The sequence below is a fragment of the Chelonia mydas genome, chromosome 7 (assembly GCF_015237465.2).
Source record: "Chelonia mydas isolate rCheMyd1 chromosome 7, rCheMyd1.pri.v2, whole genome shotgun sequence".
Classification (NCBI taxonomy): Eukaryota; Metazoa; Chordata; order Testudines; family Cheloniidae; genus Chelonia; species Chelonia mydas.
Window position 1 is genome coordinate 61,477,889 of NC_057853.1, and position 144,179 is coordinate 61,622,067.

Genomic DNA, 144,179 nt, shown 5'->3' on the forward strand with positions numbered 1-144,179 from the left:
TTTTGCAATTACTGGGGAATCTCTGGTTTGGATTACAACAGCCTCAGGCTCTGGGAGATGTAAAAATAGTTAGCAACGTGACTATAAAGGTCTGCAATATTTATTGTTTTATAGGCAGGGTGTTTGTTTCTGTTAAGATGAATAAATAATTTTGCACCTAGAGGTTCTCAATATTAAAGAAGTTGGTGTAAAATACTTCCGGGGTCTGCAAGACCCAGCTACGTAGGGGCAGTGTGGTCGGGCCATTGGACTGAGAGATTTGGGTTTATTCCCAGCTCTACACTGACCTGCTGTGTGACCTTGCAGAAGCCACTTCTCTTTCTTTGCTTCCCCTCCCACCCTGTGTCTGTCTGTTTTGATTGTAAGCTGTCTGGGGCAGGGAGTCTCACACTACTTGCATCTAGTCCAGTGAGGCTCAGCCAGAAACTGCAGGTGCTACTTTTTGTTGCACGTATACAAATAATAAATAATGCAGCACCTTTCATCTGAATCCCAACTGTAACAAGAAGTACTCTGTAATAGGGTGGCCTGCTTTGGTAAGGCCAAGAGGCCAGGTTCTAGCCAGCCCTCTTCAGTCAGCCCAACCTGTGCCATTCTTAGTTTCCTTCCATTCTAAGGGGACTGGACTAATTGGGGCCAGGTGACAGCCTGAAACTCTGGGCCCTCATAAAAGGGCTCAGAAAAGTCCATAGAACTACAGGGAACAAGTTAGGCTCTTACGGAAAGCCTGGAAGTTGGGTCTGGAAGGACTCCAGGGAAGAAGCTTGCAAGTCAGGGCTTTGTCTCAGAGGGGCTGAGTCTGTGAAGGGGGAGAGGGCTCCGGGGAAATAACCTGGAAATTGGGCCTCTTCCTGGAGACTTAAAGGTAACCCAAGAGGGGCTGGGAACGGAATCTGAAAATGAGCTCAAGTAGGGTGGAAGAACCTTTTGTTGGTATAAGACGTCTGTTCCCCGGGAAGGGGATTGAACTCTGAGAGTAACCCAGCCAGAGGGCTGAGCCATATGAATCCCCTGGAGAGACAGAAAACCTTGGTGAGGGGAAACTGAGGCAGGGAGTGCCATGATTGGCCTGTCAGGGGTGCTCCAGGGCAGGTATACCCTATTACATACCCTTATGATCCCATTTTACAGGTGAGGAAATTGACACATAGAGAAGTTGTGTGATTTGTCAAAAGGATGAATCGTCCTGAGTCAGGAACAGAAATTGGGTCTGTTGATTTCCAGTCCCCTGGTCCCACCAATGTGATCTTAAACCCCCCAGTTCTGTTAGGTTCTCTGTTTTCTGTCCTGCTGGGCATAGAGCTATAGGTGACAACATCTGAAGGCAAATGATAATAATAATAATAATAATACCTAAAGGGTCAGAGGAGGTGGAAGGGACCAGCTGCTCTTATCCCTCATAGAAAGAGAGGGGAGGTGACTTTCTCTCTGAGGCATGCAGTGGAGGATAAAGGCTAGTCCCATCTCACTGTTTAACAAAGGTACTTCCCCTTATAAGCAAAAGCACAGGCCAGCATGCAGGGTTCTGCTCCTGGGAGCATCAGCAGGAGCAGGGAAGGGGACCAAACCAGAAAGGGAAGGAAAAGGAGTCAGTGAGTGTCCAAGGGCCAGAGTCACTCCTGGTTTGTGCTAGCAGATGCTGTGGTGTATGCCACTTGGGAGCAGTTACGATGATGTATGACAACCTCAACTTCGTTCTTCAGGGCGAGGCTGCCCACTGCCTGAGGAATAGCCAGGACTGGGGAGGCCGTAGGGCTGGCCAAGTTGCTAGAGACGTGCACTGATTCTGTTCTAGTCAGGTTCTTAGCCCACCTGCCTCACCAGGCTACCTGAGCACCTGCCACTAGTGCATGAAGTGTCATGACTAACTTCTGTCACCTGTGGTTCATTCTCTCTCTCCGCCTCCCTGGCAGAGACCTGGGTGTGCAGGGGAGTGGTTTGCTTTGACGGGGTTTGGGTGGTGGCTGTTTTCAAATGCTACACTGATTCAGTGTAGCCTGGTGCTAGACTCTGTAGAGGGACTCCCAATGCACCCCTCCCCATCCCAGTGGAAACTAAGGCTGCCCTCCCGAGTGTAGCCCTCGAGAGAGCCACATGGGGAATGCTACCTACCCTTCCCTGTCAGGGACAGTTGCTCCCACTGGGTGCAGTAGGCTTCACTGGCACAAGAAGGAGCCTGAGCCTGCATGAATCTGATCCTGTATTATGCCTCGCCCCCTCAAGAGGAGAACAGAATTTTTCTTTAAAGGGGAAATAATTAAAAAACCCGACTGTGCTCCCATTTCATTGTAGGATGCACATGTAGGTTTCTAGCACACACCAGTGCACATTAGAGATGGGCCCGGGAGCCCAGGCTTTGGGATCTGGAAAACCCAAAGCAAGGATGGCTCGGGTGTATGATGTTATCCAGATAAGTGCTGCAGGGGCTGAAATCAGTGGCAAGTCAGGACAGGGGTTTGCTCTCACAGAGCCTGCTGTGCGATGGGGTCCTACAATGTGGGGCAGGGATGGGATGGAAGTTGGTAAAAGGTTCCAGTTTTTGCACATCCCTAACTCATAGGAACAAAATAACTGACTATCAGTTCCTTAGTGTAGACCTGGCCTAGAAACTTTGGCAGTATAATGTCAGTTAAGGATGTGATTTTTTTTTTCAATGAGATTTTTAAACTGGCAAAAGAGTGCTTTTGCTCGTACAGCTCATTTCATTCAGGGAACTAGTATAAACTATACCAGCAAAAGCACATTTTTGCCAGTGGAAGCTGTCTTCACTAGGAGCATTTGCTGATATAGCTATGTGGATAGTAAATGTTGTCTACCGTAGACTAGATCTTGCTTGACAAGGACTTGAGTTCAGAGCTCTGCGATTCTCTTACAACAGCTGATTGTTCAGGTGTTTGCCATAATCTGCTCTGCTTCACCACTTGTAGGAGTAACACGAGAAATCTAATCTTAGGTTCTTGGCAAACACGTTTTTAAAGTGAGCCAAAAGATATTTTGTTTGATTTTCGAAGACTGCACGAGTGTATATTTGATTTGGGATCTCACCACTTTCTCTGTGTTCATTTGCTTTTGGAAATGAAGGCATTTCAGTCCCTCTTTTAAATTGCTGTCTTGCCAAGGAAGCAGTTAGAAGACGTCCTTTTCAAGGCAAGCAAAAGCGTGTGAGGCAATCACAGTGCAACAAACTCCGCTAGGGGCTATAAATCAGATTTGTGACTATGTAGCTCCATCTAGTGGTTATTTTGAATAACTCTAGGGAGAGATTTACTACCGGAAATACTTGTGTTTACATAGAACAGTCTGTAAATTTCAACACTTTCTGTAAATGAGCACACAGGGTTGTGATTTCAGGCCCCATTTCAGCAGGGTACTTAATCATGTGTCTAACTTTAAGCTTGTTGGTAGTTTCACTGAAGTCAGTGGGACTATACATGGAATGGGATTACTTATGTGTGTTTCAGAGTAACAGCCGTGTTAGTCTGTATTCGCAAAAAGAATAGGAGTACTTGTGGCATCTTAGAGACTAAATAAATTGGTTAGTCTCTAAGGTGCCACAAGTACTCCTTTTCTTTTTATGTGTGTTGTTAGGCATGTGCTTCAGTACCTTGCTGAACTGGAGCCTGAATGTTCTTACTAAGCAGTAGTTACTCCCCCAGGTGGGAGAGTATTGTCATTTGCCAATCTACAGGGTCTAGCAGTTTTTCCTTTGGTTTAGGTATCTAACTTACATGCATCTAAACTATTGGCTGTCACTGAAGTACAGAAGTTTGAGGTATAGCTCAATCGCTAAAGAGTTAGTTTCTAAACTGAATAGAAGGCAGCCAGCCACTTTTCTGAGACATAATTTCCATTTTACGTAGCTCAGTGGTATGCTAACTGAACAGGAAACGTTAGCTGTCCACTGAATTAGTTCAGATGCAGGCATGCAATGTGCCTGCAGTTATCTGAGCACTCGAATGTTTTGGTAGAAGTCTAGCAGGAGAGGAGTGTAGGAAATAGGTACTGAACTAAGGTTGGCTCTTTTGTTCAGATAAATACACTAGCCAGTCTGAACTAGACTTGAAAGCAAAATCTGCCCTCGTTTACATGCAATCCTACTGCAGTCAACTGACTGCCCCATGAAGGACGTAGGGTTGCACAGTTTGTAAGCAAGTTGTTCCCCCGTGTAGTTAGTTCAGTAGATATCGTGGTTCAATGCATGTTCACTGGGACCCAGTTCCTGAAGCACAAGGTAGCCTGAGGACTTCCCCGACTGGAAGCCACCAAGAGTCCATATTCCTGGAGCATGGAGAGCAGGCAGGGTTTGAGTTCAAGCTGGCCAATCACTGGACAGTAGTAGAGTTTGTCCTCCTTTTTTGCTTCTCTTGTTAATTAGCCATAGGGCTGCTTTGTCTGGGATATCTAATCATTTCTTTGTTAGCCATGAAATCCTGCACCTGTAGTGAATACAACAATCCATGTGTGTGGGAGAGTGGGCTGCTTGACCACCATCCATGCACCCCTGCAGATAGGACTGGGGAAGCATATGCCTAATGATAAAGATGACGGGCATCACATCTGACCTTCTGGGGTTTCACACTCTTGAGCAATGGGATTCCTGTGGCTGCCCCTTAACCTGGATTTCCAGCATGGCACAATGTTACTTGGTCACTGAGCCACCAGCAGAGAATGTTAAGAGAATTGCAATGGGGTTCGCTTCTAGCTCTTTTTCATTCTATTATTCTTCCATGTATCAGTTGCATGAACTGAATCCCAGAGTGCAATCAGCCCTTTCCGAGACACTAATACTGTTCTGTGACCTGCTTCTAGGTGTTGCTAAAGGGTAAGATTGTCACCTTCTCAGTTCTCTTATTGCTGTAGCTGAGAGATGCAAGACCTTAGTGGTCTGCTCAGTAAGGACCAGTCCATGCTATGATTGAAAGCATGCCGGCAACAATCATATTTTAAATATAGTTATTGCTAGCATGGTTTTACCAGACCAGGGTGTGTGTGGATGACTCTTCTCAGAATGGGATTGTTACTGTATTTGAATATCATTACATACTATAAGAAAAGGAGTACTTGTGGCACCTTAGAGACTAACAAATTTATTTGAGCATAAGCTTTCCTGAGCTACAGCTCACTTCATCGGATGCATTCAGTGGATCCACTGAATGCATCCGATGAAGTGAGCTGTAGCTCAGGAAAGCTTATGCTCAAATAAATTTGTTAGTCGCTAAGGTGCCACAAGTACTCCTTTTCTTTTTGCGAATACAGACTAACACGGCTGCTACTCTGAAACCTGTCATTACATACTATAGACATCCTTGAGGGGTCCTATATAGCACAGCTCGGGTACCACAGCTCATCGAAAATAATCCTTATCCACACTCTTCAAGGCTAACTAGGGTCTTGATCCTGCAAAGACTCCAGTGGGACTACCTATGGTGTTTAATGCTAGCATGTGTGAAATTTGTTTTCATTCTGAATCTGAACAAAACCAAATATTTTCAAGATCCCCAATGAAATGGAAACTCTGAATTTTTGTTTTAAAAAGTCTGTCATTTTGGGAAAACACTGTTTGTTTCAAAACAAATTTGTTTAAAAATTTATTTTTTATCCTTTTAAAAATATTTTTTGTTACCCCATGATATGCCAGTAGTAATAGTGCATAATGTCATACTGTTTGCAGTGGTGGTGTAGCTGTGCTGGTCTCAGGATAAGAGAGAGACAAGATGGGTGAGGTAATATCTTTTATTGTACCAACTTCTGTTGGTGGAAGGGACAATCTTTTGAGCGCCACAGAGTTTTAACTCTTCATTGTCTTATGACTGCAGAAATTACTCACTTCATTACTCATTTCATTTTAAGAGGTTTCCTACCACATGCGTGAACCCCTGATGCTTAACAATCTATCCCACCTTCTATTCAGCATGGACACTCTGGTTTCCTTCTCCAGACCTGAAAAAAGGCTCTGTGAAGCTCGCAAGCTTGTCCCTTCCACCAACAGAAGTTGGTCCAATAAAACACATCACCCACCTTGTCTCTCTCATGTCAAATTATGATGGAATTGAAATATCCTATTAATTTATTTTATTTTAAAAATCATTAATGGCACCTGCTAGTTAGTACTGATTGTAACATCTTATCTTTTCTAAATCAAATGTCTCCTGTTTATGTTGTAATGAAAGTTTTTGCATTTTGAACAAGAAAAGGAGATAAGTACGCAGTGTACTGATTAGAGGAGTAGCTCTGCTCAGTATCCTTGTGTTAGCCGGGAATGGTTTTTTTAGGGTGATCATTACAAACAGAAGATCTTCTGATCCAGAAAATAAGAGGTCTCCACCTGTACTAGGTAGCAGCTGCCCTTAATGATTTTAAAAATAAAATAAACATATAGAATATTTTGACCAGGATAATGACATCAGTAGTGCATAACATGACTGGACTTGTCAGTTTAAGTTGTATTATGCACCATTATTACTGGCATGTCATGAAATAATGGCAGAAATATAAAAATGACAAAAACACAAATTTCATCCTGAATCAAATTTTTCCAAAACAAAAAACAATTTGTTTTGAAATTTCCCCCCAGGACATGTCATCACAATCAATAAGATTTTACAAACATGGTTAAAACATCATTTTCCAAACACATAGAAACCTGCTTCTGCAAAAATTTTCCAACTAATTCCGCTAAGTATAAGACTAGAGACAACAGGTGGATACAGACAGACTCCTGGAGCACAAGGAGACAATGAGACAATATTTGTCAGCCTGATAGGCAGTGATCTCAACACACCAGCAGCCTAACCGTTGTCAAGCTTTTTAGTAGGCATGACGGAAGAGGAGAGTTCTAAGTGGGGATTTGTAAGAGGATAAGAAGGTAGCTTTGTGCATGTTTACAAGCTCCTCCCAGGTGTGAAAGGTGCTGGTTTGAAAATCAGTAGCCAGATACCAGCTTCCAATTGGAGGTGAGAGCTGGCATCGTGGTAGTGAATCAGAGATGATAGGGAAAGAAGGTGGGGACAGGTCATGAAGGGCCTGGAAAGTGAAGGCTATTGGCTTATGTTTGGCGCAATAGAGAAGCGGGAGGGGGAGCCAGTGGAGGGGTTCACAGAGAAGGGTGATGTGGCCAAAATGATGGGCTAGGGAAGTGATCTTTGCAGCAGCATCCTGAATGGATCTGAGCGGGACAAAACTGCATTTTCCCTGGCCAGAGAGAAGGATGTTGCAGGATGGTGAGAGCCTAGACAAGAATTTTAGTGGTGCGGCTGGATAGGAAAGGCCATTTCCTAGACATGCGCTGCAGAAAAAATTTACAGCAGCTAGACATAACCTGGATGTGAGAACCTAGAGAGAAGTCCCAGTCAAAGATGATGCCCAGTTTACAGGCCTTAGTGACAGGTAGGTAGCGGTGGTGTCCACAGAGATCAGAGAGGGGGGTTCAGGAGTCTGTTTTAGCCATGTTGACCTTGAGCTACTGGCTAGACATCCACAATATGTCAGAGAGAGAGGACACAATTTTAGTTTGGACAGAGGGAGCCAGGCCTGGAGTAAAGAGGTAGATTTGTGAGTTGTCAGCATAGAAATAGTGGTTGAATTGTGTTTGTAGGTGCAGAGGAAAAAGAGAAGGAGATCAAGCATAGATACCTCTTCCCTTCAGAAAATTCTAATAAATTCACACACAATCTAACGCATCAGTAAAACTCAATATATATGCCAGAAGACTTTACCTGTTCTGTTATCTTTACCAAAACGGATTTCACAGAAGAAGCTGGTTGGTTGAATTTAATGTAGTATGCTTTTATTTACTTTTTTGTGTTTTTTTTATCAGTATTCAAGTATTGTTGGTATACTCTATACGATACATGTATAGTATAAGATTTCTTACACTCTTCTGGAAAGCTTAGATAAGAGCTTAGGATAGCAGGGTATGTTAAAAGATAGTATATGAAGTCTATATTTTTTCATGTAAAAATGACTTAAGATGAGAGAGCCTGTATTCTATTTCCATTCCAGTTTGTGTTATAGTATTTGACAGTTCCAGCTGCATGATCATTTACCGCATGAAGTACACTCAACAGTTCTTCTGGATCAATGGTGGGTGCTGTGCACATGTATTTTACTCTGTGATGCAGTGTGTGCCACTTACTGGTGTCTACATATAACGGCCTTCCTCTTAAATACATACTTCACGTTTTCTCTGTCATGTAAAATTTTAGTAATGGCTGTTCATTGGAGGGTCCACATTTTGCCATCTGAATACTTAACAGTGGTAAGAGTGTTATGATCTTCCCAATTGGTACTGAATAGAATTACTGAGAGAGTATTAATCTGATGGCTGTATTCACTAATTTGAATTAAGTCCTGATACCTTCCCCAAATGCTTATCATCACTCGTAAAGGCATCTGGAGTTATCAGACAAACTCTAAGAATCAGTGCTTCCTTTAATATGTTTCCTGACCCAGACAAAGTGTCATTCCTATCACAGAACTTGGATGTGCACAATGACTCAAATTAAGCTGGTTCTGTTACTTCCACCTGGCCCAGCCACTTCTCTGGCATTCACACTTCCGGAGGAGCTTTTAAAGTATGTCTTTCCCTAATGACATGTAAAGGGTGTTGTGCTTTCACATCCATTTCAAGGCTAAGGTATCAACATTTCAAATGCTGCTTGCTAAGAAAGCTGGTGATTCATGAGCCCATACGCCTTAAGCCATTAAACTTGCAAACTGTGCATGCTTTAGAAATGGTTTTCAGCTAGAAGCATTTTGACATATTGGTAAATATTTCCAGGTCTTACAGGTTTAGAGGCCAACATTTTGAATATATATGACTACTTTATGCCATCTCATTACAAGACTTGGTTTCCACTTTGGATGTGCAGGTATAGTAGGGGGAAGAGAGCTGCGGCCAACCAGAATAAATCCCAGTGCAAAATAAGCAAATGGATCCTCTGAAACCAACCTACAACTATCAAGGACTGAAACCCACAAATTGAGTTTGACTGGGGAGACCTAGCCAAAAAAATGGTTTGATGGTTCAGCTTGACAGATTCATTGAGAGATGCAGCCCTCCTGACAAGGAGGGTTTGTTGCTGAAGGATATGGGTCAAGAGCTTTTTATTTTAATTACTCAAAGCAGCTGATGAGATTGCCATGAATCATCAGCATGCTGTATGTGCGAGGGCTTTGGAGCAATTGTATATAGGTATGACTGCTATCATGAGCACAATGCAGTGTTGGACCACTCATAGGGCCAAATCCATACCTGGCAGAATCAGGTGCAACTCCATGGAGTCTTATTTAGATTACAGAAAGCTTTGTAGCAAAGTTCTAGATGTTCTAGTTTAAGCCTAGAATGGACAGTCCGGAGGCAAAATGTGGCAAATCCAGCCCCAAACAACTCTGATACACATAATAAAACTAATCACGCAGCCAAGCAATCGCATATAAGAACAACTCATCCTCACTAAAGACTGTATTCAGGCCATTACCTCTCACCTCCATCCCAGAGCCTGAGAAAACACACCCGTGTTTTGTAATGAACCCTAAAGGCGATGTCTGTTTCACGTCATATGAGGGAGTGAATTCCCAAGAGGAGGGCCACTCTTGGAAAACACCAGATAGTCTGCCTGCCTCCTTTCTGAGCTGGGGGGGAGGTGGTTCCCACTAGAGAGGCCCCACAGATCACAAATGCAGTACCATCACAAGGGAAGAGGAAATGTGGGAGGAGGGCTTCTCAGCTAATTAGGTCCCAGGCCAATAAGAGCTTTAAAGGTTTGGGGACACTCACACGAGAACACTTAGGTCTCTGCAGAGTTACAGGCTCAAATCAGTACTGAGGTCTGTGAAGTATTTGTTTTAGGCACGTAAGTGTCACTTTAAATTAGAGAAGTTTTTAGGCTGTGAAATTCAGGTGTGAATTCTGAATATCCAAAGATTCAGGGCAGTGTAGAAATCTAGATTGGGCAGGGGAAGGAGAAGGTGCAGATTTGTTTAGGCCCATCTCTCACTTAAATGCTCAAACATAGCCTTTGATGCTTATATTTGAAAACTAAGGTTCGATTTGGCGTAACCCTCCCTCTCTCTCTGGGGTTACTTGGGAGCAGGCAATGCTCGCCTGTGTGCCCAGGTTCCTGATCTTGTCAACAGAAAAGGAGATCCAAGGATTCCAGTGGTGATGCTTGATAGGTGGAAATCCTCTACCCACCCCTCTGCCACAGTCCTTTTAGATATAAGCAAATTAATCTTGGTGCTGCTTGCACCTGGCTAGGCCCTGTACACAGTCATGGGTGTGCCTTGGGAGCCTCCAGGAATAAACCTGAGATAATCTATGCAGTGGGTCTAACTCAAAAGTACCAATTATAAACAATAAACTCTTACGTTAGAGTTAACATGCTTTTACTTAACACAGAAAAATCTGATGTAACAGACTGGCACAGCCACATTAAGTCAGAAGGGGCACTTGAATAAACCAATTAATGCAATTTACAGTAGTAAATAAAATGTAACTAACTTACATTTACACTGGCCCCAATTACCCCTCCCCTGAGTGTGCACGCCTCTTTATTTCTGAGTTCTAGATGCTTGCTTGCGTGGGCATGCTTGAAGATCTTGAAGCTGGGGACAGCACTCTGTGGGCCTGGTAAAGTAGTCCAACCAAGTTGAACAGGGGCAAAGCGATTCCAACTGGGGATGAATCCAAGCTGCATGACCTCTCTGAAGATGGGAGGTGCTGTAACCAGAGGTCAGTAATCCTGGATCCTGATTAGTCAGTAAGACCGCTTCTTCACTTCTCAGACGAAAGGAAACCACTTGAAGTCTCTTTGCAATTCCCCTTCCCTCGAAAGCATTTTTCCAAACAAAATATTGTGATTACTTTCACTGCATGCCAGCCTCAGTCAGTTCTGGTCACAGCCACAGCCTTTGGCCAGGTTCCCATAAAACCCCGCAATAGCCACCTTGGCTCCCTGCTGGGTCGAAGCCGCACCAGTTTCTTAGCAGTGGGTACTGGCTTTCTAGCAGCAGCTTAGCAATCTCCTGTCCCTTGATCTGGGGAGCGGTAACACAGTCTCAGCTCCCGAGTCAGAACAGGGGACCACGGCAGCAGGCTGGTGTCCCACTTGGACGGAGCTCAGAGAAGACTCCTACTCATTCAGCAGCTACGCTTTCTTCACTCCCCACAAAATGGAGCACACCACATCTGAGCCTCCAAAACAAGGCTCCTCTCACTCCTGGCAGCAGCAGTCTCGCTCTTCCCATCACAGCACTCAGGATCCTCTTGGCCAGGGAGATTAAATTCAGAGGTCCCTCCAATAGAGGGTGCCTACATTGGTTAATATTACTGTAGAACCTCAGAGTTATGAACACCTCGGGCATGGTGGTTGTTCATAATGCTGAACAAAACATTATGGTGGTTCTTTCAAACTAAACATTGACTTAATACAGCTTTGAAACTTTACTATGCAGAAGAAAAACGCTGCTTTTAGCCATCTTAATTTAAATGAAACAAGCAGAGAAAGAGTTTCTTTACCTTGTCAAATATTTTTAAACTTTCTCTTTATTTTTTAGTAGTTTATGATTAACACTGTACTGTACAGTATTTGCTTTTTTTAATCTCTGCTTCTTGAGGTCAGTTTGTAACTCTGGTGTTCATAACTCTGCGGTTCTACTGTAACAACAATTTTAGTCATGCCTGGTGCTTTTTTATTCTTTCAGTTTTACAGCTCTGCTGTCAATTTAAAAACTGCTCTCAGTAACAAAACACATTTCCTTCTTTATGTTACTCACATCCTTAAAATCCTCAGATAATTTTAGACCTTTAAAAAGGCAGCTTTGATCTCTGCTGTTTTTGTTCTCTGCGTTTCTCTCTGCTTGGCCAGTGAAAAGAAATTAAGCCAGCTTCACCTTTTTGCTTATATCAATTTCACTTTCAGCTCCACAGTGCTGCAATCTGTGGGTTGCAAACAGGACAAGGGGATGTTTTTTGCTTTAAAAACTTTTTTTTTTTTTTTTTTTTTTAATGAAACAACAGAAATATTTCTGTTGGTCTTAGGCTTGTTTTTTTAAAAAAATCCAAATTTTGGGTGAGCTTTGAATTTCTGAACTTTGAGTGTGCTGTTGATGATCTAAGGGTTTCTTAATGTCTAACCCATATAAGGAAACATTTATTTGAAAATAATAAATTTCATTTTACCGGTTTCCGTTTAGCATGGAAGAGGAGTCCTCCTCCTGTGTTGTTCACTTGAATCATAGTTTAGCTTTTTAAAAAAAAAATAGGTAGAAAGTTTGCTTAAAAAGTCCTTTTCTCTCCATTCATTTATCGCCTGGGCCTGATTTCATAAGAATCTCTGAGCCATAAACTACCTTATAAATATCACTTTTCCTTGAAAGTCATATCTTACTGCAATGGCCAAAGTTTTGTCATGTGTTAGATTAAGATGTCTGCCTAAAATCAATAATGCTGGGGTAACAACATTGGTTTCTGCTAGGCTCTCAATTACTTTCTCAGTTGTTTGTCATAGGAAGAATATATGATCAGTTGTTTCCCCTGCTGGCTATAAAACCAGCCTGTTCTTCTTTGATCACTTCTGCATACTTCACTTTTACTCTCCTAAGTGTAACACAGATTTTTAGAGCCTTGGATCCATGAAGTAGCAAAATGATTCTTCTGTAGTCCATTCCAAAGGATAATAGTGTCTCTGTATAAAACATCATAAATATCCCCGGATAACATTCGACTCTTTTTACCTTGCACAGTCTGTGTGGACTCTTATCCTCAATTTGCCAAGCCCTATGGAGAAATGTATTGTCCCTTTCCTTCACATCCATCCTAACCATTTTCCCCTTCAAGTATTCCTGTATGAAGTGCCTTTTTAATATTCTCTATACCAGTTTGACAAGTGGAATCTTTGGTATATGTTCTGTGACGCTATTACAATGTTTTTTGTGTATTGCACCTTCACATTTTTAGGGTTTGCAGGGGCAGCTGCCATTTTGTTCTTAGAGTTTCTGCAGCCTGCTACAGAAGAGAAATACACTGTGCTGTTCCGTGGGGACTTGCCTGTTGTTCTTCTTTCCATTAATCTGAAAAAAATTATTTGGAAAGTAACCTTATGATGGCTGGACTGTCAGTCTAGCAACTGTAGGTCTGCTGAGCACAGGAAAGCGTTAAATAAACCCTCATGCATGCCTCACATGATGACTATGCCATTTCAGTGTCTCCCACTGAGTCAGCAGCAGCCTGCTACAACAAAAGTTCTTCCATCCATCTACAGAGAGCACATTACTCAAGGGAGATGACCACAGTGAGCAACAAAAACTGAAGCTGAGGTCCCATTAGTTCACTGAAGAGAAGCTGCTCCTGTTGTCCCTTGATCCTCATGCCATGTCAGTGGGTAGATATTACTATCCCTATTCCTTAGATGGGGAAACAGAGGAAGAAAGCAGAAAGTCAGTGGTAGATCTGGGAATAGAACCCAGGTCTTCTGATTCTCCAGGCTCTAACCATTAGATCAGAACTCACCATGCCAGGTTTGTATGTGGGAGGCCAGGGGGACTCTGTTTTGTGAATTTTTAGGACATACAGAATATTTAAGCTTTGCCCTGGCAAAACCCAATCACATATTTCACATTGCTGGGTGAATTTTGTGGTTAAAAAGTTATTTTTCCTAATAGGATATTTGTAGCACATTATAAACCGTTACTGTTGTAACTGAAGCTTAGACTACAATTCTTATAACCCCAAATGACGCCCAGCTGGTGGAAACTTTGATGCGCTTTTCCTTTGTCTTCTGCCTGATTTATCGAGGCAACGGTGGAAAATGCCAGCGTCCTTGGGCACTGTGCCAGGAGGTGGGTGGGTGTACAGCTGGTCTTCTGTCTCACAGATTGAGAGAACATAGGTAATTATTGTGCACCGTACACCTTCCTGATGAAACACTTTTTGGAAAATCAATGCTATTTGTTCCATTCCAAGGCAGAGACCATTTCTCTGACCAAATTAGGTTAGTAACTCTTTGAGCCTAGCGGCAGAGTCATTCATGAAATGTTTGCCTATTTGATGGTTATGTGTGCACAGAATTGTTGTATTTCTAAAGCAGGGCATGAAATGTGGAATCAATGTTTATTGCACAATTGGCGCAGATGTAAAAGGGCAGGAGACTATATGGCCTTAACACCTGGTCCATTAGAATCCTAAGAAGTTGGCTATTCCTTTCATAGTCCCGCAAGCATTCCTTCTGAGAATACACCCCCATGAAATTCATGGATGCAAACACATCGCTGCTGAATGAAAGCCTCAGATCCCCATATCCCTGAAAATGTAGGGAAGTTTTGATGTGGTTCCAGACACTGTATCAGACCTGGTTCTGGTCTTAACATAAATAGAAATTACTGTTCCTATTAGACAGGCGAAATCATCAGGGAAAAGAGGAGGCATGATGAGACCAGAGAGTTGAAAGAAGTTTCCTTTTCAGTTTGAAGCCAGATGGGCTGGATGAAAGGGAATTCTCGCTAGAAGACAACAGGGGATTACGGCCATTACAGAACAGCTCTCTGTGCTACCGAGCAGAGTTTGAATGGAACTTGGAAACCTGATGGTAGTCAGAAGCCTTCTAGAACCTCGGAAACCCTGGTGCCACCCAAAGAATGCCCAGTGCTTTCTTTAAGCTGTTCAGAAGCACAAAAGGCATGGTTATAAATCTCTGCATTTGAAAGGTGGAATTCTCCAACCTATGGGGAAGTTGCTTTCCCACACTATTGCTTGTGGATCTGTGATGGACACCACCAGGTTTTCTTAGAAGTACATCAAATGAGATCAGTACTTTCTCACACATTTCTCAGTGCCTAGCCAAAATCAGTGGCTGAATGAAGAGCAGCTGGCTAAAGCTGAATCCAAGCAACATAGAGAGGATGCTGGTAGGAAGAGGAAAGCCCTTTGAAGAACTTGCCTTCTCTGTAGCATATAATGTATGACCATCAGATTGTCAGTCCACAGTTTCAGCATCCATCAACTCTTCTGTACCCATGGATGCCCAAACATCCATGATAGCAAAAAATGCCCATTTCTATCTGGGTCTGGTCAGAGTGATCCATGTATTTGTGACCTCCTGGCTTGATTATTGCAACTCATGATAGCTAGGAAAGAAGCAAGATACCTTAAAAAAGCTCTACTGATACACAGCTGAACTACTCATCCACTTAGCATCTACAGTTGCTCCACTCTCCCATTGAGCACAGAGTCCAGTTCAAGGTCACTATCCTGATATTTGAAGTGCTTCATGGGTTTGGGCCTTCCTACCTGGGAGATTGCCTCTCCTTCTGCAACCATGATCTCTTGTGATAACGACATTCCACTGAAACCATGAAACTGTTAACCAGTATGGGGAAGCTGGCAAGCACGTGAGTCAGAACTTTTAGAAGAGCTGGCCCAGGACTCTGGATCTTGCTCCTGCAAAAGATAAAAAGGGACCTCAGGATTCATGCTGTCAGAATTCAATGCAAAACTCCTCTCTTTGGCTTGGGTTTCTCTTGCTTTAATGTTGTTTATATATATAATGCATGCAAACTAATCAAGCCCTGTCTTCTAAAGGCTGGGGGGTGGGGAAAGGGAATTGGCAATTTTTGAATACTGGGGAGGTCTTCTGGTACTACATATAAGTACAAGTTCTAAGATTGAGATGATGACTGTTGTGGTCTTTCTGAGGATTTTAGTAAACTGGAAATACCAGTTAGGGTGAGTGCAACATTGGTTTTGTAGGCAGAGGCATATGGTGTGAAGGTGGACATTTTACAGTTACAAACAGCTCTAGCGGTTGTGTTGCATACCCACGCAGATGAAATTCTGCCCTCCTGCACCTATGTGCCAATCCAGAATAACTCCATTGGTGCCAATGGCCTCAATCTGGATTTTTACACTAGCATAACGAGAAAATAATTTAGCTCCAGGGATTTTAAGGAGGCCAGATTTGTTGTCTAGGCTGAAAATACTCATTTTCTGACTGGGACACAATAGGTCAAATTTGGCTGTTACTTTGTAAGAAGTGGAAATCACTGAGGGAGCAAAACCGCTAAATATGGTCAGGATTTGGCTATATACCAATCTAATGAGTTCATAAAGCATGTACACCTGGCATCCATTTCACTAAATAAATATTCCATTAAAAATGACTCTGTAAATAAGTTCTACGCGGAATTGTTCCAGTGTCCCAAGCAGTTTTAAATCGTTTGAAATTTTAGCAGTTCACTTCAAGAAGTAACTTTAAAAGCCCATCACCGATCTGTTTAACAAGTGGTTTTGGTAAAAGTATCTAGATGCCATTTTTGTAGTCAGGCTTGGAAATTTTTATAACTTGTAAAACCCAAAATGAACAAAATCTGCTGTAACGTCCCTTGGTTTCTTCTCGGAAGCGGCTCTTGCTGTCCTTGAGGAGGTCAGGGCAGAGAAAGGATGGCTATTCTGCATCTGCTGCACTGACAAGCAACCAAATGTACCTTTTGGCCAATTTGAAGGGCATTTTGGCAGCAGAGAGCTTCCAGCTCCCCACCCTTCTGGGGTAAATTGCAGAGCTGTTCTGTATTGCTTGTTGGCGTCCAGGTTAAGTACATGGGCTGCATCTGCGTCAATGCATCTGAAGTTATCCTTTCAGCTCACTGCCCAGTTTTCTAACATAACCTTCTTGGAACAGAGCTTGGCATGCGCTTCTCCCTTTCTCTTGGCACATAGGGCTATTTTTTTTTTAAGCTGTAATTTCCCAGTGTGCGCTAGTCATCTTGAACAGTGACACCGGCATCTGAAAATGAATGGCCATATTGCAATCTGGAGGAAATGGCATGTCCCTGTGGGGTGGACTTTGATTGCCGCAAGTTCTAGAGGGGTGTGTGTGTGGGGTTTAAATTGGTCTTTGCTGTAAGCAGTCATGGAAAGCTGAGCAAGAGCTGTCTCTCTTGTCTTTTCCAGGCCTCTGAGAATTAAAGAAGCCAGTAGCATAAAGAGTGGAGCCAACTGTGGGCAGATAAGTGCCTTTGCCTGTTGTAAAATTCAGAGCCGCCTTTCAATCCCTGCATCCCCTTATGCCCCCACTGTAGAGTCACTCTCCCACTAAGAGCTGCCTGCTTGCAAGGGCACTGTGGAGCATCTGACCTTCCTTAGATGGAGAGGGCTGTATTGCCATGCTCCTGCCCTCTCCTAGACCAAAAGCCTGATTCATGGTTTCTGTACAACCCCTTTTTGTTGCTTGTAAGCAGCCGAGTGCAGTTTAGAGCAAGTGCAGTCCATGAAAACACCTTTTTCCTGTACCCTACCTCTCTCTGCTGTCTGTTTCATCCCCTAGTTACCTCTTGTTTTCTATGCAGGCTAATCTCTTTGGGGGCAGGAACTCTCCTACTATGTGTGTGTGAAGCACCTGGGACAACGGGGCCATGTGCTGCTTTGGGCCTTTAAATGCTACAGTAATACAAAGCTAACCCTGAGTGGCTGTAACCAAACAAAGCACAGAAGAGGCTGAAAATCCCCTTCCTTTCTCTCCCTGTTATTTGGTGAAGGACCTGAAGCTCATCCAGATGCAAGAATCTGGACCTGGGATTTTGATGTGGGCGTGGGGGGCAGGGTCAAGGATCCTGGAGAGGAGAGATTTGGAGGGATGCAGGGGGTGGAAGAGGGAAGTAGGGACCCTATGATGGGAAGATAGCTCCCAAAAGCCTCCCGAAAAGCTGACTCTCTTTTAGACTCCAGGAGAAGCCCCAGTTGTAACCGGAACTAAGTTGTGAGAGGATGGCTGGTGCATTGTGTGACTTCTCGGTAAAGAAAAATGACAACGAATGAGGCAACTTGGATTCTAGGATACAGAGCCTAAAAGTCCATAGTTCAAATCTTGCCCAAGGCAGTGGCGACGGAAACATCAGTGCTGTCTGACAGCTCTTTGGTCTCAGTCCAGTTGATAGCAGTCTCCACAGAGAAGGCAAGAAATGTGTAGGCATGAAGAATTTGCCCTTGAAAGTGATAGCTCCACCACAGGACATAAGTTCATAGCCTGGGCAGCATAGAAAGTGGGTGCTGCTGCCTGTGTGGTGTGTTTTCTGTTGATACGAAAGACCGCCTTGGAGTGTGAAGTTATCTGCCACCTTACACCAGTTTCTGGTTCATCTAAAAATAAAGGGAAGGGAAAGAAATGTCTTGTTCTGAATATGCTGCCTCATGTGGGCTTCCAGATGGGCTACAGGCCTTGCTGATGGGTGTTGCTTTGCAAGTGTCATCATCATCTTGCTTGTAGTGATAGTGTCATGGAATGTCACTGTTGCCTTTTACCAGGTCCCCAAGGAAGTTCTCTACCAATGGTTCCACCTCCACAGAAGATGCTGGTTCAAAAGATTCATAAAATGAAAACTCTGCTAACTGCAAGCAACAGTGAAAAATGCTCACAGCCTGATAACTTCCTCCTGTGCCCCAGGGTGAGGACTGCCATTATGACCAGCTGCAGTTCTAGCTCATCCAACTTGGATGTGATGGAAGAATGGTCCTATGGTGAAGGCAGTAGAGTATGAGTTGAGAGTTCTGTGTTCAGTTCCTAGGTTCTGCCACTGACTTCCTGGGTGACGTTGGGCAAGTCACTTCACTTTTTTCTGCCTCAGTTCCCCATCTGTGCAATGGAGATACTAATCCTTCTTCTGTCTCATATAATTAAATTGTAAGCTCTTGGGGGCAGGTCCTTTTTGGGATTCCCTCTAAGACCTTTCCACTTGACTGATCCAGAACACCTTGTCCTGCTCTGGAAGAACAGTTCGTCCAGTTGTCTGGGATCCAAAAAATGCAGTTTGACTTCAGCTGTTTACTCAGGTATCTTTATTAGGCATGTGACAGCTCTTTGCCTGTGCTGGCCGGACCCAGACACAGTGGGCTTAGGTGCAGGGCGATACCACAGTTCCAATTCAAGTCTCACACTACACAGTTTATATACATCTTTCTAAGCTACTAAACTCTATACTTCTCACGTGTAAGGACCAGTCATTCTGCAGATTGTGTAAGGCAAGTTTATCAGTTCAGTATGTTTCTGCCTATGTTTAATATAAACATTCCCACAATAGTTAGTTTTGGTTAGTTTTTGCCTCCCCTATTTACTATAAACATATTCACAATAGTTAATTATTTCAGCTTAACTTGGACCTGCTCAAGCTAAGTTATCTAAGTCAGAGAGACAAGGTGAATGAGGTAATATCATTGGACCACTTCTGTTGGTGAGAGAGACAAGGTTCAGAGCTTACACTGAGCTCTTCTTCAGGTCTAAGGCCTGGTCTACACTGCAGGGGGGATTGATCTAAGTTATGCAACTTCAGCTATCTGAATAATGCAGCTGAAGTCGACATACTTAGAGCTACTTACCGCAGTGTCTTCACTGCGGTAGGTCGACTGCTGACGCACCCCTGTCAACTCCACCTGTCAACTCCACTCTCACTCTGGTGGAGTATCGGAGAGAGCGCTTGGCGGTCAATTTATCACGTCTTTACTAGATGCGATAAATTGATCCCCGCTGGCTCGCTCGCTCTGGAGGTAAGTGTAGACATGCCCTAAGTCAGCTAAGTTATCCCTACACCCCTGTCTCTTACTGTGTGTATGTAGGGCATCTAGCACCAGTCTTGACTGTAATACAATAAATAACAATGGAGAAGAAATAGAGGTACTTTATTGTCAGCCCTTTCCTCTGACCAGTGGTGACAGCAGCTGCTGCAGCTGTTGCTTTGGCTGCGGGCTCTTCCGCGTTGCTTTCGGGGGCTGACGCAGATGTGGCAAAGTTGCTCAGTTGTTGTGGGACAGGTGGGGGGAGGAGGGAGCTGGTGACTTCTCAGTGAATGATGATGTGAAAGCTGGACTGACAGCTTTGATGTGCTTTCCTCTGGGAGAAATGCTGCCATGGAGGATGAAAGCCCAGTTTGCTTGGCATTTGGCTGAAGGCGGTGCTGCTTAAGGGTATTCAAAAGAGCAAGAGGAAAGATTGCAGCAGCAGTCTCCTTGGACTATTGTCTTGTTCCTGAAGCAGCAGGAAAGTGACGGCAGCATGTAAATGTAACAGCCTGCATATTTCATACTGCTGGGGGTTGCACAGGGTGCCCTTGGTGTAGAGCAAGGTTCCATCCTGCTACAATATATTCTTAGCATCTAATGACTTGTCATTAGGGGAAACAGGACTTTTTATGTTATCTGGAGCCTCCCTCCTCCCCCTCCTTACTTAACCCCTCTTTAAAAGCCTCATTCCAACAATAATGGGTAGCTCCTTGGGTGATCCTACAGGAAGCAGGGTCAGATTGGGTCAGTATCAGGTGTTGCAGGAAGTGATGTGGTTGTTTTGTAGGTGGCTTTCTTGTCCTGTGTATCAGTAGTGATCCAGTTGCCCCAGCATTGTGCTGCCAAAGGGTGCTGTTCTTCTCTCTTTCCTGAGAGTTGCTACGCTGAGGACTCCATCAGTTGTGGCCATTAACACGTGGTGCTTTTTGGAAGAATGCATGTGGGGGTATGTGCGTATGCATGTGCGTAACCATATTCCAGCTTGGTTTATTACATTAAGCCTCCCTGAGTTCTGCCTGCGTTTTCAGCTGGATGCAGCATCATTCTTCATTTGCTGGTTAAAACTGCAGTGTAGTGTTAAAGTGCACCATTAAACCATGGCCACGTTTCAGTCTGTGGGAGGCTGCTTTCCAGTGGTGAATGAAGTGCTGGCTGTATCTGGTTTGTATATCAGTTCAATTCTGTGAGCTGTCTTGAGATATAAGGTGCCATACGTACGTATAGTAGGGTCCTCAGTGGCTAGGTGGCCTAGTGGTTATCGTCCACTCAGCGGGGGAGCCCAGGCCCACCCACTCCACCGGGTTCCAACCGAGGGGCCTAGGAGGGTCAGCAGTGTTGACCTCTGGGGCGGGGCGGTGCACCCTACTGTGTTACCCTCTTTGGATCACTTCGTACCACTGCTGTCTCTGCTTCTGGTCCCCAATAAGGAACAAGAAAAAATAGAAAGGAAACCAATCAATCAGCCCCAACCGGGCTTGGCATCAGTGGCGTAGCTAGGAGTGGAAATTTGGTTGGGCCCTGACTTTTGGGTGGATGGGCAATGACAAACCATGCTAGTTCAGCTTCTCCCCTGACGCCATACCCTCTTCCTAGCCCTGGTGCTCCCAGACACAGGGCTTCACCTGCCAAGCTGGGCATGTGTATGGGGCGGCTCAGAAAATGGCAAGGCAGAGTTGCCGGAGCGTAGCTTTCTGAAGGGCGAGCGCAGAGGTCCGTCCTGGATTTTAGGTGCCCGAGTGATGCTCTGGGCCATTGTGGCAGCACTACACCCCAGCTCAGATTTGTGTGGGCCTGGATACTACCCAGGACCACCCATGGCTACACTCCTGCTTGGCATCCAGCCCTAGTTTATCTCAGAGGCATGTCTAGCCCCTTGTGCAGGAGCCTGCAGGGTAGGTCCGTACTCCTTCCCCAGTCTGATCTGGGTTGCTCCCTTTTTAACCTTGTCCCCAGCTGGAGCATGTTCTGCAGGGGTGGAGAGATGGGGCTAGCTGTGCCCTGTATTGTCTTTTAACCCCTTCTGTCCTAGTGTGGGGTTTGTGTACCCCTTCACAATAGGTGATATATTATTATAGTGTGTTAGTGAGGCAGTCTACACAGAGATGCTACTTTCTGAAGAGGAAACTTTTTTTTTTATCCTCTGTGCTCAGATGGAGTAAGCAGGTAACAGTCATGAACACTAATGGCAGCCTTAAGTCTCTGCAGTTGCTAGGGAAAAACACCCTATGCCTTACTCCAACCTGGAGAAAGACCAAGGTTTTTGAAAGTTTTAACAAGCTGAAGAGGGAAATAATCATCCCAACTTGCTCTGAATCACCTTATTTTTTTTTCCTAACATGGTTCCTATATAAAGCCTAAAGAACACTGCTGGGCTGTACCTCTCCATTGATTAGGCAGCACTGTAAACTGTGGGTTTCAATTGGAGTTTTACAACTGACTTCAGTGGGAGCGGAGTGCTTTGGAAAATCCTGCCCTGGGTGTCTTATCTACAGTCTCCAAAGGGTTAATGGAGCAGAGCGAATATTCAGCAATACAGACTAAACAATCACATACTTAATCGTGATCTAACTGCATCTACAGAACTAATATCTCAAGCCTTTACTGGCAAAGGGCCGCGGGGTACAACATGAAAAGTGTCTCTCTGGCACCTCCTTATTTATAGAGTTACTTATGTATTAGCAGTTTGTACATTACGCCACACAATAAGTGCATTAGGGCATGAGATGCTCGCCTGAATATGAAAGGTCTCCTATGGATAGTGTTTTTAAACACCAGCTACAGTATCTGAAAATCAATATATTACCTACCAGCCAATGCTGCTGATTTCTGTACAAAGGGAGATGTTGCAGGTTGTTTGGCTTTAAACTGAAAACCAGGCCTCTGAGTTTGATAAACATTGCAATGTATGAAGAGTGGCTTCGCTGCAATGAGGTGCAAAACTTTTCCAGCCAGGAAAGGCCCACCACAGCAAAGATTAATCTTGTAGGAGAAATATACTGGTTGGAAGGGATGGTCTAGTGGAGCTAAGAGTGGCAGAGGGCTGTTTTGTGGACTCCACATGGATTCTAACAGCTTATGCTCAAATAAATTTGTTAGTTTCTAAGGTGCCACAAGAACTCCTTTTCTTTCTTCTAATAGGATGTAGGCTAGAGAGAGACATGGAGACAGACAGCTTAGACAGGTGTTCTCTGAACACGATACTGAGTACGCTACTAAATAACAGGTAGGAAATCTGTGGCAAAGGCCAAGAACTCAAAAGCCATGACTCGCAATCCCCTGTTTTAAACCCTAAAACTATTCCTTCTCTCAAAGAATATAATATGAGTCAGGAAAGGAGTGTGCCTTTATCATCTTCCCTAACACAGTGACCCCAGATCCAGGAGTTCTGTCAAATACCAGAATAGGCAAAGATCAGATTTCTGGTGCCATATGAACATAAGTTATTGCTGACTCACTGGAACAGTGAGGCTCAACTTTTCTGGAAACATGCAGGCCACACCAAAATTCCATATAGCTCCATATTAATATAAAACAAATTGATGGATTAAACTTAATTTTTTCATAAAGTGGAACAAGGCTGAAACAGTCCCCATCCCTCATAGTGCAAAACTTCAGGATGACCTGTACTCCCAAATGCCTCCCAGCAGAGGATCTCAAAGCACAAACTAATTAAGCTTCGTAAAACCTCTGTGGGAAAGACAACTGCTGTTATCCCTTACTTGCAGATAAGTGACAGAGATACCGAGGGGTGAAATGAATTGCTTAATGTCAAGCACAGACTATATGGAACCAAGGTCAGCGGAGATTCACTGTAGCTGTGAGGCCATCATTCCCCTCCTTTTGCAAGGGACTAGCAGGGAAGCACTTATTGCAATGCATGGGAGGGTTTATAGTCTATAAAACCGTGTAAGTGCTGTAACAACCAGGTTTAATAATCTGTTCAAAGTTTTCCCTATACTCATGGGCTTATTCCTAACTCAGTGGTCAGGCTGTGACTTGCTCTTCATACAGGTAGCTGGGACTTGGGTTAAGAACGAAGCAAGTTACTAAGACAAAAGTGAATATTCTTTAAATACCAAAGCTACCAGTGGGCATGTTCCATCTAGAAAAGAGATGCTCACGCCTTGCCAGAAACATTCCAACCTCTAACTGAGAGGCAGCTATACCACAGCCAAGCTGGCTCTGGAGAAAAGACACAACTGTTTAATCTCAGCTGTGTTACTACCTGTGTCACGCCAGAAAAGCTAAATGTACCACTAGAGCTCCGCCTACCACTGATTTTTATTTCTCTTACTGAAGAATGAGTTGGTGAATGGCTGATGAAATGAGGGAAGCGGTGAGCAAGCGGGCACCCTCCCATAATCCCTTCTTCTGTTGGAGTGACTAAGCCTGGCACCATTTAAAGAGATGCTGCTTTGTAATAATGGCAACAGTATGAAAGTGAGCAATGGCCAAGTTCCTACCATTTGAAATAATAGGATGAAAATCTGAGCTGCAGCAAAGGCATTTAGAACCAAGAGCAAAATGCCCTTGCCTGAGAGCTCAGTGACTTGCTCTAATGTTCTTAACCTCTGCAGGGCTAACCGTCAGTTCTGAAAGACTCTCCTTAAACACAGGGACTTAGGGGGGATATTTTGGTTACAATGGGGCAGAAATGCAATAGGAACCTATGTGTTACAAGCGACTGTGAAAGGGGAAGCACAGTGCTGGGCATTTCTAGGGGCAAATAGGAGTATGAAGTATCAAAACTGAAGTAAATATTCACACTGTCCCAGACTCACACCTCTGTTTTCTGCTGTCACTAAGCTTGCAGGTAAATCCCAAATGTGCCATTTAAACAGGCTTTCATAATGTGCTGTGCCGGTTATCCGTTGCTCAGGGTGCTTGGAATGTATTGCACTCGGGATATGTTCTCCTCTAGGCTGGTGTGCCTTGTGTTAAGGGGCTGGTTAAGTGGGCTCTGCTTTACTCAAAATCTATTTGAAGACTGCAGTGATTCCTTGGGTTAATGCATGTGGCTTCTGACTGTGAACAAATACAGTATGTAGCAGCCTGATCTATGAAAGGGGGTGCTGAAAACTGTGAATTGAGAGCAATAAATAACTGAGCATGTGGCCGTTAAGAATGCCACATGGTAATGAATGAGTGGCACTAAATTAGAGGACTGTTTTAATTGAGTTCATCAGATCAGATTGTTCAATGGCATATTATAATCTACAGGAATCAATAACCTAGGGACTTTGCATACTGGCTCAGAAGCCAATTCGCGGTTGAATTCTCTATGAAATGCCCTCATTGCCTATGGTAGCTAATAGCATAGGTAAGAAAAATATTAATAGTGGGGGATAACGTGTCAGAGGCCTTAAATTATTGAAAATGTACCTGACAACAAATCAGTTAAAAGTCAGCCATGTGGGCTTCCCCCACAGTGTCTCCGTGTAAGACGGCAAGCGTAATGGGAGGGAAACCTTAGTCTTCTGAAATGACCTACTTGGTTGGTATAGGAGCAGTGTTTATGAGCTTTGGGTGTGAGGGGAGATGTACCCAACTAGAGCTGGTGGAAAATTTTTCTGATGAAATTGTTTTTCAACAGAAAATTGGGTTTTCAACTAAAAAAGATTCACAAAAGATTTTTCTTTTAAACTTAGCCTTTTTTCGTCAAAAAGCTGAATGCCAGGGAAACTGAAATATTTTGTCTGAAAACCAAAATATTTAGATTCTGAAATGCTGCCACAGTGCCTTATGGGAATTGTAGTTTGAGCTCCTGCTGCTCCCATTCTTCTTTGTGGACTTCTCAGCAGGACTTCCTCTCCCAAGATGCACTAAACATTCCCTGGTCCGACTGTCATGATGCATGCCTCTCCTCACCAAGAAAGGAGACCATGGTGAGGGAGGTAGTCCAACCAGAGAGCCTGGGCTGGAGAGGGGAATAGGAGTATGAGCAACCGAACTCCAACTCTGATGAAGCACCCTGGTGTAGCACTTCCAAAATATTTTGGCTGAAAACAGAAGTATTTTGATTTGGATTTTGATTTTTTTTTCTCCTGACAAGTTGTAATTTTCCATGGAAAACGCTGACAAAAATATTTTTATTTCATTTGCATAAAATTTCCATAGTGGGGGAAAAAAACCATTTTCTGATCAGTTCTTCAGCAGTCCTTCTCAGGTAGGACAGATGTCATGACAAAGGATCTGCAAGGCTGGGAGAAGTCACAGGATCTCAGAGTACCCCAAGTCAGGGTAAGTCATCTAAAGATATTTAAGCGAACACATAGGGCAGCATTTTGATTTCTGTATCTCTTGTACTGGTGAGCAAAGGATCAAAAGCGGGGAAACTCTCCGGAGAGAAATGAGGCAGATTGGAATGAAGGAGGAGGTGGCAAGCAATCCAGTTTTTTCCTCGCTTCCTTTAAAATATACAGTCAAATAGATTTCTGGTTGATAACTTGGTTCCGCTCTTTTTGACCAGGGCTTTGCACAGGGCAAACATTCCCTGCTTACTGGTCATACTGTACCACTGTCATAGGAGTCGAATTAGCAGATAGTGTGGTGAGAAAACACAGCATTTCCAGATGTGCCTTAGAACTGGCAGTTCTCACCTACTTATGTGACCAACTGTAGCATATTTCTGCTCAGAGGCACTTAGATGGTAAATGAATCATTTGACCGAATGACTGCTGGCAAATCTAATGGGTCACTTCTGTCTGTTTATTGTGGGCCAAAGTCACCATTTTTGCTTTTTGTTATTGACCATAAAGTGCTAAACCTGTTCTTCCAAAGCTCCTTTTACATAAATCAAATACCACAACCAAAAACATGTCTCTCCCCCTCCTTCTCCTTCAGCCCATGGAAAAGTCTGATAGAAGATAATCAGGATGAAACTGTTGAGATTTTATAGAAATTACTGTAAAAATGCATAGTGTTTAATAGAAGTTTTCCATATTTTTTGGACCATCATATAGAATTCTAGAGAGACATTTTTTCTGTTACATTCCATAGAATTACACAGATCTGTGTTTTGGAGGTGAAGGAGCTGGTACTCATTGCAACACTCTGGCTGTGGCCTAGGGGGAACAGTTGCTTAGTTTCTCCCTTTATTAAAGGGAAAAGTAAAAAGAAAAGTAAAAAAAAATAAAGCCCCCAAAATTTGGCTTATGGAGTTTGAGTTCCTTGAATTGCAGCAGTGCTGTAGCTAACACTACTAAGCTAAGATTTCATGTTCACTGTTCCTGTCCATTAGGACTGGGATTGCCAAAGGGGCCTAAGGGAATTAAACACTCAACTTCCATTAAATTTAATTCCTCTGGAAATCCAAATCTAAGCCTTCTATGGCTTGGCTAATCCAGCTCCTGAGCACCTTGGGTGTGTTTTGAGTTATCTGAGTAAAGCATTCTTGGTCAGCACGCATGTAAAATGTTGTGAATCATTATGATTTTACTTGAATAATTCAAAACGGGCTGGTTAACTTTGGTTGTAAGTTCAGCCTGAACGGAATCGGCTGGAGAAAGCAATGAGTAACCAGGGAACCCACTGCACAAATCATATTTCTTTGATAGCTATGTGAAACAAATAACTTGGGTGTTAGAAACAATCCAGGAATTGCTCTCCTCTCTGGTGATAAAAGGCTTGACTTGCTATGACCTATTAGTGTGGCGGCTGCCATGTAACAACCTGCATAGATAAAACAGTATCTAACCTCTGGGCTGGGGTATTTTAGGTCACCAGCTTGTGGCTGGATCTTTGGCCCATGTTGCTTTGCTTTTGTTGTTCTGTACAGCTAATGTCTGAATTTCCACATGCTACAGAAGTTGCATTGCCTAGTTACTGTACACATGAAATCATGTCTTCTGTGATGTGCCACTTTGGCTTGGTACTTTACTCACATCCATTTTCCCCCTCTGAAGTTGCATATTTAGCATTCCCTAACTGCAATGCGGCTCAAATCCATCTCTGTGAAGATGAGCACTTGAACTTGATGGCGAGTGAATGATTGACGAGGTGCAAGTCTTTTTGTGTCAAGGCTGTGCCGTGTCATTTGTTGAAAAAGCTATTCAGCTGAATGCTGTACTTGTCTGGAAGCTGTGCCAGTGAGGAATATGCCAGATTCCTGAAAAAATTGCTACTTGATGTCTAGTGGCACCATTAGTGACACTTTGATGTTAATGAATAAGGGAGCACTTTCTGCTACGGAAATTACACTTTTAAGGGTCAGAAGAGGATACTTTATGTCCGTGCTACACAGTTGTCACTCTTAGAAACTTCCAGTTTTGCCTTGGATGATGTAGTGATTGTCTGTGGCACACTGATGATCTGCAGAATACCATGTGAAAAGACCATATGAAAGATGGCTACAATACATTAAATAATTCCCTGCTATGACTTTTCCATGTAGGCAATTGCTCTAGTTGTCACAGGAATTGTGACTGGGAGGCAGGAGTTGTCAGGGAGACAATCTCGATGTTAAGCTGTAGTTTGCAGAATGAAAAAAATTAAGAATTGCTGAGATAAGTTGACTTCAATCTATAGTGAATACCTATAATGTTGCAAATATTCAGTAAGATTATTCAGTTGTCGAAAGCATTATGGGCTTAAGCCAAAATCCATTGACTTCAGTGAGCTTTGCGTCAGGCCCTAACTGAAGCAACTGGCAATTTTTCAAGCATGACCATTGTATATGAATTTATTAACAGGAAACGGAACAGCAAAATTTTAGTGTCTCCTCCTGAATATAATTGGTATTTATTCTCATTTGTCAGGTTATGACACTTCCTTTCACATTTGAGTGATCTCCAGTGGTTACCTTTTAATAAGATGACTTTTACTCACAGAGGTATCTGAGATGTGAACATAAGAAACATGAGAATGACCATACTGGTTCAGACCAAAGGTCCATCTAGCTCAGTATCCTGTCTACCGACAGTGCCCAATGCCAGGTGCTTTAGAGGGAATGAACAGAACAGGTGATCATCAAGTGATCCATCCCCTGTCGCCCATTCCCAGTGGCCAGAGTGAGATTCTGAAACATACTTAGAATAAGAAATAATTGTGGTATTTGATTCCATTGTGTGGTGACTGTGGTTTTGTTTTGACTTGATAAGAGTGATTGCTGCAATCTGATGCCAGCACCCTCGGGACCATGTTTGTAGCTGGCATAGATCAGTACTGACTGACACCAGCTGAGGGTCTAACACTGAACTATGAACAGTGATATGGTGAGGTCTTAATCATCTGCTGCTACAGCTCAGTTTGTCGAAATCGAATATTATGACCAGCTTTCTGACATCTCTGCATGTGGAGATGGGCTGTGAAGGAGAAAACCCCGTTTGAAAAGGACCATGTCCACCTCAAGTTAACTTTAAAAATACAATTTTCATTACCTGCATAGCATCTCCTTGATTATTACATCTGAATTCGTTGTTTAGATCCAGTTCACACTTCACCATTACGCTGCTTATTGGACTGATAGAAGTTGGAGATGTAAAAGGATTCTTGGGTCACTCTGTCCATCTCACAGGGCCCGGTTCAGGATTGTTCCCTAGTACAATTTTACTGGTGCTTGTCTAGTCTTGTTTTAAGTGTGTCAAGCAGTGGGGCTTCCACCTCTTGCCTTGGGATTCTTTTCATAGACCTCACCAGTAAATCTCCTTCTCATGCATTCATTTCATTATGTTGGGCCAGATTCCCCAGTCTCCACCGAGAAAACACACGAGAGAGCAAACTGTGCAGTTTTCCCTGGATCGTTCTGCTGGGGACCAGGATTTGCCCTCTTGCAGAATGAGTGAAGGTTTAACCCCAGTCCTGATGGATTTCCAAAGAGCTTCAGTGGAGGCCAGGGGTCATCTGTGCAGACTGATGGGCATGGGGCTTCCCTTTCCTTCAAAGCTCCTCAGCACTGCAGCTCCAGTAATAGATCTAATCAGTTATCTTCAGGTATTTGTGTAGTTCCCCTCTCTGTAGTATCTCAGCATTGTAAGTAATCTGGCTAACAAGAGCATGCAGAGAATCCATAGCCATTGCCATTCCATTTGATGAATGCATAATATGCTGGTTGCTTTGTACTGGGTGGGTTGGAAACAAAATTCATTAAAATCTTTTCACTGCTCTTGTTTTCAGAAAAACCAAACAAAATAAAACTCATATTTTGTCTCCCCAAATTTGCTGTGGTAACAGTGGCTGGCATACCAGTGTCAAAAATGGCAACAATGTAAGTGATTTTAAAAATAGACTTGTTTGAGTATGTTGGTTTGCTTAAAGGGACACTGTCCTTTTGGTTTTGGCCCAAGGTTTCTGTTTTGTTACCGTCAGCCATGCTATCTCTCTTCCAAGTTATCCTCCAAATTGGCCAGTCCTGCAATAGGTTCAATATTGTTTTACATATGGACAAACATTCTTTGAATATAGAGGCAATATGGTTTTATGAAACCCGTTAAATAGCTGATTCATTTGTCTGTGTCTGTTACCATGGAATTGCTGTGAAACTAGCTCTCTGTGTTGGTGTCGTAGTATTTAGTCCTCATGTTGTCAGGTTACCAGCCCTGAGTCCCAATAACCCTTTGAGAATAGAGCCCTGCTCTCTCCTTCTCTCCCCCAAGCTGACTAGGAGCTTGCTCCTCTCCCCCTCTCCAAAATGGCTCCCACTCACTTGAAGCAGCACTGCAGAATGTGGTGAGGGAATGTAAGCAACACAGCCCCCATCCCCAAAATGGCTCTGCTCTCTGGGCACCCTTGAAGCCTGTAGTAACTGACAGCGTTCAAAGGAATGAACTGAATTTTTAAAATGATAAAACTCTCCAATTTCCACCCCCCCAAAAAGCCCTATGGCCTGAGCTCCTCCTCTGCTTATAATTAACTTGGCCTGCAGCCCTTGCACCTAGGAACTTTTGGTCATCGCTCCTCCTCCACAGCCAATACCTTGAGGCTTGGAGCAAAGTGAATAAGAATCCTGCCACCAACCCTGGGAGCGGAGTAGCTGTCAGCATATGCGCAATCTGCCCAGCCATCTGATGGCATCATCATCAGCCAGGCGGAGAGCTGCTAGCCCACCGTCGAAATAAGTCAGTGGGCACTCGTCAAGGATAATGTGACATCACTGATTACGTCAATACTCTGACAAGTGATCACAAGGCACTACTGATGCTGCGGTTGGCTGCTGACAGGCCCTCAACATGAAGCTGAAGAATTCAAAGCGCCAGTCCAATAGCTTGAAAGTCAAAGGATGGTGATACATTGGGGTCACAGTCAGATGGCACTTGACCAGGATTCGTCACCAAATTTGATCCACTGGTTGGATCATTAGCTTTCCCAGTCCGGGCTGGGTACTGACGGGGAGAGCGACATGTACGCTGCTCTGTTGCAGAGCAGCTGTGGGCTAGTAGTGACTTCAGCAGGGGGCAGATCGTCAGGAGGACTGAGTTCCATTCCCAAATGCCTTTGGCCTTGGGCAGGTAACTTAACTTCCCCAGTCTCACGTTCCCTGTATGTCATTCTCGCTCCCCTTTGGGCAGGACTTAAAGATCTGCAGATGCAAAGCACTAAGCTAATGCATGTCATGGTAACAGGGCAGCCTGAAGAGTAGGCACTGTAGGACCATGACTCCCCTACCCTGACAGCTAGTCTCACAGTTAGTTTCTTCCCATTTCTCCCCCACTGCACACACACTAATTGCTTCCTTCTCCTCTTCTGCATTATTTCTGCAATGTCATTGCTGCTCTTTGACATATCCCATCTCTTGTATCAATTATCACTTCCATCTAGGCCCTCTGGCCTCTCCTTGGCCTGATTTCCACTTGTCTAGGCTTTTTTTTATTAGTATTATTTTCTTGCTGCCATCATTTTCCTCCTGACTGAGAATCCTACATTGATTTTAATTAGGGCCACACCTGGCAAGCTGAGGTGTAATGAAGGCTTCCTCCAGCTCTAGCTAGATCTTGTCCACTTCACTTCTCCACAAACCTGACGCCACATTGCTCTGTGCTGGGATCCCATCAGATTTCACAATCGAAGTCAGTCCAAACCTGGTCAGTATTTAAATGGAAGATCTGCTAATGGAACCCAGAGTGCTGCCATATATAGTACTGGAGATTCAGTAGGCAGCCCTCTTTTTCTCCTAATTCAGTTCTGTACCACCCCAGCAGGGCAAAAGGTCTTTGAACTGTGGCAAGTACTGTCTTTTCAAAGGAGATATCCACACGTAGTCAGGACTTGAGTTTTATATTAAAATCTGTCCCTCCATCCCCACCATTTTCCTTCCAGAAATAGCTATAGTGGTAACTGTGCACTGTGCCTCTCTGCAGTTTCAGCTGGGTATGGTATTTTTTCTGTTGTTTTGTGTAGTGTTACTGTGTGCCTTTCACCCCAGAGGTAGTTGCATTTCAGTGACTGGGGAAAGGAGTCCAGTGTTTTAGGATCTTTTGAGGTTAAAGTTGCAATATAAATATTTCATATGCAAGCAACATTTACCTTTCAGTGATCTGAATGAGCCATTGCATTGTCCCCACTCAAAACATAACCACAAGAACGGGCATACTGGGTCAGACCAAAGGTCCATCTAGTCCAGTATCCTGTCCTCCGACAGTGGCCAATGCCAGGTGTCCCAGAGGGAATGAACAGAACAGGTAATCATCAAGTGATCCATCCCGTCACCTATTCTCAGCTTCTGGCAAACAGAAGCTAGTGACGTCATCACTGCCCATCCTGGCTAATAGCCATTAATGGCTCCGGATCCTCATGCTATGGTAAGATATATGATGTGTTTCCCTGGGGCCATATAAGAGGTCACTACAGCTCAGTGGTTCTCAACCCTTTTTCATTTTGAATAAATTTTGAATGGAGCTAGACATAGTCTGCCCACCCCCAGAGGTCCGTGAACCACTGCTAGAACCACTGATTTGCCCAGACACCCATGACACCTACAATGGGTTAACTGGCAGCAGTGGGTCCTTTGCACTATCCAGGATCATTCCCTTTCATTAGTATTTCAGGCAGAGAATCTCTCTTGTTTTATCTCATGGAAAATGGATGCAATTTAAAAAAATTAGACATTCGTTCACATAATGAATAACCCTGATTTTATCAATTTGCAGCTCTATTTTCTGCAATTTGACAAGTTTAAATGGCATTCAAGTAGCTTTTTATGTAAGGTGTCACTCTGTTTCCTTACTAATGCCTGAGCAAGTACCTTGCCTATTGTCAGATCGTTAATTCTCTGTTATTAAGTACTCAGGTGCTTCTTCATTGAAAGTACTGTCAGTTGCTGGTGTGGAATAGTTTAGATTTAGAAGCCAACCTTTTAGATGGTCCTCTGCTTCTCCATACGCTCCACCTACTGGATGAGAATCTTAATTCCAAAAGTTGGATTTGCGGAGTTCCCCTCCCTCCCATGTCTTCCACCACTTCCCCAGCCAACTTGTTTAAAAAAAAAAAAAAAAATCCCTGTGGGGAAAAGGACTCCACACACTAGCTGGCTCACCCATACAAATCCTGTCCAACCTTCATTTGCACTTCACTAGTTAGTAACTTACAGTTGGGAAGCTGTTCAGTTTCTGTTCAGGCATTTAAAATATTTTCATTCTGAACTATGATGAGATAAAGCTGCCTAGCTTACAGCTTAGTGGGGTTCAGCTGCTTGACTGACTTGATCTAACATGAGAGGAGGAATGGTCTCGTGGCTGAGGCAGTCAGCAGGTCTGAGTTAATTTCCTGGATCTGCCAAAGACTTCCTGTGTGATCCTGGGCAAGTTGCTTCAGTGTCTGTGCTTCAGTTTCCCATTTGTAAAATGTGGATCATGTTACTTCCTTTCTCCCAGCTTTTGTCTGACTTGTCTACAGAGATTTCAGTAGAGCCATAGCGATTTTATACCAGCTGAAAATCCAATTCTATCTCCACAAGTCCGCGTTGGCTCAGGGTAGGGCTGAGCTGTTTCTGGTTGGCCCATTGGATCTAGACTGTTCTCAGTGGTAGCAGATGACAGAACAAGGCGTAATGGTCTCAAGTTGCAGTGGGGGAGGTTTAGGTTGGATATTAGGAAAAACTTTTTCACTAGGAGGGTGGTGAAACACTGGAATGCGTTACCTAGGGAGGTGGTGGAATCTCCTTCCTCAGATATTTTTAAGATCAGGCTTGACAAAGCCCTGGCTGGGATGACCTAGTTGGGGATTGGTCCTGCTTTGAGCAGGGGGTTGGACTAGATGACCTCCTGAGGTCCCTTCCAACCCTGATATTCTATGATTCTATGTTTGTGGGTCATGATTCAGCTCTCCTTTGCCTGCCCATTAATCAGCAGTAACTCCACTCCAGTAAGGAAGTCAAACTGGTGTAGAACCAGCATCTGTGAGGAGAATCAGGCCATATGTGTTTCATACGTGAAGCTTGACTCTAAGCCATAAACTCGGCATAGTTGTTTTGTATTATAGGTGGGCCAAATTCACCATTGATGTGACGTCACAGAAGTCAATGGAGTTACACCAGGAATGAATGGGGCCTCAGGTGTTTAATTTCTTTGTTGCCCTCTATCGCTCTGACAAAGCTCCTTCTCTGCTGGTGAAGGTTACGTGTCTTAGTTCCAGAGTGACAAGTACACTGCCAGAGCTGGGAGAAATGTCAAGCGCTCTATTTCCCCCCGTACGGTTCCCCACCAGAGCTGGGATTACACACTCTTTGCTCCACTTGGTCTCACTTCCTACCGTTTGTGTGACTGGGGGCGGGCGGGAAGGGATAGCTCAGTGGTTTGAGCATTGGTCTGCTAAACCCAGGGTTGTGAATTCAATCCTTGAGGGGGCCATTTGGGATCTGGGGCAAAAATTGGGGATTGGTCCTGCTTTGAGCAGGGGGTTGGACTAGATGACCTCCTGAGGTCCCTTAAAACCCTGATATTGTATGATTCTATGGCTGCAGCTCTAACAAAGGGACCCCTGCCTGGGAAAATGGAATGAGAACAGGATGGGTTGGAATCAGCAGTCAGTTACTCACAGGAGTTTCATTCCATCACCTACATAATACATAAATATAGGGGACATGTGGTGTCTCAAAAAAAATCTTAAATTGGAAACCAGTCTGGTTAGGGTAGTAGTGACTGGAGCTGGCTGGGAATTTTTTCAATTAAACTTTTTTTCTTCTAAAAATGCTGATTCGTTGAAAATATAACAGTTTGTGAAACAGTCAATTTCAGTGAATCTCCCGACTTGAAATGTTTTTTGTGCGGGGGGGGGGGGAAATCTCTTCTGACTGGCTTTTCACTTTGAAATTTAAGCTAATTACACTGGGGGGGGGGGAGGTTAAAAAGAAAAAAGTTGAAATATAAACAAAATGTTTGGAAATCATCAGAACAAAACGTTGCAGTTGACCTGAACTGAAACATTTTTCGTTCACGCACAATTTTGAGGTTTTGACTTTCTGCCCTGATTTGTGATAGTAAAAATTTGTGAACTCTTGAAAATATTAGCAGGTCAGGAAAATGGTTTCCCACCCAGGTCTAGTTGTGACTTCAGATCTGGGACTCTTTTTGGCTTTGCATTTTCCTTCCTTCGTAAAACATACTGTAAGTAATCTTGCAATGGGAACAAGTACATGCAGATGTCAATATCATGGAAGTCCTCTCATGCCTGCATCTGCAGAGTGGCTTGAATGAGAGGCCAAGTTTTGTATCTAAGCGCCTGCTAATATTTTCAAGAGTTCACAAATTTTTACTGTCACAATCAGCTTGTGTATGTTACAGTCCTATATCAGAGTCAGTTAAATTCCATTTGTTGCTCATTAGCTGCATAAAAATAAAGTTGCATAGGGCAGAGAAAACGTTTAGGGATATGCATGGAGAATTTAATGGGGGAGCTGCTGTATCAGTCCTCAGTTAAACATCTATGTTCCCCCCCCCCGCCCTTTTTACCCATAAAAACAGAGCAGGTGTATTAACATATTTCATCCTGAGAACCTCTGAAAATCAGTTGGTTCACATCCAGTTCTAAAGCTTTGGTACATCAGCTAGTCTCATTGGCTAGGAAAGTCAGATGAGAGTGCAGTGTGGACTGTGATTTACTGATGGGGCATTTTAAGAGGTTACAGATTAAGCCCCTAAAAGATGACAGGCAAAGAGTAAAATTTGGAGAAATGAGAATTCCCTTTTCCACCTTTCTAGATGGACTGGACATAAACGTCTGGATCCAAAGACTCCTGAAATTTGGATCTGGATCTGAATGGAATAGCTCAGACACCTTTTTAGTTCAGAGTGACAAACATGCTTTCACTCCACTTTGTTTAATAAACTTGACTATCTGTTCTCCAGGGGAGCCTATCTGAGTACCATTATATAGCTAGGGAACTGTTGTGATTGTGTGCTACAGCCTCACGTGTTAAGGCGTCTGTCTGCTGGAGGCAACTGCCGTTCCAAGTTTAGTTAAGATGCAGCTTGTTATAGAAGAGAGGCACTCTGCTTTCTTATCGGGGGCTTCACTTTTGTTCGTTCTTGTTTTGTTGGTTTTCCCCTTAACACAAAATCTTTCAGATTGAATGCAGACAGTTGGAAACATAAATAAAAGAGAGAATTTGTATTTCTAGGTTGTGTACTTGTTTTTAAGGGTAGGTGGAATCCCTGGCTGGTGTATTAATTTGGATGAGCTATTTCTAATTTGGGATCTTAGATACTGAGGATGGTGACTTAGGTAGTGTCATGTGATGTACAGTAAATTGGCAGTCTGATGTACCAGGTAATGTATCAACGAGATACATGAAGCAAGATATTTGAAATTATTCAATTTACTGAATAGGTGATATTTCGGAGATGCAACATACTTTAAATGTATCTGGCTCTTGCACTTATTGTTCACACCTTTTACGGTTTCGTTTTTGAGCAAGCACTATAAAAATGGCTTTGTCTTTTAAGGGAATTCTATCTTTTGCTTTTTTGGCACTAGCAAATAATTGACAGCAGTGGAACAAAATCCTTAAGTACCAGCTTGAAACTGATGAGGAAACTGGCATATATTTAAAAAAAAAAAAAAAAAAAAAAAGTAAAACAGAGGCTCAAAGCTGTTAGTAGGAGATTTGTATCTTTCAGGACTATTTGAGCCTCAAGGTATGTGGATGTGGGAAGGGGATGAGGGTTCCAGCTGGTGGTGTGGGCTCTAGAGTGAGCCCTTGAGGGTTTCGGGAGAGGGCCTTGGGCTGGGGCAGGGGGTTAGGGTATGGGCTCTGGGCTGGGGGTGCGGGCTCCAGGTGGGGCCAGAAATTAGGGGTTCAGGGTGCAGGAGAGGGCTCCAGGCTGGTGCAGGAGGTTGGGATAGGGGGGTACGGGCTTTGAATGGGGGTGTGGGCTCTGGGCTGGGAATGAAGGGTTTGGGGCGCAGGAGGGGACTCCGGGCTGGGGCAGGGGGTTGAGGTGCGGAGTCCTGGCGGTGCTCACCACGGCTCCCAGGAAGTGTCCGCCAGGTCCCTGCAGCCTCTAGGTGCATGGGCAGCCAGGGAGGCTCCATGTGCTGTCCTCGCACCCGCAGGCGCTGCCTCTGCAGCTCCCATTGGTTGCAGTTCCCAGCCAATGGGAGCTGCAGAGCTGGCATTCGGGGTGGAGCAGCGCCCGTAGCCTCCCTGGCTGTCCATGCCTTTCTGGGAGCTGTGTGGAGCCAGGGTAGGCAGGGGCCTGCCTTAGCCCCGGGCCCCCGCTATGCCACCGACCGGACTTTTAACAGCCCGGTCGGTGGAGCCGACTGGAACCGCCAGTGTTCCTTTTCAGCCAGGCGTTCCGGTCAAAAACTGGACACCTGGCAACCCTAATCTGTGAGGATTCGTTATATGTACAATGCTTTAAGACCCAGGGCTTAGCTGGAGTGAGCTTGGGGCTCTGATTTCTAACCTTCCCACTTCCCTGAAACAGCTCCCAGTATAATTTACAGCAGCCTAAATGGCTAAATGCGGAATTGTGAGTTAGGAGATCTGGTTTCCTTACCCAGCTAAGCTGCTGCTCTGCTGTTTGACCTTCTGCCTACTCTGCCAGCCAAGGAAAGGCCTTTGCAGAGAGTGGTGTAAAGCTGCCTACATCCAACTGGAATAGGGGCCAAAAAGCTGACCTGAAATGTACTGTATAAATACTAAACATCGGCATAACTTGTTTTCCCATCATAGTTCTTCACAGCTTTAGGTTGTTCTTAAAGCATCTTTAACTCCCCGTACGTAATGTATTTAGGCCCAGGCAGTGTGGTGAGTCAAAAGCACCTGCTTTTGGGGATAGTTACTGAGTTAGGGTCAGGCTGGGCTAGGATTTTTTTAAAGTTTCATAGCCCTCTGGAATAGGAAAAATGTACTGTTCACTTAAAAAGTTAACACTGGATAATTTAGTGCTAATTGGATGGACAGATTTATTTTTGGTGCAGAGGGAAATCTTAATGCTAGACACACAAATTCCAGTGAAACAATTTGTAAAATCAAATTGCAACTGACAGCACAGCATTTGCCTCTAACATTTACCCGCATAGCAAATTACTTTTCCCACATGTGCCCTCAGCTTGATCTTCTCCTATGATAGGAGATTGCAATGGGAGGAGATGGGCTAGGACGGGGATTCTGTTCTGTGGAAGCCCTTCTTCAAAAGGAATGGCCATGGCATGAATTCACTTAAAACATCAGCTGATTTTGTGTCAATGTCATGGAAAGTATTGTGGCCTACATTGTGCAAGCACAGCAATCTGATCCAATTAATGGATCTGTCAGCACAGATTAATTATAAAACAGACAGCCTCACTTGGATGTTAGGGTGCTGGTGACCTCTCATCCAGAGAGGAGTAAGCTGGGTTCTAACGTGGCTGGTGTGAGCACTGGGGCACAGGACTTTACCCCATTTAACTAACCAGTTCCCTGGGTACCTCTTGGAACAATTTTAATCACTTTTCATTTGTGAATACATTGGAAATCTGTAATACTGAACTAATTGACATCTCTGAAATCTGTTTCTTGTCCTAGATTTTACTCTATATCAAAAGAATTTGTCAGTCTAATCATCAGCACATTATCTATCATTATCTTCATTAGTGAACCTTTCCTACCGTAACTTACTGAGCTGTAATAGCATAGACAAAGTTACATTCTGCTAAGCCCTCCTCCGCACTGCCAAATTCTAGTCACTGGCAAAGCAGGGAAATTTGGTCATCTCCCTCTTTTGCACTCCCCACCCCTGCAATATTTACAATTGAACTTAACGCTTGTGAAAGGTGCCAAATTAATGGCACAATTTGTCCACAGAAGAGGTCCACGGCACATTGAGTGGTGGATTAGGTGATACCTTTAGTTATTCTTCTGTAACTTTTATATTTGAAGACTGGGTCCCGTGTGTTAGGTGCTGTATAATCAGAGTGAGAACCAGTCCCTGTCCCGAAGAGCTCACAATCTAAACAGACGAGGTGTGGAGTGTAAATGGAGGCATGGGGAGGTGAAGTGACTTGCCCAAGTCAGTGACTGAGCCAGGAGTAGGACCCAGGCTCCTCACTCCCAGTCTGGTGCCTTTTCCACTAAACCATGCGACCGGCCCATGTGTCATTACCTATATTCCAGAAAAGGTTGCGCTTCCTGGTGGCTGAAAAACAAGTTGTTAATTCTATTCAACAACCCCTATGTTGTAAATGATGACTGTGTATTGTTTGTAAGCCATCATTTCGAGACATTGCTACAGTATTGACACAATTCACTGTTCTCCCAGGCATATCTGAGTCATGCCCAGCACAAGCCTGCATAGAACATTCATCTGTTCATTTAAATGTACCAATTTCTTTAAAGTTCATGTTGTTGGTAGATTCGGTGTCCTATAATAACCTGATATATAAATGCGCACACCACATGGCTCTATAGGGATACTAGTAGTGACAGCTTCCCTGTCACATCTGGCTTGCCTAATATTGAATATTCTCTTAAACCAAGTCCCCCTGAGGGCTCAGTTGTGCCTCGGGGAAACACAAGGGAGAGAACCAGCCCACAGTAGAGTGATGCCGGCTGCTCTACTTCAGGGGATGTTCTGCTAGCCAGTGTGTAAGGGGGTGGGACTGTGGTCTTATCTCCTCCATGCCCCCCCTCCCATTTCATTCCATGACCCCACATCTCCCCTAGCCCCCTTGGCAGTGACCAATGCCCGCTGGGGCATGAAGAAGGAATGGTTGCAAGGACTGTGATTGTGCTGCCCTCCCACCACGTAGGTGTGCAAGGGAGCTCAGGACCCTCTGTGTGATGGCTGGGAACAGTCTGACTAGTTAGACTAACTAGCACGATTGTCATCTCTGCAACCTCTCCTCACTTGTAAATCCTACTGTCATTCTAATAAACTCTTTGGGAGATCCCAGTCTCAGGGCAGTCCCTACCCATACGCAAAGTACGCAGCTGCATAGGGCACCAGGAAATTTGGGGCACCAAATTTCCTGGTGCCCTGCGCAGTTGCGTGCTGCTCCTGCCCTGCCTCTTCCCCAGGGCTCCTGCCCCTGCCCCTGCCCCAGCTGCATGCTGCTCCAGCCCCTGCCCCTGCCACACCTCTTCCCCAGGGCCCCCATTCCGGCTCCACCCCAGCCCCTCCGCTTCCTGCCCCTGCTCTGCCCCAGCCCCACTCCCACTCCACCCCTTCCCCAAAACCCCCCACCCCTGCTCTGCCGCAGCCCCACCCCCACTCCACCCCTTTGCACATTTATGCAAGTTAAATTTTATCTGCCACCATGTTGCCTGGTCCCCCAGCGTGTTTCAGTCCAACTGGAGTAACTCGCCACCCACTGTAGGCTGAAACAATTCTGTGGTGTTGGCAAACTTTGCCAGCTCACTGTCCATGTCCTCCTCCATGTTACACTGAGGCCAGTGAGATATTGGGCTCTGCAAACCAGTCTGCACTTTCTCAGAGAACACGTAAGCCAGGCAGCGATGGGGAAAGGAACCGAGTAAGAATTCACCATTAATATAGTGTCACTTTACTGTAGAACACTTCTGTATGGGAAAGGCATGTTCACAGTGACATGTTCCCTTTTGATGGCTGGTTTTTAATATTTTATTAAACCAGACTAGTTCAGAAACATAAATCAGCCTTTTACTAAAGTGATTTTCTAGAGCAGACTTGGCATAATACGCGTAGGCTGGGTCCAGCCAGTAAACTGTCAAATTCCCCCCCACCCCATTTTCACTTCTTTAATAAGCTAAGACACATCGCTCTTCTGCCTCAAGGCATCCCGGGAAACCAGGGATCCCATGTTTGTGAACTGGTACAATGACAGACATTTCCCCTAAGATTAATCTAGTGAGGCTTTACTGTCTTTCAACTAGTCTAGGGGGGAAAAAAAACCTGCCTTGCCTCAGTGCACAAAAGTGAAATCGTGCACAGCTGTTTACAAATATCTATGTATTAAAAACATTTTGGATTAGATGAAGATTGCATGATGACCCAGCATGAGTGCATTGCTTTGATTATAAAAACCCTAATGCAAGATGTACAAGCCACCTCCAGTGGAATATAACAAGTCTTTTATTGCAAAATTAATTCCATCAGAATTTGAGTACCTTCCTAGTATGATAATTTCCATAACAATATTGCAGTCTCTTGGTACACAAACTGCCCTTCCCTAATAGAGGGAGCATTGTTAGAAAAATAATGGTGAGATTTACCTAATGCACATGCTTTCTTTATTACCACTTGATTAGCTGTGGGGCATTTCTCTAACCCCCTCAGGTTGTGCCAGTTAGCTTATGCTTGAATTAAGAATGCTGAGATTTTTACCTCTTCCTCAGAAAAGTTTCTAACTCATTCTTCCTCCACCACTGAACAAGAGCCGGCTAAACGTGGCCCCAACTGACCCAGAATGTGGGGTACCAGTGGAATGCAGAGGACTAAAACCCAATCTCTTGCAATCACTTAAAAAACCCTTGATGTGGCCCCTTCGAAGCACGGACCCTGAATCAGCTGGTCTATTTGATCTTGCCTTAATCTGTCACCAAAAAGAGATCTTAAATCCAGATTTCTGATTTTCAGTACCCATCCCCCAAGTATATTACATGTCAACATGCATTACATATGTTTTATACGGTATAAAATACACACCCTCCAGCAAGAAATTCACATACTGTAGCTTTCCTGCATGAGCAGAAGTGATCACAAATGATAATTTGTTAAAACACCCTGTAAAAACTTTGTTACACAAACATTAAGTTTCAGCAACAGCAAAATTATATCAAGGAGGGAAAGTTTTTCCCTATTTGAATTCTCCTAAGTGTATATCTCCCACCACTTGAGTACATTTTATCAGTTCCTTATCCTGAAATGCTGTAGTGTCCATGAAGGGGCTGGAGGTGGGTGAGGATCCGTGACTGCTGGAGAAGTGGGAAGGAGTCTGGTTGGCTTTGTAAAGCCACGGTTTTCAGGCTATTGCTTGTTGCCCCCAAAGGGTTTTCCAGCAGTTGGCTATGGAATTATGAGCCTGTCCCAGGTCTTCTGCTGAAACAGATTCTCTTGGCTATTTAGAACCGAGTCCTCATTAAATGCCAGGAGCATCCTATAAAATATTGTCCTAGTTCCTTTAATGCCTTTCTTGAAGCACCACAAGGAACAAGCAGAAAGGAGTCTGAGATGCATCAGGATAGGATTGATGGCAAGTGGGTCACGATACAGAGTCGCTGTCTGAGAAGCCATCTGTTGGGGTTCAGGCTCAAACCTGTGATCCCTATTTCAGTCTCTCTATGGGCACTTGTAAGTGAAAGACCTATACCTGCACGTCACTTAGTGGAGCCACTGCAGTCTTCCCCACTTTTAGAGTGGACTGACCAGCCTACCACACCCCCTGTTTACCAACTGTATTTACTACCAGAAGGTCCATCTGGATTGGATCTGTGCTGTAGAATCCTCTCTGGGAGCTGTGACCCAAGCTGGTAAAAAATAGTGACAGAAAACAGCTTCTTCGCAACAGTATGTAATTTATTTATCCCAAAGAAATATCACAAATGGAGAGAAGTGGATTAAAATAACAAAAACCTACATGGATATTGTCTTACCTAAACTGGCAAGGACAGGCTAAGGTTAAGTAGGTTTCCACTTAAGCAAGAGACCTCCACTCTCCTGCTCCCCCTCCCCGCAAGCATTGGGGCTGGGTGAGATGCGTTGCCCCCTGGCTTTGCTGCCTCTGAAAAACTGACACTTCCCTCTCCTCCTACCTGCCCACTCTCAATGTGACCCCATAACTCTCAGGCTATCCCTTCCAAAGACTTTGTTCAAAATTTCAGTTCCTTTGTGTGACTTTGGGGTACTTGAAATCCACACTCCAATTTTTTGGATTGGCCCCAGGTCTAGCTCCAGCTATCCTCAGCTGGCATATAATACCTTGAGGATTGTTTCCAGCTGGTGCAAGTGCATTAGAGTAGCAGTAGCCTAGGGCAGAGAATCAGGAAGCTGTAACTGGTGATTGGTTCACAGCTTTTCTTCCCTCAAGATCCTCTGTTTGGGGAAGAGAAACAATCCTTTGCTACTCTGAAACCAATGCTTTGCTAGTTGCCCCTTGGGTTCAAGGAGAGTCAGTTAGGCTCCCATCCTGCTCTTCCTGGAGGTCACACAGCCTGACAGGGAAGCAGGCAAGGGAGTAGCCGGAGCTACTCTTTCCTTCCACCCCTGTAATGAAGGAGGCAGCCAATGGTGGAGCTGCTAAGCAGCTGTAGCAAGGAAGGGAACAGTGGTCAGTGATCCCAGCAGAGCTGCTGCTAGAGGGCACTGCTTCCTCTGCAGTCCTATCTCCTACTGGTAGCAATGGAGCGGTTTTGAGCCCTTCATTTTAAAAGTCACATGGCATGGTTCAAGATGCATGTTTTCAATGTGTGAACAAATACAAATGTTTTGCCATTGAGGGTTTCAATTTAGAGTCTTGAAGAATACAGTTGGCTACAAGCTGGATATCACTGATCTAAACAATATTCATCAGAGCTCACATTTCACTAGACCAGGAGCGTGTATTGTTTGTAAAGATTTTATAAAGTAGGTCAGACATAGCTTTTCACATGTAAAACACCTAACTCACATTAGAGAGGATTGTATGCCATAAGCATGACAAGGGGTGCTTTATTAGGATACTCCGCAGATTGCTTATGCTAGACCCAATGAACTTCACAAATATCTGGCATCCTGTTCTAAAACACAATGTACCAAGTAAAACCACATGAGCAGTGATTCACTGCAGTCTATAGATTTTACTTTGCAACTCAATGAAGGACATACTAGTAGGGTAATAACCTCTTCAGTGCTTCTGTACACACAGCAATAGGTCAGCAATGCAAAACTCAATCACAGCTGAATTCTGTCCTTGGATGCAGCTATCTAACTCCCACTGAAGTCAACAGGAAATGCATTCATGCCTCTGAGGACAAAATTTGTCCCTGGAAAATATCATAATTTTGGTATCACTCTTGTCCCCAACCTCACATCTATTCACATCCCTCTTCCTTTCAAAATGAATGTGAAATGGGTGCACAAATCCCCTAGGCACCTTAGAAAATCCTACGATTAAAAGTTCTTTGTCATTACAGTATCCAGGAAATACTCCCATGTCATTCTAACTCTACCATACTGTGTCGTATTGCATAAGCTATAGCCTCAGTTCTCCCAACATTAGAGGGGACATTGAGTATGTTCAGATAATCAAGGATTCAGATAACCATGGTAATTTTCGATGGTGTCATTAGTGGATGGAAGGGACAGGACCCTGTTTTTGGGTAACCTGGTGTTTCAGAGAGAGTTTGGATAATCAAGGTTGTGCTGCTTTGAAGTGTATCTATATTTTACCTGGCTCTTCAGTAGTGAGACTCAGACCCGTATCTAGGTTTGGGTTCAGAATCTCCCCTATGTTCACAGCAGTGTGGATGTGTCATTTTCTTTTGGCCCCATTTTGAGGCTAGGGAAGCTTTGGGGTTTTTACTCCAAATGCAAGCATATATTTAAAAAAAATCTGTTGCTTCAAGTTGAGGATTTTGTGGCTCTGTGAGCTTGCTGCGGCATTTAGAGTTGGGGTGCTGGAGGCTTTGGCAGCTTCACCATTTTATGGCTGCAGAAATAGTTAAAAGTAATGACCAGGATTGGGCTTTGCCAGGAGGTGACGTTAATGCAAACCTTTCATCTCCTTTGCTCGCCCAGGTGTCTGAAAGGCCATAAGAAGCACTTCTTACCATGTATGAACTGTGAAATTCATTTGCAAATGGCACAATTGAGTGGGTGTAGGGTGGCCATCTTGATAAAACGTGACATTGTCGTAACAGTGTTAGTTTTCAGCAAGAGGGTGGCCACTACAGCCATATGCTTGGAAATGCCAGTTCTTACTAAACACAAAGCTACTATGCAGGACCTTCCTAGAGACTAGAAAAATGCACAGGCATCTTTTCTGGGGGGTACATTCATCTGGGTCCCCAAAAGTGTGAAAAGTCTCATCTTCCTCTCCCTCCCCCATGAAGATCCTGCCACCATGGGCAGCTCCAGCATGGTAGGAAGACACCATCTGTGTGAGGAGTCCCATACGGTATGACGATCCACCAGTATAAGGAGTGCTGGCCCCAAGGGAAGGAGCCCACCAGTATGGGGAGCCCTGGCTTGACTGAAGGATCCTCCCAAGGTGGAGATCTCCTACACCTATGAAGATCTGGCCAATGTGGGGAAGCGTAGTTCTGGGTTTCTCAGGATGGTCTAAAGAGTCTGATAACCTTCCAGTGTCCATGACTGACCTGGTGTGCCAAGCCTATCCAAAAATCCAGAAGTGATCTTGTAGGAACACTTTCTTTTGAGATTTCCAGTCAGTTTTCCAGAGTAAAGGGATAAGTCTGGATATACTTTTAAATAGGCATCTAGAACCATCCATATATTTATCATCTGAATGGAATCTCTGGAGCATTTGATGTTCATCCATTACTGACATAGATACCGTAAGGGCATTGTATCCACTGGCTTTCACTACGAGAGCATTCCAGATCTTCCTATAATCCTTCTGTATCTCCCGCTTGATTTATTGTACAGGCCCAAAACCTGTCGTAAGTACTCTGGAAAAATTCCTCTTGAAGCCAAAGGGATTTTTGCCCTTGTATGGACTGCAGAGAAAGCTCATAGGGGCCTGATACTGCTGTAATTGAAGCCATAACAAAATTCCAATTGATTTCAGTGATGCAGGAGAGGGCCTGTGTAGAACAAGAGTCATCCCTTTTGGTTTCCATGTATTCACTAACTATGGGCCTGATCCAAAGCCCTCTGAAGTCAGTTTGAAGGCTGCAATGGTCTTTGGATCAAGCCCTGCAAGAGGAGATGCCCCTCTCTTGATTAGATCCAAGAATAAGGCACGACGACTAATGTGTATGCCTCAGAACAGGGGCTGATTGAGTATTGCCCATGTTGTAGCTTCAGAGTTGAAGTCACAAAGTACTGTCCGCTACAGAGTGTTCTGATTCCAGTCTAGCAGGTAGAGTTTCTCCTTTTTAAATGTAATCCCATCAGTCATGGGATAGGAAACATGAGCATGGTGACATAGCTCTTGACAGATAGGAGTGATAATTTTGGTGGGATAGAAGAGGTCAGAGTGGAATGGAAATGGAGGGAAATTATTTTAAGCAACCTTGCATTGATCATCCATTGCTGTATAAAGACACTAATGGGGCACTTCTGATACAGAAATGGGGTAGAGGTGGGGAAGGATATCACACTGAAGACTTTATGGCTAGGCATTTGAGAGACATGTCTGCAAAAGACCATATTATGGAATCACTCAATAGCGTGCCTGTAGTTAAGGTCACAATTACTACTGTAGGTCAACATTTCACTTCCTTACAGCTGAAACAGTCATTTCTCATTTAGAGGAAACTGTCTCCCTCTTGCATTAAATGCAACTTTTAAAAATACTGAAAATAAACTTCAGATCATTTTATATCCTACACTTCATGAGGTTATGTAAATATTCCCATCACATGCTTCATATCTAACCATTTAGTTAAAAGAATACATGAATGATTCATGGTACTCCTATACATAATGCATAATTAAATCATGGACTGATGGAGTGGAATTTATTAATTGTGAAGACACATGTGTTACCATGATACTAATTTATTTCTTTCAATTTTATTGGCATATTGCTCACTCGTCTGTGATTGCCTGCTTTGTTGCATTACCCCGGAACAGTAATGTGTTGTTAAAACAAATTATGTGGACATTTGGATAGGCTGTTTGTTCACTGATGGGAACAATATGTATTTAGCAAAAAGACTTAATGTAAATTATTATATATGCAGCATTATCTTAACATTGTACCATTGCATTAAAGCAGCTCTGATGAGCCATATTACCCTCCTTTAAAGGCAACAAATTTAAAAAATAAGATTCTCAAAAGAGAGACCAGAAATGTTGCAGCAATATCACAGAAAATGAACTTTTGAAAAATCACACAATGCATTATTATATCTTAAACGTCTATAACTAGCTAACTCAGGAATCTACAGTATTTGATTGTGCTAGGTATCTCCCACAACTTAGAAGATGGATCAAAAGTTGTCTCAAATGAGCACCTGCAAAAATTGATTGAGATGAAAATTAACTAAGGGTTCTTGAACAAAATTGTATGAGAAATCTTAGAGGCATTTTAAAGTGTAGCACATTGACAAGGTATTTCAACCTTCTTCAAAATCCTACTCCTGCCTAAATGCTGTCCTTGTTTCCTCTCATGTCCCTCCCTGCCACCTTTGCTCTACCAGTAATACCAGTCCCACCACTTCTTGCATGGAAGGAGGAAATGACTGTCTTGCACCATCCTTTATGCCTCTGTTTAGTAGGGATGCGGTGGACTCTCCATCACTTGCAGGCTTTATGTCAAGACTGGATTTCTTGCTAAAAGATAGCACAGAAGGTATGGGCTTGTTGCAGAAATTATTGGGTGAGGTTCTTTGATCTGAATTGTGCTGTATTAATCACCACAGTCTCTGTATGGTGGAGACAGGCAGAGACAACGGAAGGGTCTGAGCTGGAGCTGAGCAATTCTTTGAATCCAGACTCTGGAGGAGATGAGAAATCCATGTGTACCCACTTCTGCTGTGGACCTCATCATCATTCGTGAGGATGCATAGTCAACATACAAGGGCATACAGGGCTAGTAGATACCTATGGGCCCACACAGAAGAAGGTCAAGATTTAATCCAGTGGGCTAATGGATTTGGGAGGGCAGGGGAATCTTCACTACCTGGCTAGTTGCTTTAATTAGCAACAAGTGCCAAATACAAGAATTTAGGCTTATCCTCAGTTCAGCTTTGGTAGCTATAGGCTAATATTGAATTAAACGGTGGTAGCCTATTTCCTCTTTGCGCTTTTTTACCCTACCTTCGATTCAGAGAGTTTGAGGGCAGAAGGGACCATTAGATTACCTAGTCTGATCTTTTACATATTACAGGACATTACATTCCACCCACTCACTTCATACTGAGTCCAATCATTTTGTGTTTTTTGGCTAAAGAATATCTTCCAGAAAGGCATCCATCCTGTCTTGTTTGGAAAACCTCAAGAGGTGGAGAAACCACAGCTACTTATTTGTTTGCCTGGACCTCCCTTTTGTCTGTCCAGCTATTATACCTGCTGCAACTGGGATGGCAGATTTGTGATATGATTGGCATACTCTGTTCTAGAAGCCCCACATCTGTCACCATCAAACTCACTCAAAATCCATGGTGCTGAAGATCCCAAAACTGCTTATCCACCTGGTTCTTCTGTACTGTACATATTTCTTCCTTTCATTATGGACCAAATTTTGCTCCCTCCTCTGAAATTGCAGAGCATCTTGCCCCAGAAGAGCCAGTGGAGAAAGATGGGCTGAGATTTGATACCCATGCATGGAGTCTCTTCTCTCTACTTTCATGGGTGCTTCCTGCCTCTCATCTCTCCGAGAGGCTTGGTGAGTGCCAGGAGAGGAGTGGCAGTGGGGCTGATGAGTCCACAACTATGTGGATTTGTTGGTCACAAGTAGTAACTTCTCTGGGTTTGTAACTTTTAGCCTCCAAGATCAGGGCCCTTGTAGTGCTAGGTACTGTACAGACTCATAGGAAGAAACAGTCCCTACCCCCACAGAGTTTACAATCAAAACAGAAAAGACAATGAAAATACACGAGAAAAATACTGTCTCTCTTCTACAGGTGGAGAACGGGGGCAGAGAAATGAAGTTGACAGGTCCAGTAGTCAGTAAGCTTCATTTTAGGAAAGCTTAAATGATTTGGTCATACAGGAAACCTCTAGCAGAGCCTGGAATTGAACCAGATCTTCCAAGTCCTAAACCAGAGCCTTAACCATGATGCTGTCTTTTGAAGGAGGGGTGCCTGGGCTGCAGGAGATAAGAGCTGGAAAAATGTTGCTGCCACTGTTTCTGAGATCCGAAACCTTCAGTATAGTCCCAGATAAAGAAAACAGTCTGTGGCAGCTTCCTGAAATATGGAATCATTGTTCTAATTCTGATTGTAACTTGCCTGATATGAAACCTGGTGTCAGCCAGTTGATTGCTAGAACTTCAGCTTATCATCAAAAACTCATTGATTCATATTTACGCAGTATACAATTATCTGAGTTACTTTTATGAGCAAGCTGATTTCTGATTTGCCTGAGCTTCAGAACAATACCATCTCCAGGCTTATCAGCATGCCCCCTTTCAATAACAGGATGATGAGTACCTTTCACTGTACTGAACCAGGACCCATCAGATTAAATGTACTCTCTACAGTATATTAGTCATTCAGAACAACAGGGAAAAAGTCACTGTAACCAAATTGCCAGAAGATAAATATTTTCTGCTTTAGAATTAATCAGCTCAATTCTTCATTAAGAATTATCTCTGCTTCGTGTTTTTCTTGCCCAGCAGATCATTAATCACCTTGTATCATATTATTATTATTAAACTGCTGTTAAATTAACCCTGCAGATTTTTTAAAACTGAGGGCCAGATTCTCAGCTGCTGTAAATGGCCATAACTCCAGTAGGATCTGAGAATCTGGGCTTGTAGACTTTATTCTTCAACAGTTTCAAAAAGTCTCTGGCCTTTCTCATGCATTTTAGATGCTTAGCTATGTTCCCCGTGCATCATACTGTGTCATCAGACTAGCCTTCTTGCTAGGACAAATCGGCGTAAAACACCAGCTCTTGTGGAGAACCACCAACTTGATTCCTTTAGGGAGCTATTGAAATAGTGACAGTTATTTCTAAAACCTTTTGAAAATCCATTTCCATATATCTTGCAGTATGTCAGAGTATCTAAAATTTTAGGTATAAATATATATATTTAGTTGAGTCATTGCACACTTCAGTTTCTGTTCTCCAGCTCAGTTGATTCCTCCCTTTGACTGGTAGTATAGTCATTTAGGCCCCAGATCAGGGAAGTAGGTAAGCATGTCCATCCCTATTCAGGTCACGCTTAGGTACATGGGACTTAAGTGCTGTCTCTAGTGGGGAGGCATACCTGAAGAGAGGCCTTAGGCCCAGGTTCAACAAGTACTTCAGCACATGCCTAACTTTAAGCACATGAGTAGTCCTGTTGAATGCAGTAAGACTGATGACGAAGATGGAGTCTCACGTCAGTGATGATGTATGAGGATTCAGCAAACAGTATAGATGAACACACACGTACATGAGGTCTGGCCAACGCGAGAACCACAAACGCAGTTACATGTTGGACAGATGAGACTGGTTATGACCATTGCAGGCTGTTGTATCCTTGCTTTGTGCTATTCATGTTTTTCACATTGGGTGTTAGCCTCTTTGAAGTGAGGCCCATTAAGACAAATCTGCTGCCAGCTTGCTCTGTCATGGGCTATTGCTTCTCAATTGTTGGGGGTCAACCTGACATGCTTTCAGGTTTGACTTCAGTGTGTCTTTGTTGTTTGTACTGGCCTCCAGGAGAAACGGATGTGTTGCTTTAGCTGACCATAAAATATAGCCCTGGGAATTGTCAAGTTGGTCTCATGAAGGAGATGCACGGACCGAAACAGGGGAACTTTTATAAGCATACTTTGAATGCCAAACATCCAAGAGCTATTAATGATTTTGATATTTGGAATCTTGTCCCACCTCTTGATGATGCACACAGACCGAAGACTGCACATATGGAACTGATCAAGTTTCCCAGTGTGGTGGTGATACCTTGTCCATGCCTCACAACCATATAAAAGCATTGTAAGCATGACTTCCCAACAGATATTTAGCATAGTGCTTATTTTGATGCCCCAGTTGTTCCATAGGTGGTGTAACAGCATTCCAAACGCAGAGCTGGCCTTGACTATGCAATGGATAATCTCAAAATCATTTGTGACATTGTGACAGCATATTCCCTACATAGCAAAACTTCTCCATGGACTTGAGAGGATCTTAATAATTGTGCACATCTTGTGCACATCTCCCAGCACAAGTTGGTGCAGTATTTCCGTTTTCTTTAGGCTGATTGTGAAACCAAAAGGATTGACTGCATGAGCAAAGTGATTACTTATAAATTGAATGTCCTCAGTTGAGTGAGCACATTTATAGAGATGAATAATTTGGCATCCTTGAAATCTCATGACACCAGCTCTTGTCCCCAGATAATATGGAAGAGCCATGTGAGGTGCCTTGCAGTGTGGTAGCCGCCCTGCTTAGAGGTCTCTGTCAGAATGCCATCCAGTCTGGGTGCTTTCCCTTGTGACATTTGCTTGATTTTCATAATGAAGACAACAGGAAAACTTGTGCTTAAACATAGGCATGTGCTTAAAGTTAAGCAGGTGTTTTGGTTGCTGAATCAGGCTTAGAAACCTTGTGTGTTCATGTATTTGTTTGGTGGCTTGTTCCCATGTGTTTTGTAACAGTGCTCTAAGTATTCTACTTAGAGCGAATGCTAATATCAATGTTTTCAAATGTGGGTGCAGAAGATTAGGCACCTAACTGTCCATCTGGTTTTTTTTAAGGTGCTGAGCTCCCACTGACTTCAGTGAGTGCATAAGAGTGACCATACATGCCTAACTTCGGGCTCTCAGATTGAAAATGTTGGCCTAGAGGTCTTAACTTTAACAAGAATTCATTGTATCTGATTTATTTCTCTTGTGAATTAGATGGAGGCCTAAACCCAATCCTGCCTCAGTGTTCTAAATTTTGGGGTGCATTTGTGTATCCCAGAATCCAAACCCTGATCCTGATCCAAATTTCACAGCTGATATTTTTAAATATCTTCAGATTTGGCTGATCCAAACACCTGCTATACCTTCTGGGGAGTGAAATTTAGGACTGGACCCAAATCTAAACATTTGTGGCTCCACTTCTTTTATCTTTTATACTATCCGTCAGTCATGACGGTTGCTTGGTGCATTTGATTTAAACACATTTTTAATTAAGGAGAGAACTCTTGCTTTGACTGCTTGCACTGGAGATGGTTTAGCCTGAGGCAAAGCTACAGGCAAAGGTATTTCAGATGGCCAAATGCAATTTCAATGCTCACTTAAAGCCATGCTAGGCAACAGATATCAGTCTTTGAACAAATACTTGGATACTGAGTGCAACCCACTTAAATCAGTGCTAGGAAGAAGGGAGCCTCGTAATGCCTGATATCCCTTTAAAATAATAAATAATAATAATAATAATAATTAATAAATAATAATATAGAGGGTCACAGGATAAGTAGAAAAATAAATAAGGGACCAGCCCCTCAGTGAGTATAGATGAAGTGAATGGAGCTAAACTGGTACGCTACCTGAGATACAGGCCCAAGGTGTATAATTTTAAAGATACAGTCATCGAACCTGGCAAGAAAGTTGTTCCCAGTTCTGTAACGATGGCAGGTAGTACAATCAGGGGAGATGGAACAAATAGCAGTACACAAAAGAGTGCCTCAATGGGATACAAAGAGTGATGTATTAGGCAGTTTGGCAGTGTTGCTAATGATTCGGATTTAAATGCCTCTGCTGGAGCCCATCTGGTGATGTTGCGGGAATCTGAGCTGGGCAATTACCCAAATAATCAGAAAAAAAAATTGTTTGAATTGAACTGAAACAAAAAAATTTCAAATTTCTCAGTGAAAGAAAAAAGTAAAAATAAAAAAACTTTGGATTGAGCTAAATATTTTATTTTACTTGAAACATAACTGTTTATCTCATCTCATTCATCTCATCTCTCTCTCTCTCTCTCTCTCTCTCTTTCTCAAAAAGAGTTCCACAAAAAGTGGAAATTAGGTCAAATTACAAAGGATGAATATAAACAAACACAAGCATGTCGTTCAAAATTAGAAAGGCCAAGCCACAAAACAAGATTAAACTAGCTAGACACTTAAAGGTTCTCAAAATACATTCTACAAATACATTAAAAGCAAGAGGTTAGGCCCGTTACTCAATGAGGGGGGGGAAACAATAACAGAAAATATGGAAATGGCAGAAGTGTGAAATGACATTTTTGTTTGTTTTCACCAAAAAGATTAGTAGCACTTGAATGTTTAACATGGTGAATACCAGTGAAAACAAGATAGGATCTAAGGCTAAAATAAGGAAAGAACAAGTTAAAAATTACTTAGACAAGTTAGATGTCTTCAAGTCAGCACGGCCTGATGAAATACATCCTAGAATACTCAAGGAGCTGGCTGAGGAGATATCTGAGCCAGTAGTGATGATTTTCAACAACTCATGGAAGACGAGAGATTCCACAGGACTGAAAGAGGGCAAATATAGTGCCAATCTATAAAAAGGGGAATAAGGACAATCCTGGGGAATTACAGACCAGTCATCTTAACTTCTGTACCCGGAAACATAATGCAGAAAATAATCAAGCACTCAACTTGCAAGCACCTAGATAATAAGGTGATAAATAACAGTCAACATGAATTTGTCAAAAACAAATCATGTCAAACCATCCTAATAGCTTTCTTTGACAGGGTAACAAGCGTTGTGGGTGGAGGGAAGTGGTAGATGTGGTATATCTTGACTTTAGTAAGGCTTTTTATACTATCTTGTGTGACTATCTCATAAACAAACCAGGGAAATACAACCTAGATGGGGCTACTATAAGGTGGGTGCAAAACTGATTGGAAAACCGTTCCCAGAGAGTAGTTATCAGTGGTTCACAGTCATGCTGGAAGGACGTAACGAGTGGGATCCTGCAGGGATCAGTTCTGGGTCCAGTTCTTTTCAATATTTTCATCGATGATTTAGGTAATGGCATAGAGAATACATTTATAAAGTTTGTGGACGATACCAAGCTGGGAGGGGTTGCAAGTGCTTTGGAGGATAGGATTAAAATTCAAAATGATCTGGACAAACTGGAGAAATGATCTGAAGTAAACAGGATGAAATTCAATAAAAGACAAATGCAAAGTACTCCACTTAGGAAATGCACACACAGAAAATGGGGAATGACTGCCTAGGAAGGAGTACTGCAGAAAGGGATCTGGGGGTTATAGTGGATCACAAGCTAAATATTAGTCAACAGTATAACACTGTTGCAAAAAAACCAAACAAACACACACAAAAAAACCCCCCAAACACTATTCTGAGATGTATTAGCAGGAGTATTGCAAGTAAGACACGAGAAGTAATTCTTCTGCTCTATTCTGAGCTGCTAAGGCCTCAACTGGAGTCTCATGTCCAGTTCTGGGTGCCACATTTCAGAAAAGATATGGACAAATTGGAGAAGTCCAGAGAAAAGCAACAAAAGCAATTAAAGGTCTAGAAAACATGACCTCTGAGGAAAGATTGAAAAAGTTGGGTTTGTTTAGTCTGGAGAAGAGAAGACCGAGGGGGGACATGATAATAGTTCTCAAATACATCAAATGTTACAAGGAGGAGGATGAAAAATTGTTCTCCTTAACTCTGAGGACAGGACAAGAAACAATGATTCTTAAATTGCAGCAAGGGAGGTTCAGATTGGATGTTAGGAAAAAATTCCTAACTCTCAGGGTGGTGAAGCACTCAAACCAATTGCCTAGGGAAGTTGTGGAATGGCTGTTGTTAGAAGTTTTAAAGAACAGGTTAGCTGTGCTGACCAGATGCTGCGAGGTTCCCTTTTCGACCAGATGTTCCGGATGAAAACCGGACACCTGACAACCGTAATAGGGGGGTTTGGAAGCCTGAGTTTTGAACCAGGCCCATTTCTACTCACATGACATTTACCATTAATTTTATAATTAAGAGGGAAACAATAGCTTTCTCCCTCTTAAGGTGAAAACTGAAGTTCATGTATTGTGTTTCCTGTAGTAAATATCCCTGGCTATGCTGGGGGAAGTGAAAGCTGGTCTTGAAACTATGTTCAGAAAGGAGGGATAGTCATACTCTGTCTCCCGAATGCCTGTTGCTACTGCTAGTCTGCTGACAGCTCCCGCTCTGATTTAATCTTGCCTTTCTGCACCTTCTGCTTCTGACATCATCAGGTACTGGTAAAGAGCCCAGTCGTGCCAAACTCCCATTGACACCATTGAAGGTGGGAGCAGGCCAAAATATGGAGAAGCTAGCGATGCATACACTCTGTGTTCCTTTGTAGGAACATTTACTGCCTCAAGGGAAAGCACATTCATAAGATCAAACACCACAACCATATCCTGAGAAGACGACCTAAGGAAAGCCTGATTTTCAGAGATTCCAAGTGCCCAAAAATTCCATTGAATTCCATGGAGCTGTGGGTGAGCAAGTCCAAGGTTTCAAAGCATGAGAGCAGAGGAGGCACAATAAACACACATGTATTTGGGCCCACTTTTTGGCAACCGTAAACATAAAGGATGTATTATTAATGAATGATTGTTTATTTGTATTGTGACAGAGCCCCAGTCAGATAAAGGCTTCACTGTGTAAGGTGCTGTACAAACACAAGAAGTCATAGCCCCTGTCCTGGAAGAGTTTACTGTTGACCAGACTTAAATAACAGTCCTAATCTACAGGTTACCTCATGTATGGAGGCAAAAATGAGTGAATATGAACTACAGGAGTTCCCCAGAAAGAGTTGCAATCTGCTGGCGGGTCATAACATCACAGAATACCAATGTACAATATATGCACATCTGAATTTATCACTACATTCCTGATCCAAAGAGCCATATTGATATGTGTAGCTCTAATGCAGCAGGTCTCACAATGAGGGGAGATCTCCAAGAGCTGGGAGATGGAAGCTGCAGGAATAGCACAGTTCTGAGTAGGCAGCTGGAGAAGGAGCCCCTCACATTTGTCCTCACTTCAGGCAAGAGCCTGATTGCTTGGACAATAGCTACTGAATAGGGTTGCCAACTTTCTAATCGCACAAAACTGTACATCCCTGTCCTGCCCCTTCCATGAGGCCCCGCCCATGTCTCGCCCCTTCTCCAAGGTCCCACCCCCACTCATTCTGTCACTCGCTCTCCCCCACCCTCACTCACTTTCATTGGGCTGAGGTTGGGGTGTGGGAGAGGGCTCCGGGCTGGGGTTGGGGGTTGAAGTGCAGGGAGGATATGGGCTCTGAGCTGTGGGTGGGGCCAGAAATGAGGGCTTCAGGGTGTGGGAGAGGGCTCCAGGCTGGGGCAGGAAGTTGAGGTGTGTGTGTGGGGGGGGAGGATTCTGGCTGGGGATGCAGGCTCTGGGGTGGGGCCAGGGATGAGGGGTTTGGGGTGAAAGAGGGGGCTCTGGGCTGGGGCAGGGGATTGAGGGGCAGGGGAGGGTGCGGGCTCTGGCTGGGGGTGTGGGTTCTGGGGTGGGGGTGGGGCTGGGGATGAGGGAGTTGGGGTGGAGGCGGGGTGCAGGCACCAGAAGGGGGTTTGGGTGTGGGAGGGGCCTCTGGGCTGGGGCAGGAGGTTGAGGTGTGGGAGGGGGTGAGGGGTTTGGGGTCCCTGCGGCGTTTACTGAGGCTCCCAGGAAGCGGCTGCCAGGTCTCTGCAGCCCCTAGGCATATGGGTGGTGAGGGAGGCTCCGTGAGCTGCCTTCGTGGTCCCAGCTCCCATTGGTCGCAAGCTCTTGGCCAGTGGGAGCTGCGGGGCCGGCCCTTGGGGTGGGGCCAACGCCCTGAGTCTCCATGTCTGCCCATGCATCTAGGGCCTGCAGGGGCCTGGCAGCCGCTTCTAGGAGCCATGCGGAGCTAGGGCAGGCAGGGAGCCTGCCTTAGTCCCGGCCCCCCACTGCACTGCTGACTGGACTTTTAATGGCCCGGTCGGCTGTGCCCAACAGCGCCCCCAGGGTCCCTTTTCAACCTGACCTTCTGGTTGAAAACTGGACACCTGGCAACCCTGATGGACTGACTTCCTGGTGTCTCCTGTAAACGCTTCCCTTCTGCAACCTGGGCCCCTCTCTGCAAGTTCTGTGCAGGTCGTAACAGAGGGATGTATAGCTTTCCACCTTTAAGTTACCAATGCAAAGTCAAATCCAGCTCAGGTCAGTCGTGACAAAAACGTGTTACCTCCTGATGGCTGTTTTATGGTCTGTGTTAAGAGGTGTGGTGGTCTCAGACCAGCTATCAGTGAATAAATGTCCATGTCTTCAAAACTACTATTACCGATTGGCACTAGTAGACACTCTAAATAGAACAAGGGTTGTGAGACCCATAGAGACTTGACTTAAACTTCTTGCCTTAGAGGTGATCCTTCTGGTCAGAGTGGAGGCACGTTGGCAAGAGAAGTTTGTGTAAAATATACCCAGGCTGTAAATAGATAGCCTCATCGTTGGTGGCTCTTGATCTGGCACTTGTGTTGAGCACTGTAAATTCATAGTACAAATCGTAGTGGTGTTTCAGCACTATATAGCAACTCATTATATCCAACCATTAATTTTCTTGCTATCATACAGCAAGAAAATGTGTGTTGAAAGGTACATTATAGATAGGCTCAAATGCCTTGATTCAGGAAAGTACTTAACCCTGTCCCTGATCAGAAAAGAACTTGTGTGTAGTTTTAAGCATGTGCTTAAATCTCATTGACTTCAACTGGATTTCAGCTTGTTCTTAAATTAAGTGACAGGTTTCAGAGTAGCGGCCGTATTCGCAATTAAGTGACAGGTTTCAGAGTAGCAGCAGTATTCGCAAAAAGAAAAGGAGTACTTGTGGCACCTTAGAGACTAACCAATTTATTTGAGCATAAGCTTTCATGAGCTACAGCTCACTTCATCGGATGCTGTAGCTCACAAAAGCTTATGCTCAAATAAATTTGTTAGTCTCTAAGGTGGCACAAGTACTCCTTTTCTTAAATTAAGCACATGCTGAAGTGTTTTCATGAATCCGAGCTAGAGCCCTCTGGGCACATGATGGCAGCTGGTGGGTTTTAATCACAAAACACCAGTTAGCCTGCGACAACCACTCAGACCAAGAAAATCACATTTTCCTATGCATTGGGGTTTTCTTGCGGTAATGAACAGAAAAGTTGTTCGTAGCAGAGTTAAGTTTAAGCCTGAGGTGAAACAAAACCTAGGGCTGTTTTATGGAATTCAGAGATTCCAGTTTGTGGTGTATATCACAGGTGACTTTTCTTGGAGGGTTGGGGGCTAGGAGCTGAGTAGCTGTCAGCAATCGAGAATTCAGGAACAGACCAGTTGTGTCTCCAAACAATATTATTTTCAAAGTGGAGTGTGTCTTCCTTAGGGAATTCCTCCCCAATTTAGGTTTCTATTGGTGTAATCTCACAAGAAAAGCCTGGCTTTCTTTGTAAACTGTTCACACCAGATGTCTTGTAAATCTTTCCCTTTATTCCTTCTAAGTGACTGGGCTTTGACCTTCGCTTTCTTAATGTTATTTAGCCCACATGGAATATCTATAAAAATAAGAGCTGCAACTCTATTAAGAAAAGCACATATGACCTCCATTTGTAATACCAGAATGCAATTAATGTCAGGCCTGTTTTGATGATAAATTGGGGGTAACAAATGGCTTTTGCTTTTTCAAACAAACCAGAAGAAAGAAGAGGGAAAGATGAGTTTTAAACTACTTACTGAGATTTTGAGAGTGCTTCACCACCCCCACCCCCACCCTCACCCCTCCGACCTGAAAAAGTAATCCATAAACCCGCGGTTTTTATCATGTTTAATTTGGTCTGTGTCTTAAAAGAAAACTTTTGTAGACAAACTAAAGAAAGTGGTGTAATTAAGAATAGGTTTATTTTAACGTGACTATCAGGAAAAGGTTCCCAATGGTCAGACTTGTTAGAATGGTTATTTAGGAGATGTATAGCAGTAGCCCCGAGAGACCCCAGTTAGGACTCCACTGTGCTGCTGGCACATAGGAAGATACTGTCCCTATCTCCAAGAGTTTAGAAGCTAAACCCCTGATACTGCAGACACTTATGCATGGGAGTAACTTTAGTCCCATTGAATTAAGTAGGGTTACTCCGGTGCATAGTTATGTACCCACAGGTGTGTGTGTTACAGGTTCCCTGCGGTGCTGATTGGCAGAGGAGATGACAGAGTTGCTACAGCCCCCAGCTGGGAACCTTTAGTTCAGTTTGTAGCAGCTCAGTCTTTTAGCTCAGAAGGTACCTGGTTCAATCTGTGGTGTATTGGCCCATATGGCAGCTATCCCAGTTGTTCACATGAACTAGTATTTGCAGGATCAGGGGCCTCATTCAAGACAAAATGCAAGAAATGAGTGTAACAAACGGTAGGCAGGAAGGGGGAAAGGAGGAGAGGATAAAGGTAGCAGTATTAAAGACATGCAGTTGCATAGGTTAACCCCCTTTGAAGTCAATTGGAGCTTTCCATTTACTTCTCTGGGTATGAGATTAGGACTTGTATGGACAACTTGATGGTTCCAAAATCATTTAAAAGTGTGGGAGGGTTTTATTTGTTTTCAATAAATATATATAAACTAAATATCAGCTTTTCCCCGTTCCAGCAACCCTCATGGCGGAGAGTCAGAGTTCCCTGCAGAGACCCCCCCTCTCCCTCATGCAGAATGCGCCGCGCCAGTGCATTCAGCTCTGTGAATACGGACCCTGCCTCAGAAGACTACAGCGTACGCTGGGTGTGCGGGAGCCAACCTGCTCTTACCTGCTGTCATGGGCAGTGGGTGAAGCTGCCACTGGGGAGGGGGGGCGGGGCTAGCTCCCCAGCCCACCTCTTCTACCTGTGGCTCTACCCATACTCCACTCCTGCTCTGCCCCAGGCCCCGCCCTACTCCACCAAGGCCCGGCCCTCTCCCTACTGTCTCCCTCCTCTCTTCTCTCCCCCACCCTGCTCACCCCCTTCCAGCCAAATCCATGAACCCAAATGAAGCAAATGACATTTGAAAAAAACACTCTTCTGCAATTTCTTTCTAAAGAAAATGGATCATATTTTCCATTGCATGCCAGATGGTGAAGACTTCACATGCAGAAGGTACCTAATTAAAAACACTAAATTTGGGAATAAAAAATGTCAGTCACAGGTTTTTCGATATGCCCTGAAGTTTGTCAGAGATTTATTTGCAAAAACTTTGCAGTAAGGATGAGTCAGCTGTCTTGCTGAATACAACATTAAATATTATGGAATAATTGATGCAGCTCTTCTCTGTTTTACATTTTCTTAATCAGTATTTCTAAGATGATTTTATATTTAAAATGTACTCTTAAGCCTTCATAAAGTAATCATTCCAGATTACTACATATTTAACTCACTGAAACAAAGATGTTATTTTAAATTAATCAGTCACAGAGGTTTAGTGTGTTCATAACAAAGTTCATTGCTTTTAGAAAAAGGGAACACTATTTATTTTGTAAAAAGAAAAGGAGTACCTGTGGCACCTTAGAGACTAACAAATCTATTTGAGCATAAGCTTTCGTGAGCTACAGCTCACTTCATCAGATGGAGAAAAGCTTATGCTCAAATAAATTTGTTAGTCTCTAAGGTGCCACAAGTACTCCTTTTCTTTTTGCGAATACAGACTAACACGGCTGCTACTCTGAAACCTATTTATTTTGTGTGATCTCCATAACAGACATGTTTATGAAATTTCACAAACTTTAAAAATATGTTTCCAAAGATTTTAAGCATAACAAAGGATTTTATATCTTACTAGGTACAGATTTTGCTGGAGGGTTCTCTTAAAACTAGTTCATCAGCTAGTCAGAAGTAAAGAAAGGGAAACTCTTTGTCCAACTATCTGGAAGGAAAGGGGTGTTGCTCCTTTAATGGCTCTCTTCAAGGAGTGTGGGTGGTGAAGGGAGAAAGGGATGGACAGATAGGACAGGAAGCCTTTGAAAGCAAGATTTTTTTTACGATAGTAATTAAAATTAAAATGTGCATTTTACATAAGGGTGGTCTTTTGAAGGATTTATTTTAAGAACTATATGTCTGAAGATCTGAGCGTTTAAGGCTAAAGATGATTGTGCATCTAAAAATCTATGGAAGGATTTTTTAGAGATGTGACTTTATAATCTTCACCAACTCACTAATGAAATATTTTTAAAGCAAATTTTAAACTAAGGTCTTGTAGACTAACATGTCCTTCGTAAATATTACAGTAATGCACGACTATTTTTGTCAGTAAATTCAGAAATTGACAGTATATACCTGAGGGTTGGCAAATGCCTGTTAAATGTCTTCATTACCACTTGAATGGCTCTTTAACAGTTTCAATGTTATACTAATAGGTCTGGCAAGCTAGAAGGCTTTTCACTTTTAAACTACTAGATTCCCTCCAGAATAAGAGTCACCAGGCTGCAGCAGCTAGCTGTGGGAGCCCTCAGGAAGGGTCAGAATAGGGATAGGAAGACCTGGGAGCGTGGACACTAAGACGCAGTGGTGCCCAAAATTTTCAGGTACCCTATGCAGCCGCATATTCTGCATATGCCTAAGGATGGCCCTGCTCTCAGAGGATTGCGGGAGTGTTTGGGAGGGAGGTTGAGAGTGGGTATACTTTGCTGTTCTTTCTGTGTTTCTGCTAGGGAAATGGGTTGCATATGTGTAGTTTTGTGGTTGTTGTGGGTTTAATTTCAGGATTTCTTTTGTTTTAGCAGGGTTTTGTCTGCTCTGTGGGCCAGCATGGCTGGCAGGGCCAGCCCAGGGGAACAGAGACCTTGGCTTGTTGTGGATTCTGAGGGTTAACCCATGGCCATGGGTTGGGGATTTTGCCTCCAAGCTTTTCCTCTGTTTAAGAGTGTGCTCTAGCTGTGAGGAAGGTGATTGGGTTTAAATATGTGAGGTATGCCTCTCACATGAGCAAGGCTGTTGTGTTTGTTGCTATGCTTAAGGTGTATCTACACTTAAACCACTGTAGCGTTTCAGGGTAGACACTACCTACATCAATGGGAGGGGTTCTCCCATCAGCGTAGGTAATCTACCTCCCTGAGAGGCAGTAGCTAGGTCGCCAGAAGAATGCTGGCCTAGCTATGTCTCTCAGGATTGTGGATTTTTCACACCCCTATTACACATAACTATGCCAACACTACAAAAGGAAGGATTCTGCATGGGCTCCTTCTGAAGGTCAAAACAACAGACTGGACTTCAACATAGAATGTTTCTGCCAACGTGCATGGGCTGAAATTGTGGAAAAGCAGCATCACTTGCCCCAACCTCACCTCAGCCGTGCAGAACACAATGCCATCCACAGCCTCAGGAACAACTCTGACATCATAATTAAAAAGGCTGACAAAGGATGTGCTGTCGTCATCATGAATAGGTTGGAATATGAATGAGAGGCTGCTAGGCAGCTCTCTAACACCACATTCTACAGGCCATTACCCTCTGATCCCACTGAGGGTTACCAAAAGAAATTACACCTGTCAAGGTTCCTTTCCCACTCTGAACGCTAGGGTACAGATGTGGGGACCTGCATGAAAACCTCCTAAGCTTACTTTTACCAGCTTAGGTTAAAAATTCCCCAAGGTACAAACTATTTTACTTTTTGCCCTTGGATTTTCGCTGCCACCACCAAACGTCTAACACCGGTTACTGAGAAAGAGTTCGTTTGGAAACGTCTTTCCCCTTAGAATCCTCCCAAATCTTACCCTCCCTTTCCTGGGGAAGGTTTGATAAAAATCCTCACCAATTTGCATAGGTGACCACAGACCCAAACCCTTGAATCTTAAGAACAATGAAAAAGCATTCAGTTTCTTAAAAGAAGAATTTTAATAGAAGAAAAAGTAAAAAGAATCATCTCTGTAAAATCAGGATGGTAAATACCTTGCAGGGTAATTAGATTCAAAACATAGAGAATCCCTCTAGGCAAAACCTTAAGTTACAAAAAGACACTACCCCTTCCTGCTTCTCCACGTGGGCACCAATGATACTGCCCTGAGCGGATCACTGCGGACTACGTGGCTCTGGGAAGAAGGATAAAGGAGTTTGAGGCGCAAGTGGTGTTCTCGTCCATCCTCCCTGTGGAAGGAAAAGGCCGGGGTAGGGACCGTCGAATCGTGGAAGTCAACGAATGGCTACGCAGGTGGTGTTGGAGAGAAGGCTTTGGATTCTTTGACCATGGGATGGTGTTCCATGAAGGAGGAGTGCTGGACAGAGACGGGCTCCACCTAACGAAGAGAGGGAAGAGCATCTTTGCGAGCAGGCTGGCTAACCTAGTGAGGAGGGCTTTAAACTAGGTTCACCGGGGGAAGGAGACCAAAGCCCTGAGGTAAGTGGGCAAGCAGGATACCGGGAGGAAGCACAGGCAGGAACGTCTGTGAGGGGAGGGCTCCGACCTCATACTGAGAATGAGGGGCGATCAGCAGGTTATCTCAAGTGCCTATATACAAATGGACAAAGCCTTGGAAACAAGCAGGGAGAACTGGAGGTCCTAGTGAAGGCAAGGAATTATGACGTGATTGGAATAACAGAGACTTGGTGGGATAACTCACATGACTGGAGTACTGTCATGGATGGTTATAAACTGTACAGGAAGGACAGGCAGGGCAGAAAAGATGGGGGAGTAGCACTGTATGTAAGGGAGCAGTATGACTGCTCAGAGCTCTGGTATGAAACTGCAGAAAAACCTGAGTGTCTCTGGATTAAGTTTAGAAGTGTGAGCAACAAGAGTGGTGTAGTGGTGGGAGTCTGCTATAGACCACCGGACCAGGGGGATGAGGTGGATGTGGCTTTCTTCCGGCAACTCGCAGAAGCTACTAGATCGCACGCCCTGGTTCTCATGGGCAACTTTAATCATCCTGATATCTGCTGGGAGAGCACTACAGCGGTGCACAGACAATCCAGGAAGTTTTTGGAAAATGTAGGGGACAATTTCCTGGTGCAAGTGCTGGAGGAGCCAACTAGGGGGAGAGCTTTTCTTGACCTGCTGCTCACAAACTGGGAAGAATTAGTATGGGAAGCAAAAGTGGATGGGAATCTGGGAGGCAATGACCATGAGTTGGTCGAGTTCAGGATCCTGACACAGGGAAGAAAGGTAAGCAGCAGAATACGGACCCTGGACTTCAGGAAAGCAGACTTCGACTCCCTCAGGGAACTGATGGGTAGGATCCCCTGGGGGAATAACATGATGGGGAAAGGAGTCCAGGAGAGCTGGCTGTATTTCAAAGAATCCCTATTGAGGTTACAGGGACAAACCATCCCAATGTGTCGAAAGAATAGTAAATATGGCAGGCGAGCAGCTTGGCTTAACAGTGAAATCCTTGCGGATCTTAAACATAAAAAAGAAGCTTACAAGAAGTGGAAGATTGGACAAATGACCAGGGAAGAGTACAAAAATGTTGCTCGGGCATATAGGAATGAAATCAGGAGGGCCAAATCGCATCTGGAGCTGCAGCTAGCAAGAGACGTTAAGAGTAACAAGAAGGGTTTCTTCAGGTATGTTGGCAACAAAAAGAAAGCCAAGGAAAGTGTGGGCCCCTTACTGAATGAGGGAGGCAACCTAGTGACAGAGGATGTGGAAAAAGCTAATGTACTCAATGCTTTTTTTGCCTCTGTCTTCACAAACAAGGTCAGCTCCCAGACTGCTGCGCTGGGCAACACAGCATGGGGAGTAGGTGGCCAGCCCCCTGTGGAGAAAGAAGTGGTTAGGGACTATTTAGAAAAGCTGGACGTGCACAAGACCGTGGGGCCAGATGCGTTGTATCCGAGAGTGCTAAAGGAGTTGGCGGCTGTGATTGCAGAGCCATTGGCCATTATCTTTGAAAACTCATGGCGATTGGGGGAAGTCCCGGATGACTGGAAAAAGGCTAATGTAGTGCCCATCTTTAAAAAAGGGAAGAAGGAGGATCCTGGGAATTACAGGCCAGTCAGCCTCACCTCAGTCCCCGGAAAAATCATGGAGCAGGTCCTCAAGGAATCAATCCTGAAGCACTTACATGAGAGGAAAGTGATCAAGAACAGTCAGCATGGATTCACCAAGGGAAGGTCATGCCTGACTAATCTAATCGCCTTCTATGATGAGATTACTGGTTCTGTGGATGAAGGGAAAGCAGTGGATGTATTGTTTCTTGACTTCAGCAAAGCTTTTGACATGGTCTCCCACAGTATTCTTGTCAGCAAGTTAAAGAAGTATGGGCTGGATGAATGCACTATAAGGTGGGTAGAAAGTTGGCTAGATTGTTGGGCTAAACGGGTAGTGATCAATGGCTCCATGTCTAGATGGCAGCCGGTATCAAGTGGAGTGCCCCAAGGGTTGGTCCTGGGGCCGGTTTTGTTCAATATCTTCATAAATGATCTGGAGGATGGTGTGGATTGCACTCCCAGCAAATTTGCGGATGATACTAAACTAGGAGGAGTGGTAGATACGGTGGCAGGTAGGGATAGGATACAGAGGGACCTAGACAAATTGGAGGATTGGGCCAAAAGAAATCTGATGAGGTTCAACAAGGATAAGTGCAGGGTCCTGCACTTAGGACGGAAGAATCCAATGCACCGCTACAGACTAGGGACCGAATGGCTAGGCAGCAATTCTGCGGAAAAGGACCTAGGGGTGACAGTGGACGAGAAGCTGGATATGAGTCAACAGTGTGCCCTTGTTGCCAAGAAGGCCAATGGCATTTTGCGATGTATAAGTAGGGGCATAGCCAGCAGATCAAGGGATGTGATCATTCCCCTCTATTCGACATTGGTGAGGCCTCATCTGGAGTACTGTGTCCAGTTTTGGGCCCCACACTACAAGAAGGATGTGGAAAAATTGGAGAGAGTCCAGCAAAGGGCAACAAAAATGATTAGGGGTCTGGAACACATGACTTATGAGGAGAGGCTAAGGGAACTGGGCTTGTTTAGTCTGCAGAAGAGAAGAATGAGGGGGGATTTGATAGCTGCTTTCAACTACCTGAAAGGGGGTTCCAAAGAGGATGGATCTAGACTGTTCTCAGTGGTAGCGGATGACAGAGTGAGGAGTAATGGTCTCAAGTTGCAGTGGGGGAGATTTAGGTTGGATATTAAGAAAAACTTTTTCACTAGGAGGGTGGTGAAACACTGGAATGCGTTACGTAGGGAGGGGGTGGAATCTCCTTCCTCAGATATTTTTAAGATCAGGCTTGACAAAGCCCTGGCTGGGATGACCTAGTTGGGGATTGGTCCTGCTTTGAGCAGGGGGTTGGACTAGATGACCTCCTGAGGTCCCTTCCAACCCTGATATTCTATGATTCTATGACACAAAAACAGGAATATCCATCCCATTCAGCACAGCTTATTTTCTCAGCCATTTAAAGAAAACAGAATCTAACGCATATCTAGCTAGATTACTTACTAAGTTCTAAGACTCCATTCCTGTTCTGTCCCCGGCCAAAGCATCACACAGACAGACACAGACCCTTTGTTTCTCTCCCCCTCCAGCTTTGAAAGTATCTTGTCTCCTCATTGGTCATTGTGGTCAGGTGCCAGCGAGGTTATCCTAGCTTCTTAACCCTTTACAGGTGAAAGGGTTTTTCCTCTGGCCAGAAGGGATTTTAAAGGTGTTTACTCTTCCCTTTATATTTATGACAACACCATTTGCTCAAGAAACTCCCTGAAAAAGCACAGGAACAAATCTGCACAGACACACCCATAGAACCACGACCAGGGGTATTCTATCTGCTACCCAAGATCAATAAACCTGGAAATTCTGTACGTCCCATCATCTCAAACATTGGCACCCTGACAGCAGGATTGTCTGGCTATGTAGACTTTCTCCTCAGGCCCTACACTACCAGCACTCCTAGCTATCTTCGAGACACCACTGACTTCCTGAGGAAACTACAATCCGTTGGTGATCTTCCAGAAAACACCATCCTGGCCACAATGGATGTAGAAGCCCTCTACACCAACATTCTGTACAAAGATGGACTACAAGCCGTCAGGAACAGTATCCCCGATAATGTCACAGCAAACCTGGTGGCTGAACTTTGTGACTTTGTCCTCACCCACAACTATTTCACATTTGGGGACAATGTATACCTGCAAATCAGCTGCACTGCTATGGGTACCCGCATGGCCCCACAGTATGCCAACATTTTTATGGCTGACTTAGAACAATGCTTCCTTAGCTCTCGTCTTCTAGCGCCCCTACTCTACTTATGCTACATTGATGACATCTTCATCATCTGGACTCATGGAAAAGAAGCCCTTGAGGAATTCCACCATGATTTCAACAATTTCCATCCCACCATCAACCTCAGCCTGGACCAGTCCACACAAGAGATCCACTTCCTGGACACTGCAGTGCTAATAGCGATGGCCACATAGACACCACCCTGTACTGGAAACCTACTGACCGCTATACTTGCATGCATGCCTCCAGCTTTCCTCCAGACCACATCACACGATCCATTGTCTACAGCCAAGCTCTAAGACACAACTGCATTTTCTCCAGTCCCTCAGACAGAGACAAACACTTATAAGATCTCTATCAAGTGTTCTTAAAACGACAATACCCATCTACAGAAGTGAAGAAACAGATTGACAGAGCCAGAAGAGTACCCGGAAGCTACCTACTACAGGACAGGCCCAACAAAGAAAATAACAGAACGCCATTAGCCATCACCTTTAGCCCCCAACTTAAACCTCTCCAGTGCATCATCAAAGATCTACAACCTATCCTGAAGGATGATCCCTCACTCTCACAGATCTTGGGAGTCAGGCCAGTCCTCGCTTACAGACAGCCCCTCAACCTGAAGCAAATACTCACCAGAAACCATACACCACACAACAAAAACACTAACCCAGGAACCTATCCTTGCAACAAAGCCTGTTGCCAACTCTGTCCATATATCTATTCAAGGGACACCATCATAGGACCTAATCACATCAGCCAGACCATAAGAGGCTCGTTCACCTGCACATCTACCAATGTGATATATGCCATCATGAGCCAACAATGCCCCTCTGCCATGTACATTGGCCAAACCGGACAATCTCTATGCAAAAGAATAAATGAACACAATCAAACATCAAGAATTATAACATTCAAAAACCAGTCGGAGAACACTTCAACCTCCCTGGTCACTCAATTTCAGACCTAAAAGTCACAATTCTCCAACAAAAAAAACTTCAAAAACAGACTCCAGTGAGAAACTGCAGAATTGGAATTAATTTGCAAACTGGATACAATTAACTTAGGCTTGAATAAAGACTGGGAGTGGATGGATCATTACACAAAGTAAAAACTATTTCCCCATGCTAACATTTTGCCCCCTGCTGTTCCTCACAAGTTCTTGTCAACTGCTGGAAAGGGCCCACCTTGATTATCACTACAAAAGGTTTTTTCCTCCTGCTGATAATAGCCCACCTTAATTAATTGGTCTCGTTACAGCTGGTATGGCAACACCCATTTTTTCATGTTCTCTGTGTATATATATCTTCCTACTGTATTTTCCACTGCATGCATCCAGTGAAGTGGGTTTTAGCCCACGAAAGCTTATGCCCAAATAAATTTGTTAGTCTCTAAGGTGCCACAAGTACTCCTCGATTTTTTTTTTTATGCTGTTGAAAATTCCCAGTGCAGAGAAGCCCTTAATCTTGTTGAGTGGGAGGTTGGTTAGGGGAGTGCTGTGTGGGGTGCTTTTGTCCCTGTCATGCCCCTCTCAATACCTGATAATAAAGTCACTATCTCTAATGTTCTTCTTCGAGAGCTTGCTCATGTCGATTCCATTGCAGGTGTGCGCGCACCCATGTATGCGGCTGTCGGAGATTTTTGCCTTAGCAGTATCCGTAGGGCCAGCTGTGTTGCCCCTTTGAGTGCCACGCTCATGCACTAGTGTATTAGGCACTGCTGGCCCTATGCCCTCTCAGTTCCTTCTTACAGCCTGTGGTAGTCAGTTGGAATGCCTTTCCTTGCTCATCAAGGACTTGCGGCTCTTCTTATCTTGAACTTTGTGCCTTTAGGCTTGTACATAGTTATCTTTAGTGTTAAGTACCTGTTAATCATAGTAGTTAGTGTGAGGTCCCAGTGGGGACTTTGCCTCTGGCAGGGCATGCCCCAGTCTCCAGGCTTTAAGCCCTTCGATTCCTTTAACAGGCCTATGCCTGTTAGCGACCCCCACGGCAACTGCCTCAAGTGCCTGGGGGAAGTGAACATTAAAGAGAGGTGCTGGATTTGTAAGAACTGTCAGCCTCGCATGCAGAAGGAGAGGGATATCAGGCTCAGAGCTCTCATTATGGAATCTGCCCTCTGCCCGGCATCCGAGCCATCCCAGCATGAGTCGCCCAACACCACGGGGCCTGCCTGGCACCGTTCTATGTTGCTGGTACCTAAGAAGAGGGCAAAGAAACACAGTTCCTGCCATGACAGAAAAGGGCCAGTCGGCAGTGAGCAAGGAGCCTGTCCCGGATCGCCAGCCCACGCTGGAGCCCCACAGTCGGCCATCTCCAGCTAGGGCCGTTAGCCTGGGAAAAGGTCCTCCTCCGACTCCTGTGAGTGGGGCTGGACCAAGCCCCCTGCCGGCACCGACTCCTTCAAGAGCTCAGGCGTCGAAGGAGCACAGGCCTCCATCTGAGCCGACAGTGCAACCGGTGCCGCAGGCTTTGGCTAAGGCCCCCAAGAGGGCAGGCCAGTCAATAAGGCTCCCCAGGGAGTAGTGGAGTGCCGCCGATCCCTCAAGACAATGGCACGCTCTCCACCTCCGCGACACCAGTACCATCGTCAAGATAGTCACGGACTTATCAGTGTCTGGCTCCATGGTCGCGGTCACCATCATCTTGACGCGGTTCACCGAGGGAAAGGCGCCAACCTCCTTATTATCGACTTTGATCGCAGTCCTGGAGGTAGTCATCCCGATGCCATGGGAACAATCTCCTTCCCACCTCCGATCTCCTCAGAACCGCATCCACTTACCGCACCGGCGGTACCAGTCCCCTCAGGTGGGGCACTGATCTCTGGTGTTGGTGGTCTTGAGACAAACTCAGGCCTTGACAGCCCCTCAACAGTGAGACTGGGCATCCGAGCCAGCATTGGTGGCATCGGGACAGTGGCAGCCAGGGCAGTTGCCTCTACCCACATGTCCAGGAGCCGGTCCCCCCTTGGAACCTGAATCTTGTGCTGTCCAGACTCATGGGTCCTCCCTTCAAACCCTTGGCTTCTTGCTTCCTCCTCTTCCTTTCCTGGAAGGTTTCTTTCTTGGTCGCTATTAACGTTGGCCCGTAGGATGTGGGAGATCAGGGCGCTCGCTTCAAAACCGCCCTATACAGCCTTCTTCAAGGACAAAGTTCAGCTGTGCCTGCACCCAGTGTTCCTGCCTAAGGTTGTGTCCCAGTTTTATACTGGCCAGGATATATTTTACCTGTCCTCCGCCCGAAGCCCCATGCATCAGATGAGGAATGGAGGCATCACACCCTGGACATCAGGCAGGCGCTAGCTTTCTACATAGATAGAACGAAGCCATTCCATAAGTCAGCACAGCTGTTCGTCGCAGTGGCAGATAGGATGAAAGGTCACCCTGTGTCCATGCAGAGGATCTCATCCTGGATCATGGCTTCAATCCATTACTGCTATGAGCTGGTAAAGGTACCCCTGCTGGCAATTGTAACGGCTCACTCAACTAGAGCACAGGCATCATCGGCAGCCTTCCTGGCACAGGTGCTGTCAGGGCTGATTCCCCACTCTGGCACTTCGAATGCAGAAGGTAGGGGCCCGCAAGGACTCTAACAATTAATATTTGCCACTCCAAGCTTGTATTAAACTCCCAAGGTTACAGCTTTTCTCAATACTCAACTTTTCTGCCACCACCCAAGTGCAGAACCCTTTTGAGAGACCAAGAAGACTCACCTGGGAATTCCTTCCTGCGGGATACCCTCAAACCCTTTCACACACATCCCCCCGGGGAAGAGCTAAGAAAGGAAAAAAAAAAAAGTAAATTAGCTGTTGCCACCAGCTAATTAAACAACACATGCACAAACCTCTTAAGACACACAAATCCAATTCTGTTCTTAAAAAAAGGTAAATTTTATTTAAAAAAAAAAAAGGAAAGAAAAGACATCTGGGAACTCAGCTATTGCTAGATTTTAAAAGAGCAATTACAAGGATTAAGCACCAAGAATAGTTTTCTTGAGGTCCAGTTTAAAGGTTACAAGCAAAACAAAAGCACCGGGGTTAGAACAGAGGAATCCACAAGCCATAAAGAAATAAAGGGATAAATCTAATTGTGTCTTCCTAGACATTTCCTGATCTACTTACATATCTGGGGTTTCAAATGAGTAGTTTCTTGGTATGATACTGATGATTTTTCATACCTGGCCCCAGGTTTTTTACAGCATCGCTGTTCTGTCCCTCTCTTCCCAGAAGAACAACCACAGACAGACAAAGTGCTAGCCTTCCCATTGGCTCTTTTGGTTAGGTGCGCACTCACTTCCTTTTACCTATGCATAGCAGTGAGACTTTTTAACCCTTTACAGGTAAAGCAAGTAGAGAACAGCTACTAAGGGGATTTTATAGCTAACTGGCTGTCTGGGTATCCATAACAGGAAGCTACCCCCCCGCATTTATCAGAGGTGCCGATCCAATAAATCTGTCGGGCTGCAACTTGGGTCATCTGTCCACACATTTGCATCGCATTATGTGCTGACCCAGCAAGCTTGAGAAGATGCTGGCTTTGGCAGAGCAGTGCTACAATCTACAAGGCTGTGAACGCCGAGCACACCTACAAGGATTTTGCTTGTGAGTCACCTACAATGAAATTGACTTGAAGAAAAAACGGTTGCCCACCTTTTCATAACTGTTGTTCTTCGAGATGTGTTGCTCAAGTCCATTCCACTACCCACCCTCCTGCTCCTCTGTCAGAGTTGTCAGCAAGAAGGAACTAAGAGGGTGTAGGGCTGGCAGTGCATGGATATACCAACGCATAAGCGTGGCACTCAAGGGGGCGACACAGCCGGCCCTACGGATACCGCTAAGGCAAAAATCTCCAATGACTGCACACATGGGCGCATGCACACCTATAATGGAATGGACATGAGCAACACAACTCAAAGAACAACAGTTATGAAAAGGTGGGTAATCGTTTTTTCCTCCTTTTTTAGGAAATGAGCAGCTGGCTAGACACCTTGGTAAAATCACAGCCCTCTTAGGGCTGTAAAGCCCCAGAGGTTCAGCATATCTTGTCTTTTCATAGGCAGGTTCATAAGATATTAAACAATGCTTCCCAGGTTTTAAAAGTTTCCCTGAAGTACAGGATTGGGGAGTGTGACCTACATTGTGGCTGCTGACACTGAGGACATGGCCTGTTTTCGTTGTGGGAGTCTTGACGCTGTAGGTCAGTCAGTGCCCTAAGACGAGACAGGCTCCCCTTGGGAATGGGGACCTTGTGCCTGGGAACGTGGGGTTTCTGAGAGTAAAGCACAGGGTGGGGTGGCTGTGGCAGAGATGTCTGTGGGGATGTTGCTTCGTGGGGGGGATAGCACCCCCTTTACAACCTGTGGGAGATGGCATCACGGGGTCTGTGGCTCCTGACTCAGTGGCCTCTTGGCCTGAGCCTGACTGTGAAATGGAGGCTGAGCCTGTTGCTATGGAATCTCTGGCCCTGGCTGTGGATTCTGGCTTGCTGGCAAAGCCCCAAAGTGCAAAACATTCGTTGAAGGGGGAGAGGGCTATAGTTTCTAAGGGTGCTACAAAGTGGGCTAGCTGGGACGGTGCAGTTGGGAAGCACACTCCTGAGGGTGGTTCTTTGGTTGGGGTACAGAGAATTCTCAGGTATTAATTTTTCCCCCTGGGTTCCTGCAGCCCCCTCCCTCTAGTCTCTCTGAGGCTCTCCTCCTCGAGGTCAGTAGTGACTCTGGGTCTGAGTGTGCGGGATGATGAACTGCTGATTGTTTGGGTCCTGAACTCCCTGATAGACCCAGATGCTATTGGGATGAGACTAAGGAAAATGTAGCGTAGAGGTGGCAGACTGGTTTCCTGAACTAAATCTGTTTTTGTTGTCTGCTCAATGCACTATGAGACTTGTCTCTGTGTCTGAGTTTGATCAACAGAAGCGGTACAGATTGAAAAAACTGCTGACCAAAGTGTGCCCCTCTTTGACCAGTGGAAATGTTGGGGTTTAATAAATATAGGAGAATTTGAGATTTCTTGGGCTGGGGAGGGGAGGTTCTGTGTCTATCTTTTTCTCATTTTTTCTGATAAGTACTGGTCTGATAGAAAAAAAGCCTGACTTTTTTTTTTAAAAAAAGTCCCTGCACCCATTTGCACATAAAATTAGCTATCTCAGAGAAAGGTAGACATTTCATTTTTCTAAGAGAGACATATGGATGCAGGCATCCAAACAGGTTGTCTTGCTGATCGGAGCGGGGAGGTTTTCCTGAGTCATGGTTCCACTGCATGCGAATGGGTAGGGCCGGTTTAAGGTTATGAGGGGCCTACGGCTAATGGAAGGGAAGCACCTAAGTTTGAATTACATATTGCACAAAAATTATGAAGACATCAAACATTTATCTGCATACATATTTACATATTATTCATGTATGTAAAATTAACAAGTTTATTCTACTCTCACTACACTCAATTCTTCAAACAAACACATTTTTTTTCTTGCTTTAGCTGTGGCAATGTCATGAATGATGTCATCATAATTCAAAGACCTGACTATTACATTCTCAGTGCTCAAGAGGAACAAAGCACTGAGATGCTCTTGTGTCATGGTGGATTGGAGGACATTTTTGACCCTTATTAGAGGAGAGAAGGAACATTCTCCACTACAGCTAGTGATCATTAGTGACAAATACAGACCTAATGCAGTTTCAACATTTGGGAAACTTTCTATCACATTGGATTCAGTAATAATCAGTACATCCAAATAGATTTGCTTTTATCATCTTCTCTCTATATCTGAGAGTGATATGAATTCAACAAATTGAAGAAATTCTTTAGTAAAATCTACTGGGAATTTGCTTGGGTACTTCTGACACAGACGTTTGATACCTTCACTGACTTTGGAACTTGAAATGTTAGGAGAAATATTTGTCAGTATTCTAAAGGTTTTGCCAATATTTTGATAAGCCTCAATCCAATGTTCTAATGCACTCTTCAGTTTGTCAGTGATTGTGATGAAGGTATTAACTCTGATGACCTCCTTGTCACTGAATGAGTGGGCAGTTGCATCATCGCATGTCTTCTGTCTTTTGCAGTGTTTGGCTGACTTATACTTATGGTTAGCAGTCCTAACAGCCCCCTGAATTTCATACTCATCAAAACTATCCAGCATTTGTTGAAGAACAGTTCCAAGACTCCTCATTAGGTTTATAGCAGTGGAAAGGTCAATTTGAGCACTTGCAAGATTAGACTGCACCTGCTGATTGGCTGAAGTATATCATTCCAGCCCTCAATACCAGTTTCCAAAATGTGCATTGCATCATTCAGGATCTTAGCATCTTTTCTTGTTGCTGATTTTTGAGATTCATCATCGTTGATGCTCTTTAGCACCTCTAGGATGTTGGGGTATCCCAGAACAACTGCATTCACAGCTTCAGAGTTGGCACTCCACCGTGTCCCTGAGAGTGATTTGGGCACTGGGTATCCCTTTGGTAGTGAATCTCTAAGAATCATCCAACGACTGGTTGATGGAGAGAAAAAAATATAGAATTCTTGGACAAATCCAAAAAAAGAAACTGCTTCAACACAACAATCCACAGCAGACTGGCCAACAAGGTGCGTGAATGGGCAGCACATGGTATGTAATCAACCAAAGCATTGCGCTCTTTTATCTTTGCCTGTACTCCGGAATATTTGCCACTCATATTATTTGCATTGTCATAGTTTTGGCCATGACAAAGGCTGATGTCAGTTCCATTTTCGGTGAGAAAACTGAGTAGGTCTGAGGCAAGTTTCTCCCCTGTGTGGCTGGTGATGTTTATGAAGGTCATGAAATGCCCAACTGGTCTGCTGGGTCGCACGTAATGCAAGATGACAGTCAGCTGATCTACACGTGACACATCTGGTGTTGAGTCGACAGACGCTGAAATATCCAACATCTTTGATCTCATCTACAATGGCTGACAGTGTCTTCTTCGCCAGCAGTGCAATGAATTCATCACAAATAGTTTTTGATAGATATGATATATGGCCTTTTCCACTATTTGTGTGTTCACTGATGTGCTGAGCTAAGAAAGGATCGAACTTAGCGATTAGCTCTAGAACACCAAGGTAACTGCCATTGTGTTTCGATCCAACAGTCTCATCTGAGCCATGGAATGGCAGACCACACTCAGCAAGAAAAACTATGGTTTCAACTACGCATCTGAGAACATTCTTCCAATAAGCACCAGCTTCCAAAACTGGTTTTCCATTTGGGTATCAGTTCTACCACCAACTTTCTTTCGGCATGGTAGCTGCTAACTGACAATGTATGCTTCTCACTCGTTGCATGATTGGTAATGTATGTAGTATTCTTCCAATCACTGAAGCCTTTGCAGAACATTCCCCACTTTTTGGTATAAGAAAATAGGCGGCAATAAAAAAAAGTACACTTTCTTCTTAGACGGCAAATAGATGAGCTATTCTTGCTTGCCAATTTGTTTGTTAGGCTTCACATATTCAAACATTGATTTGGTCAGATAATGATTCTGATTGTTGTACTCTCGCTTTGTGAATGAAAAGTTAGCACCTAGATTCTGGTATTTCTGTGGGCCCTTCTCAGTCCAATAGGCAATGAGATCTTGAGAAGTCATGTCCCACTCGCCTGGATCATTGGAGAAGGATATTTTTTTATTACTATCACGAGAAAAGTCTTCAAAGGAGTGGGGTGAGACTGCAGTTAGAGAAGTCACAGGAGGCTGCTCCTTTTCATCAGGCGCAGACGCAGCAGGTTCATTTGGGCTGGTATTCGCTGGACTTCCTCACCACCAGACTTAGTAGGAGGAAAAAACATTAGGAGAGAAAGAGTACCTTTCAGCACTACATCTTGTCTTTGCCGTCTTTCTTTGGCCTCCTTCAGTTTCTGCCATCCTCCTTTTTTCGATGTGGTTTCTATTGTCCAGTGTAGGCCTACTGTGTACAACGTTCAGTATTGCCTGGGCCCACAAACACATAGCCCACAACAACAAAATCACAACCACCATAAATTGAAATCACAATCTTGATGGATTAATTTGTACAAAGCAATATCTAATGAGACAAAAAATTTCAGATGGCCCCACTACCGTTGCTCAGCTGTTACTTCAGTATGGAATGGAGGGCCTACAGTAGGGCCAAAAATAGGAGGGTATAGCCTTATTAGCCTATGGGTTAATCCGGCCCTGGCCCGGGTTGCCATTCTCTTTGCAGACAGGGTAAAGCCTGATTCGGTGGTTGTGCAGGAAGTTATTCCAGCATGTATATTGATGATCCAAGCTACTTTTGAGCAATATCATCCTTTTTAAAAATTGATGACTATGCTCCTATGGTGGGGAAAGGTGGGGTGTGTGTTTGTGGGGAGGGTGGGAATTCCAGAGCCTGAGTGCTCTTTCAACAAATGGTTTGACAAGTGATATTTTAATGCCGGGGGGAGGAGGGCGCAATTTTAATTGAACTCTTAATGAGAGATTGGATACAAATCATTTGGAACCACACCTGCTGTTTTTTTTAATTAAGTGTTTTAAAAGTCTTTCTCTCTCTCTCTCTCTCTCTGTACATATAGCCTACCATTTTATATATCTTTAAATAAGACTTCACTACATGGAATGTTGCTGTATTCTAGAACACTGCTGCCACCAAGTGGACTAGTTTTCTCTAACTCTTTACAGAATCTTAGAAAATCTTGTGCTAACCCTCCAACAGACTGTGAGTCAGTGGGATGAGAGTTAGTTGTTTGTTTTTAATTGTTCAAATAATACAACCTTTTTGCTGTACTTTAGAATTTGGTGACTTTGACCAAAGCTAGGACCATCAGTTAATGCTAGTTAATGCTTCACTTGTCAAAAAGTATATTACAGTAAGTAATACGCTGTGAAAGTGGATGGAAGTGTTTCCTTCATGTATTGATGGGACTGGGGCACAAACAAAGACTGAGGCATTTTGTCTGAGAAGAAGCAGCAATTCATAGATTTTGAACTGATGCTCTTCAAAGCTTTGAAATCTGAGCTAATACATATCTATGTTTAGACACCTCAGTTCCTGTTCATTTCAATTACTTCTCCCTGTGCCTTTTTAAATCAAGGGTCTCTAGTCCCTTTGTATTCCCTTCTACCTTTAGTAAAGGTGCAGATGCTAAAAAAATAGATGGTTGCTATATAAAGTCAACTGCTATTAAAGCTTCATTGTACTGATGTGACTGATAAATGGAAGTGTGTATTCATAGAAGGCAGCTTCTCTAAAAAACGATACAATGTGGACTTTTAGGGAAATACATTTGTTTATCCCTGTACAGGTGGATTTGTTATCTGTTTGATCATGAATCTTGAGGATTTCAGTGACACTTCTGCAGTCTCATACTGTGTGCGCCACAGTGTTCCCACCAAGGTGATTCACAGACTTTTGGATTAAGGGAAGTATCATCAATACCATCAATAGACTGCTGCTGACAGCATTGAAATTGAATTTCTGTTTTCACACAACATGCTTTTGGTCGCTACTGGACAATAGCTTTACTTACTCCAAGAATCTTCTGCAACTAGATCTGAATAATATTATATTTCCAAAAACAGGAGTGTCACTCAGTAGCAGTTTTGGTAAAGCTTGTTTTGTCTTTATTTCAAAGATGAATGCACCTCTAAAGTATCAGGTCATTCCTCACCCTCAGCACTTCCTTAGCTGCCCTTTCTAAGGAGTCTGGGCTTCATGAAGCTGAGCAATTCCATGTCCCCTGATGTATCCTTATTTCATCTGCTTGACAAATGCTAGTAACAATATGTGCAACCTATTCATTCTCATTCAGATGCATTCTTGAGATGTATTTCTGAGCCTTAAAGGAGGGCTAATGTTGTCAGGTTGAAGGCTGTCTTCACTGAAGACTGGAATACAATACGCTGGGCTAGATTCCACAATAGCACAGACAGCGTCTTGAATTTAATTTCCCCAGGTGACAGAATTGTAATGTGCAGTCTTGAAAGTGCCAGTGCCAACATATTTTGCCTTCAAAAGCCATTTCTTTTCTAATTTTTTAAGTGAATTTTAGTGTTGGTGAAAGGTGTTAGATGGAAACCCTTTGTGCAACTAAGCATTTAGACCTTCTTTAAGGCAACTTCATGCTAACGGTGTGGTGTAAAAAAGCCTTAGTGAAAATGAGAACCTGTCCCGTTGTGTCTCTATGATAGAACTGAGAATAGAACTTGGATCTTCCTTGCTCTGTTCTCAATTCAAGTCAAGACCAACTAAATTTCATTTTCTACATGGCCACTGCAACCACCTCCGGCTGATTTTGTAAGATTGTAAAATAATTGGAAAAAGTGGCTTGAACTTTTTGAGATATATTTGGTAGTGATCTTTAAGCTTGCACTGAATTGAATTTAGCTTATTTTAAAATAATCTTAGGCAATTTTCACAAAGGTCTTGCAAATTTGTGGCCATTTTACAAACTCAAAACAGGTCAAATATTCTTTAAAAATAAGCATGTTACTCTTAAAAGTGTATGTGAATCCTATATTTGAAATATCAGACCCAACACTAGTAATATTGCAGATTGCCTTGATTTTAATTTGAGGATGGGTCTTGTATCACTGGGCTTGAATGTAATCTCCCCAAATCAGTAGAATGTTGCTCAGAACTTGGGAGAGGAGAAGATACGAACCAACAAAGAAAACTGCTTCTCATGTTCTTTGTTTCTCATAATACCATGTTTTTTTAATTTTTGAAAAATTCCTGGCAGTTTTTAAAAGTCCCAAGAGAGTAACATAACATAAGAATGGCCATACTGGGTCAGACCAATGATCCAGCTAGCCCCGTATCCTGACTTCTGGCAGTGGCCAATGCCAGGTGCTTCAGAGGGAATGAACAGAAGACGCAATCATCGAGCGATCCATCCCCTGTCATCCACTCCCAACTTCTGAAAATCAGAGGTTAGGAACACTCACAGCACGAGGTTGCATCCCTGACCATCTTGGCTAATAACCATTGATGGACCTATCCTCCATGAACTTATCTAGTTCTTTTTTGAACACTGCTAAAGTTTTGTCCTTCACAACATCACCTGGCAATGAGGTCCACTTTGTGACTGTGTGTTGTGTGAAGAAGTATTTGCTTTTGTTTGTTTTAAACCTGTTACCTATTAATTTGATTGGCTGACTCCTGGTTCTTGTGTTATGAGAAGGAGTAAATAGCACATCCTTATTCAGTTTTTCCACACCAGTTATTTTATAGACCTCTATCATATCCCTTCTAAGTCATCTCTTTTCCAAGCTGAAAAGTCCCAATCTTTTTAATCTCTTCTCATATGGAAGCTGTTCTGTACCCTTAATCATTTTTGTTGCCCTTCTCTGTACCTTTTCCAATCCTAATATATTTTTTGAGATGGGGTGACTAGAACTGCACGCAGTATTGAAGATGTGGACATACCAGGGATTTATGTAGTGGCGTTATGATATTTTTTGTCTTCTTATCTATCCCTTTTCTAATGGTTCCTAACATTCTGTTAGCCTTTTTGACTGCCGCTGTACATTGAGCAGATGTTTTCAGAGAACTATCCACAGTGGCTCCAAGATATTTCTTGAGTGGTAACAGCTAATTTAGAACCCATCATTATGTGTGTGTAGTCAGGATTATGTTTTCCAATATGATTACTTTGCATTTATCATCATTGATTTTCATCGGCCATTTTGTTGCCCAATCACCCAGTTTTGTGAGATCTCTTTGGACCTCTTCAGTCTGCTTTGGACTTAACTATCTTCAGCAATTTTGTATCATCTGCAGATTTTGCCCCCTGACTGTTGACCCCCTTTTCCAGATCATTTATGTTAAATTTTAACTCCCCCAAATGTGTACAAAAATAAAAAAATATATTTACAAAAATAGTGCCAAGTTTTGCTTGTGCTCATCAAAACGATGAACAGAATTACTCAAGAATTTGGCACCTGGGAAAGAATCCACTCTTTGTTGAGCTGTGAAAAGTATATTGACTTTTTTTTTCAGTTTGTTTGTTTAGTTTCCCTTCATAAAAACTGTCCAATCAAAGCAATGTCCTTTATTATCCAGTATTGATAACAATGAACTCTTGAACTCCTCCGGTATTAATGTGCATAATAAATAAGAAATTGTTGTTCTGTATAATTCTAAGCACATTATCAAACTAGGAGAGATCAAACATTATAAACTGGTTTAAACATCTCATTGTTTAAGGGGCATAGCTTCAGAGGCAGAAAGGGAACTTAGATGTGCAACTCCTAACTGCCCATTGCGTCTTTGAAACTCTCCCCTAATATTGTCTGAATTAGCTTTCCTACTCTTTTCCACTTACTTGCATGACTGTAAACCATAAGGTTTGTTCCTGCACTTCTTATTCAGGGTAAATTCCTTCTGAAATCAAATAAACCATTCTGTAGATGAATTTTTGGACATTATCTGCTATATGTTAGTAAGAGCTTGTCTACATTTGAAATGCAACAGTGGCCCAGATGCAATGCTGCAGCTGCTCCTCTGTAGTGCTTCATGCAGACACTACCTATGCTGATGGGAGGAGTTCTCGCATTGCTGTAGTAAATCCACCTCCCCAAGAGCAGTAGTTAGGTTGACAGAAGAACTCTTCCATGAACATAGTGCTGTCTACATTAGGGTTAAATTGGCTTAATTGCTTTGCTCAGGGATGTGGATTTTTCACACCCTTGAGTGACGTAGCTGGGTCGACTTAACTTTTTAGTGTAGACCAGGCCTAAGTTTCTTGCAAAGACCATCTCCCAAAACTCCTGCTGTCTAGCTTAAGCTCCCACATAAGGCCTGTTTAACTAGACCATAGAAACCATTATCAACTTTCCAATGATTATGGCATAGGTGATTATTCTGATACTTTTAAATTCCTTGGGTAATGCCTAGTATCTTTCTTTATTCTAATTTTTCGTTAATTTGGTTGGAATGCCCAATGATGACATGGCTTGTAACCAAAAGGAATGTTTTTTTGGGTGTTAGTTCTGAATCCTATCCATTTAAATGACTGGTCTCATTAGGATTTTCCAATGCAAACACTGTGTTTGGGTTTCGCTCAAAGTAGTAGTGTCCTAAAGTTGAATTTATTATAGGACCAGCCTTCTGTACAAAGTCAGTCCCAAGAATAAAAATATTTGCTTGGCAGGATGACCAAAGTTTGTTTGGATTACCTCACCCTGTACCATTAGGTTAGTCACCATCTATTTTACAGTTTTGCACCAGCATGCATTGTTTAATGAAAGAAAAACATCAACCTCCCAGGAACACTGAGCAATATTGGCTGCATTGCTTTAATAAAATGAAAGGCAATCCATTATTAATTAACACTTTTACTAAACCATATACCATAATGACAAGAAACTGTCCATGCAGGTTTTAAGTACTACTTGAGATATTTTTGGTAGGTCCGTATTTTTACCTATTTAAGAAGAACATAGTCCCAGATAATTTTTCTGCTGATTTCCAAATCAGATCATCTCTCAGTGAAATTTATAGACCTGTCTGCGTGTCAGGATGTCTGGGGATTGTGTGCATAGGTCTTGATTACTGTATCTCACTTCCAAATGTTTTGCATGAGCACCAGTAATATTTGAACTTTCACACTCAGAAGCTAGATATGCATCTTGATGGTTCTTATTTAGAGCTTCCTGTTGACATTTCTAGTCCTCTCTCTTAGCAGCGGAGATGCTGTATTGTTGACATTGGCACAAATTATGCTGTACAAGTCACTGCTTGACTATGATTTGTCTACACAAAATTTGTAAGGAGCTACTAAAGCAATGGTTACTATTTGAGTGAGGTGTGTCAAGGGAAATTCTATATGGGTGGTCACGCTGAAGTATCCCTTCTGTTCAAACTGTGGTGCTGTTTTATTCACTGATCAATGTCAGCTATAGTAGCAACCTGTTAGGAGGACGGCTCTGATGCCATAACAGCAGAGCTATCTGACCTTTGATCTCGTAATGTAAATGAACTGCCACTCTGATAAGGGCTGTAAACTAACAAGTAGAGAGTCCTTAGTAGCTTTTGATTAATGAAAATGATCCCCTTCTAGCTACTGATATAGCTATTTTGTTGTTTAGAATTACGTATGCACTTTCCTACTTCTCCATGGCCTATGATTTTTGTGGGGTTTTTTGTTTTGTTTTTATATTACTGTCAATACTCTGAATTTGCGAAAAGTTGGATGGTGTTGGAATGGATGGTGTTGGATGATGAAATTGTCAAATTGTGCTACTTTACTACCCACTATTATCCTTACAGCTGTAAACATACACATGCATAATTAAATCCTTTTCCGATATATTTCATTTGTTAATTGTTTTATCAAAACAACCCCACAAAAATAATTTGGAAAAAAGCAATTAGTGTCTGAAGTTATTTCTTAATAACCCTTTGAAATGTTTTCTGGAATATACACATTTTCAGAGGTTACAAATATAAATATTTGTATCAAACTGAGCAATCACTTATAGATTTTACAGCCCGGCAGTTTATCTCCTAACTGAGCTCATAACTCTTGATCTTCAGAAATGTATATAAGGTTTCTGTCAAAGTCAAGTTACATTCATAACTTAACAGCATCATCACCAAAAGACCTTTTATTGAACATTAAGTGAGGCTTTGTCCCAAGTTTCCGAGAAGGGGTTCTGTATGCATGTTATAAATTGCACTGCTCATGAAAATTATGTCAGGGTTATTCAGATACCACAAAAATATAAATGAAAAATAAATCAGGAGTAGAATATTGCTTTTTCCAGATTTATGCAGGAATACACAATTACTTGGCAGTAGAAAATATTACCCTCCATACATTTTCATCTGCCAGTTCACTGTAACCTCTTCTCTGCCCAATTTGAGTCTCATCAATACATACCAAAACCATTTTGAGAGGTTAACCTGTTTTTCTACCCATTTGCAAGCAGGACGCTTGCTGGTCAGTGACACATCTTAAAATGTATTAACATGCAGGCCTTAATTCATCACTCCTTGTCTGTCTGCCTTCTGCACAGCAGTCAAGAGAAGCCTTAAGTTTATAAAGTGTTCTGTGATCTTTGGCTGAAATGTGCTATAGAATCACAGTTAACTTTCCCCTCAGGGCCAAGCTCCAGATCCCGCTGTCGCTCCTTTGTGCCACTATAGCAGTGCAAAGCCAGCCTAGCTGGCCAGCTGAGGACTTCCTTGGTGGTGCAAAGTCTGCTGCATCCTCACAGCTCCTGATGGCTGGGTGAAAGGGGTTGTTGTCAGAGCAAAGCGGGACTCTGGCCATCTCTGGCTGCTAAAATGGCCCACTTGGATGGTTTGAAGCTGGGCACAAATGAGAGACTCCATGAGGATGCTCTAAATTGCTCCAGGAGCTGAAAAGTGGCACAAAGTCACCTTTGCCTTCCTCCCTTTTCCCTGTCTAGTGTGCCAGGCAGAGCTTGGTCAGACCCTGAGAATCGTGCTTTGTTCGGACCTGAGAACCTAAGTACTTTGCACGCTTCAGAACAAGTGATACTCCACCCAGGTGCTAGTGCCAACGTATTGCTGCAATCAAGTGAGTTGAAGTGTAATTTAAATGTAGTTGTGGGATTATTTAAAAATGACTCCTCCCTACTCTTCAAATTTCTTCCCTTTGTATTCTTCCCTGTGACTTTAGTGGGGAAAGTATGTTTTTATTATTCCTGCAGAGCCAACACAGGTGGGAGAGTGTGAACTGGATGCTATTTCTTCTTGTGTAATCAACTAGATTATCTAGTTTGAGTGAATGGGCTGGTGTGTAGCACCGTTGCAAACCTATTGAAGACAATGAGGTTGTGTACAAACTCAGGTTGGTCTGAGGGACCTTAATTGCTAGTGATATACTCAAAGGAAAGACCCCAGCTTGACTGCTGGAGCCAGGGTGAGTTTTCAGGGCTGGCAGTTGAGGGGGGAAAAGTCTATTTATTTATTTGTAAACTCATTCTGTTTGATCTGGAGCGATTGAGAGAGATTGAATGTGGAACCTCACAATGGCATTTTTCCAGTTACTTGTCAGGGTAGACTTGCACTCCAAGACATGAAAGGCAATGGAGGTAATGCTGTTAACATCGTGCGCACAAAATACACCTGTGGCCTTACGGACTTGTGCAGGGTTTCCTGAAGATAAATATTTTGCTGCTGAGGCAGATATATGCCTGCATATTCATTATGTCTTAGATGCCAGCCTGAGATAACTGGTGTATATCCAGAGTAACTATGAAGCCACGGGATTTACACCCATATAACTGAGATCAGAAACCGGTTCTATCCATTATCCAACTTTTACATTGCATTTTCTTATTGTCCTAAAAGAATCCAATTGTTTTTCTAAATCTGTTCCTCTCTTCTCCTGCCGCACTCCAAAGATTTGTACTAATATGTATTATTTTTGAGCTGGGTGATCTTTATTTGTATCTGTGTTAGGTTTAATTTTTCCACTGGATTTTTTTTACAAAGGCGATGCCATTCTGTTTTAACTTTACTTACTGTGATATCTATATTCACTACACCCTCTAATACCCAATTCTGTATTATATTCCCACTAATTACATCATTTATATGGAATAAAACTCAAAAAAAAAAAAAGATGGTTTCAACAAAGTCCTACTCATTGACCTCCCTAGGACCTCATTTTTCCCCTTTCAATCACATGTATTTCCCCTCCCCATGTATTTTTTTTTTAGCCAGCTCTCTGTGTTCCTCATGAGCTACCTTGGATCTTTTACTTCATTGTTTAAACAAGAGTCCATCATGTGGAATTTAATCTGAGGATTTCTGGGTATCCAAATAAATTATGTCATATCTAGTGCCATTATCAGCCTTATCTGTAATCCATAAGAAAAGATATTCAGGGGGGTTTAGTGGAATGAATTTTCGTTTGCTAAGTTCATGATGGTTATCTCTAATAAAAACTGTAATGATTCCACTATTTCTCAAGTTAAAACATGTGAAGCTGATTTGTCTTTAGCTGCTTAGGTCAGTCGTCTTCCTCATACTGTTTTTGTTTCTTCAGAGGGAGTAAAAAGCATGGATAATCAGGCAAAAGGAAAAGTATGAGCTACTAATTGTTTGGGTCATAGCCACACACCTCTGTAAGGTTCAGAGCACTTGAGAGGAATGGAGATGGGGGAACTGAAACCATTAATTCCTATGCCTTTCAGAGTTTTATGCCAATATACCAGCATCTTTGGGATTTCCATTTCCATTTTAGTAGGTGTAGGACAAATTTTTGGGCCAGATCCTCAGCTGATGTAAATTGGAGTAGTTCCATTGACTTCAGTGGAGCTATATTGATTTACACCAGTTGAGGATCAACTTTTTAATCAGCTGCTTTTAGTCTGCCACCAGTATCTTGAATATAGGCATATAATTGCATAAGAATTCTTTTATGAAGCTTCCAAAAACCAAAATCACAAGTGAGTAAAACTATAAAACCCTGAGTTAAAATCATCATGTTGAAACCAGAGAGATACAATGGTAAGTGCTTGATCCCACAAGATGCTGAATGTCCTTATCTCTCTTTAGCTTGGTTGGAAGTTGAGCCTGCTCATCAGTTCCTAGGAGGATTCCATCATCTTTCAGGATTGGGCCCTTTCGCAGGACAGAGTCGGTGTGACTGGAAACCACACACTTTGATAAACAAGACTAGTTTTCTCATTTGGTTTTATTAATGTATCAAAGCTAATCCAGAGCAGTATCTAGTATTCAGTGGAGTTTTTACTTTTTATCCAATGCTTTGTTGGAGAAACAAGAAGACCAAGTGACTTTTCCAAGGTCACGCAGTAAGGGTCTATCGAGATTAGAATTTGTGGTTTTGCCAAATAACCTGGGTTCATTAATACAATTGTAAATACTGCTGTAGGTACTAGCACTCCCGAAACATTTGTTCCTGACTATGCCCTAGGGTAAACCACAAAAGTTTGTGACATGGAACAAATATTTTTGGAGCGCCTAAATTACCATGTACATCCATATTAGTTAACTCCAATTAATTGGCAATCAGTTAACTCTTGCTAAAACAGGGCCACAACTTCTAGCGTAGACAAACCCTACAGGGGTATGGTTTAGGATCTCAGAGCACTCTTGCTCCAAATCCTGCACTCTTGACTCAGGCTTTCACACTAGCGTTGCCTTAATAAGGACTGCATAGTCTAACTACTGGAGTTTTTGGCTCATACAGGTAGTAAAGAGGTAAGTAAAACTGGTTTTCTGATGCAAAGACTTTGTCTTTGATGGCTTCATGGAGATTTACCAACCTTAACTTATTTCTGAAAAATAATATTTTGGGAAGGAAATGTCAGATTAAATTTTATGAGAAATCTCCTTCACAGGTGTCATGATCGCAGCATCATGGATGCATTTTTGTATCGTAAAGAAGTGTTCAATCATTGGGTCTGTCTGATCCATGCATCCATCTGTGCTTGGATCATAAACTTCCCATGTGCAAAGGGAAGGGACAAAGTCAGCTGCCTCCACAACAGCTTTTGGCCCCTGTTTTAAATGGATAGGCCGGGGAAGGAGTGGACAGGTCAGAGAGATGGCACATCATTCACCACTGATCCTGTGGAAAGTGGGGAAGGAAGTTAGCACGGCTTGGGACTAAGTTAACTTTCCATGGCAAAGGGGGAAGCCCTTGGATCAGCAGGGGACCACATCGCTGGCATGGACCTGATGGATCCACTGCCAGCATGGAGAGCCTTTGTATGGATGGCTCTGGCTTCTCAAATTTGAAAGTTTTTGATTTTTTTTTTGTGGTTGGGTTTTGGATTAGACTCCACTTGAACTACTTGAAAGGCTAGTGATGGCACACTAGATGGGGAGGACTCTGAGTTATTACAGAGAATTCTTTCCCTGGTGTTTGGCTCTTGGGTTTTGCCTAAATGCTTAGGGTCCAACTGACCACCATATTTGGGGTCAGGAAGGATTGGCAGAGACCATGGGGTTTTGTGGGTTTTTTTTGCCTTCCTCTGCAGCACGGGGCATGGGTCATTTGCGGGTTTATACTAGTGTAAATGATGGATTCTCTGTATTTTGAAGTCTTTACATCATGATTTGAGGACTCCAGTAGCTCAGCCAGAAGTTATGGGTCTGTTACAGGTGTGGGTGAGCCAGGTTCTGTAGCCTGCAATGTGCAGGAGGTCTAGGGTGACCAGACAGCAAATGTGAAAAATTGGGATGGGGGTGGGGGGTAATAGGAGCCTATATAAGAAAAAGACCCAAAAATTGGGGCTGTCCCTATAAAATCGGGATATCTGGTCACCCTAAGGAGGTCAGACTAGATGATCATGATGGTCCCTTCTGACCTTCAAGTCTATAAGACTATGAAGTTTGAACAAGTGATTGCTGTTAGTAGTAGCACTTATTCCCTCCCCCTCACTCCCCTGCATACACAGCTTTATAGTATATTGGTGTCAATATATAGTCTAGTTACCGTGGTAGTGGTTGAACAGTCAGGCCAATATTTTACAAACTGACTAGTGACTTAGGGTGCATCAAATTTTGGGTGCCCAACTTACGGCAGCTCAAAGGGGTATGATTTTCAGAATGCGCTGATCATCTACTCTTTGCATAGTTAGACCCTGTTAAGGTGTTCCATCCTGGACACCCAACACCACTAATCACTTTTGAAAATCTTGTCCTATTTTTGTCTTTTACTATCCATTGTTTCTAATACAGTTGCTTAGTTTGAAGATCATGTTTCTTTCCCCATTTATTTTTATTTCTTTCCTAAAAAAATTTTTTTTTAAACCAACGAAGGTGGCTCCTTCCTTGGTATGTTTTTATTTATTTATGTAAATTAACTTCTTGTTTATCAACAGCATCACTGAAGAATGACATGTGTATATAGTTATGGGAATGGAATCTATCAGTTAACATGAGCTCCCTTTGCTTGCTAACAACCCCTATCCCATTTCATACTATTGCTAAAGGTCAGCCAAAAGCTTGATCAACCAAAGAGATCTGACATTGTCGCTGAGTCATGGGGTTCCCCACGAGGTACTGAGGTCTAGTCAGAAAGAGGATGAAGAGGGGTCCAAATTATAACTGTAGAGAAATAGTTTTGGGGGGAAGGATAGCTCAGTGGTTTCAGCTTTGGTCTGCTAAACCCAGGGTTGTGAGTTCAATCCTTGAGGGGGCCATTTAGGGATATGGGGCAAAAATTGGGGATTGGTCCTGCTTTGAGCAGGGGGTTCGACTAGATGACCTCCTGAGGTCCGTTCCAACCCTGATATTCTATGATTCTATGATAGGACAACTTGGTGCCTGAATGATCAGTTCCTGCCTCTTACTAATGCTACTGATTTGGACAGTTCCTGCCATCCTTCTGCTCACAGAACTTTGGGAGTTTAATGTAAAAACAAAAATGGACAGCCCTCAACCTGCAGTAACCATAAACAGAACACAGTAGGCTTCAGAAAGTAGTCTGCTATATGGGTCTCTCTAGTTACATAGAGTCATCTCTTCTTGGATTCCATATCAAACCTGCTGTGAGGCTTGTCACAGAGGATTAGGAAAAGATGCCAGAAAGATTAAATGCATTCTTGAGCCGGAGTATGGTTGAGTTAATTGCAGAAGGGGAAAACCAATGAGGACAAAGACTTTATTAGCCATCTAATTTGGGAGAAATCTGTTTTATCTAATCATGATTATTACAATCATTATAACTTTGACGAATATTTAGCAAAAAGCAGAGTGTTTATCATAGAATCACATAAATTAGGGAAGGAAAAAACCTCTGAGGTAATTTAATCCACCACCCCCCCCACCCAGGGCAGTATTTTACAGTACATTTTCTAGTGCCTGTCCAGTCTAGTTTCAAATGTCCCAAGTAACGGGTGCTCTCTCTCCACTGATGGGTGTCACGTGACTAATATGGGAGTGGCTATGCAAGTGAGATGCTGTAATGATGTTATAAGAGGGGCTGTGCCTATCCCTGTGTTAAGCTCCTGAGCACGTCCAGCATGGACTAGATCTTCCAAAAAGTCTTGAACAAATTCTGTCTGAGCTAAGTGTTTTGTGTGGAGTCTGCTCTTCAACCAGTCTCACTCCTGAGAGCAAGACTAAATATTATGTCCACTAAAACCTCCCTTAGGAGGCCATTGCACAGCCTATTAGTTCTCGCTCTCCGGAAGCTCTTCCCTGATAGCCAGCCTTAATTTTCTCTCTTAATTTCATCTCATTACTCCTAGTTATACTCCCTTTTACTGAGCTAAATAATTCTTCTCCCTCCTTGGTGTTTACACCAGCCATATATTTATAGACTGTTATCATGCACCTCACTTAATCTTCAGTTAGCCAAGCTATTTATATTTGCCTCTCTTAATCTTTCCACATAAATCAGTCCCTCTCACCCCATAATCATTTTTTTTAGCTTGTATCTGAACTCCCTCCAGTTTCTCAATATCATCCAGTTAATGAGATGCTTGGAAGCAAACACCATGGTGCAGGTGAGGCGCAGTTATAGTGGAGACATACAAAGATGGACTATTATCTCCTCGCTCTGTGACGTAAATGTTGATGTTTGAATGGTGACCGCTGTCCAAAAGGATTAATGGCAGAAGTGGAGAACAGAGAAAACAGTTCTCAATGAGTAATTTGTTTTATGAACTACTATTCAGTATAGGTTTTTATACTACACTCATCGGTGTCATATCTGAGTGCCTTTCAGTAGTGCATTAAGCAACATGACTACACATCTGTCACATGCTTCTTCTCTCATTGCTGCTCACAGAATATGACAAACACATTGTGGCTTCCCTGAATTAATTTATTTATTCAAATTTGACTAATATTATTATTTTGCTGCATGGATTAATTGCAAATATTCAAAATTTTTGAGTTGTATGGCTTAGATGTGATTTTTTTCATTACATCACATGGATACCTTACTGGATGAGCATGCATGGATTTCCCTTGTTGTTGTAATTGTCATCTAGCCAAATCCCAAGGGGATGTAACCTCCTTGTAGATAGAGTACCACCTGGATCTATCTCTAGCTAAGTCCTTAAGATGGTCTGGCTGGATGTTCAGTCTTTGTCCACCATCTTATCATGCCATGAAGCTTTTGGTAACCACATGATCATCGGCTATGTAAAAATGCCACTATGTGGCCAGGACTTCCATTGTGAATATTTTCAAGTGAAAATTATTCATAAATGCTTATGAAAACTAATAATAGAACTCTCCGTGTAAATAATTGTCCATACAACTTTGAGATTGAATTTCTGTGACCATTTCTGCCAGTAAACCCCAAGTGCAGGAACATCACTGAAGTGCATCCATAAAAGTGTGAACAAGTAATTTCATGACTCGCATGGTTCTAGTACAGAGGCATTTGGAGGAGGAGGAGAGAAGGTTGTTGGACAAGACGAGGGAACCTGTTCCAGCTCTGGGGGTCTGCATGATGGAGGAAAGAAAGACAAGAATGGGAGAACGACGAGCAGGGAGATGGAGAGAGAATTGGGAAGAGTATAAGGAGGAAATGAGAGCAGATAGGGTCTTCAAGATGCAGATGGCAAGGTGGAATTTGATCTAGTAAGAGTCGTAGTGCTTTATTTCATTCATCCCGGTTTACCCCTTTTTCCAGGTACTAACTAAGATTCTGAACAAGATAGGACCTGACAGTGATCCCTAGCAATCTAGGATTTGGGAATGAGTCCATCTTTAGTTAATTCATTAATGTTTGTAAAATGCTTTCAGGTCCTTCGGTGGAAGGTGCTATGAAGCAATCTTCAGTGGGGAACATCTCTTCTGGTTGAAGTTATTCTAATGAGCTGTTCATGACTTTTGTATAAAACTCTAATGTCTTTGAAAGTTTGCTCAGCGGTTATCACTGTGTCTTCACTCATTAGTCTCTGATGGTGTGTGAGATCTTTAATAGACTTCAGGCTAACTTCTTATATGCTGTGTTTGATTTAACTCTACTGTTAGTCTGAGAGTGCCATTAAAAAAAATCAAAACATTAAAGGCACGCAATCAAGCTTCTTCCTGTTCTATCTAAACACACATGGCCCTACTCCCTGTAGCATCTCAGTATGTCACAATCATTAATGGATTCTTATAATACCCCTCCTGAGGGAGGGAAAACTCTACCCCCATTCTACCTGGCTTAGGGGCTTGAGCATTGGGCTAAAACTAAGGCACACTTACCCAAGGCCACACAGGAAGTCTGTGGCAGAGCTGGGTATTGCACCCTGTTCTCTTCAATCGTGGTGCAATTCTTTACACCACAGAGCAGTGTTTCAGGGTGGCCAAGCTGAGAAGGTTGAGAAACACTGCCCTACGGAATGCTTCCTCCCCTATTGTGTCTCCCTCATTGTTCAATTGTTGTCACGTATTTGAAAGGCCTGCATCACACACATTGTAGTTGAAGGTCTCAGAATTAGGGACCCCAACCCTGAATCGGTTGAAGTCGATGGGATTTCACATCATGAACTTCACTGGGTGCGGGATCATAGGAGCACAAATACATTGTTTTGCTGATTGGGGGTTTGTCAGTCCAATTATCTCACTTCTCCGCGTCCCTAATGAAACCAATCCAAGCCAAAATAGAGAGGTAAAAAGACACATGAAGGAGTTTTTGTCACCCAGATCATAAACACTGACTAATGCAGCAAGCAGGGGTTTGAGTAGCTTCTATGCGTAACATTTAATTTATACCAATGATATCACCTAATCCATACTCTCCCTCTGGTCCTCCCAGCAAAACCACAAGACCTATTTAGAAGGAGATTAGGACCCAGAGCTTTCACTCTGTACATGACACTATCATGCCTTTGCAGGTTGAGAATACTTTACCTCTGGTAGTTGTGCGCTCATATGACTTTGCATTCTGGAGGTTGGTGTGATTCTCAGCAGCTTTCTGGCTGACTTTTCACACTGAGCTTAATAAGTGGTAGAAGCAGAAAATGCAATGAGTGAGATTGTGAATCTCGAATCTCCAGCAGGCTAGATTCTCTGAAGAATAGCTGCAAGCCACAGAAAAGAGCAATAGTAGTTGGATTAGTTACCAATCCTTTACTAAACCATTGAGTCTCTTAGATCATGCTACTGAAGTATAAATTTTGTAAGAATAATGCACTCATACCATCTCATCTCTCTCTCTCTCTCTAAAGGCCAGTAGCAAGGCAGAGTCTGCTCTGCACTCGATTTTGGCTTTATCTTTCTATGCCATCTGTTGTTATGGTGTATCTTTGAAAGGTCAGTCTTGTTATTACACATGAGAGAAAATAACAGATAGGGCATATTGTGGTGATACAAGATGCCAAAGCATATGATGCATTTTAAATTAATTTTTAATAGAACAAAGATAATGAGGGTACCAGATTTGAGTGAACTATTAAAACAACACCGAATGACTGTGTTGTTGGGGATTATTGGCTTCTCATAGTCATTCCGTGGCTCCCAAAGTCTTTGGAGTTGGAGCATTTCCCCATCACTTCCAGTTTATGTTGGCTCTGTGCCTGCCCCTCCACGCTCTTACCTTCCTGTGGTAGCCGCATCTCGCCTGGTCTTTGTCCCTCCTTTCTCCCTCTCTGCTGTCTACCTGTCACTTTGGCCCAAGACTTTTAAGTGTGACTAGTTGTTTTGAGTGCCCCACTTTCTGGATGTGCAATTAGAACTTTAGAGTGACCTGACTTTCAGAGTGTGGGTACTCAGCATTTTCTGAAAATCAGGTCCTCTAAGATGTCTCAAGATGGACACCCCAAAATCATTTCGGAAAAATCTCTGCTTTATGTACTTTTTGTGTGGATTTCACCTTCCAGTTTGCATTAATGTTTTTGTTCTCATTGTTTTTCTCCTCTCTGGTTTTTTCCCTCTCTGCTTCTTTCTCCCTATCCCTGTCTTTCTTTCTGCCCGATTCTTAACCTCCCTTCCCTCCCACTTCTTCTTTCTCCATCGCTGGTCCTCTCTCTGTTCTTTTGTCTGGTTTTCTCTCCTTGCTTATCTTTTCCACCCATTCACAATAATTCATCTTTTCTGTTTGGTCCTATTCAAAGGATTGTTTGCAGGTAGGTACATGATCTAGTGTACAATTGAGAACAATTGTAGGTGGATGTGTAATAGGCACACCTATTGCTGTAGAGGTGAATGTGTATCATATGAGGAGTAACCAGTCAGGTTCATGTGTGCAGGGCAGGGTGCCTTGGTGAGCCAACTTACACATCTAGAATATGGAATGCAATTTTCAGACATCAGCATGTGCTGGGAATGCTGGGGTCGGATTTCTACAGTACATTTGACTCAGGAACTAAGGTGTTTGCTCTTAGTTCTCATGAGCAGTCAGCTGAGAATGCTGGAGAAGGCTCTGTTGCTGCCTTTTTTTTTTTTTTTTTTTTTTTTTGCACTCTTGTGGGAGCCAAAACCAGGTTCAGTGGGCAGGCAGCTGTTTAAGAGAAGCCAAGCAGGTGGTATAAAAAGAGCTGTTCTCTTCACCCTCCTCCCTGCTTCAATACAAGGGAAAGGTTCTGCAGTGGGGCTGCTGCTCTGCTTCTTTATTCTCTGCTGGTATCTCCTGCTTTTCCAGCCACTTTTCCTCCCTATCCCATAGTGGCCAGGCAGTGATGGAGCAGGGGAAAGAGCAGAGATTCCCCTGGGCTCAAATCTGTCCCCGCTGAAGTTGGTGGGAGTAATGGCCATTGACTTCATTGAGTCCAGAATCAGGCCCATGTTTGTTTTCCCACCATTTGATTTATTTAGTATTTGTATTACTGTCGCGTCTAGGACCAGGGCCTCATTGTGCTAGGTGCTGTACAAACATGGATTGTTGCAGGCTGGGTGGCACTGGCAGTGTGGTGCCCCCAAAGGGGAAGTTTCGTGGGCCCTGGACTGGGAGCCACCATAATTATGTATTCGCCTATCATCATTCTTCCTGCAAATCAAAAAAACCTCTAGATGCAATATCTGGAATGGCTATGTTTGATTGGTTTAGAATAAAATAAAATTATAGACAAAGAGGGTGGTCTTGTGCCTACAGATTAGGGCTGAGGAGAGTCTGGCATTGACTTCTTGTATGACTTCTTGTATTGACTTCTTGGGAAAGTCACTTAGGGCCAAATTTTTAAAAGTTTTTAGGTGCCTAAACTCCCTTTAAAGCTCTGGCCTTTAATCTCTCTGTGTGTCAGTTCCCCATCTGTAAAATGGAGGAATATTTCCTCCCACCCTGTATCTGGTTGTCGATTTAGATTGTAAGCTTGCCAGGACAGGGACTATCTCTTACCAGAGTACATGGCTGGGGTCTCTTATTGCTGGCATAATACAAATAATAACAACAATCCTGTATGTGGAGATATTTGTGAGGATATGTTGTTTTACAGGCCAACCATAACTCAGGATGTATTTAGATTGATAGTTCTAGATATTCTTATAATGCAAGAACCTCTGTGAACAGAAAGAGCATCATCATTAGATAGATAGATGGGTTTGTGATGACTGGGAGAATTGCATGGTGAATTACCTGCCAGGTGCGAAGGTAGTGAATCTCATGAGCTGTCTAGATAGCCAGTAAAAGCTGCTCCACACTTCTCTGCCAATCACTGTTCTATACTAGACTTCTTCCTTAAAATTTCCCACTGGTACAACTCCCTGTGCAGCAGTCATGGAGGGAGTTCTAGCATTGCAGCTGCCATCTTGTCTAACCTTGCTCTGTACAGAGCTAGGTGTCATGGGGTCTATCTATACCAGCACCCCAGCATCACTAACGCCAATGGAGTTGGACTGGTAGCAGCAATGGTTGGAAATTTTAAGGATCCTTCTACTGTGGACAAGGCATAAGTGTCTCAACTAGAGCTGGGCAAATAATGTAAAAACTGTTCTTCGAATATTCATTCCAGTTTTAAAACAAACAAGTTCCCTTCTAATGGGTTCAGGCCCTGTTCATGTTAATTTTTCTCAATTTTTTTTAGAGATTGACTTGACTGGAAGAAGTTGTCACAGAAAATGAATTTTAAGCAAATACCGAGTTATATTTGCAGAGAGTGATTATTAGAGAACACCAGTGCCTGCTGCGCACACTTCGATTTGATTTATAAAGATCAAAGATGGTGTTACAAAGGACAAAAAGTGGAGTGATAGAACAGGATGACTGCAAACAGCATGAAGTGTTTTTCCTCTCCTCCTTACCTGGAATATACCCTTTAAATATAGCTGCTTATTTCTGTTCCTGCACACCTGGTTCCCTAAAGTATAAGGAGTCTCTCTCTCTCGGTTTTAACATAGCTTTTATCCTGGGAAGGATCCATGAGGAAGACTTGTCCATGCCCATTTGTCCTGCCTTCCAGGAAAAGGCAATGAATGCATAAATGATGTTACTCTACATGCTGGCACAGAACAAACATGATAAACTGCTTCTCAAGTGAGTGCACTGGAATTAGATGGAAAATCTGTAAACTAAAAATTAAATAAGCCAAAAGTGTTAAAACTTCATTTAAAACTGGGCTAAGCCAATTTTAAGCTCATTTGGTGAATCTGTGGGGTTTTTAATATGCCCATACAGGATTGAAATGCAAAGGAAAGAAAATCCTCAGAACAGACAGGATGAACAAGCTGGCCTTTGCACTGAGAGCTCCCACAGCACACCCAAGCTACATAAAAGTCACCAATAATACAGCCCTATGAAATGTGGGGCCTGTGTGAAGGTATGGGAGCACTGGGCTTCTGTGATACTAATGATGTTGGTCACCAGAATATAAAATGGAGGGGCAGGGTCTAGTTGAAGAGTCTTGGTGGAAAACCTTAGAGGTGACCTACAAAGAAGAAAAAAGGGGGTTGGGGGGCTGTGTGCCTTTCTGTTTCTCCTCTATGATGCATAAAAAAGGCTTGACAGACTCTTTGATAAACTAACTAACTAAATAAAAGGAGGTGAGGGTAGGGCAGCCAGGGGAGACAAAGGGGGACGTTCTGCTTGTTTAGAGGAGGGGTTACATAAAAGTTCATGTCTTGTCTACCCTGGCCACACTCTCTATGGAGACTGGCGAACTAGTGAAATTATAACCCCATAAGATTCGGTGACTTGAAGGTGAGCAGTTTAGAGGAAAAAGGGGTTTTTAGTCTGTTTAAACATTTTAATAGTTTTTGTTAACACCAATACAACACCAGTGTCCAATGAACATTTTGGAGAAGTGAGGTCTTTGTTAAATATTCAGTCCTCTCCTCCTCCTTCTGTGAGCATATGAGAGCTCATGGTACTCACTGGAAGTCTTCAAGAAGGACTGCAGCAAAACCAGGGAAGCTCAGACTTGATGTTACTGATATATGTCTTAATCCCAGCATTTTAATTCTTTTTCTTAAGCAGTATCTGGGATATGAACTTTGAACGTGTTTAGCCTGATTGCTGTAGGACAGGTGTACAGATAGGGTTGAATAAATGCAGTGAAAATCTTGTAGTCACAAAATGGCTATAGATGTCCTAATTCCAGACACTCAGCATTATATATTAGACAGCCGTTCTCCTCAAACAGTAAAAGAACACGTCACTATATATCCCCGTCAGATTAAAAAACTAATTTGAAAAGATTAATGTATTCCATTCCTGTTAGCCTGAATCAGATACCGCTGTGCCTACAGCAGCACTGCCTCCTGATTATTGAATTTTTATGGCCTTGTAATTAATTGCAGATTCCCTGTTTTGTTCTATTTCTTTTTCTCTGACATTTTAATTTCAACAAAAAGCAGCGGTCTCCATGCAGCCTCTCTCAGGAGATCCTAATGGCCTATAAAACAAAATGACTTATAGATATGGCACCCACTTCAGTTGGCTAGCGATTGTTTGAAACCTTGCTGATCACGCGGAATTTAATTTTTTCCCTTCCTCTACTGTACTTATTTCTTGTCTATTAAATTGCAGCTCCAGTGTCCTGACTAACAAATGGCTGTAACAAAGTACCATCCTTCTGTAATACATTACTGTTGCCACATGCAAATTTTTTTCTTAAAAAATTGCAGTTCATTTTATCTAATTATAAATGAATAAATGACTCTTGCACATGAATAGAATATTGTCCTTGAATCTGCATGTGAGAATTTTCTGTTCTGGCAAATCACTTGGATTTATTATAAATGTAAAGGATCAAACATGTTTTAGATTTATTTTGCATTTCCTTACCCCCTCCCCCATCACTCATCCCAAAATACTGGAATGTGCGAAATGATTTATTTCTTGCTATAGAAAGGCATGTTTGCATGACTCACCATCTCCCAGTGAAACTCCTAGTTACTGAAGGCTAGTAATAATGAATTATTATTCATATCACAGTAATGCCTAGAGATCCCCACAAAATCAGGAGGTAGTGTTGCCGAGTAGATAAGGCACTGGATTGGGACTCTGAAGACTTGAGTTCTCTTCCCATCTCTGCCACTGGGCTGCTGGGTGAGCTTGGCCAATTCACTTCACCTCTCTGTGCCTCAATTTTCCCAGCTGTAAAATGGGGATAAAGGAAGTGATCTCCTTGGTAAAGTGCTTTGAGATCTACTGATGAAAAGCACCTGAGAAGAGCTAGGTGCTTTTATTAATTATTGTTATTATTTCGCTGGGTCCAGTACAAAACGCACAGTAAAAGACCATTCCTACCCAAAGAGCTTACAGTCTAAGGTCCTGATCCTGCAGAGACATAAGCATGTGCTTAACTACGCGCTGTGAGTAGTTCCATTCACCTCCATGGAAATACTCAGAGCGCATAAGGTTGAGCACATGCATAAGTCTTCACAAGATTGGAGGCTAAATAAACAAGACAGACAAAGGATCACTCCCATTGTGCCTTGATTTCCCCATGAAGAGAAATTAAAGTCCCATTCCCCATCACAGCATTTATTAACTCAAAGCACATGCTTATTTAGTTGTCTGCTATCTGTCGCAGGGACTATCTCTTACTATGTGTTTATACAGTTCCTAGCACAGCTGGGGCCTCTAGGTCTTACCCTAATACAAATAATAAGTGTTTGGCTGGATCAGGGCTTTCATCTCCTTTTGTCTCAGTTCCCCATCTGTAAAATGGGGACAATAACACTTCCTAAGTCACTTGCCCAAGGTCCCAGAGAAAGTCTGCCGTGCCTATGTATGCCTCAATTTATCCATCTCTGAATGGTGGTATAATAGTATTTAGCTCAGGACGGATTCCATGAGTACAGTCAGTGTGATTACTGCAAAAAAATATTCCTGAAAAATTCTTTCCAATCATGTTTTCTTTGCCACTATTCAAAACTCCTATTATTGGCTTTCTGTGAACAACTGCCTGAGCAACTTTTGTTCACACCAATGCTTGGAGAAAGTGTAACGCATGCTTGTGCAGATATGGAATTTGATGCATGGAAGCATTTTGGATAGCCGTCTCCAGAGCTCTCTTGGGTTTTGGAGTCATCCAATCCAGGAGCAGAAACAACACTATGTGACTTAGGTGAACCATTACAGTGCGTCAAGTAAATTGCAGCGCAAACAGGTCAGTAGTTGCAGTGAATAATACATGAGCAAGCCACAGGCTGAGTTTTATTTTTTTATATAAATGGGAGGGGGGAATCCTAAAATCAAAGTCACAAAAAGAAAAGAGGGCTAAATTCTGTTGAATAAATTGTTCTCTGTAAACGTTTTGCCAGTTCTAGATGTGAAGCTGAACTGATTAGTGTATGTAAAGTACTTTGCATTTGTATAGTGCCTTCCATCCATCAGTCTCAGCATATTTTGATTATACTTGCTTCTGCTTGTGTAGATTTAAAAAAAAAATCCTCTGTTTGCTACTTACCAAGTTTCAGGTTAATACTTAGTACCCAGATATAATACTCACTGAGAGGACAACTCCTAAAAGACAGATGGAAAAAGTAAGATACAAGGCTAGCTTGAGAATCCCCCTGACTGCAACTGCATGCACTTCTTCCAAAAGCCCTAGGTAGGTACAGGCCACAGACCTGAGCAGATAAAAAATGGGGCTGGATCTATAAAATATTCATACCATGGTGCACTTAAACATCAATGATTTATTTGTGCAGTTTGCTGTAGAAGTTTTAGCAATCTCGTACTGTATTTAACCAGACAAATATCTACGTCTAAAGGATTATATCATAGGGGAGGAAGCATAGCTAGCAATTAGAGCAGTGGCTTCAGAGTCCACAGACCAAGGTTCTAGCTCCAGACTATCTGTACAGTAATGGCAAGTCACTTAAGCTCCTTGGATGGGATTTTCAGACTTTCCTATTGACTTAGGAGCACAAATTCTATTGACTTGTGCTCCTGAGTCACTTGGGCAGTTTTGAAAATTCCACCCTTTGTACCTTAGTTTTCCCAGCTGTATAAAGGGGATAATAATACTTACTGATTTCTAGGAAGTGCTTTGAAATCCTCTGATTTGGTTCTTATTTTATCCAAAGCAGTTTTCCTATCTCCACTGAAAATGTAATCTGAAACTGTTCTTCTGCCCAGGGTTTGGTATATTCTATCCAGCTGTCATATAGTTAAGCACATTTTTACTTACACATGGAAAAAATCCCAGTTAAGAGTCCCAGTTAAGAACAAAAATACTTAAAATCCCCAACTTCTTTCTCAAAGTTTTATTAATTTTATAATCTATAGTACCCAAAAGTAAGCTAGGTGGTTAACAAAGGATACAGGAAGACTCCATCCATATCCCTAAAGTGCTTACAATCTCAGTTTTAGTTTTGACACAACAAGTGAGAGTGAAAAGCCGTAGGAAGGAGGTACAGCAAGGAAGGATGAGGCTTCTGACAATATTCTTAGCTGGTAACACCAATGGAGCTGATCCAAGGCTCACTGAAGTCAACAAGAGTTTGGGTTTATCTACACGGGTTCTTAGTGCACAGCAAGCCAGAGTGCAAATCTACAGCGTACTGGCTTGCCACACAGTAACATCCCATGTGGTCACTGCGACAGTGCACTAAAAGATGCGCAATTCAACAAATTCCTGTTTCCATTGACTTCAGTGGCTTTTGGTTCAGGCTCAGTAACCACGTGCACATCTTAGTGGGTCTGCTCAGTTGCTGAAGTAGAATATACTGAATGTTTCTGACTGTCAAACTGCAGCCGTTGAGAAATTAGGGAGCTTTTAGGAGGGATTTAAATGAGTTAAGGGCATGGGCTTGGCAGACCGGAATAGGAGAGGGCATTCCATCCACAGGTGGCAACTTGAAAGAAGGTGCAGAGATGCTTGTGAGTGAAACGGACAGTTGGAACAGACAATCTTCAGCTGGTGTAAATGGCTATAACTTCATTCAAGTCAATGGAGTTATGACAAATTATACCAGCTGAGGATCTGCCCTGGAGCATCTGGGCTGTAATAATTGAGCAGAAGACACAACAGATTATGTGGTAAAGGACTAAGCAATATAAAGTGGGGAAGGGGAAAGCTACATATGTGAGGAAGGTCATGGAGTTTGACCTTCAGCTACCAAATTTCTCATTTTAACAAATAGTCAGATTTTGGTACTAAAAAGACTGAGGAGAAAGTATAGAATATTTTTCTTCAAAATATGTCAAAACAGAGGATCTGAATCTCAGGACCTTACTTCCAAAGGTGAAATATACACAGTAGGTGATACCAGACAAGCATATCATGTAAGGCAATTCCTTATGCATAGAAAAGGTTTACACATACAGGAGATTAGTTCTGAAGTTAGCAGGGGCAACTTCTCATCCTAGATCTCAAGGGTTGGAAACTATAAAGTTTTGCCATTATGAGCATATGTCAGTTTCTTCTGCTGAGTGAGATTCTGCTGTCATTTAGTGCAAAGCACGAATAAATCCATTGAAATAGTTGCCTTTATACCAGTGTCAATGAGAGAAAAATTTGGTCCTCTATCCAAGATCAGCTCTTTGTTTTCAACTAAATTGACTTCTGCTTTTTGGATCATACCCTCCACATTTGGATTGTTAAATTGGGGGAAATTGTGTTGGTTATTGTGAGGGTTAATGAATAGGGAAGAAGTTGAATTACTTAATTTGAATGGGTTACTATACCATCTTAATTTTCTGTAACACCTTTCATCCAACTCATTTTATTTCTGTGTAAATTCTACATGGTGGGTTTTTTTTCCTAGTGTAAACTGTATGCAAGTAAATTTCAAAAGATAAATGAGCCTTTGCACTCCAATATAATTTCTCTACAATACTATGTCTTATTTATACATTCTGAAAATAGACAAAATGGTGATGTTTTGGCTCACAGAGCCTTCAGATTGGATAAATAACATGTATTATTGCATATAAATTATATTGGAGTGCAGAGGCTCATTCATCTTTTGCAATTTATCTGCATAGTTTAGTGTTTCCATGCCCAACTGCTTGAAACAAATCTGGCACCCAGAGTAAGTAAAATGTTTGCATGCCAAACAAATGGCACTAGCACCAAGCAGAAAAAGTGCTACTAACCAGAGGTGGAAGGGGTCATGCCCCCCTATCCACCACACATTCAAAAGCATGAATTGGTCCAAGCAAAGGCATTGAATGTTGATCCTAATGTTATGGGGATAAACTCCTTCCCCAAGACCAGTGATTTTCAATTCTAGAGCCACTGATTAGTTTTCCAGCAGTACAATTAGAAGCTAAGACCACCCTAAATTAGACCCTGTACAGTCAGTGTTTCCAATGAAGTACAAACATCCTCTCTCCCAATGCTAGGATCCCCTCGTCCTTTTGTACATTCATCAAATGTATTTATTTTTTGTCCTGAGTACTCAAAGTAACTACAGAACTAAAGCCAGAGTCACTCTGCCGGGTGCAAATTGCCTTGATACCTCAATTAAATCTTGTGCCCGGCAGGAACTAAAGCACAGACACACCACCCTCATAGCAATGTTCCGTTCCACACTGGAGGGGGCATGTCTTTCAGAGGGCTGTGGAAAACATGCAGGGACAAAGTGTTGCATTTAGCCACTGGTCTGAGTAGTAGGTCAGGGATGAAGTGGAGCTTCATCACTTGCAACAGAGCTCTGAAAGGATCTTTGCCTTAGAATGGTGCAGCCATCCAACTGTGTAGGGTTGGGAAGGGAACAGAACATGCCTATGCCTCTGCAAGCCCCTCTGTTCCTCACTGCCATTTGGACACTATGCAATCCCCAGAGGCACAGCCAAGAAAGAGTTCCTGTACTGCTCTGAGCACAGAGACACAATTGCAATAATTCCTTATGGAGGTTGTGTGCGGCAGAGTCTGTTATGTTGAGCGACCCTGCTAGCAGGTATTTGAAGATCCCTGTATAAAGCACTACTTCTTCTAGCATTTGCAGCACTTGCCAAGCCACCTGACAGCAGCTTCATCAGCACAATGAAGGGCCCTAAGGCCACCATGAAATCCAGTCAGTTGACACTTGTTGACAACATGCACCATTGACTAATGGAGGCCACAGTGACAAAGTGGGTCATCACAGAGACCCCATGTGTAGAGACTGGCTGCGCATATTCCTTGGCTAGTTCAGAACCTGTTCAGCAGAGTCCAAAGGTGTTGTGGCAGGTCCAAATCCTGGTGGCTGAACAGTCAGATCAGCGACAAGGAAACCAAATGTCTTTAGCCGACCACTCATTGCACCGTAGGGTTGCTGCTGACAGATTCTGATCTGGCTGTTGAGACCATAATGGACGCCTCAACATAAGTCATGCTTTGGGGTGACTGAAAATGTCTGTGTACAGTGGGAGACCTGGACTGGCACATAGCTCCTCCGCCAGTCTGGCTGTAGACTCTTTGTGACGAATGTGTGGAGGGGCTGTGTTGCTCACAACTGGTAGCCATGAGATAGGAGTGGGGCGCAGGGTGCCTGTGATGATAAGTATGGTCAAGTTCAATTCGACTTCAACCAATTTAGTGTGAGGCAAACGACATCACGCAAGGGCACAGTATTTCACTGAGGAATAATGCAGGGCCAGAGCCGCCGTGCGAAGTGTCTGTGCGCCTGCACCTATGGTGAACCAGCAATTTGCTGATTAGATTATTCCTGGTCCTGACTTTGGCAGCAATGTTTTTAAGATGGTTGTGGAAAATCAAAGAGCAGTCCAGTGTGACAGCATGGTAGACCCATTTTGCCTCGTGTTTCAGTCATTTTCTGTTGAGGAAGACGTCTAACTCATGTTTAGAACTTTGTGTTGCGGAGGTGGGTGGAAAATGCTCAAAACAGCCTTGGTCATACTTGGTTTGGAGGCGCCAACTGCTCCAGTAGACTGTCCACTTGGCCAGGTCAGCATTCGAGATGTTAGATGTTATAAAGTACTGCATGCTGCTGACTCATTGTGACAGGTGCAGCTTATTAACCTCAGTGGAAGGTAGAAAGCAGTGGGTGTGAGCCCCTCCTCACAGGAAACCAGAGATAGAGACAGGGAGATTCTGCAGGAAATGGTAGAGACAGACCGGCCTGGTGAGACATCTCAGACTACATTTTAAGTTTTGTAATTGGTTGAGTTACTAAAAAAGCCAGACCCCAGGGAAGGGATAAGTTAGACCTTGTATAGTGTTTTTAGCATTCCCAGGGACAGGCTGAGTAACCGGATAACAGAATTCACTAACGTGCATACATGGAGTCCTATGTGCTCCATTCTTGTACATTGGTAACTGTTCTATCAGACCAAGATTGTGCCCTGCTCTTAATGCAGCAAGGTGAAGGAGTGGGGGACACGTGAAGAGCCTTCCCCCTCTTTGTAGATCAATACAAGGCAAAATCTAGGGCTAACCATGGTTCTAGATTCATTCTCCCACTCTCCACCCCCCCCTTCTCTCCTCTGCCCAAGTTGGTATGCATGGGAGCTATGTGTTGTGTCCACCGGGGTATGATAATGTTATCTTTCTGTGACAATGGGCCTCTATCCATTTGTGGCTTAAACCCACAGTTTAGCTGCTGGTGCATAGCACCTTTCATCTTATCTCAAGACCATAAAGAGGAAAAAGAACACTAAAATCAGTGGGAGTTAGGGACATTTGAAAATCCCCCCAGGTACCTGTTTGCAACTTTGGGTGCCTAAATGCCTTTAAAAATCTGGCCCCAAAGTGACTTTCCCAAGATCAAATAAGTGGCAAAGCTGGGAATAGAACTCCGAGCTCCTGACTCCCAGTCTCTTTCTTCAGCCCCATCTTCTCTATCTGTGCGAGTTAATTCCTGTATTCACTGTAATAGACAATAAATCCCACTTATGCAAAACCCTAGCCCAAAACAGGGAGGTGAAATAGCTTAGGAAACACATCTCCAAAAGTGAATCAAATGGACTATCTATGTTATGTCTTATTTTTAAATACTCTAAATGCATAGGTATTGGAAACTTTTTTGATCTCATTCACTATACATTACACTATCCCATTAATATGAAATGTAACAAGATGTTATCAGTACTCGGAACACCAGTGCATTAACATAAAAACACCAATATGTTCCCAACCTTACCATAAAACTGAAAATCCCTAATACGGGGCGCTGCAATTTGCACATACTAGGCCCAGTCACGATTGATGCATAATGTAATTGTGCCATTGCGAATAGGCAGATCACACAAGATAATTTCCATTAGCTTTTCAAGGAGCTGATCTTTGAAGAGGTCCCTGATGAAATTCTACTTGGCTCTAATAGTAGCCTGACCTGCAGCTTGTTATACACTGCGGTGTGAGTGTATTTATACTGTCACCCTCTTAATTAAAAACTAAAAGTTCCCCTATAGCCACATAACAAAACTGCTGTTGAAGTGAGGACATCCCGGTTCTTGTAACCGAACTGCACCAAACCTACTCTTTTTTTTTTGAGGATGAAACATTCAGTTTAACTTTGTAATCTCTGCAAGTATCTCATTTTGGACAGTATGAAGTGGGGACATTGAACTATACTGTAGTGTAATGCTGAAACGGCAAAGGGATATGGATAATCAGAATACATTTGCACATTTATCTGGGCCTCTGAGCCTTTTGGGTTTCACTGGCTAAAATGTTCAGTTAGCCAAACTCCTCCATTCAGTCCTAAGACTTCTTATATGTTGTGGGTTTGATACTGTGCTCGTTTTCATGCATGTTGCACTATTATAACTCCATTGATTGCAGGGGAGTTACTCCTGACTGATGGCACGGTGAGAGCAGATCAGACGCTGACATTTCCACATAAAGGCCCACTTTTTTTCCTCTGTTTTTTTTCTTAAATCTTTCCTTGAAACCCTTTCTTGTCGTGATACAAGCAAGAAACTTGACAATGCTTAGGCGTCTGGTTTGGTGAGACCTCCAGTATTGTGTCATTGTTTCCTTGTGTCCCCCCATCAGTCTATGTCCATCACGTCTCTTGTAGTTAGATTGTAAGCTCTTTGGGGAAGGAACCCTCTGTTTGTTCTGTGTTTATACACAATGGAATCCTGGTCTATGATCAAGAAAGGCTCTTTGGCATTATCGCAATACAGATAATTGATAATAATATAGGGGGGGAGTGTATAATATTTTGATTGCAACTTACACCTACCTAGACTCCTTTACACATTGGTAGAATAGGTGTTGAGAGGTCTATGGGAATCTTATATGAACGTACAAGATTGTTAGTACAAGAGGTGTCCGATTTACTTCACTTCTGAATTTGGTCCACTCTTTCTATTAAGATGTGGCGCACACTAGTAAGAAGTTTGAGAAACTGTGTTGTAGTCTGCAGTAGAACACTTTTTTTTAAAAAGTAGCTTAAATTCTTTTTCATGTACTTTATTTTATTTACTTCCTGTAAGGCAGAAAACAATCTGTTGCCATTCAACAACCAGGCTGTCAGAGGATGGAAATGGTGTGGCCTTCTGAGCCACTATTGTGTTGCTCTTGCATTTAAAGATATACAGGAAAACTCGAGCCTGATTCTACTGTTGTTCACAATAGTGTAAATCATTAGCACCCCACTGAAGTCAGTGGAGTTATCCTGATGTAAGTGAGATCAGAATCAGGCCATGTCTGAGTTCCTCTAGATAGTTTTCTGCAAGCCAGACCAAGGAACCAGTCAGTTGCACTTTCTGAGTTTACCAATTGGGTCCAACAGATAGACTCGGAGCTGTGCTTTAACCAATAAGAAAATGTACCAAATGAGTCAAGGAAGGAGCTTATTACTACTTCACTGGGAATAGCATTCTATCAGCTTAAAGCTATGTGAGTGGAAAACTAACTCCCCTGGGAAAATATGTAGCCTGAACTCTAAACTATAATATGTACCTGAATTGCAATGTCATAAAAATGTTGCACAAGGGTTACATGAGCTAAAGATCCCCTGAATCAGAAATGAAGCCCAAGAGGAAATGGATAAATACAAATAATTCCAGTTGCAAGTATACTATTTAAATGGAAATCCAGTTTTGTTTTTATTTTATGCCTCACCAACTACAGCAATTACATTGGAGATCATGGTATAGAAACTGCAATTGAGATTCTTTACCACTGTGTTTTGGGTGTGACTTGCACTAACTTTCGTTGTTGGTGCAAGGGTCTTAAAGAGGCAGACAAACTTTTTTCTTTAAAAATGGGTTTTAGTGTAAAAGTAGGTTAATCCATCACTTAAATAAGGCCATTTCTTTAGTCTTATCTGCCTTCCACTTTAGCGTACACAGGTATAACTGAAGGCACAGTTCATTAAGGTGCGCAAGTGTAACTGATGGCAGCATTTGACCATGCAGGATTACTACTGGTAGTTGTATGCGAGTCAGAGAACATCTTGACTCCAAAATGCCAGGCTGAATATGCAGGGCTGGCACTTAGGGGAAAAAATCATCTTTTTACTTACTTTTGAAAACCTTGGCATAGATTTATAACTAGTAATTTTGGGACCTTTGGTTTTTGGCTGCACAATCTGAGATGTTTTTAAAGAGTCATGTTTTTCAGAAAGTGGGGAGCATCCCCACCCTCTCAAAATCACAGGTTTTCTAAGGTGTCCCAAGCTGGCCACAGAAGAATACTAGTCACTTTTGAAAATCTTGACCTTCTCAAATTAGAAACACCGTAAACCTGCAACCCTATGAAGCAATTGTTAGTTGCTTTTCCAAGTGGAATTATGTAGTATCTCAATGGCCTAACAACCTCTTATCATAAGTCATTCGTGGAGTATAGTCTATTAAGTCTCATAACGTACTTTTTATTTCTTACCCAAACCTTAAAAGGGCACTGCCATATAATTTCGGACTCGAACTTTTGGCTTTGTCTTTCAAAAATTATTACACTGGAAGGTGTTTGGATCAATCTCTAGTAAAAGTTTCAGACACTATTATTTTCCTTAAGGCTCTCATCCTGCAACCCTTCCTCTCGTGAATAGTCCTTGCACAAATCATCCCATGGACTTCTAAGGGGTGACATACATAAGTAAGGGGTGCAGGATTGGACCTTTAATTTCCTTATAGCCTTAGAAAACTACTTAGCAACTTAGAGTGAAGATTCAGTTGCTGTGAGCCGCTTGTGAAATGATACTTGTAACTTAAAAAACAAAGCTCCACTGGGGTGAAACTTGTCACCTAATACAAAGCCACCTAGTTCTGCATTACATGTTTCCTGCTCCTGGAGACTTGGATATGGGCAGTTGTGCCATAAATTGTTTATGTTCTGTTGGCATGCTGCAGGCATAGGTGCTGGAACTAGGGTGCTGGGGGTGCTGCTGCACCCCCTGGCTTGAAGTGGTTTCCATAATATACAGAGTTTACATTTTGGTTCAGTGGCTCTCAGCACCTCCACTATAAAAATTGCTCCAGCACCCCATACTGCAGGGCAGCCTCTGGTTAGCCCTCCCAGTGAGACAGGCCACCTAATGGTACAGGGGATCAGCACTTCTGTTTCCAAAGAGAGTGAAAAACCTTGCACATGACGGAGGTAATAAGGGATTCTGTATATATTTACCATCCTACCCGTACAGCATGAATAATAGACATCATAGTGATACTGTTCCATGTAGACGAGATGTTTTACCATCCCAGTGTCAAATGCAATCCTCTTTCTTCAGGTCCTAAACTCTTTAGTCTGTTGATTTCAAACAGGAATGTAAATTAGCGGGATAGGATTTATGATGACTGAACTTGAATTAGGCACCTTTTCTACTGGAGGACGTGGACTCAGACTCACATTACTGTAGGTGCCATTTTTAAAAGTGCTTACTCTGTCATTTTAAAACAGTGAGACAAAAGGTTTCATTGCACAGCCTGTTTCTCTGAGGCTCCTCTGCTCCTGGCCAGTGGGTTTCACCAATTGGAGAGACTGTCCCACCTCTGAATCCTGTAACAGACAGCTGTAAAACAAGAGGCCATGTCCTCAGATGATATAAATTGGTGTAGTACCATGACTATGCCAATTTACCCCAGCTGAGGATCTGGCCCTAATTCTACTGCAACTACTTTTAGCTGTTAATGTTTAGCTATTACTGAAAATATTTGTAATTAGTGGAGGTCTGTGAACCCTTTGCAATGAAAAGTGAAGCTATAGCAGTCACACAATATAAGCATATTGACCTTGAATTACATAACTGCTACTGAATCCATTTCCCTGGGAATTTCACCATGTTGTGCTTGAAAACAGGTCCCTTAGTTAGTCCAAATGAGCCCATTTCTGAAAAAATGTAATGCCTTCCAAGAGAAAAGTGACTTGAAAATTGGAATTTGAAATTTTGCATGTTGGGAAAACTAAAATATGTTTGGCAGCTTCACTAGGCTCTCTTCACCCCCCAAAACTTATGGGTGATGGCTAAGGACAAGTCTTGTATCCCCTTGTCAAAACACCTTTGTAAGTTGGTTCCATTCTTGCATATTTTGTAGGCGTGAGGGTAGAGAGAAGATGAGGAGCCACAGGGCAGAATGATTAAAGACACTGGGCCAAATTCAGAAGTGATGTAAGTGGTGGTGTTAGTTTAATGGAAGTAATTTGAGCATGAGTGAGTGTAAATTGGTCTGATTTACACACCAACGGAAGTGTAGGATTGTAGCAGGAAATGCAGACCCCTGGCTTTAGCTGATATCTCCTTTTTAAGCTTTTCTGACTATAACATCACCTTCTATCTTTTACCAATCAGATCGATACCAGCTTACTAATGTGTAACTTGTGCCATTATTTAGGGCACCTCTAACTTTGCCTCATTTTATTTTCACAATAAAAACTTGGGGACATATCCCCATTTTCCCATTTAAGTGGGAAATGGAGGTTTGACATGGACAGGCCCAGTGGCAACACAGAATCCCAGAATGAAAATAGAATTTGAGGTCATCTGTATAAAGTGGTGGGATGATGGTTAGGGTATGGTACTGTGCTCTAGAAAGGATAATGTCTAGAACGATAGTCCTATCCTGCTCCCTTTGATGTTCTGTCTCTGAGTTTAGTGGGGGCAGGATTGGACTACATTTTATTAATTAATCAGCCTGAATGGAAAGTAGGAGCAAGCCACCTTTTCAGATCTTTTCTAAGTCAAAAGATAGAATTCAACGAGACTTAATTGGCCAGATAACTTGTAGAAGTGTTACCAAAGTGTAAGAAAGACAGATCCTTTGGGTGTCTGTCGGAGGGAGATATTATCTGCCCAGGATGGGGCTACATTCTCTTCAGGGTTGTATCCCATGTCCATTTGTTCATGTTGGAATGTAGCACAATGCTATTTCCGCTGTGGATCTTCTTTTAGGTGCAGATTTTCATCATTGCTTTTTGATGTGACATCAATTATAATTCTTGATCATTTGAGAAGCTATCTTTCTAGCACATCCTCATCTTTCAAACTGTGGTAGCAAGTGACTCTCTGTGATATCGGTTGTGCAGTCTCTTGTCTCTGGGCTTGTGCTGTGCGTTGGGCCTTGAAATTTCCACCTCAAGTTTACAGCCACTGATGCTACATTTTTCAAGAGTCTGCCTTAGTTTTGCATGTCTCACCGCGATGACATAGTTTGCTGCTTCAGGTTAGGGTTCCGTAGCAGGCTAGCTTGTTGCTATCTTGAATTTGTTCTTCTCAGCAACTCCTATACTAGTGGTGATCTAGCATTTTGACTCAGTCTCCATCTACATTCAGAATGAGCTTATGCTATAGATTATGCAGCTTTAGGGGAAAAAAATAGAAGTAATTATTTTACATTGCTTTCCCAAGATCAAATATCACTGCAAGGGGCTGATTGGAATGAAATTATTGAGACCATCATGTATAACACTCATTGACATAGAGACACTCTCCAGATGAGCAGAAGAAATGGCAAAAAAATAAAATCCCATTGACAACGTGACGCTAGAAATGGTGACTTTACAATGTAAATATTTGCCCTCTGTAAGACCCGTAACATTGCATTGAGAGAGCTACTATAAAGTTACTTAGCTTCTCCTTTGTACAGTTCAGATTAAACAAACAAACAAATAAAAAAAACCCACAAGAATTAAAGCCAAAATCTCGTTGAAAAATTATCCTTCTAAATTTTGCCTGAGTCTATGTTCTATTAATTTAACCATCCTAAAATGTTTTGTGATAAGCGCCATGCTTCTAAACAGTGGAAAGGGAGATGCTCCCCCAGGCTTTCATGGAAATTATGTTTATAGTAGAAGATCGTGTTTGCTTCTCATTCCCTTAAGCGGAAAGATCTTCACTTGTACATTTTCACTGGCAAAAATGTATATATCATTTAAGTCATTACAGGTCTACTGCTCATTTGTTACAATAAACTATATCATCCTCGTGAGGAGGCCAAAAGGAGCCTGTAGCCATGAATATACATCTTCCTAGGGTAACTCAATTCAAAGCAGCAGTATGCCATGGTAAAGTATTGCTTAATTTATACTACTAATGTTTAACATTGATTCTGTGTGGGGAAAATAAAGCCCAACACATTTTGAGAACCTACATCAAGGTTTAATAATTTAGACCTAGTTAATGTGATAATGAATTTACTGACAACTAAAGTGCAGTTTCAGTACTTACATTTCTAGAAATACTGACTCTGAAACTAGGTTTTCTAGGCAGAAAATGTATATTATAGGATTGTTTTTGTAATTTGCCCACCCTCTCCCTCTTTACCCCCACCATGAAAAATGGTTCTTTAACTATGTTCACTAACTGCTGGAATGCAATGGGTCTTGTACTCCATGCATCTGGTGAACTGAAGGACACTGATGTGCTTTAATGGGATATTTGTATTTCAAAAATTTCTTAATTGATGAGAGCTGCTTAACATTTCAAAAGTGTGGCCAAAAAAAAGAGCTAATCTGCAGCCTCAAATATTGTATTTGGCTGCTCTGCCCCTAGTACAAAAACTGGGTATTTCTGTTATCTTTTTCTCTTCCCTGCCTGGAGTGGCTACTACAACCATTCCTCTGGCCCCTCACCACAGAGCATGTTACACAAGTGACGTGTAGGTCACTTTAAAAGCCCTTGGAGGGGGAGGGGTTATTTATTTTTTAAATCTGACATAGCATGATTCCCTCCACCTCTCTCTGACCTTCCTGTGTCAGCGCTTGGGCTGCAGCCATTTCCAACTGCCCCTGTGGGTGTCTTATATCAATCAGGCTTCCTTTCAGATGGCTGAAATAATGGGTGTCCTCCACATGTCCGAATGTGTCAAGGCTTCTGCGATATACCTTCAACTAGGAGTCGGGGCGCTCAGTGTTTCACAGGAAGAATTTCCTCAGCAGCTGGCTGGATTGGGCTTTATCGGAGCACATTTCTGAAGAGACCTCATGTGGGCCTGCAGCACCTTAGTGGACAGGCTGTTTTTTTGCAAGGCTGCTGTTTAAAACAATAACCACCAAGTGAAGACTGTCCATTGTGCATTAGCAGGGACTGGTGGCTACTCCCCTAGACTAGACAGGCTGGTGATGCAATCTGGTTTTAGAAACCCAGTACTGCAAGGGGAATCCTGGCTCATTGAGTCTACTCCTCTGCTGTCGCAGGCAGACCCATCATATAATGCTGTTCATAAACTTAACCAGCTCCATAGGAAAACAAGTTAGGCTATTTGCTCCCACAACTCCTCTTGGAAGGCTGTTCCAGAGCCTCACTCCTCTGACACTCCTAGAGTCCTCTATTGGTGTGAGCCAGCTAGCATTCATTCTTGGAAGTTCTAGAGAAATCAGTAATTTTACAGTTGAGACTAGTACTGTGAGAAATCCATAGCTACTCAGGGACTTCACACTTTTCCCTAGGCTTCAGACCGTGCCCACTTGGAACTTCTTGTATTAGCAAGTATAGGACTCAGATTCTCCCTCTCAAGGTCCCCTGCTGCTTTGGCCAAAGGAGAAACTGCTTCAGCTCTTAGCAGAATACTGCAGCGTATAGTGTTGGGTGGGGTGGGGGGTGCATATGAACACGGTATCTTCTATTAGCTGGCCCACATAGACTATAAGAGATCTGCTGCTAGTTTTGGCTACAGGAGATCCCCTTTATTTCAAGGGAGAGAGGCCTGTAATATTGGAGCTGAATCACCGGGGTTCTGTTCTCTGCTTCCTATGAATAGGTATGTGCTTTATGTAGTAATTCTGTGTGTTATCTGTAGCGCACAGATTTGTGACAATAGGGCTTATCTGACAGTGGAGCAGATCTGATTCCACCCAGTAGAAGGCGATGGTACATAGATATATGCTACAGGACCCAATTCTCCACAGTATCTTAAGTCGTGGCTTAGAATCATGACAGGTTCACCTGTCACTGGAACCAAAATGAAGCTTTTGAGAAGTTTAGAAAAGTTCAGCTATTTTTTTCACTCTTGCATACCTCTATATTTCCTGATTCTGACCAGAACTAGAATGCAGCATGGTCTAGTGCAGCGGTTCTCTAACTGTGGGTTGGGACCCCAAAGTGGGGTCATGACCCCATTTAAATGGAGTCGCCAGGGCTGTTTTAGACTTGCTGAGGCTTGGGGCCAAAGCCTGAGCCTCACCACCTTGGGCGGTGGGGCTCAGGTTACAGGCCCCCCTGGTTGGGGCTGAAGTCCTTGGTCTTGAGCTTTGACCCTTTCCCCGCCTGGGACGGAGAGGCTCAGGCTTTGCACCCTCCTCCCCCTCGCACCTGGGGCGGTGGAACTTGGGCAGACTCAGGCTTTGGTCCCCCCTCCTGGGGTCATGTAGTAATTTTTGTTGTCAGAAGGGGGTTGCAGTGCAATGACGTTTGAGAACCCCTGGCCTAGTGGACTGAGCATGGTGCTGGCAGTTAGATGCAGTTCTCTATCTGGCTCTGCTACTGATTTTCTTGACCTTGCGCAAGATCTCAGTGTCTCCTGTCTATTTCGTTTGTAAACTCAGTGGGACAAGGACTGTCTCTGACCCTGCATTTAGAATAATCTCAATCTCCATTGCTCCAGTGATATGAAATAAGAATAGCAACAGAAATTGAAGGGATGGGGCAGAAATTTTGTGAGAAAGCCTGATCTTAGGAGGCATCCAGACTCAAATTGCAGACCCAAATAATGCAGACAAGCACACACACCATGGGGTGATTATCTGACCCAAAATGAAGACTCATTCCCTTTCAAGGTTTGCCCATCAATTGAACTAAAAATCCCTACAAACTACATTTGTACACCAGGAGCTCCGCTTTACCTGCCACGATGAAATATCATTTCTGGAAGTAGAGAGACAAGGTGGGTGAGGTAATATCTTTTATTGGACCAAATTCTGTTGGTGACAGAGACAAGCTTTCAAGCTTACACAGAGCTCGAAAGTCTGTCTCTCTCACCAACAGAAGTTGGTCCAATAAAAGATATCACCTAATATACATTTTCTCTAATATCCTGAAACCAACATGGCTATCCCATCACTGCAAACATTTCTGGGAGTAGAATCTTAGTGCTCCTAGCGATCATCCAGTGAATTCATATTTCTGGCATGGAAACCTAATTCATTGAATCCCAGTATCTGAGAGAGTAGTGCAGTCAATTCCTCTTAAGATGAATTGGAGTTGTCTGGAGAAAAGCCATTTCCCCAAACACAGAGGTTTCCTTTATGCCATGTTCTATCACTTTCTTAGGCTTTCTTAGGCTTTCCTGAAAGTCACTTGTGCAATGTTCTATGGACCTTCCAGGCTCCCTCTCCTTCTACGACCTGTGTCCCCACTGCCTAAGGGCTAGTCTACATTAGAAGGGCTCCAGCTGCACAACTGCACCAATGCAGCTGTGCCGCTGTAGCGCTTCCGGTGAAGATGCTCTGTGCCAACGGGAGAGAGCACTCCCATCAGCATAAAAAATCCACCTCTGCGAGAGGCAGTAGCTATGTCGGCGGGAGAAGCTTTCCCACCGACATAGCACTGTGCACTCCGGCGCTTAGGTCACTGTCACTTGCATTGCTTGGGGGGGTGGTTTATTTACACCCCTGAGCTATATGAGGGTGTGTCTTCACTAGCAACGCAGCAGTGCTTTAACGTGGCGCCAGCCCTGGAAGAGAGCTCTCCCAGCTCTGTAAAAAAAAAAAAAACCCACCCCCCGTGAGGGGAGTAGCTCCCAGGGCTGGGACCGTGGTTCCCAGTGCTGGTGCACTGTCTACATAGCCACTTTACAGCGCTGAAATGTGCAGTGCTCAGGGTGTGTGTTTTTTCACACCCCTGAGCAAGAAAGTTGCAGCACTGTACAGTGGCAGTGTAGAAAAGGCCTCAGTTATACCGAAGTAAGTGGTAGTATAGACCAGGCCTAAAGCTTCCCTTTCTTCCTTGATCTGCTTTAGTTCTTATCCCACCCCCTCAACTCCCCCCTCCAGACCCGCTCTTCAAGTTTTCCCGTCTGTTTGGCTAAACTGCCTTTACTTCCTCCATTTACATCTACTTTTCCTTCCTTGGTCTATCTCTGTCCCTGCTTCCTTTGCAATTTCCTGCTCTAGAAAAACTAATATTTACCTGAAATGGACATCACATAAGAGCAGCCATGTGGCTTAAGCTTAAGTACTTCTAGAAATGGGTTCTGCTTGCTAGGAGGTAGTGACCTGGGTAACCAGTCCTTTCCCCACGTTAACTCCAAGCTGGAGGTACAAAAATCTTTGCAATGGGTTCAAGTGACATCTCTGACCTGTGCACCAATTACCAGGTTGTCTTTTATACTATGAAGTAGTTTCATTCACTTCCTCCTTCGCTCCATTTCCCAAGCATTGCCCTGGTAATTTTTGGATGTGTAAGGTCTTCAAAAAGCATTTTTCCTTCCATGTACTCTAAAGACATGTTGTTTCTGTTTACAATCTAAGTTACCGGGGACGCTGACATGCAGGGCCAAACTTTAATCTTGCTTACAACAGTGTAAACTGGGAGCAACTCCACTGAAGTCAGTGGAGTAGCACGTTGGTTTTCGATTGGTCTGAGCAGAGTCTGGGGCCCTCAGATTTCTTAGTATCTGGCTGGCTGCACCAGATGTTACTGACATGGGGCTGACGGAGTTTTCCCTTTTTGTAGCATTTGTTTCCTGAACACAACTGGCAGCTGCCCTCCTGAGTAGTTAAAAAATTGAGCTTGGGACACCCATCCAACACCATTACCATGTACGGTCTTTCAAATGGCAAAAAAAAAATCATGCATTCATTTCGGCTAATCTTATAGCGGAGATGAATGGTGTGTTTCATAATGTTACACAATGTAACCATAATAGCGCAGCCAGGACGGTAAATTCATTTTAGTTCCACAAAATTCATAATTGGTGACATCGCCAGCGGGAGCAATTGATCTCTGCTTTCCATTTGTTCTTAACTGTTTCCACTTCAATGAATTACAAGAATTGGGCTGTAGGGACCCCACCCTCTGCATGTTCATATGGTATATTATGCAAGAGCAAGAGGCTTCGGAAAATTGCCTGTTATAGACAATTCCTGCATTAAATAAAAAGGCAGTATTTTAATTCTTTTCAGGTTTCTTATTGCCTTTCTGTTTTGTATTGGAGCTGAGGAACAGGTGTAATTCAGTGTAACTAACCTGCATTATCTGAAATTAATGAGTTCTGTGTTTATCCTTTTAAATGAATACAGTTTCTAGTAAATCAAAAGAAAAGCTATGTGTGTTTGCCTGACTATTACCTCTATGGGATTAATTAACATCTTGTGACAGGGAAGTCATATGTCAAACCTGAGCTCTTATTGTCAGTCTAATGAAAATAATGTTGCTAGTGACCTGTATCATGACCTTTCTGATAGAGTACAAGTTCACTCATTCAAGATGCTCAAAATGCAGTCCTGGCCCTTAAAAAATGTACAGACTCTCTCTCTCTCTCTCTCTCTCTCTCTCTCTCTATCTCACTCAGTGGGGTTGACCCTAGAGGACACAGTGAATTTTGAAATGTGTATATCTGATCATGTCTTATTTTTAATGTTGTTGGCCTTTGTAAATGAGCCGTCTTTGATTGCCAAAACCATCTGGCTTCATGATGGTTTTGTGCCTCAGCTATAGTTATGGCTATGTGAACAATACCTAGATAGAAAGAAAAAAATCACAAGAGATGCAACACTTCCATGTTCAGGATATTTTTCTTAACTGTACTCATCCTCTAGCACATAATTTTTGTGCTTTGCTCCATACTCCCTTAGGAGCATCTCCAATTTCTCTGGGGTCCTAAACACTAAGCTAACCATCTAAGCAACTAAAAGCAAAGGGTAGTGAGTGTATTTCATGTCACTGACAAAAGCAAAGGAAGTGGTTTAGTCAGGCTTACTCACTGTTTTCCTAATTTTATTAGAACTGGACATGGGCTTTAACAGATGAAGCATGCTGACTTTTTTGTTAGAAACAGATTGATGTAGCCCGTAAATTAATTAGAGAAGCTTGCTGTCATCCAGCTCATATCTGTCCCATTTTTGATTCTTTCTTTGATGCAACATTCTGGATGGCTCAGGGAGGTGGTAACAGGATATGGAGTCCTTCACCTCCAGGTGAAATTAATTAATGAATACTTTTAAAGTTCTTTGAAATCCTCAGATAAAAGATGCTAGATAAGTGCGCAGTATAATTATTGGGTCACCAATTGGAATGTGAACTTGGAATTGTAGTGATCAAAAATTTCCATCTGATGGCTTTTCAGTGGCCTCATTAAAAGGAATCAGAGGTCTCAAGTGCCCAGTTCACAAAATCTACCATCACAGTTGGCATCCTTATTCGGAGTGAACAGAGTAGCCAGGAGGTCAATGGACATGGAGATTTAACTACTTTCATACCTCTCTAGGTAAGCATAATGGCCTCAGTTCAGTTAGTGAAACACATGCTCAAGTGTCTTGCTGAATAAGGATGATCTTAAACAAGGTTCGGTTTGGGTTGGTGCATGGGTGTACTATGTTGCATCTATTCCAACAGATCTTCTTGCACAGTGAACTGAGTGTAACTGATGCAGCAATGTTGGCTTGAGTTCGCAGAAAGCCTGAAACAATAACTCTAAGAATGAATGCTGCAAACTGCGTCATTCATTTCAATGGGCGTTAACTCGGACGAACGAAATGATACTTCCAATGTCAAAATTTTTAACTGTTTCACTGATCATGAAAACAAGTAAGAATGGAGAAGTATCATGAGCTACACAATCTACTCTTTGTGATTGTTCATTTTGGTGGCAGGAGTGGGAAGGTCTAGAAGCTGCTGGCATTTATTTTTTTTAACCATCCAAGAAGCCATGCCCAAGGAGTCCAGTCGGGCATCTGAGCTCCCAGAAGGAAAGCAGAGCCCTAAGAACCCAGCAGACCCCATGAGTGTACTTGAACCCCACGGAGTGGGAACCATGCACAAAGAGCCCAGTGGAGGCCACAGAGCACGTATAATCATATTTGATCATCTGTACAATCTATTGAGAGCAGCATCTCATCCAGGTGTCAAGTGGCCAGACTTTATTTTGTGTGTGAAGCTTGGACAAGGGCCATTGTCCTTGTCTTTTTTTTCTCCCGGTGCTTAAAAGAAGATATGTGCTTAAGTGTTTTCCCAAATCAGGACCAGTGACCTGTGGAGTGAGAAGACTTTGCTTGCCAGTGCTATGCTTTGAGCTCTGGCAGTGTATTTCCATTTTAAAAAATAGTCACTTAAGTCTTCAAATGTTAGTAATTTCTTACTATCATTTTTCACGGCTATGGGCAGGTTCTGATCTCAGCCATACTAACATAAATTTAGAGCAACGCTATTGAATGCCATGGTGTTACTCTACATTTACAACTGTCACTGAGATTTAGGATACTTTTAATCTAATTTATTGGCTTTTCTGTGACACCGATTGCCAGAGTTTCTGAGCACCTACCACCTGGCTCTATTTCTTCTTACTAAGGAAAAATATTGCTTGCAGTACCATTTGAAACCAGCTATTCTTTCTCTCTCTCCTTTTTAAAAAGATCTTCCTAAAAACAATATGCACACACTTGCTGGAGGTAAGGAGACCCATTGACCTCTGTGTCTGTGAAGACAATACATCTGTCTCAAATGGAGGAGATTCGGCCTGTTGGAAATGTGCTAGATATGCACTTCCCGCACCAGGCTGCACCTATGTCGTGGTCAAATATCCGAAAGCATTTGGATTGTGGACTGGCTAAACATAAATAGCAGCCCACCACCCTGAGCTCTGCCTCTTTCCATCTGCATTTGAAATGCAGAGATTATCTATAAGGTACTTTTGAAATGCCTTTTGTAAATAACTTTCATTTACAGATGAACTGTTCTTATGGAGATACCATTGCAAGGACCTCCAAAGATTGGCTTTAGTTACATACTCACTATTTACCTTGTATGTTGAGGCTGCCCTTGCACATCTAGTCTTTCCAGTCAAGCCGGGGAGGGTTGGGGTGGGTGTGCGGTTGTTGTTTTATTTTTTGGCTACAGGACTAAATGCCTTTCATCTCTGGCAGCATTTCCAGCAGAATCCATGCTACTTAGCATTTGGTTTCTAACAAAAGAATTGTTGACAATCAGAGCTCAATACACGAGCAGCCAGGGCACAAGTGCACCTGCTACTGGAGTGGAATCAGCAGTGTCTGCAAATGAAAGGTGCTGGGTTTTTTTTTAAAGCTACGCTAAAGAGCCTAAAAAGAGCTCAGATTTTGAGCTCAAATATAGAAAGAGTCACTGACTTGAGGAGATAATGGTAATATTTTTAGGATCCTGATCTTAACTTAACCTTAACTTGGGTAAGTAGTTTTCACACTCATGTGAATAACCCCATTGACTTCACTGGTTCTATTTGCATGAGTAAGGGCTATTTGAGTAACATTTTGCAGGATCTATCTAATCTAGCTACATATTTGTTTAGGAATTGTAGTGAGGTGAATTAAACCATCAGATATGTGGTACTGGGCTTGATTCACAGCTAAACTGGGGCATGGGACAGTGAAAGCCCCCATTCAGGAAAGCATTTAAGCACTTGCTTAAGTGCTGTCCGGAAGAGGGATGCGTCCTGAATTGGAGCCTAAGTGTTTTGCCCAAAGCTACAGAACCAGTCAGTGGCAAAACACAAAATAGAACCCAGGAATTCTGAGTGCCAGTCTTATCCACTAGACTGGTCCCTCCCCAGCTAAAATTTCCTTTACCCTCAGTGTTTGTTTAACTTCCTTTAGCTCAACTTCCCCACCTCCAGGAAAATCAGATAAAAGTAAACATGCCCTTCTCCCTTAACACATTTCAGCAGGGTTTCCTTGCTTTTTAACATGGGAAGCCAAGAGAATCAGGTGTCTGGTCATCTCATGTGTGGTCAGGTTTATTTGGGTCCTTCCTCTCTCTATCCCTTTCCTATGGTCCTTTGAATGGAGCACTACCTCCCATGCTTAGATAACAACACTCTGACCAGTCCAAGGGAGAAGGAATAATTTTGCTTGTGCACTGGTTCAGAAAAGGCAATTTTGTGGTTTTCAGTTAAAGGAATTACTGGGCTTAGCTAGACAAAGGCGTGCTTTGGAACTCAGTGTTAGCCCTGGTCTACACTACGAGTTTAGGTCAAAGTTAGCAGTGTTAGATTGATTTAACCCTGCACCTGTCCACATGACGAAGCCATTTTTGTCGACTTAAAGGGCTCTTAAAATCGATTTCTGTACTCCTCCCCAACGAGGGGATTAGTGCTGAAATTGACACCGACGGGTCGAATTTGGGGTAGTGTGGATGCAATTCAATGGTATTGGCCTCCGGGAGCTATCCCAGAGTGCTCCACTGTGACAGCTCTGGACAGCACTTTCAACTCAGATGCACTAGCCAGGTACACAGGAAAAGCACCGGGAACTTTTGAATTTCATTTCCTGTTTGGCCAGCGTGGCGAGGTCATCAGCAGAGGTGACCATGGAGTCCCAGAATCGCAAAAGAGCTCCAGCATGGACCGAATGGGAGGTACTGGATCTGATGGCTGTGTATGAATCCGTGCTATCAGAACTCCATTCCAAAAGACGAAATGCCAAAATATTTGAAAAAAATCTCCAAGGGCATGAAGGACAGAGGCTATAACAGGGACCCGCATCAGTGCCGTGTGAAATTTAAGGAGCTCAGGCAAGCCTACCAAAAATCCAAAGAGGGAAACGGCCGCTCCAGGTCAGACATGCCTCTTCTATGATGAGCTGCATGCAATTCTAGGTGGTGCCCCTACCACTACCCCACCCCAGTATGTGAACTCCTGCAAGGGGAGAGTCTCACGCAACCGGGATGAGGATTTTGGGGACGAGGAAGATGAGGAGGAGGAGGAGGATGAAACCGTTCTCCCTGACAGCCAGGAACGGTTTATCATCCTGGAGCCAATACCCCCACAAGGCGGGCTCCTGGACTTTGAAGGCGGAGAAGGCTCTGGTGAGTGTACCTTTGTAAATATAATACATGGTTTAAAAGCAAGCGTGTTTAATGATTAATTTTCCCTGAAGACTTGGGATAGATTCGTGGCCAGTACAGCTACTGGAAAAGTCTGTTAATGTGTGTGGGGATGGAGCAGAAATCCTCCAGGGACATCTCAATGAAGCTCTCCTGGAGGTACTTTGCAAAAGGTTTCTGGGGAGGGCAGCCTTATTCCGTCCTCCATGGTAGGACACTTTACCATGGCAGGCCAGTAGCACATAGTCTGGAATCATTGCATAAGAAAGCATGGCAGCGTATGGTCCCGGTTGTTGCTGGCATTCAAGCAACATCGGTTCTTTATCTCTCTGTGTTATCCTCAGGAGAGTGGATAACCTGGTTGAAATAGAGGAATTGTATTAAGGGGACATTCAGAGGTCGCTGTTCCTGCTGGGCTGTTTGCCTGTGGCTGAAAATAAATCATCCCCGCTGTTAGCCACGCGGTGGTGGGAGGGGTGAAATGATCATCCCAGAGAATTGGGGGGGTGTGTTGGGGGGGGGGGGTGACCTTGTACCGAAAGCACATGTGCTATGAAATATTAACAGTTTGGTTCACTGTGAAAGAGTCTACCCATTGTTCTCTAAAATGTGTCTTTTTAAATACTACTCTCCCTTTTTTTTCCTCCCACAGCTGCAGATCTTTCAATGCTCCCCCTATCATCTCCGTCCCAGAGGCTAGCGCAGATAAGAAGGCGAAAAAAACGCACTCGCAATGAAATGTTCTCTGAGCTCAGGAGTCCTCCCACACTGAAAGAGCTCAGCAGAATGCATGGAGGCAAGCAGTGTCAGAGTCCAGGAAAGCACAAAATGAATGCGAGGACAGGTGGCGGGAGCAAGAGGAGAGGTAGCAGGAGCAAGAGGAGGGGTGGCAGCAGCGTGATGAGAGGAGGCAGGATGCAATGCTGAGGCTACTGGAGGATCAAACTGATATGCTCTGGTGAATGGCTGAGCTGCAGGAAAGGCAGCAGGAGCACAGACCACTGCTGCAGTCCCTGTGTAACCAACCGCCCTCCTCCCCAAGTTCCATAGCCTCCTCACCCAGATGCCCAAGAACGCAGGTGGGGGGGCTCCGGGCACCCAACCACTCCACCCCAGAGGACTGCCCAAGCAACAGAAGGCTGGCATTCAATTAGTTTTGAAGTGCTGTGTGGCCTTGTCCTCCCCTCCTCAATCACCTCACCCGGTACTTCCCTCCTCCCCCACCCCTCCCGGGCTACCCGGGCAGTTATCCCCCTATTTATGTGATGAATTAATAAAGAATGCATGAATTTGAAACAACAATGACTTTATTGCCTCTGCAAGTGATGATTGAAGGGGGGAGGGCGGTTGGCTTACAGGGAAGTAGAGTGAACCAAGGGGGCGGGTTTTCATCAAGGAGAGACAAACAGAACTGTCACACCGTAGCCTGGCCAGTCATGAAACTGGTTTTCAAAGCTTCTCTGATGTGCACCGCGCCCTGCTGTGCTCTTCTAACCAGCCTGGTGTCTGGCTGTGCGTAATCAGCAGCCAGGCAATTTGCCTCAGCCTCCCACCCCACCATAAACGTCTCCCCCTTACTCTCACAGATATTGTGGAGCACACAGCAAGCAGTAATAACAATGGGAATATTGGTTTTGCTGAGGTCTAACTGAGTCAGTTAACTGTGCCAGCGAGCTTTTAAATGTCCAAATGCACATTCTACCACCATTCTGCACTTGCTCAGCCTGTAGTTGAACAGCTCCTGACTACTGTTCAGGCTGCCTGTGTACGGCTTCATGAGCCATGGCATTAAGGGGTAGGCTGGGTCCCCAAGGATAACTATAGGCATTTCAACATCCCCAACGGTTATTTTCGGTTCTGGAAAGTAAGTCCCTTCCTGCAGCTGTTCAAACAGACCAGAGTTCCTGAAGATGCGAGCGTCATGTACCTTTCCCGGCCATCCCATGATGATGTTGGAGAAACGTCCCTTGTGACCATTGAAAAGTACCCCTTTCGGTTTATGTACTGGCTGCCAAGGTGGTCCGGTCCCAAGATAGGGATATGGGTTCTGTCTATCGCCCCACCACAGTTAGGGAATCCCATTGCAGCACAGCCATTCACTATGACCTGCACATTTCTCAGAGTCACTACCCTTGATAGCAGCAGCTCAGTGATTGTGTTGGCTACTTGGATCACAGCAGCCCCCACAGTAGATTTGCCCACTCCAAATTGATTCCCAACTGACCGGTAGCTGTCTGGCGTTGCAAGCTTCCTGAGGGCTATCGCCACTCGCTTCTGAACTGTGAGGGCTGCTCTCATCTTGGTATTCCTGCACTTCAGGGCAGGGGAAAGCAAGTCACAAAGTTTCATGAAAGTGCCCTTATGCATGCGAAAGTTTCACAGCCACTGGGAATCAGCCCAGAGCCACAACACTATGCGGTCCCACCAATCTGTGCTTGTTTCCTGGGCCCAGAATCGGCGTTCCACGGCATGAGCCACCCCCATTGCTACCAGGGTGTCCAAATTGCCAGGGCCCACACTTTGAGAGAAGTCTGTGTCCATGTCATCATCACTCTCATCACCGCGCTGCCATTGCCTCCTCGCCTGCTTTTGCAGGTTCTCATTCTGCACATACTGCAGGATAATGCGCGTGGTGTTTACAATGCTCATAACTGCCGTGGTGATCTGAGCGGGCTCCATGCTTGCCGTGGTATGGCGTCTGCAGGAGAGCAGAGTTGCAGCGGAAGTGGTGGCTGACGATGGATGCCACAAGAATAGATATTTATAGAGAACGACGAGAGGACCTGAGAGGTGGAATCATGAGAGCAGGAGAGCAGAGTTGCAGCGGAAGCGGGAGCCCATGACAGCCAACATGGAGAAATTCGCTATCGAAACAAGAGCAGGAGAGCAGAGTTGCAGCAGAAGTGGTGGTTCGATGATGACGGTTAGCAGTCCTACTGCACCGTCTGCTGAAAGCAGTATGGCATCTACACGGAAAAAAGGCCCAAAACGATTGTCTGCTGTTGCTTTCACGGAGGGAAGGGCGACTGACGACATGTACACAAAACCACCTGCGACAATGTTTTTGCCCCATCAGGCATCGGGAGCTTACCCCAGAATTCCAATAGGCGGTGGAGACTGCGGGAACTGTAGGATAGCTACCCACAGTGCAACGCTCTGAAAGTCAACACTAGCCACGGTACTGTGGACGCACTCCTCCGACTTAATGCGCTTAATGGGAACACACACAATCAACTGTATAAAATCACTTCCTAAAAAATCGACTTAAAAAAATCGACCTTATTTCGTAGTGTAGACATACCCTTAATGGTATTGAGAAGGATCCAGTGATAACTTCAGGTTCCTCATTCTTTCCTATCTGACTGCTTCCCAGGCCCTGAGAGCACTCTGTTAGATTTGAGAACTGAAATATACACACATTACTAGTGGCCAATCTAAAGTCTTTTCCCCTGGTGACATGAAATTAATGTGATTAACCATAGTCTAGGAGTCCCATTCCTATTTGTGATCCTTTTCTGCAACTGCACACCATGGTTCTGCAATCCATTTGAGTTTTCAAACTAAATCGATTATTTTTAAAAAAAGATTGTGTAAATTTAACACGGGGAAGCGTTCTGAACCCAAGCCAAGGCCGTTTAAGAAAAGACAAGCTTTTCCAATGCCTGTGCAGTGTACCACAAGAGACACCTACTTTCACTCAGATTAGCAGAGATGATGATATTCCACCATGTACTAGGTTAAAGATAGTGTGTTTATGGGCTAGTGCAGGGGGCTGGGACTAAGGACTCCGAAGCCTGTCTTTATGAGGGATGATAGTTTACAAAAAAAATAAAAATAAAAAAAGGTCCCATTGTTGCAAACACCAGTTGAAATCCATGGGGTTAGCAACATTGGAAGCTCAATTGCCTGCCTCTTTGACATCATGCATTCGCAACCTCCTCCAAGCAAATCTACTCACCAGTGTGATTTTAAAAACACTGGACGCTACAGGAGCCTTGTCTGCTGAAGGGTCCCAGCACTGCTACTGCTGGTGGAGCTGATCCAGCATTAGCAACAATGAAGGATTTTTATAAAAGATCCCAAGAGCCAGAGTCTCCAGCCCACTTTGCATTAGTGTCGGGGATAGAAGCAGAAAGAGGAACAGGGGAGCATAGCTGATGCCAGTGGTGTAAATTACAGCTGCTCCTCACCAGCTCTGATTTGTGCTGGGGGCTGGATGCCGTAGGATCAGGAAGCAGCAACCAGCTCCTTGGTGTTGCGCTCTGCTCACTTCCCCTGGCACAGTTGAGAATCCAGCACCTTGTTTATAAGCAGAGGCATTTGTGTAAAGCTCTATGATATTAAAGCACTGAGAGATTTGTAGAGAAGAACCCAGAGCACCGAGCATTATCCTCAAACAATGACACATATGAAATCCCGCCTCTGGAGCATCCACCAGCATGCCCACGCTGGGGGTTGGGTCTGTGTGTGGGGGGGTAAAAAGTGTGAAAACAATTCCTTTACTTAGCAGAAAATGATGATCACAGAATCTCCCTTCTCAACCCTTTTACCATGAAGCAGAGCCATAGAGAAGAGGACGACAAGCAGGCTCACCCTCAGACATGCTAAGCCAACAGATTTAGTTATTAAGACTAATTACCCATACAAAAAATCACATCTTACTCCCAGGGACAATTTTTTATGGAGCATTCTTGTAGAAGATGAAATGCATGATTTGTTAGCAGCTAGGAAAAAATAAAGCTTTCAGAAAAGTGGGAATGTATTTTATGTTGTGGTAGCTATTCCTATTCCCTCACATAAGTGAACGGTAAAGGCACAAGGCTAAAAAAAAACCCTTTTATTTTCTATTAGAGACTTGAAAAGCCCCAGAACCTCTTAAACTGCAGGCTGATGGATCTTAACTTAGTGACACTAACATGACACTCCCTTGGAAATGTGTTGTGTAATGCTTTAATCATTAATTACCATCATTCATCATGCAGACCTCCTTTTAATGTCCATTAGCATCATATGCCACTCATGCATGCATGTAAGTGTATAAATGTGCCGGTAATCCTGCTGAGTAGGTTTACATTAACCGTAAATTATCTTCTTGACCGGTTGGTTGGCCTTCCTGGCAGGTGGGGTTGTCTTATTGTAGCTTTAGCAAAGAGTTTTAGAAATGAGATATGGAGAAAGCATGTCCTGGTCTCTCTTAAATGCCACAGCCAGCTGGTGTTTGGGGATATGTTGCAAAGTATTAGCTCAGTGCGCCAAGACACGTCAACTTCTTTGTGAGAGAAAACCTATCCGCTATGATCCACGTCAGAGGGAATCACCTAACGCTTACAGATTTACTTGCTGTAAGCCCATCCATTTAATGTTCCACAGTCATATGCAAATCCAAACAAATGTAACTGTAGACAAACTGATGCAAGATAAAAACCAGGAAATGAACGAAAATAATTAAATGTATGTAGAGAAACGTTTGCTAGTAGTGACTTGAGAATCTCATATGTACGCATGCATGTACCTGCATTCTTTTTCTGTGGGTACAGAAGTGAATGAATGTTACCAACGCTGCACTGGTCCATGGCGTTTGTGGGAATGAAGTTAGGCTGCATATTGTTGCACTAATATATAATACAGCACTCGACTGTATATGCAAGTGGGGGATAGATATATGCTAACTGTGACTAGAAATGGATTCAGATGTATCAATTTATATCCATTACAGTTGTGGAATATTTTCAGTGCTGAATGATGACCACTTTACTGCTGTGGATCTGCTCCAACCCCCATTACAGACAATGGGAGCAAGATCAGCCCCAGTATGTTTTGTCGCAGCTAACATGGGTACCTTCAAAGATCACCTCCCTCCACAGCAAAAGTCATCCAGGATGCTCTTGCTGAAAGTAGTCTGATTTGAAGGCTGGCCAGTTGGTAGCAAGACATTCTCAGTGTGGAGGCCTTAATTCTTTAATTCATTTTCCCTGCTGGTTAGGGGGAGCCCAAGTTGGTTTGCTTCAGAGAATGTTGCAATTCGTCAAGGGCCCAGTCCAGATCCTGAGTTCCTCACTCAGTTGAAATCTCTTTGCCTGAGGATAGAGGGGCTTACAAAGCATCTTCAGTTCTCTTGTGGGCCAGATTATGTGGAAGTGTGTGCTTTTGGTTTTCATTGTTTCCTTTACTAATCATGGCTCGTGGTTATTGCTTGGTGGGATAGGGCAGGGTATGCTTTTTTGCCTATGTCGAGAGCTCTGCAACAATTTTCACTTGGCAAATTCCACGAGACACAACCTAACATTTGTGACAAATGTTCACAAATATTTGGACAGTTTGCCATGTCTGTTGCACATTTGTTCTCAGGTTTTCCATAAAGTTTCCAATAGTTGACAGTTGTAAGGAATATATGGAACAGATATGCCTTGGGTGATTAATAACTACTGAGTCCTAAAAATTAAAAAAGCTGTCCACCTCTCTTTATCCCAAAATAGGATCCACCTAGGAAGACAATAAACCAAAAGAAAATGGTTCACATTGTATGAGACACTTGGACCACAGATTGACCAAAGTTGGGAGTTCCTCTCCCCAAGAATAGAAACGAAAATGGCTAAAGGAAATTATTGCTAATCACCTAGGCAAGAATCTTTCATAATTTGCATATGGATAAAACCTCTTTCTCTGTCTCCCAGCCTACCTAAAAAGGAGGGTGACATCCTACTTTCTTATGCAAAGTGATCTATTGCACATTGTGAGTGGATCAAGAGATGGGTAGGAAAGTGCAAATTAAGTAAAATAGAAATGTGGCTGTAAAATTGAAGGTCAAATTAGACAAACTACCTGTTACCCGAAGAGATAAAAGCCACGTGTTTTCACCCCAAAGTATAAACTATACTTTATTTTCCTTCTAAATCAAATAGACCATAATAATCTGTTGTTCATCTGAAATTAGAATCCGCACATTTGTTTGCTGTGTGAGTCGGATCTTATTATTTTATACGTGGAAAATGTCTCTCATTCTATTGTAAGTCCTAAATGGTGACCGGTTCATGTAGAATCAAAGAATGTATGCAACATGTCCCCCAAATTTAGAAGATTATAACAATTTTGTTAGTTTTCCTGGTAAACAATTGTTGGACTGTAGAAGTAATAGGAATTGTCTGGCACAAGAAAGAAGAAATGTGAAGATATCAAACCAAGGTATAACTTTGGGGTATTAAGAGAAATTGCTTAAAAGGAGGGAATCCCAATTTATAGTAGAGGCAAATAATGAAATACAGTTCTTGAAATGAATCAAACTAAAACCTAAGCACTCACCTGGCATGTGTCCAATAGGAATAAGAGGGTGATTCCCTCCTACAAGCCCTGAAACTAGGGTACATAAACTGAAGTCACCATGTGTTTGAACCCAACACAAGAAGCTGCAGAGAATCCTAAGTGTGACTGATGCCTGGCCCAGCCATGTGGAAAGGACTCTTCCCCAGCCCAGGGTTAACAGGATAAGAAAGAACAGTGAGATTTAATTTCACAGATTGTATCTCCTCTTCTATTCTTTAATATAAATAACTACAGGTTATCTTGCTGAGTCTACACTCTCTAGTGGAACCTCAAGTATAACTATATTTTAGATTTGAACTCCTTTATAAGTCCAAACAAATTGGCCTAAGAGAGATTGAAAACCATAACTTTAAGCAATTGCTTTAAATATTCTAAACTTGTCCCTTTTGGACCAATCTAGTCAAGGAGAAGTAACCACACTCGTCAAAGTGCCTTCAAGACAAGTGTACCCTTGGAAGTGTGACAAATATGTTAGGTACTAAGGAATTGATAATCATTAGTAAAAGTAATAAGAGATCTTGGTAATTTGCTTTGTTCCTTGGTATAAATTCTGAGCCTCAACGCTAGTCTGTGATAATTTGTTTGCAAGACTGTATTGTATGTGTAGAACACACAACTGGTTGTGTCTACATTTGAGTGATGAACTGTTGATTATATATTAATGTGGTTCTGGGTGAATTAATAAATTGTTGGTTGGTAAAGGATAAGCCGGTGTCCTGATTTGAGAAATACTATTCAAGTTGTTAAAAGTTGGCCTGAAAAGATTGTTAAAACTAGTAAACTAATGACCCACTGACTCAATAAAAAGGAAAAACAACAAGGAGTCCTTGTGGCATCTTAGAGACCAACAATATTATTTGGGCCTAAGCTTTCGTGGGCTATAACCCACTTCATCAGATGCATGGAATGAAAATTACAGTGGGCAGGTGTATTTTTCACTCACTGCATCTGATGAAGTGGGTTATAGCCACGAAAGCTTATGCCCAAATAAATTTGTTAGTCTCTAAGATGCCAAAAGGATTCCTCATTGTTTTTGCGGATACAGATTAAGACAGCTACCCCTCTGAAACCTGTCAATGAAAAAGGGTCTTCCTACTGGATTCTGTTATCTATTGGCAAACCTAGTTTAAGTTTCAGCTTTAAAATCTAACTGGCACCCTGACAAATTCATAAATTGAACCTCTTTTGTGCTTACACAATATTTTTTTAAATGATCAGTAAGTGCCAAATTCTGGTCCCACTGAAGCCAGTGGGACCAGAATTTGGGCTGAATTGAATGACTTTTGCTTTTATTTGTGTGAGGTAATGAAAATGCATTTTTGCTAGAGCTTTTCTGGCTAGCAGAACCAGCTTTTTCCCATGCATAAAAACAGAAATAAGAATATCCATTTATGACCATCACTGACCTGTTTGGCCATTCTGAAATGAGTCTGTTGGCTCAGGACAGCTCCTAGTAGATAGACGCTCACATCACAAACCTCTCCGTTGTTGTTTGGCATCCTTGTTGACAATCCCAGCAGAGAGGCTAAATGTGAAATGGGTTGTAGAGAACAGAACTACCCTTTCAACCTAGACTGGAGGCACATGGACAAAATGGGGTTGGTCAAGCTTGCAGTTCCATTGCTCATGCTGTATACTAATCTATTAATTTAAAATAGGAAACTTAAGTCTCCTGTATGTTGATGTGGCAGCTTTCACCGTGACTAAATTCACTAATAGGAGAGGAGCACAGATAGAATTTACCTGTTCCGGGGGGCGGGGGTGAGTGGGGGAGAAATATGTTTGAGGCAAAGCTGCAAAACTTGCTGCTTTTTGCAAATGTGGGGGTGGGAGGACTGGGTTTCTACATCACTTAGCTTCATGGTCCAGTGCCTCCCCATCACTTTACATCCCCAACCTGCTACAGCCTCCCCCTATTCAGGACACGTACTAGAATCTTGGCAGGCAATGTCCATAGCGTTTCTAATTCTTTCTTACAACAGAACCGTACAGTCTGGTGATCCATGTTTTTTTGTCTTAATGATGCAAGTCTGCTCCCTTCTCCATAGCTAGTAGTCAAGCTGCATCCAGTCCAATAAGTGAATCCCTTCCGTTACAACAGGCTTTTCCTAGTATGTGGAGACTGCTAGTTCAATCCAGTCCTATATTGCTAAGGAGTCCAATCACAGTGTCCCAGGAGCAACATTAGCCAGTCTTCTAAAAAGGTAAAAAGGTAAAAAGATCCAGTGATGAATTATGATGCTTTCCTCATTCTAATTTTCCAGTTGAAAGCCTAAGCAGGAGCATGGGACCTAGTCAACAATTATCTGAGGAAAGGGGGAAAAAATATTGAAGCATTCAACAGATGACTCGTTTGGGGAGGGAGCAACTCTTCCGCTTCTCTCTAACAAAGTCTGAATATTTGTTCCTGCTTCTCTGGGGTTGTATTTAGTGGTTCTGGAAATATTTGAAAAGACATTTAAAGGAAGCTGACAAATGTTTGACCCACTTAAGTGTTCATGTGTCAAGTTAAATTATGTTCATATCTATTCCATGCAGCCTAGAGGCCTGAAGTTAAAAGTTGGGTAAATCAGAGGAAAGTTAAACCCATTTCAGTGACAGTATCCAACATGTCTTCTCTCTGGTTAGAGCATAACTACAGGGGTTGGTGTCTGAATGTTATGAATGAACCCTCCCCCTCTAAGATTTCCAGGCACAAACAAGGTATTATGTGCTTTAGCACATATCCATCCATGTTACCTCTTTCCCAGATGCAGCAATATTACAGAGTTTCCTTTATTTCCTGCCCCTTATCATGAGAAAACTGTCCTCTCACATCTTTGACATTGGGGAAATGGACAGTGTCCTTGTGTATAGACAACATACAGAGTCTGAAGAAGGCATTGTGTTCCCTCGCTAAGTTCATTAAGTTCCCCCCCACTCCTTGGAAAAGCTGGTTATAACCATGCACAGTCAGTGTATTTATTATTCTCTGTCTTCTTGGCTGTCAGCTGGAAGTTTCTTTCCTTTTGGGGTCTTGTATTTACCTGATCCCAAATCCCAATTCCTCTTTGCTCTCAGGCCTCCTCCTCTGCTGCTAGTCCTGGACCATCTCTCCTCTCCACTCCTTGTGTCAGGATCCCAACAGGGGCAGTTGGGGCCAAGGAGCAAATCTGAGGCTGGGAGTAGCAGAGGAGTTCATAGTCAGGTTCCAAACCAGGGTCAGAGTCTGAGTCAGGTTTCAGGGTCCAAGTGAGGAGGCGAAGTCAGAATCAAACCAAGGTCAAAGCCAGGCATTAAAGAGCAAGGAACAGTTATGGCAGCTCCAGGAGATCCATGCTGTTGCTTGGACACTTCCTGGGGTGCCCCTTGGGTTTATATAGGACAGGGAGCCAATCAGGAGTCATGAACCAGCTGTCTGTGAAACCCTTGAGGCCGAACTTCCCATCATCTGTGTCCACAGTGGGTCATGGGAAGTAGAGCAAAACCTGGTTACAGCTGCCACTGGGTGGCAGCCTGGAGTTGTCAGCTATATTGTAGCTCTGTAGGACTGGGTTCCAGACCCATGGGGCCTTATACCTTGCTCCTAAGCCATCTCTCCCTCTACTTCCAGACTACCAGCTCCTTCGTCTTTCTTTTTCTGCAGCCCCTGTCATTAGAGCTTGTTCTGCTAGGCTCCCTCCTCTAGTCCAAGATTTCCCTTTGTGTTCTAGCCTTCTATCTCTTTTCCAAAGTCCCATCCATTCTGTCCTGTCTTGATCTCTTGTCTGCACTACCTCCTCAACCACTCAGCCACACTACTTTTATATGGCACTTGTGTCTCACCTCATCATTGTTCCTCTCCTCATGTCTCCTCTTTGGCCAAGTGCTGCAATCAATTGGAAAATCTGGAGCCTGACACTTAGCTATTCTTGTACAGTGGTTTTCCATTCAGTAGATTGAATTCCATCTGAAAATTTCAGCAGTTATCAACAGGTGTTCATTGTTTTCCAGGTTAAGTTCCTGCCAGACCCAACATTTACTGAAGTTTTTAACTCAATCTAGTTTAATATCAGCCTAATCTATTATGATCTATCAATCCACTCCATGTCTGGGTTTTTTTTACCTAACATCATGGTATCTAAACACCAATACGTATAATAAGTGCATCTTTCAAAAACTTGTTCTGATGTAATGTCTTGGCCAAATGTGAATGCCTAAGGTAGGCAGCTAAATTCATATTAAGGCATCTAAATAAGTGTCATGTTTTTCAGACCATCTGAGTACTCACAGCTCCAGCTGAAGTCAATGGGAACAGGAGCCATTCAGAATCTCTGGAAATCAAGCTGCTTTTATTAAGGAGCCTAAATAAGAATTTATACTTTGGGACCCCAAATTTTGAAAATGTGTGTAGGATCTCTGTGGTTTTAGCAAAGTTTTAGAGATGTGAGAATGTATGTGGGAAAACTAAGCTTCCCATCCTGCCCACTCCCAAGACAAAACAACCAAAAAAACCCACCATGACTTTTGTCCATTTCTAGAGCTGAACCTTTTTTGAATGTTTGGTTAACTTGTTCCCTGATCATTTTAATTCTTATTCACCTCCTAATGCCAGGCGGGACCATAATTGGAAATGATGGAATACTTCAAGAGAAACTTTTTGACAATTAATCAGACTCAAGAGATTCAGATACTTCAGAAGAGTATCGGAACTCGTGGATGATTATCTGAACACCACCTAAACTGTGAACCTTTGGATGTGTTCTCAGAGCACATGTTCTCAGAGCTTCCCCTTTGAGGGCCAGTAATGGGGCCTTCCCTGAGATGTTTCTCCTCCCACTTCCTGGACCGCACTCCCCCTCCTACCTGCTGCTTCAGCTGTAATAACACTGGATGTTTGCTTGGCTTGGGTGGAAAGGTGGAAAATTCTTCCAAAATTTAGAAATAGAGGAGCTTCCTGATGTGTGTAATCATTTTAAAGCTGTAACATTTTTTATTTGATTTTAAATGCATAATTTAGTACACAATATAAATATGTATCCAAAGGGGGGAAATGAATTTTTTTATACCATGCATCCCAAGGCGAGTGGCATAGCATATGTGTTGATGGCAAGGGGCGGGGATAGATTTATATGCTCAAGGCGTGACTTGCAGTCTTAAATAAAATGAAATTGGTGTTGCTGTTGGCTTTGTTTCTCATGGACGAAGATGGGCTGTTGAGTTCACTGGGAATTCAAAGGCAGGCACATCGGGTTCACTTACAAGGCTTTGATGTAGACACACCACACTGCTCATACTACACAAGTTGGCATCTCTACTGCAGCCTGGAAAGTTAGGGCTGTAGGCCAAGAGTGACTGTCCTCCTAACAAGAAGGCATGCTATGTGGGCCTCATCCTTCAACTCCTTATTCACATAAGCAGCTCTTACTCACACTGGTTATCCCGTGGGCTTTGATAGGACAACTTACATAATTAAGGGTATGTAGGAGCAGTCACACAGGAAAAAAAAAAACTCTCTGTAGCCAGCTGTATTCTGCTGGGTCTTCTAGGGCCCGAACCCGTGACAATATTAAAGAATTATGGTCACTTTTCTCCAGCACTGAAAGAGGAATTTTGTTTAGAATAAGAAAAATAGTATTATCCCTAGAGCTGCATGCGCTCTTTCTCTGCTTCACTGTAGAGCAGCTATAGGAAACCTTTCCCCATTCCGTCATGCCTGGCTTCTTGCTAGAGATTTTAAAGAAGTAGGACACACATCCTCCTGCTTAGGCCTAGTCCACGCATAAAGTTGCAAATGTCATTTTGAATGAGGGGACTGGGAAAATATACCTGTTCTCCCCGCTAAAATTTTAAAAGAAAACCTTGTACAAATAAACTCATATACTTGAACTTTAAGAATTAGACTTTATTTGCGGCTGGAATTCAAAGAGGAAAAATGGCTTTTTAAAATATCAGACTCTGTCATCTAAGGTATTTCTAAACTGTCAATCCCTGCAATATCTAACCAACATTAATTAAATCAATCTCAAATAATGAAATCCTAAACCATTTAAAAATTCATTTTCATACTTGTTTAATTTAAAAAGTTTACTGGTGTCTCCTTTGAGGAGCGCTTCAGAGATTCATAAAGCCACCGCTGGCTGTATCCACAGAGGAGTGCAATTTTAAAGTGGAGCTGAGCGAACACTTTTGCAGAACCTTCTAGTTCTGCAGTGCCTGCTTCCATTGATTTCAACGGGAAAAGTTGCATTGACTTCCCCAGGAACGGGGAGGTCAATGCAAAAACACATTAATTAAGTACAACCACCTCTGTTGCATCCCTGAGGTTGCATGTTAAAAACAAAAAACAAACAAACAGAAATCTTTGAAGTCTGGACATGACAAATATAGGGGTCCAATTCTTTGGCTGCCTTGCAGCCTTATATTGCGGCCCGAAAGCTGGCAGAGCTGTTCACCACAGAACATCCCCAGATTCCCCAGCAGTGTGAGGCCAGCAGAATGGCTTGCAGCCCCTAGCACCGAGACAGGCAGGAGATGGAAGGGAAGAGTTATGGTTGGCAGACACTGCACTCTGGCTACTTTGGGCTGCTAAACAGCCTCACAGGAATCCATTACAGCCCACATAAGTTTGTGGTAGTACTTGGGGCTGCTCTGGCTTATCTCAGGAACAGTTCCAGTCCACCACGGAATCCAGGAGTTGCAAAGGTAGCACCCAGACACCTTTTCCCTTGATTCCTCACACCCAGCTGTGCGGCAGCCCAGAACCAGGGCCAGGCTTTTCAGCAGTTAATATGCACATATTTAGCCTTTTGGATAGCAAGCCACTGAATTTGTGGTTTAAAGAGTGGGCCAGTCAATGGAATTGCACCTCTTACTTTAGGTGTGAAAATCAGCCCGTATGTGGGTGAGTCAATGATTCAGATCCTTCATGTTTGCATTAATACAGGTTTTGGCGTTTAATGTGCTACAAGCTACAGCATGTAGCACCTCAAGAGATACGGCAATTATTACACTTACACTATGAACTGCTTAAAGTAGACAAGATGCTCTCATTTGTTGCATTAGTTTGTAAAGGGTTCTTTTGCAAACAGTTACTTCATAATTTTGTGATGTGAAGTTAAAGTGAATATGGGTCCAACCCTGAAAGGGTGGAGCATCCTCAGTTTCCCCCCGTACTCAATGTGAACTGAGAGAGCACAACCCTTATAGGAGCAGACCACTGGAGTTTACATTTCACCAAAACTTACCTTGGAATGTGCATTTGCCATCATCTTACATCAAATAGGACGTTCAGCTTTTGACTAGCAGTAATGGAACCTTCCTCTCCTTCACTTTTAAAGCAAGCACTGGTTACCCTGCTCACATCAGACATGTTCTCTTGCTAGTGTATTGTGGGAATCTCTGAAGATGCTACTATGCCCTTACGTCCAACAGAGAGTGATATTTTACAGTGTGTTGTGAAGTGGCATAGCACAGTTAACTGCAGTCATTCCTTAGATTTTTATCATTTTAATCCACATTTTAGTGCTATCAATTAAATAGGCTTGACATGGGGAGTGTAATTACAATGTGCTGTTTCTGCCATTAATTTGTAACATATGATGGGCTTATAAATGTCATAAAAATCCTATGAACTCTGCTTAACCCTTGCTGTTTCAGAAGAGCTTGATTTCAAAGCCAAACTGTTTCACTACTCCATCAGACTCTTGACGTCTTTAGAAGACGCCTGAAATGAAAAGGTTTCTCATTGGCTTCTGCATCTTCTTACTGGTAAGAATTTCAGGTGTTGACATATGCAAAGAGATGTGACTACGATTTTTAACACACACTATGGATCTGAAAATCCAAACCTAGATCTAAATTTGCAGTGGCCTTCCTCTTAATATCTGGGCTTCGACCCAGGCAAACCCTTAATTGTAATGTATTAAAAAATCCATATCCAAATGGAGATCAGATTTTAGCATCTTGAGCCCAGCTATGTTTTCTGTGTTCGTGGACCCTGTATGTTGTTACCTTTCATTGAAATCTGAAGGGACATAATACAAAAATATTGGCCAACTGTGTCTTTGTCCCCTCAGTAGTGGTTGGACCACATAAAGATGGTAGTCTGCTACTGATTCTGAGCCAAAGGACCTGATTCTTGAGCAGAGGTGGTTGAGATTTATGCTTTTAGATCCACATATCCTGTGTTCAGTCCCTGATGATGGACCCAACCATGTGCATATTTACAACGGTATTGGGCAGGTGTCATCACTTTAGTTGTGCTGGTTTTAAGACAGCAGCACTCATCTTGTTTGCTGCCTGGTTTCTGAAGCACTGCAAATTGCAAAATATTGGGTGATCCAAAACTGTATTTCCTCTTTGAATTTCCTCCCTAGCAAGGGATTCCAACAAGCCAAGGCACTAAGCTTTTATAATATTTATTTTAAACATTTGGTATGAAGGAACCTGACTAACATAGGCACCTTCCCCTATTGGCCAAATTCTGCTGTATAGCAGGTTGTGTAAACTTCCTCCAGCTTGGCAGGAAGAGGGTTAACAATGCTATTTCTAGGCAGAGAAGCTACCCACATTGGAGTCATTGCCAAGGAGCTCAGTATTGGGGTGAATGTGCCTGAACTCGGATGAAGTGAATTACCCTATCCTGAGAGATTATAGGAGGAGTGAGTTCCTGATAGTCTCTTCTTGTAGGCATTGGGTAGAGTTGTCCGTAAAATATCATATGTGTCATTGTCTGTCCCTGCCCCTGGAAAACTTCACCCTTTCGTTGCAAAATTGAAAATGTTTCAGTTTTTTCACAAAGAATTGAAATTTTGCACGGAAAAATGTGTATAGTCAAAACCCCAACTTTCCATTAAGAAACTGTTTTAAGGGAAAATTAATAACCAGCCTTATCTAAGTGTCAGACTAAATAGTGGGATGAGGAGGAGGGCAAGCTTTAAGAAGTCCACATGGTTTTACATAGTGCCCTTGGCTGCAAGAAGCCATTGTGTTTAATTTGATGAACATAATTTGTAGGAGGTTATTTTCTTTCATGTGTTTGAACCCTAAAACCCACAGGTTGGTTGTTCTCCACCTGGCCCTCTACATAGCTGATCTGTCACATGCCCCACACACCACCAATGGTGGGCAGTGTTTTTTCTTTCGTTAAAAAGAATAACACCATAGCTGGCTGCGTAGAGGTGGGGATGAGCTCAATTTCCTCTCTTCTAGGCAAGGGGCAACTAATACTGTACTGTCATGTAGCCTGAAAATTATGGTGCACATCGGTGGCTCTCCTCTCAGATACATGGGTACATCTTGCTGAAAATATGTTGTCCAGTTGGTTACTCCCTGACATCAGATAGGTAGGCATAATGCCAGATTTTTTACTAAATGCACAGTCCTGTGTACCCACATATGCTGCAGGGTCTAGATTTGTTAGAAGGCTGGAGGGGTGCCTGAAAACCTCCCAACTTAAGGCAGATGTTCAGATCCAGATCCAAGCTATGCAGCTGGTCTTTAGCTCTATAATGGACTCAACCAAAACCCCAGATAACTGAACTCCTCCAGATTTAGTTATGTCAAGGTTCCTTCCCCACTCTGAACTCTAGGGTACAGATGTGGGGACTTGCATGAAACCCCCCTAAGCTTATTTTTACCAGCTTAGGTTAAAACTTCCCCAAGGTACAAACTATTTTATCTTTTGCCCTTGGACTTTATTGCTGCCACCACCAAGCATCTAACAGATATATAACCGGGAAAGAGCCCGCTTGGAAACGTCTTTCACCCCCAAATCCTCCCCAAACCCTACACCCCCTTTCCTGGGGAAGGCTTGATAAAAATCCTCACCAATTTGCATAGGTGAACACAGACCCAAACCCTTGGATCTTAAGAAGAATGAAAAAGCATTCAGATTCTTAAAAGAAGAATTTTAATAGAAGAAAAAGTAAAAAGAATCACCTCTGTAAAATCAGGATGGTAAATACCTTACAGGGTAATCAGATTCAAAACATAGAGAATCCCTCTAGGCAAAACCTTAAGTTACAAAAAGACACAAAAACAGGAATCTACATTCCATTCAGCACAGCTTATTTTCTCAGCCATTTAAAGGAATCAGAATCTAACGCATATCTAGCTAGATTACTTACTAAGTTCTAAGACTCCATTCCTGTTCTGTCCCTGGCAAAGGCATCACATAGACAGAGAGAGCCTTTGTTTCTCCCCCCCTCCAGCTTTGAAAATATCTTGTCTCCTCATTGGTCATTTTGGTCAGGTGCCAGTGAGGTTATCCTAGCTTCTTAACCCTTTACAGGTGAAAGGGTTTTTCCTCTGGCCAGGAGGGATTTAAAGGTGTTTACCCTTCCCTTTATATTTATGACAGCTTATCTCTCCAAAATCCTGGTGACGAGCAGCCTTCCCCACTTCATTCAATGGAACAGCTTATTTTTCTGCAGCTAGTGTACCTTGCAGCTACAGTGCTGTGGTTTTCCCCTCCACTTCACCACCTCCTTAAATGGCAGTGTTACTCAAGTCAAACAACAGGAGACATGCCACCTAACAACTAATCTGTTTCTATTTATTCTGCTATTTAATCCCCTTAATCCAACTGTGACCAGAAAAGCAGTGAGAGAGCCCAACCTTTTATAGCACTCTATCTGTGAGATGGGGATGAGGCAAACTCCAGCCCTAAATCTTCCAGGTGCCACCCTTAATGACAGGTTGAGCAGGATGCCAAAATCCATTAGGTGCTGAGAGGCCACTAAAGTGTTATTGTGCAGGGCTTTTGTAAACCCAACATACATTTTCATCTGCAGGGTTTCAGGCTCCCATTGCATGGGGGGCGGGGGGAGCTTGTGGAGTGTTTGTGGTGTGTACCTGCCATATTTTATAGTGAATAGCCTGTTCAGAGCAGCTCTCCTTTTTAATTATACCTTAAAACAGTATTAAATGTTGGCTCCATTCATGTCAATTGCTGTTTGGTTGTAATCATTGTGAGGGCTCTCGCACACTGGAACATCAATTTTCTTTTCATCGATGCTTTGCTTTTATGTTGGGAAGGGAATTTGAAAGCATCTAGGCTGAAGCAGGAAATATTGCAGAGACACATAGGATTATAAATTTCCGTTCTGATAAAAAAGAGTCTAGTGAGGAACGTAAGGTTTGTTCCTTTCTTAAAGTTCTTCTTGCTTGATGATATTTTAGGGAGGTGTTTTTAGCCTCCTGGGTTTGGGGCTGTTTGTTTTTCCTGGTGTCTGTTTTAAAATGCATGTTTTATTGCCCATTTCTCCTGACTTATGTATTTATTGGACAAGAGGGTTGAATGGCTGGTACGATACATTACTGGTACTTTCTTAGTCTCTTGGCTCTTGAAGGAGATAATTATCCCAATAACTGACTCTTGGGGGGCAGGAGAAGGTGGGAAGAAGGAAATTTTCTCTGGAGGGTCATGAAGAGAACTGAATTTGGATGTAAGGGCATCTTGCAGCCCCATCTTCCCAGCTTCACAAAAATGGTAGCCAGAAGTAAGGAACGCACTATGAGGGAAATAGTTCACACATCTTTCTGCTCTTCTTCCCTTCTTTGCACATCCTCTCCTGTAGCTGGCCTATTCTTCCTTTTCACAAAGCAACATTTTATGATCTTCTTATACATTTGTGAAACCACACTGTAATCAACTCATATTGTGGTTGACCCTTGGGAATGTTTATTCAAATTTAATATTGCAAAATTGTTATAGATCTTTGGAACCAGGAGGACTACTAATGGTGTCCATTCTCCCACTTGATTAGGGCAGGTAACTCTTGTTAATGGCAAGATACCAAGGTTATAGATTAATTGGAACTATGCACATGAGAGAGTATGTCCCTTGAATCCTTTTTTTCCTCGTGACTCCTCATTCAGAAAGAATCATATTTGATGATACGCTGACCAATATATCCTCCTTACTTTCTGTTTGGATAGTACACTGGTAAAATATCTTGAACGATGTAACATTGCATATCCTTTTAAAAAAAAGTGTGCTAAGTCTGGAGATAGTTGTGTGCATGTTCAAATTAAATAGATGCATGCTCTGTAACAATTTGGGTAACAAGATTTAGATCTACCTGCAGAAGTTGAACAGGTATAATTTAAATCAGTTTTTAAACTGGTTTAGTTAAACCATGTTTTTATTTCGGTTAAATGTGGCTTATTTTGGTTTAGCTAAAACCTGTTTCAAATTGACTCAGAATAACACAAATTCAACTTGGTTTAAACAAAAATAAAATGTGTCCACACAACCTTCCTCATTACTTTAACCAGATAGGTTTAAAATCACACCTTAAGTTAAATCAGAAACACTCTGTGTAGGTAAGTGCTTAAACTGAGGTTATGATCCTTAACATTAGCTAGTGTGTGTGTGTATGTGTGTGTGCACACATGCGTGCAGTGTGCATACAAGACTCTTTGTAGGTGTTTAAATATGTTTGCATACATGGTGAGAGGTGAGAAACCAAGACTTGAAAGATAAGGAGATCTCTGGGTCCCTTCTTCACTTAGAACATGGATTCAGCTTGTGTACTAGAATGCTTTGAGTTTGTGTGGTATAGATGTCATGGCTCAGAATGTGTGTTTCACATTATGGTTTCAATACTCCCATTTGGGTCTCATCATTATCCTTGAGGTTTTGCCCGTCAAAGTCGAATGACAGTTTGTCTCCACAAAACTGAGGGCTAAAATATCATCCTGGTAAAAGTATGGAGAATCCTTTAGAAGCTATGGAATTCCTTCTTATTTAGGCTGAGGCAGACCTGCAGTCAGGATTTAGAAACCCAGGATAGTCATAAAATTAGCACAGTTGGAGGCAGTCTCCAAAACAGAACTTTCAGGAATAATTACAGAGCTCAATGTCAAGTTGATGGAAAACTTGGTTTGACTTTTTATACATTGAAACCAATGTAGATTAAACAATTTTTTTTGTATACGATTACCATGGATATTTTAGAAAAAGAGAGCAGGGTTGTATAAAATATGGTGAACCATAAAGTGTGTGGGGATTTCTGTAATTTATGATGAAAACAAACATGATTGATGAGAGTTATATGTCAGCTATAAGTAGGAACCTCAAACTGTACTGTAATTTGCTTGGAGACAGCCAGCTAGAATGTACCTTGATCACATTTTGATAATATGTGACGAAGAATAAAGAAAACCTAAAGCTGCATTTTTTTTAAAAAAAACAACAACCCTATTTATTCACAAATCTGTGCATAGAAAAACTTTCGTATGAATCATTAGACTATTTATTTCAGTTCAGTTTGGTTAATGAGTGTGCATTTCACTGATTTAAAGAGCACAATTGACATTTAGCTGCAAAAAAACCCCATGAGAAGCATGTTAAGTGGTGGTTGCACCTTTTCATTAGCCCTTAGGAGCAATATAGGGTTTTCTTGTTTTTTAATAAGGTTAATGTTTAGCGTGGACTGCTTCCAGCAAGAGTAAGTACTCTTAACTAGGTACTGAGAGACTGTATAGGGCCAAATATTCAGCCAGTGTAAATCTACATAGCTCTAATGAAATCAGTGGAGCTACGCCAATTTACAGTGGCTGACAATCAAGCTACAAGCCATCACATTTGTCCATCTCTTTAAAAAACAGACGGAACATTTTATAGATGGTGATAGATTTCTTTTGAAAAGTAAAGTAGCAAAGACATCATGGGGTTAAAACTCAGATTTTTTTTCTCACTCAACACACAACAAAGGAATAAATTTGTTTCCCATAACCAAGAACAAAAATTATCTTGAATTAACTCAAGCTCTGGATGAAGTAATATGGAAATGTAAAACCTGAAGAACCTGGGATTTTTTCCTCCTTCAACTTCTGACATAGTTTGCTTGATGTCACCAAGACTTAGTATTAATATACAAAGCAATTAGTGCTATCACTTTTTTGCAAAGAAATTGTATAGTCTGATAGAGTACATATTAAAGCAACACTTCTGGCTTGCACTGGAACTGAAGATATTATTAAGAACAAAAATATTTTGAATGTGCACGAACTTCACAGTGGGAATAGCTAATCTTGGTTGCTATTTCCAAGATTTTTAAATAAGGCTCTAAAATATCATTTTTGTTTATAATGTGCATAATGTTGAAGGTCATAACTTTTACTATAGGAGGTGTTGGTAATGACCCCTATATTTAGGTTGCCTTACACTTTCTGTTATATTCGATTTTTACAACCTTTTTTCAGAATCTCTAAAACCTCCATTTTTGGCAGCAAACCTTTGAAAATCAACAGGGAGAAAGTCCTCTGGATAGAAAAGTGCCCCTTCTCCCCCTCCCCCCACCTCATGAACTTCTATTAGGAGTAGTAAGCAGAAACTGTTAAAAATTGACATTTTCTTTCTCTCACTCACATATCTTAAGAAAATTAAGCCAGAATAATAGGTAAACACAAACATTCTAAAGAGATGGGCCTGCACTGCTGTCACACTGCCCTGGGAGCTGCAGGGAGAGAGGACCGGTACGTGCCGACAGTGGGGGGGTGGAGGCCAAGTGAGGACAGCAGCTTCAGCAGATATTACTGAGCATGCTTGGTCTGTATGAGCATGCTCAGTATAAGCCAAGCAGCAAATTGGGGGGGCACATTACCCTGTGTGCCCCACCCCATGCATTGCCTCTGACTGCAGGAGTAGCTGTAGCAGCGTGTGGAGAGGCAGGCCTAGCTCTTCAGCCCCTCAGTATGTCCCCTTCTTTACCCCGACCTGACGCATTGTCCAAGTATCCCATTCCTGTCTCTGGAGGCAGGTGCTTTCCCAACTCCCCCAAGTGGGGAGAGAGCACTTTTACCTTAATCTTGCCCCTTTGTGTATATGCATTATGATAGTCTTTGATTCTATGATCTCATACCAGTTTTTCCATAGGACCCCTGCCTCATTCATTCCACAGGTTTGGACACACAAGGGAGGAGAATGAAAGTTGTAAAGGCAGCTGTAATCTGGGCATTCCTAACTTTTGAGAGCTTGACTTTGCAGCCTTAGTAATTTTGTAGTGTAGCTTTATAGCAGGAGTGGGGAACCTCCGGCCCCCTGCTTAATTTCATCCGGCCCGCAGCAAATCTCTGCGCTGTGGGCTGGAAGCCCTGAGCCTTGGCTCTCCCCTCCCCTGGGGGCTTGAGCCGCGAGCGCCGGCTCACCCCGCTGCAGGAGAAAGCTAGGGTGCCAGGCTGGTCGACTGTCCCTGCGACCCATAGGTGCAGGAACAATCGGGGAAGCTCCAAGTCAACGTGCGCCTGCCCCTGCAGCTCCCATTGGCTTGAACCGCAGCCATTGGGAGCTGTGGGGGCAGAGCCTGTGGGCATGGGCAGCGCTTACTGCTCAGAGCCACCTGACCACATCGTGGCCACTTTCGGGAGCGGAGTGGGGCCAGGGCAGCGGGGGAGCCTGCCTTAGCCCCACTGCACCACTGATTGGGAGCCGCCAGGGATAAGCAGCACCCGGCCAGAGCCTGCACCCCTCATCCTCTCCCCCATCCCGATCCCCCTGCCCCAGCTCTGAGCCCGTTCTCACACTCCAAACCCCTTGGCCCCAGCCCGGAGCCCCCTCCTGTACCCTGAACCCCTTATTTCTGGCCCTACCCCAGAGCCTAGGGGAAGCCCCAAGCCTCTGTCCCCCCCCTCACCCCACGGGCTGTGTGTGTCCCGTGAGTGATTTTTTCTGGGGGTCTGTGGCCCCCGATAGAAAAAAGGTTCCCAATCCCTGCTCTACAGAGAGGGCTAGTTCCTCAGTTGGTGTAAATCAGCAGGATATATTGAAGTCAATGGAACTATTCTAATTTACACCAGCTGTGGATCTGGCCCTCTGAGCAAGTCAGAAAACAAACAAGCCACTCACAGTAAACTTTGAAAACATTCTCTTTAGGAACGACTTAATGTCCTGTGCAATTACCAAATGGACAATTGTTATAACATTCCCTACATTCTTCCTGCAGTTTTTCCATCTGCCCTGAACTCTCATGTAATGTAGCTGTTATTTGTTAATTGTCACTACTTTTCTCACCAAACAAGCCTATATTTCAGATATGGGAGAAATGATCTGTGTCTATATACAACAATTTGCTGAGCATTGGGGACCATTGAGTGAAAGGCTCTAAATCAGTGGTTCTCACTCTAAATGAGTGGCCACACAGCTGTAGCCCCTGTGACTTCCTTATGGCCATATAGATTGTAAACTCTTTAGGGAAAGGACATGTCTTTATCTAGGGTTATAAGATACACAGTGCCTTATGAATTATTATTTGTATTACTCTGGTTAGCTTTTTGTGCCTTGTTTCTTGTAGCATGTTGTTTGCTTTCTTGGTCCTTGGGTTGGATTCATTGTACTCTGAGAATTTTTACACTAGTTCTCAGAGTAGCAGCCGTGTTAGTCTATATTCGCAAAAAGAAAAGGAGTACTAGTGGCACCTTAGAGACTAACCAATTTATTTGAGCATAAGCTTTCGTGAGCTACA

At 43.1% G+C, this 144,179-nt stretch overlaps 1 long non-coding RNA gene across 1 annotated transcript; it reads left to right on the top strand.

Moving 5' to 3' along the window:
• The first annotated feature begins 18,682 nt into the window (after positions 1-18,682).
• On the top strand, positions 18,683-90,846 carry LOC122466615. Its single transcript, XR_006292269.1, has 3 exons — positions 18,683-18,820; positions 56,787-56,789; positions 90,138-90,846. It is a non-coding gene; the product is annotated as an uncharacterized LOC122466615 (long non-coding RNA).
• The last annotated feature ends 53,333 nt before the right edge of the window (positions 90,847-144,179 follow it).